Here is a 143541-nt window from a genome sequence, read left to right on the forward strand (position 1 = left end):
TCATCGAAAAAGTACTTAAGTATAAGTACTTGCATTGTTTCAATGGGAGTACTTAAATATTTTTAAATATTTTTCCACCGCTACAATATTTTCCTTAATTTTCAATTCTTTTAGGTATTTAAATACAATTTTGAAATGAAAAGGTTTATTAGATAGTTTAGCAATTGATTATTTTCTATAATTTTAGTATCTTTTAAAAATTGATACTTAAACTGTTTCTTTTTTCCCCCCATTGTTAGGATGTGGAGCTGCTTAAATGCAGTTTAAAAACAATAGTTCATCTATCGAAATCCATTAATTTTCTTTCACTTCAGTTACGTTTTAAGGATCAGGCTTTTTTTCTTCTAAATTTTACTTCAGGGGCTCATTAGTTTTTTTGATAGTCCGGCTATTTGAATGTTATATTTGTATTTAAATTCGGATACTATTTAAACACAATAATTATTTTTCCCCATTCAGCTGGATGAGAATCCTCCTAGCATTTTATGGCTGTGTGGGATCATTCAGACCACTTGGGGGACTCGGGTATCCCATTCCCAGATCCGGAGGCGGAGTATGTGTGTGTAGGAAGTATCTCCACAGATTGGCTGAGTGTGTGTAGAACAGTGACCTCCTCCACAGCGAGCGTGTCGCTAACCACCATTAAATTTCAGCTAAACAAAAACACATCCACGGGAGGAAACCAGGTGCTTACCCGCCTTCGAGGAGATAAAGATTTGGTCTTCTCCTCTTTTTTTTTTTTTTTACCATTTCGTCCAGGCTGAAGCGGTGCAGCAGCAGCTGGGGCCAGAAGCGAGCAGTATGCATTCAGACTGCAGGCTGCTATGGGCAGAGCGGTAATGGTGGGCAGGGGACCGACAGGGGCCGGGGTGCTCGTTCTGTCCGTGCTCATCGTTCTCACCGCGGAGGGCTGTCGAGGGCAGAAAGGTTGGTGCCACACAGCTGCGGTGATAACCGGAGGAGACCCGTGTGACCGCAAATACACGAACACATCCCGGTTTAAGGTGTTGTTAGGGGGCTTTTAGGAAGTGTTATTGTCCAGCTAACTAAAACCTGCCTTACATGGCCGTGTGTCTGTGTGTGTACGTGGGCTCTGCTTCACGCCGCGCACTGTGGAGGTTGGTGTTTTTGGTGGAAAACTGCTGAGGGAAAAACCAGGCAAACCGGTTCCTGAAACTTGACGTTTTCATTTTTTGTTTGGTAAATGTTTATAACAAATGAACAGCGGGCGTTTAAGGATTTTACTGTCAAAGCAACAATGTGTTTCTGATTGTAGTCTCCCAATAAACTGGTTACCATTTAAATTTACCATCTGTTAGGCCTTTTTATAGGTTGGTTTAAAGAACGACGCCATTTAAAAAGTTTATGGTCAAAGAAAAGTCTTTGCCATAAACAAAATTAAATGATTGATACACATCACAGAGGACTATGTGTTAAGCACAAAACTGGACCCAAATAAAAGGATAGCTAAACTTAAACTCAAGTTTAACTAAACTACACTCGGATGGATTGGCTTTTCTTAACACTTTGGGGGTGGGAGTAAACCCTTGTGCCCAGTTTGTCATTAATTTATTGAATCTAGCAATACTTTTTAAATATACACAAAGATGGTATTAAATCACTTCAGGAATGATTACTGGTGTTACAGAGCGTAATGTGAGATGTAGCTCACTGCAGTTTTTCAGTAACATTTCTGAGTCATTGTCGTGTTTTTGTTCTGCTCATCTGGATAATGTCCACTCAGAGGGCTCTTGCATAACTCAAGGCTAGAAAAATATTCATTTAGCACCATGGCGTGTGTCTGCAAAGTTTTATCACGCTACGGGAATCCAGAATAAGGTTCAAACAATTACCATAACAACATTTCTCACAGTACATTTTGTAATAGTTTTAAAAATGAAAACCCTGTCAAAACAGCCTATAAGCTAAAGCTAATGCGTTGGACTACTAGCATTGTACCTGGGTGTCTTGTTTTTCCTCAGTAGGATTTGCTAAATAATAGGTGATTTGCCAAAAGCAATTTAAGTTTTTAAATTATAAACTGAGATGGCACTGCTAAAATTCCTCACAGTAAGAGCCTTAAGCATAAATATTCTAGCCTTTTGAACTTTAAAAAAAAAAAAAAAAAACATTTTCAGGACCATAACATTTCTTATGGTATCTTCTTTCTATTAAAGATTATGACCCCAAATTCTGAAACTTGTGAAAGGTTGTTATTCAAAATGACTTACTAAATGCAAAACTGTTTTTAGATGTCATCTTAAATGTTCCAGTTAATAATGTTTTCTGAATATTCTGTCTTGTTGGTGGCTTTGATAAAAATCAGCTAATTTACTTCTGATAGTCGTTTTGATGTCCTCCTGTATCAAAACAGTAGATTGTTTTTTATAGTAAATAGTTAAAAACTTAACTACAATTTAGGTGCGTTTAAAAATATTCTACTCATCTTTGGGTAAATTAAATAATCTGGTTGGACTAAACGCTGCCGTTAACAAGTGTTGAGTGGTATAGAAGAGTGATTTATATTCGACATTCATGACTCAAAATGCAACGGTTGGGATGACAGGACACAGAATGTTGTGACATTGACAAACAGTGAGACTACGTTCAACAATGCTGATGATACTAAATATTAAGGCAAAATTTGTAATTGGGCTTTAAAAGCAGTACCGATCAAAAGCAATTCTTATCAAAATATCCCATCATTGAGAAAATTCCAACCCAGGTAAGTAGATGAGTACGAAAGGGCGACACGGGGGCAGGAGGAGCTTGTTGATCTGGGGCTGAAATGGGATGCTTTATCTGATGTTTTACGTTTTCACCATGCAAATCACTTTGAATTGCCCTGCTGCTGAAATGTGCTCTACAAATAAACTCGCCTTTTACTGCTAATTGTATTCAGTCTAGCAGCTGAGCTTATCACTTTTTATATTCTTGGAAATGATCAAAGTTCCAACTTCATAATAAAGCTGTTATTATTGTTGAATAATGCAAGGATATCAGTTCTACTTAAATCACATTTCTTTCTCTTTTTCCCCCATCACTACAAAGTCTCCACCGCTTTATCAAAGTCGACATCCAGGGCAGTGAAAGTCCATCCAACTGACTGGAAATATTTTTGGCACACTGAGCATTAAAGCATCTCATTAGAAATGTAATACCCCACTAAATACTGCATCAAAGCAGTCATTTGCAATTGTAATATAAACTGCATCAATATTGAGATGATGACTTGCATTCAATGCATTGTGCACATCTACTTAAGTGGAGCACCACCTAAGTCAGTAACAACAGTGAACAGCAGTTTCACTATAGTCTTCCAGTGTGTGTGCGCAGGAAGATTTGGTCTTCATCTGTTTGAGGACCAACTAACTCTTCAGTTTTGCTTGTAGGTGTTCAGGTTTTCAGCCATAATCCTCCTGCCTGTACAACATAGGTTTGACTCTATTAAGCTCATTCATTTGTCGAATAGGATTGAGAGGAGAACCAGCAATCATAAGCTGTCTGATTATGAGATTGAAAACTTTCAAGGCTTAAAATGGCGAAATATTTTTATAACTGGTCTTTAAGAACGTAGGGAAATACAACTAGTTTTTCTGTGTTGTTTCAGCTTTAAGATGTTTTGTTCCACTTCACTCTTCAGGCAAGGTTTTTTTTTTTTTTTCTGGTACATTTACCCCTAATCATCCATTTCTGTAAGTCAATGGGTCCATGAAGACACCGGTATCCCCGTGACATTTAATGATTAAACAAACAAGTTTGGTTGTGAACTTGCAATTCTCCCATATGATGATCTAATAGACTTGCATTTGAGTGTCAGCAAAGAACAAAATAATTTTATTTTGTATTTTTCTAAAAGATAAACAGTCTTCTATAGCTACTAGGCTTCATATTGATTTGTCCCCAAATTCTGTACTCTGATCTGTTCTCATTGTGGTATCTCTTATAAAGCAGTGGCATGTACTTTTTGCATTTCTGTAAACCACTGCAACCACTTCTTAGGAATTGTTCTTTTCGAAAGCAGCGATTAAAATATTCAAGATATCAAGACAGACTACATTCTACAGATTGAGAAATATAAATGTATGATCCTACGTTCATTTAATTGAACATCCATGGTAGTGAGTGCAACAGTAGGGATGTGTAATCTGTCTCTTTTAACCTCATCAATAGTAAAGCATGTTTGTTCTGAGCAGAAATGTGTAACTGAGACTTCTTGTTTGGTCTTAAAACCGAGGTCAAGATTTGTGAGCTAGTTCAAGGTTTAAAGTCTCAAACTATTTGCACTGTTATCGCTCCTGGTTTCGCTAGGCAGCTGGATGAGGTTGTTAGGATAAAGAGTAGATGTACAAAAGAGTGTGTTCAGGTTTCAGAATGCTTCAAACTTTTAATTTCCCAGATTCATTTTCCAATTACTTAAGATAAAGGCGCTGAAGGGGAGATCATGTAGGAAAACTTTCAGGTTGAAAGGTTTGTGCGAGTAGATTCCTCTGATCTAATTGCACTGAGCTGATCTAATCATTTCTAACCCTTTGGACCACTTAAAGGACCTTTACATTGGAGTCCGAGTCTCCCAGGTGCACCTACAACAAACACAACTTCCTATAGCGCTATGCAGGTTGGATGACAATTTGGGGTTAAGTGTCTTGCACAATTGCACAAGTGATGGGGTGGAAGATGGCTTCTGATTAAGAAAAAATAACTTGACCTTTGTCCTCTGCAGTTCAGTCCTCGTACTTAGTGCAGAAAGTCAGTCTGTCCTTGATGCTACACTTTGAGAAGATCAGCTTCTGTGTCTGCTTTCCCCAGCATTGTCTACCTTACTCTGTGTAATTACAATCATACCAGCATGCTGCCATTGCTCTACACTGGTGGCAACCAAATCCTTTAGCTGAATCCTTTTTAGGCGACAGTTCTTGCACATGGACGCTTTGAAGCTTCTTAGCAGTTTCATCATTTGTTGATGGGTGTGCAGTCTTTCTTGTAACAATATATGCAAACTACCTTCATGAAAATTGATTACGACATGTGATGCCTTTTAAATAGCCATGGTTCTCCATAGGAAAAATGATTTCAAGCCACTTTAAGAAGCCATTTTGCCCTTCTAATCCAATACAAATGACAGAGTACTATCAGTTTAGCTCTCCTGGTTAATAATTTCCTCCTGACCATGAGATCACAGAAAGGATGATACCTGGTCATTTGTGTCTGGCCAAAACACAGCCTGCAGCCAATGTTTTCGTAATTAAGTAAGTTTTCATTCATTTTGGGGAAAAGGGCATTTTGTCTGAATAGCAACTTCCTGAATTGCAACTTAGACATGATGTAAAGTGTTGCCAGAAAAACTGAAGCAGTGAAGGTTTTTATCAGTCTGAAAACCTTTGGCCATTGAAGAGCTTCTGAGGAATCCAGGGATGCATTGGAAGTCAGGACTGTGGATGATCATTTTCCAAGGTACCTTAAGAGATAGAAAAAGATGAAAACTCATTGATTTGTTGGGCTAATAATGGAGTCTCCAGTTTCCTACATTGCCAGTAAAAGGAAATAGATGAAATTTGATTTTATTTCTGTTCACATGCAGAGGAGTAAAGAGAGACAAGAATCTTGAAAAATACTGGATTTTCCTCACATTATTTGCTATGTCATTGTCCAAATGTTATCCCTCAGCATCAGACCATCATTTCTTTAATTTTCTTCTTCTTGCTTCTTTGTTCATTTGTTCCTTCCCTTGGGGCTTGTCTTCCCTGTTTCTTTTTTCTATTTGTCTTAGTGCTTTTGTCTGCCATTCCTTTATGTCCTCTTAGGTGTTCTTCCCTGCTCCTTTCCTCTCTTGTAGAAGGATTGATTAAAACAAGAATGGCTGACATCAAAAACAGGAAACTTTAAGCTTGTAGCAGTTAATGTAGCATCTTAAAATTCTATATTATTTTTGCTTTGCTTTGTAAATATAAATGTGAGTATTTATGTTGCATTGCAGGTGATGGCTGCGGCCCCAGTGTGCTCGGCCCCAGCAGCGGGACCCTTTCCTCTCTGGACAATCCAAGGACATACCCGAGTGACACTGTGTGTGAGTGGGAGATCACTGTGCCGCGTGGAAAGAGGATCCACTTTCGATTTGCTCTGCTGGACTTAGGAGACAGTGACTGCCAGGTCAACTATCTCCGCCTCTACAACGGCATCGGATCCAAGAAGACTGAGATTGGTGAGAAAAACAAGATACTGACTGGTTTTCTGAAACAGACTTTTAACCATCAAGTTTTGGGATCAGAGGGTGACTTTTAGGAATGACTAAAAGCCACCCTTTGCTTCAGGTCAGGCAGCTTTTTGTTCCAGTTTATAAGTGGTGCACCTACATTTTGATGTTTGCTGTAAGTGAAGTTGTATGGCTATTTTTGTTTGTGTGCTTGTCAAGAAAAAAAAAGCAAAAAATGGAAACACTTGGGGACATTCAGCAGTTACTCGGTGGTGATCAAATAGTTTTGAAGTTATTTTTGACTGGGATGATCACTTTTTGGTCTGCCATCATTAAAATAACTGTAAAAGTATTATTTTTGTTACTCTCAATCCCAAGTTTCAAAGTTTAGGGGCACGGATGAAAATTCCCTCCATACTTTTTATGTTTGGATGGATAGATATAAATTTACATTGAAGCTTAAGCTTGCAACGTTACTAAATCTTAAAAGGTTTATGAGATATGAGCACCTTTGGTGGGCCCAGTGTAATGTTTTTGGTTAATTGTTAAACTTGTGAACTTTCAGGCAAAGCTTAATTTTAAAGAAACCAACCTGCACAGTGCTGATGCTCACTGGTTTGAGCAAAGAATAAGTCGAAAGATGCCCTGGTTATATTTAAAGCTACCCAGCTTTAAACCTTTACTCTGGTCATGTTTCTAAACAGAAAGTCTACTTTCTTTCTTAGTTAAATGTATTATAAAGTTTATCTGGGGTAGATTAACTTAGAGAGAACAAACCACTAACCTCAAGCCCAAAGCAGCCCGGTGTACTTTGACACATGATACTGATACTTCTAGCTGCTTTCACCTTTGTTTAAAGAACACACAAAAACCATAATGGATGGGGAGCTCGGTGGTTCCACAAGCAGAACCACAGAAGCCCACTTTGTGTGGAGGGATGAAAGCAGCAGCCATTTATGAGAGGATTGTAGCAGTCAGAGAGAAATGCAAGCATTTCGCATTGAATTTAGGTTGCTTTGTCCACAGTCACTGTCATTGGCTAAAATTATAATCTAGTCTGTGTTTGCGCTTCTGAGGCATACTACACTGTCTTAAAGGAAAGTAATTGAAATGGAGCTAATTAATAGTTAAAGAAGTACATGTCTGTATGTATTTTTATTTCTTAATTATAAGTAACTGATGTTTGTTGGGTTCAAAACAACAGTCTGGCCTGACACCAGACTTTTGAGTAGACAACAAGCTAACAATAACAACACTAGATTGGAGATAAAAAAAATATTCTGGTTAAAATTCGGGTCTTGTAGAGTCTCAGTGAAATATTGTTGCGAACAATTTACTAATGTTGCACAATGGATTATTGTGAGCCGTGTAGTTCTCGCTTTCTTTACATTCCATGTTTTGTCAAAAGGCCTGTAGGCTTAATCTTTTAATAGTGAGAGAAAAGTAACTGTGAAAATATGCTGATCAACCAGAAAACTGCGACACAGGAAAAGTGACGCTGCTCATTTTGTTACAATGGAATGTTTACTGGCCCCATACCAGCATGAACACCTCATACTGGGTGGTGGGAGTGTCATGGTTGGAGCTTGCTTTTGAAACTTGGAACTCAGTCATCTTTTAGTCAACTTAACCTGATGTATAAAGTCCTGCTCCTTAGTTTGAACTCATTTGTGCTAATGTCATTTTTTTTTCTGTCTTAGGACAATTTCTGTTAATAGTTTTGTTCTGGATTGGGCCGAGAATTAAACTTAGGCTTAAGTTTGATTTCATTTTGTTGTGGCTGAGGGAACACTGAATGAAGTAGTTGGAGGAAATCCCAAAAGATTGCTTGATTATGCTGTATACATTGTCACACAGCCTGGAGAAGGCGTGGACTCATTGTGAATATTGAGGGGTTTTTTTGTTTGTTTTTTTTTAAAAGTCACTTTAAAAAATATACATATTTTCCATCCTGCTATTCCTACAATTTGAAGTAACTTTAATGAGTCATCAAGCAAAATGCCCTGGAGTGACCTGTTTCTTCTCCAGCTTTATAGAGCATATCATAATGAGGTGCTGCCCTTCCCCCACTTGTTGCTGCACATTGCACAGCTGAAAGGGTGTTACTATTTTCTCATTTACAATAAAGGCGGATTGTTGTGTAGATATTTCTGGTTACTCTGGTCATGCTGTACAAACTAAAGCGGTGGTAGCTGAGCGGTAACGTTTTTTTTTGTTTTTTTAAATGACGTTTGGAAAACTGTGACATCATGTCTGTAAAGCAGCTGAGTGAATGCAGGCTGGCAAGTGGAGGCGATACCTTAACTAATTAACCAGCCAGGAATACAACAAAACAAAAAAAAAAAGTACATTATTGAGTATACTGTGTATTTATTCCATACTTTAAATCTATGCATCAAATTTCACTAATCACTGTGCTTTTTATTTCTTGCATTAAAGTGAAATACTGTGGTTTGGATCAGAATGTTGATGAGCTGATCGAGTCTTCAGGCAACCAGGTGACCGTCCAGTTCAGGAGTGTGATGCACCGTACAGGACGTGGTTTCTACCTGTCCTACTCCACCACTGAACACTCAGGTATGCAGGCTGCTGACTTGCTCTACACTATTCTGTTTTTTTTATTTTTTTTTATTTTGTCTTCATTCTCCAGTGACGTTCATTTTAATTAAGAGACCTGAGCACTGAGCCTGGTTCCGTTTTTGTTTTAGCCCTGGAGGTAAGAGTTGCTAGGATTTCCTGTGTTAGTCACAGCTGTTTTCTTTCTGTACCCCAGCTTTATTTTTTATGACTGTGAAGTAATTGTATTGTCCTGAAAAAACACTCGTACACAAATCTTTTAACATATGGGTTTGTGTAAAAGCTGGCAGCTTGTTGCATTTTCCTTGTCTCCGTTTGTCATTTGATCTGCACCATCAGATGTGCAGTGCACTGCGTGAAAAGGAATATAACCGTTTTCTCTCACTTCTTGGCATAAAATGTGACTGAAGGTTTCCTGGATTACATCAGTTAGGATGACCAGGATTATTCCCGTTTCCCTGAATGCAAGAACGATGGCTTCAGATTCGCCATTTTATGTGTTATTTGGCAGAATTTTCCCTTCAAACTTTGACTTGGGTCAAATGTTTTGGGTGTCCGTCCACAAGCTGAACTGGTATAACCAGGTCAGGGTTGTAGGCGGCTGTACTCAGACACACCTCTTTCAGGCTTTTATGATACTCACTTGAAAACATTGATTTTATGTACCTAATGCCAGTTTGTAACTAAACTAGTTTGGCCTTAAAACATCTTAAATTCATTTTTAAAAAGTAAGTTAATTTATTACTTACAGGTATAAAATGTTGTCCTGGCAGAAATATTTAATCTCTTCTAAGTATTTTTGTCGTGGGATTTAGGCAAAAGTTTGACATCTTTATTGCATTGTTGAGGCTGCTATTAACTACCCGCTAATATACCCTTCCTAGTTAGCTAACCATTTTGCACTCAAGTGCAAATTTATCTCCAGTTGGCTGGAAGACTTTTGTACATTTCTGTGGAAATATAAGTCTTAAATTTCAACCCTAATGAATATATGAACATACTTTATTAATCCCAGGTGGAAATTAACAGTGAAGTCTTTAAAAGTCAGAAATTTGAGTTTGTGAAACCTGCAGAAAACCTGGTTCCAGTCCGTACTGGTGTCTCCCTTTTCCCCCTCAAATGTAACAACAACCACTACGGCAAAACGTTTCGACTTTGACTTCATTAGAACTTAGAACATGTCTCTAAAGATTAGGTTCTTTAGCACCAAATCCATTTTGAAACAGTAATCTTGCTTTCTAAATTGCTTTTGTAGTAATGACCTCTTAGTCCAAGTCTGTTAGGGATTCGTTAGATAATGGGCGCTCTCTTACCAACTCCAGCTTTTACCTTCGTCCTTCCTGGACAGAGTGATAGCGAGACCTTCTTAGAACAGATGAATGTGGCATCTTCTAGAAATTGTTCCCAAGGATGAACCAGACTTGTAGAAGTCCACAGTTCTCTTCCTGACATCTTGTCTGATTTATTCAGGTTCTTCTGTCACATAAGGAAATGTTTGAGGTTTTTCTCTTAAATACATCCTCATCTTTGCATCCAAAACTTGAGAACTTAAAAACTCGTGACAAACAAGTTTTCTTGTTTATCTTATATCGTGTTATATCTTGTTTATCTCAGTCCACGTGTTGGTCAGAAAGTTTCAGAAATATTCTAGGTTTTAAGGGGGGAAAAAAACCAAAAAAACAGGCAAGAGACGAGTTGAAGCCGCAAGAAATAAGTATCCGCAATTATTTAGCTCCAACGGTCATCGTGGCTGAATCACACTGGGTGGCATTTTCCCGCCACAAAGCTGATGCTTGTGTTTTCCTCACATGAGAATGATCACTCAGGTGTGTGTGTGAGTGGGCAGCTAGGACAAAAAGTTAGCCAATCACCATGGCGATGCGAGGTGGCTTTTTTTCTTTTTTTTTTTCCATCTTGACTTTGTTTTGGAGGTACAGTTTTGATCATATTAATGTGGTCACGACAGAAGGAGGCTGCAAGTCACCACAGAGTTTACACGACATTCCCAGCAGCCCACGTCATCCTGCGAGACACGACTGGTGTGTTTGATCACCCATTGTACTCCCACAGGCTTGCAGGGCTACTTTGTTGTTTCTCAGAGTTTACATGGAAAGATTCACGTCAGGTTCAAAACTCAATTTGAATCTCCTCGGATTTATGGATTCAGATTTATTTTCCTTTGAGTGATGTAGTTTAAGCCACAATTAGGACAAATCCAGGACGTCTGAAGTTGGTTGGCAAGTCTGTTTTTAACATGCGAGCAGCTGCGGGAATTTTCAGGTCCGATCCAAAATGTTTTATAGAGGTTATTCAGTCACTTTTCTACTTGAGTCATCTTGTACATGCTTCCCTTGTGTGGAAACATTTGACATGGCTCCCACAGAATTTCATTATAAAGTCCTCTGAAGACCTGTACAGTATATTGAACCGCAGTATCAATGTGTGAAATATCTCAATTATAATAGATGCTATGTTTGATGGGGTTTAATATTTCTCATGCTGTCCATGTAAAATCTCAAATTTTGCAACAAAAAAGTAAGTCGGCCTTTAATATGTTTTTCCCAGGTCTTAAATTTTGTCTCGACAGAACTATTTAATCTTATATTGTATATATATGTTTTGTTTTTTTTTCCTTCGCAGGACTTTTTGACTCACAAAGTTTGACTCTACTGCTGACATTTTCAGCAATGGTATCTAAATATTTTTCCTGAAATTGTACGGCACTTGCATTTAGATTTCTATAGACAGAAATGAATTTTCCTGATATTTAAGAAATCCTCTTCTTCTTTCCGTGACATTCAAATTTATAGAAAGAAAAGCACTTAAATGCTTTTATAACCTGTTGGACTCATGGATGGGAAGGCAATTCGAATTTGTAGGTCAAATTTATACAAACCACTCAGGTTTTCATGGATTATATTAAATATAATCCAGTGAACATCAAACTTTATTTGTAGGATATACATGTTTATTATACCTGGACTCAGTCTGCATATTTCAACTAAAATATTAGTTACTGACTATAAACTTGAGTTAATAAAGACAAATGCTGAACATATATGTTTTAATAATTGCATCCCAGACTGGCATTTCTGTCTATCTGTAATAATATGAGATTTAAAATGGATTAGCAGTGCTTGCCAACAACTGAGGGTTTCATCCCGTGAAGCAAAATATTGTTTCTGTTGCCCAGATATTGGGATGCTAACATGTCATGACAGTCCTGAGGCTGTCAAACGGCAACAGTCTTTAGTCAGAGGCCCATTCAGATACGTTGCAAGACTGACTGCCACCAGAGATCCTTCCTGCTCACAGCGTCACCATCCACTCTTTGAACACACAAGGATGATGAGTGACAACATTTATTTTCCCTTTGGGAAAAATATAGTATTCCTCAATTTGAATATTTATACAGATTTTGTGACACTACCGAACTTTGTTAATGGTGTTCAGACACGAACTGCTGAAAGAAAATGAGAAAGGCATGCAGCCACTGAACATGAGGTCAGCCATTGAATGTTGCTCTATCCCTCACACACACACATTACCATGAACACAATAGTCCCACTTTGAAACATGGTGGGGGCAGCATGGTGCTATGGGAATTCTGTCTTTCAACAATGACAGTGAAGCTGACTGGGTTTGATGGGGAGATGGATGGCGGTAAATCCAAAGATTTAGATCACAACTCAGTCAAAAACTCACAATGTGTGGCAAAACTTCAAAACCAATGGTCAGAGACACTCCATCCATCCATTGTGGATCTAACACACAGCTGTCAATCTCCAGTCCTGGAGGGCCGGTGTCCTGCAACGTTTAGATGTGCCTCTGCTGCACCACACCTGAATAGAATAATTAGGTCATTAAGGCTCTGGAGAACTGGGCGTGCTGTGGTGGCGTAGGGGATAGCGCGACCCACATTTGGAGGCCTTCAGTCCTCAACGCGGTGGTCGCAGGTTCGATTCCCGGACCCGTCCGACATTTGCCGCATGTCTTCCCCCCCTCTCCTTCCCCCTTCCTGTCAGCCTACTTTCAAATAAGGGACACTAGAGCCCACAAAAAGACCCCCTGGAGGGGAAACAAACAAAAAAAAAAAGGCTCTGGAGAACTGATCTACACAAGGAGGAGGTGATTAAGTCATTTCATTCCAGTGTTTTGTACCTGTGGCGGATCTAAAAACTGCAGGACACACCGGCCCTTGAGGACTGGAGTTTGACACTTGTGATTTAACATGACAAAATACGAAGAGCTGCGAATACTTTTGTGAGGTGCTGTGTCTCCACTTTCTGAGTGAGCAAGAAAAATGTATTCAATTTTAAAAACTTCTGTGCTTTAGAAGTTTCTCTAAAAACCCGTCCGGTTTTGGAAAACAATGGTTTTTAATTTTGGGCGCTGCACTTTATAATTTTCAGACAATTGATTGCAGAAAACACAGTGGTGTTTGCTTTTTATAGAGGAAGAGAGAACATTAGTTTTGCAGCGACATGCAGAGAAACCAGTTCTGAGGCCGTTTGTTTTTCCTCTGCAGATTTAATCACTTGCCTCGACAAAGGATCCGATTTCCCAGAGGCAGAGTTCAGGTGAACGCTGTTTGCTTTGTGTTGATTTTATTTAGTTATCTTGTTCAAAGACCAGACTGATATTAATGGTGTTTTTGTTTTGTTTCTTCTTAGTAAATACTGTCCCGCAGGCTGCTTGACATCTACAGAGAAGATTTCTGGAACTACACCAAATGGATACAGAGAGGTGAGTACTGCCACGTCCTGGTTTGATGACCTCACAGAACCCCTGCTGTGCTTTAGGTCACAGTTGCTTAGTCTCCTAATGATGAGCTCATTAGTTTTATTTTTCTTCAGCCTTTTTTTTTTTTTTTGCTGGAAGATGGAGAGAAGGGTGTTCCTGACAGATGGGAAGACAGGGAGGAGCGCGGGGGCGTGCGCTTCAGGGAGCGAGGCTCCCCACAGGAACAGAGGAGGGGCAGGGTCACTGGGTAAAAGGGAGGTTAGATAATAGTTTGGCTGAAAATAATAACCCTGTAATCCAGTCCAGCTGCAGGAGAGCGCCGAGCAGAGCTGCGTGTTGAGTGTTTCTGGAGAGACAAAAACCTGCCGAATGAGTCAATGTGGTTAAAATGCTAGAGAGACGCGTTGCGTGTGGACGCCGGGGGTGTTTTTATTTGCATGTGATTCATTCATGTTTTGCTTTCTGGAGGGCGTGTGTGATTCCAGAACGGTGATTGTCGATATGTTGCATTAGTCTTTCCACCCAGGTTACTGTTTCATTCTTCTGGGTGTCTTTTTCCCTCTCCAACGTCTTGCTCCTGCGTCCCGCTGCTACATGTGTGTTTTAAGTGTGCGGTTTTCTCCCTTGGAGGCAGGGTGCAGTGATTTTTGTCGCAGCGGTTTGCTAAGCCTCTCTCCAGGATGTGGCGTGCGACTTTTGGGAAGTTTAAGAGTCACAGCGAAGGTGTTGATGGCTTGTGGCAGCCTTTTTACTGCTGCGTTCGTGCATAAATCCTAGCATGCTGCATGTGTACTCGTCACTTTGCGGGTCACCAGTTTTCCCACAATCTTCTCAGCTGTTAATTCCACTGTGGGTCTTTTTTCCCGTAATAAAATTTCACTCCTGCTCGAGCAGCTGCTCGTATGGAGGATCTCGTCCTCTGGAAGAGGTGGGGGTGGCAGGGTAATCTGGGTCTTCCTCAGCTGCTCTGTGATGTGGAAGCAGGTTTGGACAGGAATGCAGTCGGCCGTGACTCATTCCCATCAGTGGCTCCCGGTTTTCTCTGTTCAGAGAGAAGCTGATGAATCGGGATGATGTCACTTATCTGCTCGAGTCCGAAGGTTAAAGTGATCACACTGTAAAGCAGGGCGGACACCGCATCGCTGCATGAAACTGGCAGTGGAGCTGGAGCGGCGAACGTAAACTTCTCATTGCTTCACTCAGGAACATCAGGTTTAATTAAAGTAAACCTCAACAGTCTTTGTTTCAAAGGTTTTCTTCAGATTGTATGGCTGATTGTGGAATAATCCTAGAATTAATCCACCCTCAGCAACTAATGATTGTTTTAGTAATGAATTATTTTGACAGGCGATTAATCAGATAAAAAAATTTGCAACGTTCAGTTGATTTTTCACTTTGCCACAATAGCCCTTTTTTTGTACAAAATGAGAAATACATTAAAATGCATACACACCAATAATTCAATTCCTTTTTTTTTCCTCCAGGAGGTCTTTTTGTGGTCTCTAGTGTCCCTTATATGACAGTAGGCTGACAGGAAAGGGGGGAAGACATGCGGCAAATGTCGGTCGGGTTCGGGGATCGAACCCGCGACGGCCGCGTCGAGGACTCAAGGCCTCCAAATGTGGGTCGCGATATCCCCTACGCCACCACAGCACGTCCATTCAATTCCTTTTTTAAATAAGAAAATGTTAATTTTATTACCTAAATTGCCATAACATACCATTCCTTAAATTAAGTTGTAGCAAAGGCTCTAACTCCAGCTAAAAGAAAACGTCTAACATCAACATGTGAAAGGTTTAGCTCTTTATGCTTGATTGATCAATACTGTGAAGGACTACTCTGTAATTTGATTGGATTAACCGATTTATAATTGGACAGGAAACGATGCTTAACAGGAGATGTTTTTAAAAAAAATTTTTAATAGAATTTCAACCAGGTTAAACTAAAACTGAATGAGTTAAGGGGGGAATGTATTTACAGACAAAGCAGGTTTTTCTTTTTAATTGCAAATATATGTTTTTTGTGCCGTTTTGTCTTACCTACTCCTCTGGTGTTCTTTGAGCAACAGATTTTTTTTATTTTATTTTTTTAGTGTGTATAGTCCAGTTAACAATTGATCGATTATCAAGTTAGTTGACAATTACTTCAATAAATCGATTAATCACGATTAAGAGCTTCAGCTCGGCATCATTCAGATAATATTTTGGTTTGAACTTCACGATATATTGAATCCCAAACGCAAAAGCAATTGCATGCACTCAGTATTTGGTGTTCTGTTCTTTTAGTAGTGCCGCCCATTTGCATGACGGAAACATGTCTGGCTAGTTGGATGGACTTGTTCTACCCTTGGTGTCCATATTGGACAGTGACTGAGAAGCTAACAGTCACGGAGGGTGGTGGTAACGAGAGATTGTTTCTCTTTTTCTTTTAGTACTATTATTGCTTTGGAGATATTGGACCCAAAACAGGTTTTTCCAGTCTCTCATCTGTCTGAAGCCCTTTTTTTCCCACCAGCTTGAAAAACTGTAATTCGTTTGCTCTTCATGGTTGAATAGATATAATCTGTGCTGTAAAGGTGCCTAGCAACAGTCTCTCCTGTCTTCCCTTCCTGTGCTCGTCCCTGCAGTCGTCCCCTTTGTGTGTGGCGGCTATCCATGCAGGTGCGGTGTCCAATGCTGCGGGCGGGAAGATCACCGTGGTGAGCAGCACAGGCATTCCTCACTACGAGGCAACACTGGCTAATAACGTCACGTCCACTGTGTAAGAAATACAGACGCCGCAGCCCAGAAAACTTATCTCGACCTTCTTCGTTCCTGTTCAGTTATTCATTCGTAGTTTCTGTTTCATCTTCTTTCAGAGGAATTTTATCAAAGAATCTTTTCACCTTCAAAACAGATGGTGAGTTTTTGATTTCTTCTCGTGAAAGCTTGGAGCTTAGAACGCATATAGAAATAGTGAGGTTTTTTTTCTTACACACAAAAAAAAAAGTACGGGCGCACTTTTCCAAACACCAATTTTAAAGCATGTTTTAAACTAAGCCTTCTTCTGTGTTGTGGATGCCTCTCAGGCTGCTCCGGGACGCTGGGTTTGGAATCTGGTGGTGTTGTGGACTCTCAACTCAGCGTTTCGTCCGTGTGGGACTGGAACACCACCGCCGGTGAGCACGTCGTGTGGGGGAAGTCCGGAGCTCGTCTGAAGAAGCCCGGGCTTCCCTGGGCTCCTTCACCCAGCGACCGGCAGCAGTGGCTGCAGGTTGACTTCAGGAGGGAGAAGAGGATCACAGGTACGTCTCTGTTCTGTTGTTCTTCCTCTCTCTATGGCTTTAACAAGATCTTTAGTCATAATGGTTTTAGTGGGTTATTCCTTTGGATGCTGTGCTGTTTGAAAGATTTCTGCTCTTTTCATTTCGGACAGTTGCTATGTTGCGGAATGGTAGCAACAAAGTGTTGTTTTTGCAAATAGGAGCAGCTGATTGGCATCTTTTAAAGCTCAAATAAAACCTGAACTATGACCTCAAATCCCAGAGGAGATGAAAAGGAGGCTTCGTGAAGTCAGAGCAGAGAGACAATGAGGCAGTTTAAACCACGGATCATAGCCGATTCAACAGTCTCTCTTCCTGACTTTCAGTCATACTGTCAGACAGAGATTTAAATAGAAGCAGCAAAAGCAAATGAGGTGGATTAGCAGTGTTGTCCCCCAGGACACGTTGCCGTGGAACATTGTTTCTGCTCCCCAGATATTGAGCTGTTAACATGTCATAACACTGTCATACAGCAAGAGTCTTCAGTCAGAGGCCTCTTCACATTCGCTGCAAAACTGAGTGCTACCAAAGAACCGTCCTGCCCACAGCATCACCATTCACCATGGAAGATACTAGAATGATAATGACCTACTGCAGCGTTTAATGTTCCTTTGGGTTAAATAAACTATGTTAGATTTAAGTAACTGCATGTAACTGTTTTTGAAATGTTAACTTATGAGCTACAGCCAAAGTTGTCTTGATGAAATTATGGGAGTTTGCACAATGAACATGTGTCAGTATGTGTTAATGTAGAACACATTGACCTGTGGGGGGTGGGGGGTGGAGGGGGGTAGCAGGAATCAAACCCACAACTTGCATGACGATTACTTGTCCCGTTGAGTTGCTTCTCAACGGTTTTGCTACGTTTAAAGACAAAACGCCTTTCTGCCATCGGGGTTTTATGACACTGTAAAAACCTGACAGAAAATAACATCCAAACTTGATTTGTTCTCTGATTAAGCCATTTTAGGTCCTAAAAACCATGATAAACAGCTTTTTTGAGTTCAAATACAATTAAAAAAATATATATTGCCTTCTCTATTGACTTTGTCTCATGCTCCTGATTCTTCTTAATGTATTTTGAATCTCTGCTTTAAACCTGGTTCTGATCCATCAGCACAAAATGAGAATCCTCCCTGCTTCTGTCCTGATCTGACAAGCTGCCAGCATAGTTTTGCATTATTAACTCAATATGTGTTTGTGGACCATTAACTTTCTAGTTAAACAAACAAAAGGCTTAGTTCTAAGGCTAAGGTTTCATATCGATGTTGTGTATGAATGATGCTTCCATAAAGACATGGAGCTCAGCTTTCAGTCCAAATAAAGAACATAGTATTAGTCTTAAAGCTGCACAGTATATATAGCAAATAAGTCAGAACTATTTAAATCGCAACAGACTGTTTGGAAAGGACAATAATTATTGGCTAATATATCCCAAGCAGATGTTCACATAGGAGAGGGAAGGGGGAGATCACGGCTGATGTCTTCACGGCAATATTTACTATATTTATTTATTGCTATTTATATAGCGCCAATTCACAACACGTCACCTCAATTCAATCTGATCAGACACACATACATTGATCCTACTTATCAACAATGGTTTGAAAAGCTGAAGGTTTCCCAATGCTTTGCAGCCCTGTTTATTTTTCGCCTGCAATCTGATTGTTTCCTCTCTGTCCGTCGCCGCAGCTATTGTCACCACGGGTTCCGACCGGAGCGAGTACCAGTACTTTGTGAAGGCATACCGGGTTCTGTTCAGTAAAGATGGCAAGGAGTGGCATTTCCACAGAGAAACTAATTCTTCACAAGACAAGGTACAAAAAGGAAAAAAAAAAAGGAGAAATCAATAAACCCTGCTTGTTCAGCCATTACGTCATTTGCTTTTATGTTTTGGGGTTTTTTTTGTCTCCCCTCCAAATTACAGTAAATGGGTAAAGTAATTTCTTAAAGCGGCAGGAGTATTTTGTTTCCCCAGCAGCTGATATTGACTAAAAGATGTGGATGGTAGGAAATGAGAGGAGGCAGTGGTCGCACTTAAGTGCTGTAATGGCCGAGTCGGATATTAATAATGGAAGGATATGGATTGAGTGGCGGAGCTGCTGCCTGTGACGGTTCTCTGTGGGGAATTCACACACTCCCTCATTGTGTGGGAGATAGTAGCCATCAGCTTTTCCAGTGGGGAAATAACTGTTGTTCATTGTTGCGCCACCTCTGACTTTCAGCTGTCATGTTTTTGTTTTGTTTTTTTTTCCTTCTTAATCTGCGGTAGATTTTCCAAGGTAACATGGACTACCAGGACAAGGTGAGGAATAACTTCATTCCTCCAATCGAGGCTCGTTTTGTGAGGATAAATCCCACCTTGTGGAACCAGAGGATTGCTCTAAAGCTGGAGTTGTTTGGCTGCGTTCCTGGAGGTAAAGGAAGTTAGTTCTCCACCAACGATCCCTTCAATGTATTAAAAAAGCCGGCAAAAGTATTTTACAGGTCAGAGATTTCTGGTCTCAATGAGACATCCTGGTTAAGTAAAGGTGCTATAGGAAGAATAATAAAAGCAAAACGTAGTGTGTAGTTCTAAATGGGAAGAAAAAGTATTAAATTATTTAGATTTTTCCACATTTCCATCAAATTTATTGTCAGGTGAACATGTATGAATACATAAACACATTTGCTGAATTCAAATCCATGACACTGCTCACTTTTTTTTTTTTTTTTTGTGAAAAACATTTTTAAACGATGGGAGAATTTTTCTTCCACGTCAATATTGTGTTCTACTTTATTACATAAAAATACTAGTAAAATACCTCGACTTTTGTAGTCTCAAAGTCAGTAAGTTTAAGGGGTGAGAATACGGAGAGTATGGTGAAACATTTACATATCCAAACTTTGTTCTGTCTATTTTGATTTGGCTCCAAAGCTAAAAAGAACAACTTGTTCCAATTGAACCACCCTATAATGAATCACTTGTTTTAGGACTAATTAAGGATTTTAACGATGCACTAAACTGTTGTTGGCGGGATGTACAAAACTCCAAGGTTTATTTCATTTATTTATTTTTAAGTACCGCATGTTTAATTTGATACAGAAACTCAATTTTGCAGTGAGTAAAAAAAAAACAATTCAATTCATGGATGTATTTGTTGCTTTTGCTCAGGTGGCAGAGCAGCTGTTACAAAACTGCTCACTACCTCCGGTTCTGGTTCCACCCCACCTCCTGCGAAGACGAAGCACCCGCCTCATCTCAGCGAAGCCACGCACACGCCAGACATCAGAAACACGACGATGCCTCCCCACTGCGGCAAAGGTAAGGTAGCTTTGACCAGAGTGAGACCTCCCATCCGCAAAGTAGTAAATCTTTGTTTTCAGCTTCAGCGTTGTATTTTCACTCCCAGATGTGGTGCTGATGGCAGTTCTGGTACCGGTGGCGGTCGTGGTTCTGACTGCTCTGATCTTGACGGTGGCTTGCGTTTGCCACTGGAGGAATAAGTACGCGTTTGTGTCCCCTCACGTCTCCTCAACGCGCCGTCTCCCCTTTACTGACTTTTTGTTCTCCGTATAGGAAAAAGAGCGCAGAAGGAACGTACGACATTCCCTACTGGGATCGGACAGGTATGTCACCGCTTTGTCACTTCGAGCCGCGTGTGTGGTTATATCGCAGCGCCGCGACTCATTATTGGTGTGCTGCAGTTTGGTGGAAAAGCATGAAGCAGCTGCTGCCCTCCAAGATGATGGAGACCGAGGATTCGGTTCGCTACAGCACCCCTGAGGTCAGCCGGCTGGCGGGGCATAGCGCCGTTCCCAGACTGCATGCTGAGCCTGCAGGTACACCCTGTTCACTGCCAGGAAAAAAAAAATCTGATCCTTTTAAAGGCTAATAAGATGTTTTAGTCACATGTTTCTTATGAAGTTATTAACATCTTTTAAGCTTAATATTTCCTTTGACTATTGTACAAGGATGCGTCTTGTCAGCCTCTGTATTTGCCCCCTGGAGGCCATCTTTTCACGTTACTACCTCGCTTTCTGTGAGGATTGCATAATATGATACGTTAATTTATTCAGAATTACATAGTACCGCAGGTGGGTAAAGATCCCACATCATGGTTGTTTTTATGCAAAAATATTCAGCCGATGATCAGTTTCTGTCCAACATGAGGGAAGTCCTAACTCTGACGCAATAGTCCAAAAGGGACAATGTTTAGACTCCTGGTGTTATTTGAATCAATGCGAGTTTAAACCATCATCAGTTTAAATCAGGTTCAATAAATTTAAAGTGATGAACATGAGCTATATTGGTTCCCTAAGAATTAAGGTTGGCAGTATTGTTTTTTTGTTTTTTTCTTTAAACAAAGCTGATGATAAAATAGTTTGCAGCAGAAAAAGCGAGCAAACTGTTGATCACAGGGTGAGTATTTATCACCTTATGTCCACATTGATTAAACAGTATTGTACTGCAGTTTGTGATCTCAAATAAGCATCTTATAGGTGCTTCTTTTAATCTTTAAGTCTAACTTTTTGTTCTGTTTGAAACATATAACCATTATCTGAGGCATAGATGGTACCAGATGCTGAATGGGAAGAAGGCAATTAAGCAAAGGGCATTCACAGGTCCCTAAACCAGCCAGAGCTTGTAGACAAACGCGGTAGAGGTCCATTAAAGCAGACCAAACTGGACTGGTGTGAATGCACCCTTATTGTATTGCAAAATAGGAGCAGCTCTTAACTTCCAACACAGAGAATGCACCAAAACACCCCAAAAATAACTTTTATTCCTCCATTTTGTTTACAGAGTACGCCCAACCGCTGGTGAGCGGTGTGCCCACACTGGGTGCACGGTCAACCTTTAAACCAGACGAAGGGCCTGAACCGGGCTACTCGGATCCAGACCTGTATGACGCTCCCATCCCACCCGACGTTTACCACCCCTACGCAGAGCCGCTGCCGTCATCAGGAGCTGAATACGCGACTCCCATCGTGGTGGACATGGGCTGCCACCTGCCCTCCAAAGTCCTTAATTTTATGGGCTCTGGGCCCAGCCCTCTGCTCACATGGACAGACAGCAGCCATTCTGAGGGGTCTGTCTACGACACGCCTAAAAATGCCAACGGACAGGCCATGCCCACTCAGGATCTGACCTATCAGGTCCCTCAAAACATTCCTCCAAAGCCAGCTGGCTGAGCGCCAAACAGGCCAGACGGGCCCAGTTTGGGTGAAGGAAAACCCGGCTGGGAGGGTTTCTGAACCTGGCTTCGAGTCTTGAATGAACACTACCTTTTAGCTTCAGATTCAGCTGGAGATGTCTGTATTTCCTGAACTTTTCTGCAAGGCTACAAACTGCTTGCGTGGTGCCTTTAGAGTCCTATCACTGAAACTACGATGAATGTGTTGGTGACGGAAAGGAGGAAGCTGACTACTGTTTGTGAAAGACTTTGTCCCTGTTTGTGACGTGTCCACCTGTTCTCTTCTGAAGCTGTGATTTCCACCCCGATCGTCTCACCATCCAATCACTGCATGTTTTATTGCGTCGCTCGCGTTCAAACCTTTCAGAACCGCGCCGCGGTGCGTTGTTGCATCACGCCGCTTCCTTATGGTACTTCTGTTTTAAAGCATGACTTGAAATTGTTAATAGTTGTTGTAATGCCATCACTGCGATCCTTTTAGGTCAAACGATTGTCAGATTGTTTTATTTCACATCCTGCTGATTACCGAGCGGCCCCTCCCCCTTTTTCTACCCTCACTGTTAGCGGATCAATCTGTTGCACTGTGATGGCTGCAAGAAGTTTCTTCTTTTTTTATATCTTTTAAGATAACTTCTGTCATGAAGTATTTTACCCATGATATCCATGAGTTTTCCCAATGGAGACCAAATCTTGCCTTCTGTGGTCCAAATCCGTGCCATCATCACAACCATTAAAAAAAAAAAAAAGTCTTAAATTAGAGAAGTGTTACGTTGTTGCAAATGGTAGTGTGTGATTTAGTATTTAAGTCGGTGTTGCATCTGTCCTGAAGCGTTGAGATCAATTGTTCTGTGTTCGTCGGCGTCCGAGTGTTTAACCGTTTTGTGGCTGAAACGTTTAAATGTCGCACCAGTGAAATGCATTCCTCTCCTGCGGCACTGATCTGAGCAAAACACTGGCTGACAGGAGGGCAGATGGTGGTCTAACGTGCATCAAGCTGCTTCTTATTTTCACAGAACAGCCGCCTCAGCTGTGGGAAGGTGTGCCAGTGTCGCACGCTGATTGTGTTCAATAACCACAGAGTGATTTATGGAGATTAAAGTTCCCTGGCTGCATAAAATAAGTGGAATCAATCTGTTTTGGGGGGGGAGGAAAGGAATAAAGAGGGTTTTTTATTTTATTAAAGAAATGTTTATTTCTTTAGTGCTTCCCTGAAAATTCAGTCATTGCAATTTACTAAGTAATATAAATAACCGGTTGGCTTTCATATTAAATTGTCAAGTTAATATAATTAAGCATTTAAATGAGCTGATGCTGTATTTCATGCGATAGACGAAGGTGTGAAACTTAGTGGAGAAATGCAAAACTGAGATGCACTGATTGATACTTAAAAAAAAAAAAAACATAACGGCACTCAAAATATTTTTCCTACTTTCTGCTGTGTCTGGGCGGAGTCACTGCAAAATCTGTAGTACATCAAAATGTAGTACGCTTATTTAAAAGTTCACATAAGAAAGTTTCTTTGTAGAATTGGGTTCTGCACTTTGGAACAAATTAAAAAGCACCTGGTGTATCAGCCTTACTTTAAAAAAAAAAGGTTTTACCTTTCACAGTACCCGGGTTTCTGCACAAAGAGCCAACAAGTTTATAAAATCACTTAATTTTATATTTAAACTCTGAACTTAACACCATAAAAATATCAGTAAAAAGAAATGTACTAAGTTCAAAGTTCAGCATAGTTTTTGGGCAGAAATATTTCCTTAAACGGTGAGATCCTAGTGCATCGGTTTGAAAATCACAGCTAGCGATGTGTTCACTGAAAAAAAAAAATAAATTTACTTTCTATTCTGACTGCTGAAAAATTGGGACCAGTCATGAGCTCATCTCTAAAAACTAGGATTTTCAGTCAAACTCTAATCCTTTTAACTTTATTCCAAATAAACAATTCACATCTCCCAAATTACTCTTTTTAAAAGAAAAATACAACAGAATAAGTGCTTTAATTACTTAACTTTCTTTAGCGGAAAGATGTGGAAAAACTCCCAAGTTTTTCACATGTGCTCCATGCTATACTGGAGCACATTATCCTTGTGCTCCAGTATAGCACAGCCCTAATGTGACGTCTTCAAATAAATAAAAATGCTACGGTTTAAAATGCAGCATGACTACTTCCTCTTAAAGCAACTAGTTTACAACATTTGCACAAGAAAGCTTTCACAAATGGATAAACTGGTTGATAGTTCTCTGAAACTAGCGTTAAAATTCCATGAATCTTTTCACTTTGTCTCCCCCATCTCTGGTTTGCAAACCTTCTCAGCAGCAAGAGTATCGATCAGCTCATTCCCTCAACAGTTTCAGTCCTCAACGCTTCATTCCTTCATGTTCTTCCCATCCTTTCCGAACTTCCACCAGGCCACGGTGAGGACGACGGCCGTCAGCAGGATGAGGCTGCTGGTTACCAGGTAAGCAATCGGCAGGAAGTGGTTCTGGCCTCCGAACCAGGTCAGCGTGGTCAGCACCACTTCCTTTCTGCCCTGGAAGTGCTGCACAGGGAAGTCTGAAGAGGCAGGAGGTCAAGGCTAATCTGTAGCAGGTAGCATGCAAATAAATATGGCCTTCCCCTAATTCTGGCACTTCTGGGGGGAAAAAAAAAATAAAAAATCTAATCAAAATAATTGGCGGTTCCACAATGTAGAAAAATCCATTCATTAAATTGAGCACATTAATTCAGCAGGAGGAAAAGAAACTAAAATCGGCAGTGTTCCACTTTTTGGTATCCCTGCAGTTGGCACTTTGTACAACCTGCTTTTGCCTTCTCCAGTAACACTTTACATACATGGAGGTGTTGTCTACTGCAACTATCAAGGGCTGCTTTTGATAACACAAGGTGTAAGGTCATAGTTTGAATCCTGATATTCTATATTTATCTTGCTGGATGAACTATGTAAAAAAAAAAAAATTACGGGAAAAAATTTTTTTCATGAAAATACGGCTTAATCGTAGCATTATAATAATATGCAACACTTCAATGGAATGTTTCCCTAAAATCATGCATCCCTTGATGTTGGTGAACGATTTTTTTTAATAACCACTTCACTGTGATGGATGCCTCAGCCTTGTTCAGTTTTTTCAGTCCCTCATGCTTTAGACCTTTTAATCTTTCAGACTTGTAGATGTGGGCAGTTTTAGACAAGAAGGTTTTTCTTGCGTATTTTCCTTGACTTATGATGCTCATGTGCGTGTTTGTCCTGTCTTTGTCACGGTGAAGAGTGGATAAGAATTTTTTTTTAACAAATTGCTTGCTAAAACAAAGTAAAAAATAAAGATGATTCTGTCGTGGAATTATGCGATACAAGAAAATGTCTGAGTCTCAGAAAATGCAGCTTCAACTAAAGATGAATTCATTGAGAGATTAATTTCTTCTCGTTTGAACTTCAGGTGAACCGTCAAACAAGTGCCTGAAGGAGGCTTGAAAACTGCAGTCAAAGGATACTGTAGGTTATATTGATGCTGTAGTTTCCCTTCGGAAGCCCTTTTTCAAAGTTGGCGTCTGCTCTATTTAAAATCCCATAAAGCTTCTTGAAGTTGGGGAAAGCTGCTTCTCTCATCCAGACGATCAGATCCTCATTAATAAAACCGTTGTTGTTCGGGTCATGTGGGTCCAGACTGTATACAGGCTTCTGCCAGTACAGAGGCTGTCTCGTACCTGCAGAGGGAACACCACTGGGTTTGCCTTCGTGCTCGGCTTCTTGCATCTTTCGTGAGAGAAACGAAAGCACTTCCTGAGACTGAGGTTACATCGTCTCCCTTTACCTTCAAACACCTGAGCAAGAGTTAGATTGTCCGTCCTTGGGTTGCGGAACTTGATGTTTTTGTCTGTGTACCAGGTGAGGCCCTTCCGCAGCAAAGGAACAGGAACACGATGGCCGCTGGAGGAGTGATAGGTCAGGGCGAAGGAGTCTGGGAGGAGAAAAGACAGACAGCTGGCCGATGCAGAGATCAAACGAGGTGTGGGCTGATGAGTGTTGTGAGCAGTGTTTACCGTTGAACATACTGTTGGCGACCGCCCCACAGGGAGCGATGGGGACTCCGTCCTCATCTTTTGCAAACGGCTCACAATACGTACTTGGGTTCTTCAGAGGAAAATGAGAAATGAATGCAAGTTCTTTAAGAATAAATGAATATTTTAGCCAATTTTGCACGGGAAGTGCTAATTTTTATTTATTTTATTTTTATTTTTTTCAAATATTCTGTAAATCATGTTCAACTTTTATTGTACTTAAAATGTTTAGAAATGACAAAAGGTGACGTTCCAAAAGCCAGGTTGTGCCACATTAGCATGAGCATATCTAGCATGAGCATACCTTCGGCCCCACTTCAATAATTTTTAATCAATTTAAAACCTCCAAATTTTCTCAACTAAAACTGAGAAACCTAGAGTTCTTCTAGGTGATAGATCTAGCCTTTGTTACTCAAAACTGTTGAAATTACTAGTTATTACAAATGCAGGCTAACCAGGAGAAGCTACCCAGTTTTCACCATTATATTTCCGTTCACTATATACCGTAATACGTTTATGTAACTCTTCTAATCAAGTTAAACTACTATAACTTATATATATTATTTATAATATATATACAACCAAATGAGGATCAAACTAATACATTTTCAAATGAACTACCTTTAACAAAATACAGTGTTGGCTTTTAAGGAGTTTTTAAATTGCAGCTTTTGTATGTTTAGAATCCCATTTTGAGCTTCAGCTGTTATTAGAAAATTGGACCCAGAGTTGTTTCACAAGTAGATGCAGGTTTTTTTTCCCCTCTATCTCCCTGTTGTTGTTTTTTTTAAGCCTGTAGAAAGACCTTACATTAATTGACTCCAAGCTCTGCATGCGGAAGCTGTTAGTGAAACAGACCATCAGCAAGTTCAACAACTTCAACGGGCCTGGATGTTAGAAGCTTAGAGGTCCAGAAAGTAAATACTGGGGATTCATGGGAAGGTCCTCTTATTGTACAGAGCTGGTAAGCTTAGACAGGTCTTTACTAAGACCACTTCTATTTTAGATCTTCATGAACATTAGTTAGGTGTGAAGTAAAAGAAAAACTCTGCATTTTTAAAAAAAGATTTCTTTCACAATCTAGTGCAACACACTGCCTTAAAAAGTCACCGGGTTGGTAAGTAGAGTCCGCTTGTTATTTATTCTCCATAAATAAATGCTGCATTTTGAAGGTAACAGGAACACTGTCAGAAAACGAACAAACAAAACCATGAAGACAAAAGAGCACACCAGAAAGACTGAATATGAAGTCGCAGAGTATTTTACAGCAGGATCGGGTTTTAAAACAATACGCCGAGTTCTGAACTCACAGAGATAAATCCATCACCTGAAAATGATTTGACTTTTTGGGCTCACAAATAACACTGCCCAGCACTGAGCGCACCATCCCCACTGTGAAACATGGCGGTGGCATCATCATGCTGTGGAGTTGACCTTCTGCGACGGGAATAAGCAAACCAAGTAGTAGCTAAGATACACTGAGCAATATGGGATGGAACAGTTTAGGCCAAAGAATAATCACGTGTTAGAATGACCTAGTCAAAGTCCAGACCTAAATAACTCTGAAAATCTCTGGGAAACTGCTGTTCACACATGTTCTCCATCCAATCTGACTGAGCCGGAGTTACAACAACCGAGGGAAACTTTCAGCTTTTGAATGTACAACGCTGGTACCAGAATGAGAATAATAACCTCTAAAGTGGCAAAAACAAATAGAGATACCATACCTTTAACTTTTTTATCCACCCGACCGTCTGTCCGTCATCTCTGGAGTCCATGTACCTGCGGAGGTTCTGATGGAAGTTTTTGAGACCGTAGTAGAAAAAGACATCGCCCTGGGAAGAGCCAAAATATGAAGCAATGTGCTCTAATCTGAGGTGCACACAGTAAATAATAATGATAATAAAAAAAAATAAAAAAAATTATACATGTGATGCAATTTGGATTCTGAATCTGAAAGCTGAGCCATGGAAGGGACTGACGTCAGTATGCCGAACAAGCACACACAGGGTTGGTACCTTAAATGTTTTGTCAATTGAAAACTCCACCCGACAGCTGCAGGTCTGCGCTGCGTTGCTCACATTTCGACGCAGGTTGAAACACTCATCACAGTTTCCCAGATCGGTGTAGTCCAGCTGGAAGGGTCGGAAACGACAGACATGAGTTAGGACTCAAACCTTAACCTTGGCTCCTGTGTATCTTCGTCACTCCCCGTTTTATTGCTCGGTGCTCTGAGCCTCCCGTGCCCGCGGCCTCTTCCACCCACACAGATTGGCGGATATTTCTCTTCTACACATCAAAGTGAGAACTGAAAAGCAAAGAGTTATTTATGCTCACCTTTATTTCCTGCGTGCTCTGTACAAGGAGAAGCAGCCACACTCCGAGCAGCATGCATATCACAGCCAGCAGGTAGAAGAAAGGCAGCACGGTGTTAGCGGTTAGCATGGGAGACCAGGCGGGGAGCCGCTGCTGCTTGAAAGCCGAGTTGTCCGGCCTCCGAGGCAGGGGCCCAGACTTGTCTTTGGTTTTCCCCATGAGTGGGAACGACGGCTGAAAACAGCAACCGAGAAGACGACGCTCTGTCTGTCTTTTCCTGTTTTTTTTATTTTTTTTTATCTTCAGTGATATCCACCTATGTGCAATCAAACACACACAGCACTCACGCCAGGCACTTGTGAGTGGGAAGTCAGTTGCATCCTGTCATTTATTAACCACAATCTCTTGCCTAACTACCTTTTTCTGTTACCTTTGTCTCATTGTTTAACTACCTCTAAAGAACTTGTTTTCCTGAAACAAGTTCCTGTTTTATCCGACTGTAACCGTATATATATATATATATATATTTATTATTTATTCGCTGATTTAAAAAAAAAGAAGAAAGAAAGAAGTGAATTACTCTAAAGTTGCTATGATAAATGATTTCCTGTTTGAGGTAACCCAGTAACCTCGCATTTTCAAGAGGGACTTCCTGTGAGCACAGACGACAGTATGGAGGTTTTATATTGAGCTAGTTTATTCCACACATCACACTTTGACATGCATTTTACACAAATGACTCCTATATCCTTTCTACTCCTCAATGTCATAGTTTTTTTTTAATATATATATATATATATATATATATATATATATATATATATATATATATATATATATATATATATATATATATATATATATATATATATATATAGTTTCTGCATTTTTATGAAGCTTTTGAACTAGTATGGTCAAAGTACAAGGAAGGTGCCTTTAACTGTTTTTGTAGAAGTTAGGTTTTCATGAAACATCATTTGCTTGATTTTAATAAATACAGATTCTGTGATATGCTTACTTCTATTTGTAGAAATGTGAAAACAGCAGTATCAAAGTTTTGAATAGCAATTACACCAGACTCCAGGTCCAGCTTAAAAGTCTGATTTAAAGTGGTTGAGAGGCAAACTCGGGCTGTAATGTTTTAGAAAACTAAATGGGGAATAAAATCTGAACGCCCAAACATTTTTCCATGCTAACCCAGATCTAGAAAACAACAGGATATTTTATACTTTCCTAGACTTCTCTAGACTTCATAGAAACTGTGGTCTAACAAAAATAGAATAAATGAGAAGAAGAAATAAACACAGCAGGAAACAAACAGTGTGAGGCCCCTCAGTGATCATTTAAAACAATAAGATCACATAGATGTTCAATTAAAATAGTCCAATTTTGACTTTGTCTTCGTTACAAGCAGCCAAGACTCCGTTCTCCAGCAGCTTCAAGAAGTCCAGTTTGATCTAAAAGGGACAAACATGATGCAAAACGTTCAACCACCAATCTGGACAGCACTCTGGAAAAATACATTTTTTAAATTAAAGGACATATCGTAATTATCACAGGTTTTAATTGGCTAGCATCAGATTTTTATGGTACGAGAAAAAAGCTAGTCTGAGACAAAATATAGACGTTTACAGTAAAAATATTTCAACTAATAAACCAGCATGCAGCTTTAAATGAGATGCAGACCTAAAGTGTCATAAAAAAACCTCTCCATCTTCACAAAAGTGAGTGACAAATGTTGAAATTTCAAGGTAAATGTTTCTCAAACTGCTTTCTCACATTTTTCTCGGTCATTAAATGCATCCCATTTGAAAACCCTGTAAACACATCAACCAACATCACTTTGTTCAATGTGTTCTTTTGTTTTTGTTCAATAAAAATCAGATAAAAATGTCAGGGATGTATGTTTTGATAAATAAACATTAAACTTGCTGGGGAGGACTGTGGCTTCTTTCTAGGCAGAAGTAGGAAAACGTCCTGGGAAAAAAATGTTTGGAAATACTGTTACTGCTGCTTCTCCTGCCTTCTGAAAAGAAAAGAGTCCTGACTCAAAGGTTATCAATAATCAAAATCCCATTTTTGACCCAATATTGATCGAAAATTCCATCCAAATATCAACTCTGTTAAAACTTGTTGCTTATCATTTCAATCCAGCAGGGGGCAGTAGCTCACCTCAGGAATGTCCACCATCCGCCTGAGCTTCTGGTCCCTCCAGTTCCAGTCAACAATCAGGTACCTCAAAGCCTGCAGGCTCAAGCCCTCTGGAGAAAAAGAAGGAGAGACTGAAAAAGCTTCAGGATGTCCGAGGTGGTTTTCAGCAAACCATTTTGTCCACACGAACCTTTGTCAATGAGAGCGCTGATCCTGCCTGGTGTTCCCACTCCGATGTGTGTGATGCCTTTCTCCAGCAGCTTGACCTGCTCCTCTACCTACCCAGAGAAAACATAACGCCAACCGTCCCCTTCATGACTGACAACCTGCGTTCTTCCAATATGTCTAAATGAATACCTTGATGTGTTTAGCAAAAAGCTTCACTGCTCTGGCTTCGCCCTTGAAAGCAGTCAGCTGCCTGCAATCGAAACAGTCAAGAGATTAGAATTCCAACATGGAAGCATCTTGCAAAAATATTCATACTCGTTTAATTCTGACATTTGTCACCTTATAGCCACAGACCTGATGGTGCATTCACACCAGCCCTGTTTAATCCGCTTCAATCAAACTCTAGTTCAGCTGCCAAGAACTCCAGTTTGTTTAGGGAGGTGTAATTGTGTGATCAAACTCTGATACGGACGAAAAACGCAAACTCTGGTCTCTGCCTGAAAACCTAGGTCTCATTTCGACTAAAGTGAACACTGGCTCGGACTGAATGGATATGTGAATGCCAAGCAGACTGGAGACTGCTCCAAAAGAAGCTTTAGCGGACTGTAGCTCAGGGAATTCTGGGTAAATACAACCAAAATAAACATGAGTCTAGTGCCAGTGGGAGAAATGGCTCGTTGTCTTTTTCCAAAGACGAAAGAGACGACCACTAAAATCTTTCACCTCTCCATTTATGTTTACATTTCATGAAGAAGTTGCTCATATCTTCTTCAGAAGTTCTCATGTTGGTTCCTTCAATCATTCTTGGTGCAGCGCCCCCGCAGGCAAAAGGGTGAACAAGTTTTTTAATTAGTTTGGATTGTTTGACATCAGCTGAGAATGTAACAAATATTGCAATTCTAGTCCCCAATCAAACAGAGTCTACTCAGTGTAAAAATGCCCTTACAGTATATGACGTATTCAGCTACTGTAAACATGATACCCCTCAATAAAATCCTGAGCAACCAAATGCTTCTACATGCACTTTATTTGTAAATATGACTTAACCTTTGTGTAAATTAACCTCAGCGTAAAAGCAGTTTTTCTATTAAAGCCCGTCAGGTTTGATAAAGAACAGAAAATTATATGGGATGAATACTTTGGAAGACACTGTAAGTGTAATTTCTGACCGTCCACCCTGATGTTTACTTACTTGAGGAGTTCTATAGTTCGCAGCGCAGAGCTGCAGACAATCAGTATAACCACTGAACTCTTTTCTGAATGCTGCTTTTGGATCTTTGCCCACTTGGGACAAACTGAAAATAAGAAAACAAAAAAAGCAATCGAGGTCAAACGCATGAGTCTGGTCATAAACATCTAACGACAAACAAAACAAAAAAAGGAAATTTCTCAAAAATCAGAACCTGGCTCACCTTGTTTCAGATAAGAGGAGAGTGTGTGTGTCAAGTCATTACTGGACAGAAAGCAGGAGTCTGTGGAAGGACACGAGGCAACCTCAGTGGGTCAGCAGATATCGACTGAAGATGAACGGTGAAAGGGAAATAGCTGAGACTTACTCTGCAGTTTGAGCTCTTCCAGTTCGATCACAGAGCGCTTGTCTGAGTAGTACCGAGTAATCAGGTCCTGCAGGTCAGCTGGACCGCCCGGCTTTGGCTCCGAGGTGGCCAAAACGTCTGTGATAGTTTTCTTTTTTCTCTGAAAACGAAACATATTCAACCAATATCCCCACACAAAAACCGTCACTGCCCAGAGCAACAGTGTGTGCAACAGCAGTTCTCCACTACAACAGCAGGTGTCGCCAGACTCACTTTTCTCTTCTTTTGGGGTTTAGCTGACTGCTCATCGTCTATTTCTTTCTTTTGAGGAGTTATACACTCTTTCTGTAAAATGAATACATGAAAGTCATCTGTTAGACTAAATAATTACATATGACATTAATGAAATTGATAATGTCGTTTATGAAGACACAAGAACAGTATTTGTGCTTTTGGGGCTACGACTGTGTCATGAAGTCACAGTCATACAGTTAACTAAAAAAATAGTGACAAATTTTATTGACACTTATTACAATAGTACCACAAAATATCATAATAAATTTTTAAGTCCGTATAGCCCAGCCCTATTGAGACCCTTTCTCATCCTTTCTTGCTGATGTTTTGGTCACTTTTTACAACCCACTAAAGTGGCTTAGGTAGTGCAACTCATCCAAGATAGCACATCAATGCGAGTTGTGGCAAGAAGGTTTGGTGTGTCTGTCAGCACAGTGTCCAGAGGATGTCGGAGGTAGGAAAACGGTCAGTGTTTCCTGTGATGCATCTGTGGCTGAAGAGCTCCAGCAGGATGAAGGCACTGACGCTATGGACTGGCCTGCCTGTTTCCCAGACTTGAATAAAATACGAGCGCATCTGGGACATCATGTCCCGTTCCTTCTACTACCGCCACATTGCACCACACACTGTCCAGGGGAGAACTGATGCTTTAATCCAGGTCTGAGAGGAGATCGCTCAGGAGAACATCCACTGCCTCAGGAGGATGGGGGCCACATTGTCAGACACACACATACACACACAACTACTGAGCAGAGGCCACGGTAGACTTTTTTGTTCTCCCTCATTTTGACCGACAGCATAAAAAAATAAAATAAAAAATTGGTCATGTACCATCTTTACCCGTCAAATTATAATCGTGTTAATTGTTTTTGAGTTGAAACAAATACAAAACAAAGAACCCCCTCCACACCTAATTTAATATCTGAGCATGTTGATGTTTTGTTCTAAAACACAGAGAATTTTATCAGCACAAAATTATAAAACTCATATGAACATTAAAGATTTCTGGTCTGCACTGTCAGTGTTTACTGAGCAGATCTGATTCAGGTTGCACTATGAAGTACTTATTTTTCATAAGAAAATGTGTCAATTAAAAACTTAATCAAAAGCAGTCGTGCTGACATAGCTGCCTGCAGAGAACATGCCTGCAATTTATTTATCCGTGAAGCATCCTCGTAAAAAAAAAAAAAAAACGGGAAAAAAAACCCAAAACGCCTTACTCTGGTTATCCTAAAAAGTCATTAAATATTCTGGTTGATATTCTGGCTGCACACAAATAATTGTGTTTTTTTTTCCTTCTAATTTGTACATTTATTTTACAAAATTGCTCCTATGGTGAAAAAACAGAATGAGTGGTATGGAAACACAAAAGGTTACAACCTGATCATTATTTTTCTTCTTCTTGGCTTTAGGGCTTTTCTCTGTCACCATTTTCCTCTTCTCTGGTTTTATCTTTGCCTTTTCTGCTGGCTCTTTCTCCTGCTCTGACTCTTCCTCTGCCTCAACTGCATCTGTAAAAAAAAAAAAAAAAAGTATAATAAAAGCTGGAAGAAGTTCTTCATTAAAACCTGCACAAGAAATAGGGTGCACTCATATCTGGGTCAGCAGAGGGCGAAAAACTGTTGATGGAATATGAGAAAATTATGTGGTGGATGAATTAATGAATTTGTTTATTCTCTGTTCAGAGGTAAAACCAACACTGAAAGAATGCAACATGATCCCTAAAACAATTATTTAACATTCACACAATAGATCACAGAGAGCTCTAGTTATTCATTAATGTTCTCCTGTGCTCTATAAAGTCAGAAATAATCAAATATTACCTAAGGTCTATATATAAAACTGTGTAGCAAATCTCCAACCAAGCATCTGGTTATATTTAGCCTCCCTGTTGCTACCCGTTCTCACCGCATTCTTCTAGTCTAATGCTATGAGGTCATGCTTACACCTTTTAGAAGAAGTGCACAATTGGTCAACAGTGTTTAAAAACAAAACCTTAAAAATCAACTTCATTTTTTTCGGGTTGTACTAAAGAGACCTTTCTGTGTGGCAGCTTGTTTTACTGGTAGTTTTTCCAATTAAGGAAAGAAAATACCCTTTGCTGTTCCTTTACTTATGTTTCCCCTCCACAACCTCAATAAAAGTAAAATAAAACATCACTAGCTGAAGGTTCAATATGATTATCACTATTTAAAATTTAGGACTTTTCAAAAAACATGATCCAAATGATGCTGACAGTAGAATTTTATTTTGAACCTTTTGCCCTTTTCAGGCAAATAAAATTAGTTTTCTAGCCTCTTTTGGAAAATAATCACTGGAACAATGTACAGATGTACTTTTCTATAGATGCTGACCATTATCAGTATAAAACTTCCCACTGTATATTCATCCATTCATGTTTTTCTTTTTAAACAATTTGCTGAGGGAATCGCAGATATCTCCCCGTTCCCTCATCCTGAGGGATTAAAAGGTATTCCCAGGCCAGAATGAATTTGTAGTGTCTTCAGTGTTTCCTAAGGTCTCCTTTCAGTGACTTGTGCCCACAAAAATCTTGCAAGAGAGACTTCAAGAAGAGATCATTATACCGAACCACCTCAGCTGACTTGTTCTGATGCAGAAAGCAGTGGCTCTTTACAGGAAGCAAATACCAGCAACTTCCATCTGGGGTCTCACTGTTTCCATCATCGTCCACATCGTACGACAAAAGGTCAAGGCTTGTATGTAGACAGACCAGTGACTAAGACGAAGTGACTGTCATGCTGACTGAGAAACACTTGGCTATGAACTGATGGTTTAAGGAAACCAATAGAACCACATCATCTGCAAAAAGCAAAGAGAAGACCTGAAAACCGCTATGTTCAGATGGCAGGCGAATACGAACGAAATTCACTTCTTTGTTTGTTGTTGCGTAAATGCAACCTATATCCAACTTTTTCACCACAGTCTGAATGTCCCAATTCAGGGGAGATATTTTCACCCCATGGCACTAAATCGGATACACATCTGATTGTTTTCAAAGTGTCTACAGCCTGAACGTCCATGTTGGATTTTATCCAGTTTCCATGTGATGTTAGAAATGCTTCATAACTCTGCACCAGAAGAAGACAGATACGGTAAATCCAGACGCAAACAACGGCTGAAAATTATATTCTGAAATTACAAAAGAAGCCCGTGTCAGTGAAGTGCTTTGCATCACAATCCCACCACTCCTGGCTCTGACTACACATTCAAACAGACGTCTCTACAGAAGTTGCACTCAATGCTCCACTAAAGGCCATTTCTATTAGTTGTGCTTTCTTTTTAATAGCTTCCTTTGTGTAGTTATGATCTTGTGACAACCTTGTCAGTTCCCATTGCTGAAATCAGTACCTCAGGGAGGGTAAAGATCTGACCTCCTGTTTGATGGCCAAGACAATCGCCATGCTGTTTCTTCTGAATGTGAAGTTCAATATTTGCTTTCGGGACTCCTTTCCAACAGACTTCAGTTAACTTTTCCAGCAAGGTTAGGAAGAGTGATTCAACTGTAGCTGAAATATACTCTTGAAAACCCTTTTCCAAGCACAGATACCTATGGGAAGCCCCCAAATGTGCCATAACCTGTGTGGAAAAATTTTAAGGTAAGGGGCCTGGGCATGCAGGGTTCCAGTATCATAATCAGACTTTAAAGAAGTGGAATACAAGGTTCCTTGAATACAAAAAGGAAAATAAAGTCCTATGTGGTTTATGCAACATTTGCTCTGATTCATACAATAGCCTGTCTGTCTCAGGGTTAGTGCCCTCACTGCTGGTGAGCGGATTTTATTTGAACTACCTGAGAAGAGGATACATTTATCGCCTATCTTTGAAGTCCTATATGTCACATATGCTTTTCATGTCAAGCTCTTTTAAGTCTAAATGCATAGGAAAGATGATGCATGCAGCTATATCAGGATGTGGTTCAGCAAATTGAGCATATCACTGATCTGCAACAGCAGATCACTGCTTCAGGTCAAGAACATCCTGGGGGAAAAGGCACTCTGCAAACCCAACATCAGATGCAAATTTTCCATCTTGTTCTTTTGATCCACCGTCTCCTAATCTGTTTTGCAACTGTGGCTTTTATTTCTTCCTTCCTCTCAAGTTTTTTTTTTCACCCCTTTGGTACAGTGTTCCTACTCTGCAAGCTCAGAGTCGGAACACTTTACCTCAATCATGATTGGAGAACAAAGACTTGCACTTAAGAATGTCAGAAATGTGACTCTTAAGACCGTTTACATTGGAAAACTCTACAGTGATAAACTAAATTGTTATCAGAACTACAGCTGTGCATGCATATGTCACAAATGTTTTACCATGGTAACCTCTGGGAACTGGCGTAGCCCATTACCATCATCTATAGTCACTTCAAACTAAGTTTAAGTAACAGATACTTCATGAGGTCAAAGGATTTTCCTGTGGATAGAGTTTACTGTGAATAAACCTTCACTCTCCTCCATTTACCTTTCACAGGAAGTAAACTATGTACAATTCATGAAAATCTGAAGGGAAGACGGAAAAATTTCAGTACCCGTGTAGCGCAGTGTCTTCAACATATTCTTCATATCGACAAAAATAACCAGCCTGTGATTAAAACACATTTTTATCCATATCTTTTGTTTAATGAGTAAAACGTACATTTTCTTAAGTGTAATAAATACAAAACAAAATTTGTATTGGGGTATCTTAATTTTTCACATAATGGTATATTGTTTCTTTATAGAGACGTTTGCCTGATACTATGATCCACTCATCATGCTCCCATTCTGCTTAAAAACCACACGCTTTATTGGTGGGCCAAGGAAATGATTCCTCCCACTCTCTCACTCTCACTGTGAACAGATTTTGGAGAAACGATCAAAGACCAAAGAAGTGAGGATAACTGGAAGCAGAACGTTACCTCTGAGGTGAAGAGAGCTTCGTACCATGATACAGTTTCCACTTCCTGCTTGACAGACACAAAAACGGAGCAAAACTGTAGGTAAGGCTTTTTTAAATTTCCATTTGGATTATTGGTGGTCATTTCAATCAATTCATCTTACAATAATATAAATATCTATTATGAAAGTAATTAAAATAGTGAAGATGACATCCAATGATCTCGCCCGAAATGTTTGCTGGAGATAGGCACCAGCACCCCTCCTGACCCCACTAGGGACAAGGGTGTTAGAAAATGGATGGATGGATGAATGGACATCCAATGACATGAAAATGTCAGGCGATCGATTATCTTAAGTTGAAGTTATTTATATAAGCCAATCCTAAGTTTATGTAATCAAGACAAGCAGATGTTTGACCTTTTTCTGGTAAATTCTGCCCCTTCCACAGGTACAAGCCAGCTGCTTGAATAGACAATATAAACCACGTGACTTTGATATTCTGTGTTCACTGAGCTGCGAAGCACTTTGCAGTGAGCCTGTGGGCAGAGAAGTTAGACCAATGTTTAAATGAGAATAAGGTGCAGACAAGGCAATTAGGTTAACTCTTTAAACACGTTTCATTTAACAGCAGATACACTTGCAAGAGAAATAGATTTACTAATGAGTGGCAGCTTACACAATTATTTTATGGGGGTAATGAAGACGTGCAGTTCAAAGTTAGAAATTAAAGGTTAAAGTGAATTCATGTGCCTCAGACCATCAAATGTGTTTTTACATGTAGCTTAATTCAACACACTGCTCCTGTAGCCAACTTCTTTGAATTCAATATGTCTACCACATAAGACAAATCAAAAGCTGTTTAGCATATCATATAAACGGTTAGGAATGATACACATCAATAGATAATATTCTTTACAAACGATTAGCCATCAAACGGTATGGCTTAAGTCATTTTCATGGAATGTTATGGCAATAAAGAGACATTAGCGACTTCAATGTTTAAGTTAAAATTATTTCAGAGAATTTTACCAACAAACTCACATTGTTATCTGAGAGGAAAGAAGAAAATACAGGGGACCTTTCTCTCATCACAGAGAGAGAAAGGTCTCTCTGTGATGAGAGACCTTGTAAACAGCTGCTGTTGAAAGTGTAAAAGTGAACCAAACCAAATGAAAGTATGAAACTTTTCAAAATTACTCGCCCAATCAAACCAAACCCCCAAGTCTCCTAAAATTATTGTTGAATACAAAAATGTAGACATACAAATATTAAATTTACATTTAAATATACTTTTATTGACCAAAAAGGAATACCTGGTAGCTACTTTTCTTTCTTGTTGTGAAATCAATCATGAGCCACCTGAAATATGGCTCATATTTCATGAATAGTTATGATGCTGTTTTTCCAACTAGATCATTTTAGTCTCTAACTGCAGGTTTCATGTGAAAGTAAATGGAAAAAACCCAGCCAAGTAAAATTAGCCAGCATTCACTTTATAATGTGGGGTATTGGCTACCACTAATCTAGTGTACTCACAAGAATGACATTAATTTATTTAAAGGTAATATAAGTTCAGTGTCTTCTTTACCACAGAGGTTCCAAATGGAAAACATTTATATGACTGAAGTCTCACTAAGTCCAAAGAGGTTACAGCTCAGATACCCATAGATCAATAAAAGTCTTTGGCTGTAGAGAGAAATCACATACAACAAAATGGGAAACCCAGTAATCTTTTATAGGCCATCAATAGGGCTGATTATTTTTAATGGATGGCCAATGATGCCGAAGGGGCATAAAATGGATCAATCAAGTCATTTCAGGAAGCAACTGATTGGGTCTGTTTCCTGTCTGTTTTTAAAGCTGCTGAGCCCATACATAACCTGAAATAGTAATGAAACTGGATAAGTTAATCATTTTGTTTACACAGAACAACAGGGGCAAGTAATGGTCCCTATATTGTTTCTGCAACATAAACGTGACAATAAGTGTAGGAACAATCTTTCTGCTCTCAGAGAAGTGCAGTCATAATTTAGGCCTCGGTTCTGAAATCATTTGGAGTTTAGCCAGTGTTCAAAAATCAGATTGAACGACCAAAGGTTTGTCTCAGATTTGCTAAAAAACCTCTTGACGATCTAAGTCTTTTGAAAAAATATTCCATGGGCTACTTTGCCTCACTTTTAGAAAGTAAGTGTCCTGTCACATTTGAAGTAAAAGTTAAAGCAGTTCAGAAAAACAACATTATATCTGCATTCAATGTGGTGGTGATGGTCCAGTGATTTGCAGTTTTAAGATCTAGACAACTTAGTAAAATTAATGGAAACATAATTTCTACTCAACATTTTGATGCCATTACTTCACATAAAAAAATTAAACAAAGGATTTGGAGTGGCCTAGTCAAACTCTGAACTTCCAATCCAACTGAGATGCTGTAGCATTTTCTTAATCATGGCCATTCAACGTTTGAATACCTCCCATGTGTGAAACAATTCTGCAAAGTATGAGCTGCAATTCCTCCGCAGTGAAGAAACCAATTACCAGTCAATACAAACTCTTGATGGTGTTTCTGTAAAGGATAGTAAAAGCAATCGATATCGACTCAAATATTCCTATCGTTGCGTAGCTAGTATTGATCATGTATGTTTGTACAGTTAATGCCAGTTGTTTTAGTGTATGATGGTCATAAACCATTGCTTTGATATACCGATTTCCATTGCAATAAAAGTTGAAGTATGCAACCGATTTATAAAATAATTCTCCAATTCCTCCATGATTAAGTATGTAAAAAAAGAAAAAATCCATTGCCTTCTCTTTGCGAAAGATTGATCCGTGCAGTTTAATCCCCTACGTTAGATTGGAATACCAGCTTCCACGTGTTAGAGCAAAGCCAATGCTGGCTGGCACAGTGCGATAGGAGCTCTAGAGGAGGTTGCACAGCAGGTGCTAATCAGAGATACAAGGCTGTGTAAATAACCCAAAGCTTTTAAGCTTTCACAAGAATTACATGAGGAAAACCCTTGACAACACAGGGAAGCCAATGTAAGGTGGGCACTGTTTCTGGTGTGATCAAAAATAAACATTTCTTAGGTTTAGGCAAAACATAAACTGGAACACAAAGGACTTTATGGTATTTTTAATTTGTAAGATTGTTCAACTTTATGCACACATTTCTTGTACACATTGAAAACAGGCCATCAGTGTGGTCTTTTGCCACCCAACATGTATTATTATTCTAAAAGAAATTATGAATTAAAGTGTTTTGGAGAAAATGTGAAACTACGAAAAGGTTTCTACTTTTCACAAGTCTCCTTAGAAAGCTTAATTATATTTGTGAATGTAACCATATGATGTAATGCACGTCTATTCTACCACTAAGTGTTAGAATAAACATCGGTGTTTAAACATAGTTGCACAAAAAGTGCAATTCATTTTAAGCATGCTTTTAATGGGGTCCTGGTCGACAAAAAAAAAAAAAGCCTCCTTCAGAACAACAACTTACATCATTGCAAAACCATGTGGACCATGTTTCATGACAATACTCTCAACCAAATGTTTGCAGTGTTTCTTTCCACAATTATGGCTACAATTTGATTTATAGACTTGTTAATGCAATAAAGGAAAGACCACCAACAATGCCTAGGCCACACAAAACAAGCATCCCAACAGGGCTATTACAAAAGAGGACTCTGCAAGTGTCAAACATAAACTTACCAGACGGTATTACATTACCTCACACTATAGATGTGTTTATTTTAGTTGCCCTTGTTTTAGAGTAGCTAAAGCAAAACCAGCATAACACTCCAAAAGATGGAAATTCACAAATGTTGAGTTTAAACTATTTAGGGATAAAGTTTCAAATGTTTGACAACGTTTATTTAAAACAAACTAATACAAGAAGTTGGTTCTTCTTACATGTGTCTAAATACATGGAATCAATATGGAATAATTTTTCACTTTGATCAAAAATAATGGAGTCATTTAATGTTCACATCACGCATACAGGGAAGGCTATGTGACACAAATGCCTGTATTTCAATCAATTCGCAGGGTGTTCTATTCCGGCGGTTTTCAAAGTGTGAGGCGCGCCTCCCCTGGGGGGCGCCAGAGCACTTTAGGGGAGGCGCGGTGCGAGGGAAAAAGTAAACCGGAAAAGCTATCTGCTTGCTGTCTACTGATGTGAGAGAAACGTCTTTTACGCACACGATCAACTCTGTGGATTTAGGAGAAAGTTGGTACTGTGGGGTGCGCGTGTGGAGCGGGGATCAGTGGAAATGTTTCCCACCTTAGAGGATGTTTTGGCCAGTGATGTCAGTAACGTTACTGACGTCGGACCACTTTCTTCAGTAACCAGTAATCTAACGCGTTGCTATTTCAAATCCAGTAGTCAGACTACAGTTACTTATCAAAATAATTTTTGTGTTACTGTGTTACTATCTTCTTTTGTTATTTAATCGTATTTCCTCTACGCGTCTTGTCGAGTGACCGACGTCTCTATGCGACAGAAATGTAAACAATGGAGGGAGATGCGCATTTTGTTGGTGGAAAAACTGGAACTATTTTCAGTTTCTGTCGCCAAGTCCGATTATTATAAGCGGCTTTGGGCTTCATCTTTTAAAAGTCGCTTGCAAGTTTAATGAGCGGCGGGTTGCGCCTTTTTGGGCTCGTTTTTGAACGTGAAGTTGCTCATTTGGGCTTGGAAATAAGCAGAGACTCAATAAATCCCAGAATTTGTCCGTCATTAAGCTAGTTTTAGTCAGTCTCTCCCTGTTCATCATTTCCCGGATGATCCGTCCCGCTGTGTCTTTGTTAATGTCAAGTTAATTTATTACCTCTGAATGACGTCGAGCTTCGCGTTGCGCTCCAGAAAACTGCAAACATCGAGACTAATATGAACAGCGCAATAAACGTGAAAACAGCCACGAATAAACGTGTCCGGAGTTGGCAATAGTTATAATGGCACGTTAGCACCATTATAATTCTTAATATTAGGGTAAGTGTCGCAGCCATCTGAGCTGTGAGCTGCAGGAGGAGCTCTGTGCGCCAAGCGACATCAAACTCAGGGGCGAACGCAGAATCTGGAGGCTGGGGAGGGGCTTTAAAATCCTTCTTTGAGTTTTCCAGACAACAGTGGACCACACAAATTACTCATGTTTTTTATTTTTGTACTGTTTTTTGTACAATCTCCTCTTCAGTTCAACCTTATCAGTGGAGACACATTGTTAATGTTATCATTATAAAATAACTTCCAATTAAGTATTAGCAAAGATCAATGTGATTTTCACAGGAGGCAGAGCGTTGTTGTTAGCAGCTGCTGAAAGTAACTAAAAAGTTACTTTTAGTGTAACTTAGTTACTTTCCAAGTCAAGTAATCAGTAATATAACTAAGTTACTTTTTCAAGGAGTAATCAGTAGTCCGATTAAAGTTACTTTTTCAAAGTAACTATGCCATCACTGGTTTTGGCCAGAGCGGGGGCTGAAGGCGGAGTTTTTACAACTCCACCCCCCTCCGGGGGGGGGGGGGGGGAGGCGCAGCAGGCATTGGGCTCCTTGGAGGGGGGCTCACCCTTTCATACTTTGAAAACCCCTGTTCTATTCTAAATGGACCTATAATTATCAAGAATTCCTGTAGAACTGATGGTAGCAAAATGAAAATATACGAATCAATTTAAATTCTTAAAAACCCATGAAAATTGTGCAACTACTCTGTCAATCTCCATTATCAACCAGACCAACATTGATGTCAGCTCCTTTAACAAACCAAACTGTCTCCTGATTGATTTACAAAGTCCCCAAAGGTGAAGAGTGTATCTAAAAAATTTCTGTCACCTCCTGTCAATGTAAAAAGCAAAACAAAGAAACCTACAGATGCATCCTTAGGGACATTCCAGAAACAACCCCCAAAACAGGCTTCAAGGTGGCATCCAGAAAAGATGTCTGAGTCAGCTCAGCTGATTCCTTTCAATGTGAAAGAGTAGTGGCTCTACTCCTGGTTGACTTGAGCTTCTTGCCTTATCTGTAAGGGAACTTCCAGCCACAAGAGAGAAGAAGCTAATTCCGGCTGCTTGTATCTGGGACCTTGTTCATGACCCAAACTTCATGACCGTAGGTGAGGGTAGGAACGTAGACTGACCGGTAAATTGAGAATCTTAAATTTTGGCTTTGCTCTCTCTTCACCACAACAACCCCTTGCATCATCCGCATTACTGCAGCAGCAGCACCAATCTGTCTATCGATCTTCCACTCCATTCTCACTCGTGAACAAAACCCTGAGAAACTTGATCTCCTTCACTTAAGGGAGGAACTTCCCTCCAAGCTAGAGAGGGCAAGATGATTTACCTCTCAAGAACCTTGGTCTCTGACCATTTCTGTCATTTATATTAATTTTAGCTTGCACCCAATGAAAAGCCTAAATTCAATTTTTCTGAAAATTGGACTATATCAGCAGTGTGATATGGAGATGATCAGTCTTAGGTTTAGGTTAAGTCTTAAAGAAGCAAGTGGTAGCAGCTTGCTTTGATAGTGATACTGGCTTTCAGCTCAGTCTCATTGTTGGGTCTGATATATCTCCGATTCCTCTTTACCATACTTTACGGATTCTATATGTGCTTCAGTCCTTCTCTTTAGCCTAAGTAAGAGACTAAGACATATTTTGTTGTCTGGATACGTCTGACTGTGGTGGCTCTTGAAGCTCTGACACCAGCTGCTGTCCTCACCTTCATAATCTTATCCAAGATTTTGAATGGCCTTTACTTCCCGATCCTCTCAAGGCTGCACGTGTTTCACTTTTACAGACACCTTCCTTTGAGTATATCTTACGTAGGAGCTAGCGGCACAAATTTTGGTTTTGGTTTGCAGAGTTTCTACATGACATGTCCGTTCTCACCTTGATTAAAGAAACTCAGGGTTGCTCCTTGGGCTAGGTAAACGCAAGTAAAGGTTACATATTTGAAGAGAACTCAAAAGCATGAACCATACTTTTGTTTCATTCTGGAAGTTTAACATGCAGCTAAAACATATAACAGACCACAAAATAAAATACGCCATGTTATAAAACCTTGACGAACAGCTAAGAAACAGCAGGCATTCTTGGCCAGGAGCTTAAACAAATGCAGTAAAGCTGAAGAGAAAAAAAAAGATGACCTCATCCTTTGCTAATATGAATCTGGATGCCTTCTTGGATGAACTCAGAAAGCTGGCTGCTAGACATTTGTTTATCTGACGAAATTTGCTCCAATTACACACATGTCTCGCACACACACACACACACACCCAGAATCCAGCAAATCTGGAATCCCATATTTCATTTCTTTCAGACTAATAGTTGTTGCTGCAAATGAGCAGAAAGTACGGTAAATGAGCCTCGCTCAAATGAATGCCAGGCACAGACAGGCCTATTCATTTCAGTAACATTAACTGTTATGACAAGAGGCTGTCTGACCACTAGTTAGTTCATAACTCATAGAAGTCACACAATAACCACTTATTGCATGGCTTTGTTCAACCTCACTGGTCACTGGGACACAACCTTCTTGTTGCCAAATGATACTATCAATAGTTCTTTATTTTCCAGTTCTTCCAATTTGGTAACAGCAGCAAAAATGTTCATTTCAATGAAGTGGATTCTAAAAATATTACATTTCAGTGACCTGCTACCTCTCCATGCAGGTTCCTAAATACATTTTTTAAAAACTGAAGCATGCAAGGCAACAGAGAGAAGTGTGAGGGCAGCTGCTCAAGGGAACACAAGTCTTGTTTTCTTTCCAAGTACTCTAGAAAGACGGATTCAAGTAGGACGGTTCACTCACTTTTCAGTTCATGTTATATATTCTGGGAAAAAGAAAAAGAACATTCTGTAACTGCTGCCATCACAAAGTAATGTAATAATGTAATGAAATCTGTTCTCTTCACACCAAGCCAGAGATGAGGTAACCGTTGTTTTTGAAATCAGAGAAGACAGATTAGGTTTTCCTGGGGGCCCCACTATGGACTCAGCAGAAAGGAGATGGTGCTCTGCCCCCCTGCAGAGAGACTCCCTCCTGGCTCAGCAGGACCACTTACAGGACGCTCACAATAAAATCAACTGCTGAGGTACCCGCAGCCAGTCGTGTGAAACAAGGCACCATATGGAGTGAATAATCAAATCTAATGAGATGAATGTATTACAGTCTGACAAAAGAGCATATAGTGTAGTTGCATTACTGCACAAATTTGTTAGCTTGGGCTACAAGTGTTTCACACGGTGGATCTCTTGCCACTATAGATAGATCTGTACAGGTAGTTTATTTGGTTTTTTCTTTAAAACAAATGTGAAAATGTTTTAAATGTAAGTGGTTTAGAGGCAATGGAATCATGTCAGATTTTATACACTGACATATTGGATAGAAACAGTTAAAAGTACACAGTAAGCATTAGCATACATTATTATTATATTATCATGGTCAATTTCAGATTAGCAACTTTTTAAAGGTCTGACCTGCTGATAACTATATTAGCCAATTTTGTTTTCTCTTTAAGAATCATAACTAACTGCAAAATATGAAAGTGAAAGCATCTCAGAATTAAATAACTTGCCTCACATATCGCTGAAAATTAAAGCCACCCTACATACCGAATTGCCAAAGTCATTACAACATCTATTTTTCCAATATCACAATCTTAAAGGGGTGTTTGGACTCGGTATTGAGTAATATCCTAGTCACTCATTTCCTGATATTATGCGGTCATACTGAAAATCTACAAACACACTATCATCCAGCAGATTTTAAAATAAAATGCAACTAAAAAAATCTTCTATACAAGAAATTACAACTCACTATTTTTTTCATTTCTGCACAAACATTAACCTCATCAAAAGATATAACTTTTTTTTTTTTCTACAAGATCTCTTAAAAATAAATAATTAGCTTGAGAAGCTTTGCAGATCACTAAGAGGGCTACTGGAGAAGAAGAGCAGCCACACAGATTTAATCTGTGAGAGCAATGGCCTGACTACACTGCTGGAGCAGGACAGACAGAGGTTTATGCATGAAATGCAAAAAAAAAAAAAAAAAAAAAAAAAAAAAAAAATTTAATATGTACCCAAGCAAAGACAATATTTATGTCATATCCTTCCCACAGAATTAATAGACTTTAGTGAGCTTGTAGAAAAATCCATCCATTATTATTTGAATTATCTGAGGATTTTAGGAGTGGATGTAAGATTTAAACGTTTGCACAATGAAACAAGCCAAAGCTAAGCTCAGTGATGTGCACGTCTGTAGGATTAGATTCTTTTTATTCAGGAAAGATGGTCATGGCTGAGAGGTAGGGGCTTTTAGCAGCGGTATCTCTGCAAGACAGTCAATGTGACCTCAAGACAGAGCTTATAGTTACCCCACTCAAGTACAGTCCATTAAACCCTGGACTTGGTTACACACTGCGGTCAGTCTGGCAAAGCACTCCCTTGTAAACACACAAACATCCACTCATACAATTACATGCATAACCTAAATTGCCGCTCTCCTACGCTATTTAATAACACCACACAGTGCATACCTCGGCCATATTCCAAACTGGAAAATGGACTGAGGGTTTTTTGGTGAGCAGAAATGATCTGCTATCTAAATACAGAACATATTTAGAGGTAGGTCCAGGTCCAACAAGATTCTGATTACTGGACCTCTTCAGCTAATTTAAAAACAGGCCAACATGGGGACGTTTGGTTGAAGGTTCTGGTTTGCTTCGGTCCATCTACTACCGGAGTCTCCTCTGTAATATACGCATGTGGAGGCTGGACCCGCGCTGGGCTTGAAGCCTTGGACGGAGACTTGTTGTCTGCAACCGTGTGCCAAACTGAAAAAGCTTTTCTGATCCACCGCAGCCACACATGCAATTAAGGGCTTGAAATAGCCATGCTTGTAGAGTGATTAAGTTCACCAGAATGCTGTCTTTTTAAATAGAATGTGGAAACATAACATGCATAACTAAATGCTACAAGTTCAGCCCCGTAAAGGGTAATGCATAAGACAATGTGTCTGTCTTTCCACAGTTTTTGAGATTTTATGTGACAGACTGACACAAAACAGTACACCGTTATAAAATGGAAGGAAAATAAAAAGTTTCCAAAATATTTTTACAAGTACTAGTTTGAAAGATATGTCAACACATCTAGTCAATACTTTGTAAAACCCCCTTCTAGGGTATGTCTCTCCCTGCTTTGCATATTCAAGATTTTACCTTTTCAGTAACTACGGTAGTTTTCTTTCCTTTGCGTTTCTACTGCCGGAACCAGAACCGAATCAGACAAAAGCGAGCAGTAATCTACCCCCAAACAAAGGCCCTGTTAAGGAGGGAGAACTTGTTGGATCAACCTTGAACTAAATATGGGTCTTTTTAGTGGGAGGATACCAAATATTTATCACTGGCTGAAAATCCCCACCATGTTATTTCAGTCGTCTCCTCCTCTGCGTTTCTCCTCTGAAATTCTGCATTTGTATTTTGCAAAGTCTACATTTTAACCTAGCTCCCTCTACTGAAAACCAGTGTTTTATAGAGAAGAGAACCAAAGAAAGAAGTCTCACTTCTTTAAATCAGCTTCAAGCATCTTACCCATATCCTAAAATGAGTACCTCTTCAGCTTTATTTCTCTACAGCAGCAGCCTAGCCCAGTGCCATGTGCAGAACAGATGACCCGTTTCAGCTGCAAAATATACGCTCCATTCCCTTCACACATTACAGTCACTTTTATTCAACAGTATCCCTTTGCGTGTCAGAGGACGATTACATCCACGCATCACAATGCCAGTGCAGCGTTGTGGTTGCTCCAGCCTCATCTATCAGTCTTCTCTAAACCAGTGTGTTGCTGAGCAATAACCACAAACACATATGCTCGACATGCAAAACACATCTCTGCCCTTCATAAGAGCTCTGAATCACCTCCTCCTCTGAGGCATTATCCAGCTCCCACAAAGCTCTTTTAAATCAGTAAAGTTTTTACCTCCCTTTTGATGTGGCTTTCTAATCAATGCATCCCCTTTGCTTGCTACAGATGTACGACATCAAATGCATACATTCATAAAACATAAAAACAACCAAAGTCCTTTGGTTTTTTTAAGCAGCCGGGACTGGAGGTAGAATCAAATTTACATTAACATCCATAAAGCAAGTATGACAAAAAGCAATTATTTCCAGTTAACTTAGTATTGGGTAATAAAATCAAAATAAACCAGAAATCCATTAACATGTGAATATCTGGAAACTGGGTTCTTTGAAACAAACAAATAACTTAAATGTGATCCAAATGAAGCTGCAACAATTATTTGCAGCTCCCACAAAGCTAAAAAGCATCTTGGTTAAGTTTGGGTCCAGAGGACGACAGCCAGATGCTTAAACACAACAAAAGCATAACAGATGACTAAGAATATTCTTGTTTGGATAAACAGAGGAGATTAAACATTTACTGGTTCTTTCTCATTCTACAGTAAACTTCACTGGGCCTTCAGAGAGACACACAGCTGCTCTAAATATCACACACACTAAAGCTCACACGGGCCAGGAAACATTCAACATTTTCTAGAAGAGATTGGTAGAGCCTTAAATTACAGCAGATCAAAACATTTTCTCAGGGTTCTCTTGCAAAAGACACCTAAAATCTCAACGGGATTTTTCTGACAAAATAAACTTTAAATAAGTAAAAAATAAAATCATCATTCACTAGCAATACTAAACATAAGGTCAGTTCACTTATGGTATAAATTTTATTTTATTTCCGAAGTCTTCCACAAGGTGTTTCCTAGCAACCAGGCATGGGTTCATAACCACAAAGGGAAAACTTTGCATTTGATTTCAAAGTCAAAGATCTCAAGATAGATTCAATAATCTCAACTTCTTAAGAAAATATGTTCATGCAAAATTGAAGAGCATCATCCACACAGTATATAGATACTTTATTTTTATTGCAATATTATAGTATGAAATATCAATTGCAGAAAGAACAGCTTGGGCTGGAAATCCTGGTAGCTGTACAAGAACCATGCATTATTTATGCCAGTAATATATTTGATGATGCTCCTTTATGGCAGAAGAAAATGTTCCAGGAAGCTTTAAGAAGCTCTGGTAAAGTTTTTAAAAAGTATAACCAAGTTGCTTCATTGTCATAGACTGATGTGCAATGGTTGAATACCTGAATACAAATTGTGAATAAAAATATATTTGATTAGATCCTCCTTATTCTTTCTAACAGCCAAATTGGGGAAAGGACAAATTGACCTGAAAGCCTTTGATATGCACCGTAATTAGTTAACAGAAGTAAAAAAGGTTATCGAGCTGAGCCGCTTTTTTTTGTCGCAGCCGTAGTACGTCATTTTTATGAAGCAACACAATAGTCACTGAACAACTGGAGAGACTGTGGGATCTCCAGAACAACAGAGGTTCTGATTTTAAACCATCAACCATTAATCAGATTACCATTTTAAACCATTAACCAGATAAAAGCAGGACCTCCAGCTGTACACAGCAGTACTCCACTTAAAAATGGAATATTGCAAATTGCTGATATTTGAGAGTACTTTTTTATTATTATTTAGACAGGTTTATACTTCTTTGTGATAAGGACAGGTGGAGCAAATGTCAGTCCTTCATTTACATGAAAGGGATCTATAAAGATCATGAAAACGTGCAAAGAATGAGGATTTCATTTTCACTTTCCTTCATAAGAGATATCAATATTTCACCACGTTCCTCAAGAACCTTTCTTTGTAGAGAAATTTCAAACACCAAGTCAAAAGAAAATGTTTAATTTACTTATCAGTTGGACAAAGGAGTGATCTTGTTTTATGTTCATTGGGTTAGTGTGGGAATAATTCTGTCTGAGCATGCAAACATGCAGCTGGATGTATCTGAAAAGGATGAGGTCTGTAAAAGCAGAGGAAGACCAAATATATGCAGTCAAATCAGCTAACAAGCTGCCACAGTGGCCTTAAATTAATTAAAGTATTAAGGGGGAAACCAGCCATTCTAAGAATACTAACCTCACATCGGTCTGTTACATAACTACAGTTAATTAGACACCAAGGCAGAAGCAGAAGCTTCACAAATAAAAAACAAAAAAAAATCCCAAACGGTGAATAGCAACTAGGCAAGGGTAGTCACTGGTAGCCAGCCCTAATTCTAATTACTGATAACATTTTCCGTTGTGCCATGTGAATAGATTGAAGTCCTTTAGAAAAGAAAGCAGTAATCAGAATGTTCTCCGGCTTTATCAAGTGTAACATAGAGTAAAATTACCAGCCAAAAAGAAAGATAATACTGTAGGAAATTTTAATGCTTTTCCCCCCACTCCTAATAAAAATAAAAAATAAAAAACTTACTGCAGTCATATTAGTACCATTTATATATTTTTATGTTATCTTGCTGCCAAAATTTAAGTTAATTTAATGGTAGCTTTCAAACTGATTAATGTGTAAAACATTTTTTGTTCTGCCCTTTGTATATTGACAAGCAATAGTCTACAGGCAACCATCGAACACACTTGCTGCTTGTAGGTTACAAACTGTAACTTCTTGTAGTAAACTGACCTGCACCATGTGACAACAGGTGAGGGTGGTGCGGCACTGCATTAATCAACTCGATAAACCTAATAAGAAACAGAACCATCTCATTGCAAGAATCTATAAAAAAAATATATATAAATTGCTTTCCTTCTGAAGGCACACAGTTGTCCAAAATTCGTTTTTAAAATATTACTTTTTGAAAGTTTGGCATACCTTGATACCAGTATTAAGCATCTGTTTAGTAGAGTCACACTTTGCAAAGACAAATAAGAAGAGGACAAACCTGTTAAGAAAGCTTAAATGAATGTGTGTTTTGAAAATCGGCAATTGCAACATAACCCTGGGACAAACATGGGCCTCTGAGTGTTTGACAAACAAAAAGACAATATAGTTCCCAGAAATAGCTCACACAACTATGTGCCTTCAGAAGGAAAAATGATCAGCCCTATGATGAAGTGTTTCTCCAACTAAACTTTCTGGACTCGCCTCAAACAAGCAAGATTATTACAAGTCAATTATAATTTTTTGGATTCTTGTAGGGACATAGAGGACTTTGAGGTTGTGGGAGTAACGAGAGCATAATCACTCCTCTTTGCTCTTTGCCCAAATTTTCCTTATACCACAAAGAAAATGTTTCATCCAACACACTGCAACAACAAAGGCACGGGAAAAAATATCAGAAGTAGGCATTTACAAACGGAGAAAGTTCAAGACTTAAAAGCAACGGCAAAAATGGGATAAAGAATATGACAAACACTGAGCTGAAGAAAAGTTTGAGAAAGAGAAGACAGAGAACAAACATATGGATGTAATTGACAGTCAATGAAGTGCTGATGTCATCTTCCAGTCAGGTTATCAGGCCCTAGGCAAAGCTGCTCAACTCAGAAAACATGCCTCTCTTCTCCAAACATATGAGAGTTCGGCACAAATACACAACATGATACAATCCACATGCTTCTACATGAGCGACAGTAGGGCTTGACGCTTAACGCAGCATTCTTTAGGTGTTTTCCAGCTCTAATCTGTAAACAGAAGGTGTTATTCCTTCACATGTTAACTGTGCTTAAAGATTTTCGTTGCATGTGCATACACACAAGCCCATTCTGTCCTTCCCATTAGTCTCTTTGGCATGACTGTACGATGACCTCATCTGCATTGGGCTGAAGTCCAGAGAAAACACACATGCTCTCTCACACACACACAGAGCTCTAGAGCTTGTGCAGTCCCATATAAGGACATGCTGATGATGTAATGGGCGCCACAGACTTACTGCGAGTGAGAGTCAGCTTGCAGAGAACTTCTCATAATGTTTGGTTTTCCGGATGGAATGTCCACATCACCGGGAAAACAGCCTTTTCCAGGGATTTTAAAGACGGAAAAAGAACGACTTCTTTGTGCAGGTATGAAACCAGACACATTAATGCAACAAAAAACATGCAAACTTTCATTGTACTCAGTTGTTCCTTAAAAAACTGCTATATAAGATAGTTTAAGATGGACGACTGACAAATAAATAACTGCAAAGATTTGATAAGGACTCTTACAAAGCCAAGTTAATCAAAGAGTCTAACAGAATATGAATTTTCCAGTTGAATTTAAGCTGTCACTGAACTATATCTTCACACTTTAATGTTCTGCTTGAGCATTTTTGCAGCCAACTAACATGCCAAATTAAACCTCAGAGAAACTTTAGTGAAGGTTCAGGTATGCAGCTAGTTAATAAAAACATTTGCGCCGTCCTTACTGACCAGCCCTGCATTTAATTTAGCAGACACATTTCATCCTTGGCTAAAAAGTCTCATATTTTCAGAACACATGGCTGGCTAAGATTTTTCCAACCTATAAGCAATAGCAGGGTCTTGTATTCTTTTCTCTTTATTTTTTTACAAAAACAAAGAAAAAAGTAGAACTAAATACCAGCACTTTATGGAGCTTTAGAACGCAACACCGGCAGCAAATGGACAAACACAATGAGTTTTAAAAAAGCAAAACGCAAAGAAAATTGTTCTGGGTGTATTTATTTTTTCAAACTTTCTGGTTCTATTCCAAGTTCAATTCTGATTTGCATCCAGGAAAATGTTGAGGACTGACATCTATTGATGAGAAGTAGCCAGTTTGTAATTACTTCAAGAACAACGGGGAATTCCTGCCTCTCCAAGCTACAAGTTTGGTAACGTTCGAGGTGCACAGAGGGAGGGCAACTGGCAGCAGTGCTGCGGGTACTTGAGAAGAGAACTTCTTAATTAACTAACACTCCCTACTAAGGGACCATCTGCCAGGCCAGTCAGAAGATCCTACAGATTACATGCTCACTAGAGAGAAATACCCCAAAATAAGAAAACATGCTGAGGTAACCACATGTTGCATGTATAATAGGAAAAAACATCATGGATGATGTTGTTCAGCATTTGTACAGTTTATACAACAGCAAATTGTCACAGAATTATGGAATATATCAAGCCAAAAAGGTAATTATAACCAAACTAGTAAAGGCTAAGAGTTATGTGATGAAAACATGAACAAATTAGCCTCACGTAGGTATTGGATTTTCTCAATATGATAGTGAATATGCCACAGACATCATATACACAAAGCATTGTAAAACAAATGGACAATATTATTTACCCGATACCAAAACAATCACAGTTATAATAATTTTAACATTTATTTGATATTTTTGAAATTTATTCACCGACTTAAGCCAAATGAAAAATAAACTTCTAAATTCTGTAGTAGTTTTAAGGGTTTATTGCACAGAATAGAGTTTCTTTCACAAGCATAACAAGTTAATACCAGCTGGTAGTTGGGTTGTCTGTGCTAGTAGCCACCCTCCAGTAAGGTGCTTGTAGCTGGTTGGCTGTACCTGTACAACAGTGTCACTTCAATAGGAATAATGGATAGTTTTTATTTAGGTTCCACACCGTGTTTTTTGATGTTTTCCACATTTTGACATATTTCGAAACAGATAAATTTGTCTTTCTTGTAGCTTATACAATGGAAAAGAGTTGTTGTCAGGCAGCTGACTAGCAATGCCCAGCAACAAGTAGGAGAGCAAAAGTGCTGGGATGTCGTTTTAAAACTGTAGTTGGAAAGACCAACATGTCTGTTTTATCCACCACACATGTTCCAGTGATAAACTGTATAGCTAGCACCCGCTCTTGGTGGTCCACCAAAGCCAGCTCTGCCCCTTAAGAAACTGGAGCCCAGACATAAAACCTGCTTTTGTCAGGGTCTTTAGGGACAGCAGTCAATCAAAACTGTGTGAGCACTATGTCTAAAAATTCAGATCCTGGTTTCCTTTTTAATCTGTCTAATGACAAAAAAGAAAGAAAAAAGTAAAAACACCACTACAGCAGCAATTGTGTCAGATTTGCATTAGAATGACAAAAGCTGTCTCTAAACTGTCTCTGTGCTCACAGCTGATTATTTCATAATCTTTTTTATATAACCAAGCAGCGTTAATAAATCTTGCTCTAAAAACTGTTTAACTCCCATTTTCCAATTGCTGCAATAAATATTAGTATAGTTTAACTGCCGTCATGCACTACCTTTCACAACACTACAAAAAACAAGATATTTATAGTAAGATATTTGTTTTATGTTCAATTCTATGTATTGGATTAAATTTAATACATAAATGCCACAGATCACATTATTATAACTCAATAGGTAATTTTTAAGCTTCTATTTTTGAACAGAAAGCAATTAGATCATGGTTTGCATTTTTGTTCAAAGTATTTGTGGTAAGACCATGATACAGTGGGATTTTCACAGAAGGTTTTTACTGGAAGATCATTTCATATTGCTATACATCTTACCTTGACATTGACAACTGCTCTAAAGCCTGTCTGAAATGTGTATTTTTACCTCTACAGACTCAAGCTCTCATTGAAAAGAGAAAGGATACTGCAAAATCTAGAGGAAAATGAACAAGCAATATCAACTGTAAAAGAGGATTTAACTAAGCTGAAGGATCTTACCACATTTAATTGATGTGGAAGAACAGAAGTGTACAATCAAGGATTTGACTATCCCCATCGTTCATATTGAGAAGGGGTTCCATCCACTGATCAACCTAGTGTAAAGGAACAGCTCACATTTCCGCAACTGCAGAGCTGCTCAACCACGTTTCCATGACTGCCCCAAGCCTGTTAACAGAGGTGGAGGTGCTGAGGAAGAGGGTGGAGGAAATGGAAGGGAAGGACGAGGAACTGATACGGATGGCAGACCAGTGTCGGGACCTTGACCGCAGACTAACAAACGAGACCAGGCACTGTCGCGGCTTAAAGTTTGAGGTGGATAAGCTCAATGGCAGAATCTGTGAAATGGAGAGGATGGAGGAAGCTTTGGGCAAAAGCAAACAGGACTGTAGTATTCTGAAGAGCAACTTGGAGAAAGAGAGAGAGTACAGCAAGATGATGTCTGGGGAGCTTGATGCACTGAGAATTAGGCTGAGAGAGCTGGAGGCTGTTGAGGGTCGGCTAGAAACAAGTGAAATGATTGTTAGACAAGACCTGGGCAAGCTCCGAGCGCTGACTGCGGCTCTGGTGGAGGACAGAAAGAGTATGGCAGAGAAGCTCCGACAGGCAGAGGAAAAAGTGAGCAAGAAAGAGAGCAAGAAAAATGAGCAAGGTAATTTGGCAATGATGACAGAAAGGCTGAGAGAGGAAAGGCAGCTGGCACTAAGATCTAAGGCAGATTTAGAAGAGAAGATTAAGGACATTATAAAGGAAAAGGATGAGCTCAGAGACAGACTAAAAACAGAGGAGGAGAGGAACAGGGAGCTGCAGAGTAAAATAACCACAATGAAAAAAAAGTTAAACCTCTTTGAGAACAGGAAGGAAAAAGCAGAGAAGTACACAAGCAACACCACCCATTTGTGCCAAACAGAAGACAACAAAGTTAAAGAGCTGACTAAAGAGCTTGATGAGCTGCAGAAGAGACTCCAGAACAAGGAGGTATTGGAGACAGAACTGATGAAAGTGGAAGAAGACTTAGAGGCCCTAGAAAGGAGGTTGAATGATGAAAAGAGAAGGTCACAAGTTTTAACAGAAGAGCTAGAGGAGGCAAAGAAGGAGCTTTCTAGTTACAAGCATGGAGAAAAAGAAGAGGTCAACAAGGAGCATCTTCTTCTTTGCCATCTTCAAAAAGAGCAAGTCAAATCCAGACTCCTAACCAGAGAAATAGATACCCTGAAGGAGAAACTCCAGCAGCTGATGGGAACGGAGGAGTCAATCTGCAAGGTTCAGATGGATCAGTCAACACTGCAGAAAAAACTGAGCCAGCAGGAAGCCAAGAACAAAGAGCTGGCCCAGCAGATCGAGAAATTGACAAGAGAGCTCAACGGTTATAGACAAATGAAGAACTGGATGCCTGGAACCAATAACCAGTTCTCAGATCTTCATCAGACCACCAAAGAAGTGCAAACTGATTCTGGAGAAAGCCTTATTCCAACTCGCAACATGCACATCGAGAGATTAAGTGAGGTAAACACCGACAAGCATCTAAACCCAAATACTGACGTAACAAATAGAGAAAGCACTCTTGTCAGCAGCATCAACAACTTCAACACTGCAAATAACAGCATGAACAGCCATGCAGAAGTGGATATGCAGCCAACAGTTAACGGAGAGGTGATGATGCTGACGCACACACCAGGGCAGCCCTTACAAATTAAAGTTACACCACATCACATGATCAGCACAGCCACGCTTGAGATTACCAGCCCTTCTGGAGACACCAGCACTGCCACTATCCCAACGAGTGGGACCTCTCCAAAGCAGAGAATTACCATCATTCAGAGCTCGAGTTCACCTGTGGCTAATCCTAAGAGTCCATCTTCAAGTCCTGACCGAACCCTTTCCCCAGTCAATGGAACACCCATCTCTCGAGTGCTCAGTCCAAAATCATCCCGCTCTGCAACACCTGACAACAACTCACCCATTCAGATCGTCACGGTCAGGACATGTTCTCCTGAGCCAACAGAAGATGCAAATCCAGCTGTCTTCTGCAAGACTCCTGAGAGGTCCAACAGCTGGCAGCGTCAAATGTCCAACAGCAGTGATACAAGTCCCAGTATCATTACAACGGAGGATAGCAAGATCCACATCCACCTGGGGAGTCCATACATCCACCCTCTCAATGGTATGGGCCAAAGTATCCCACCACCTGTTGGGCCGTACTACCTCCGCCATGAGCAAAGGACCCAAGTAATTGCCAATGGATGTCACGTGAAAGGTGTTGGCAAGATCACAAGCAGCATCACCATCTCCCCTGCTAATGCTCATGCCTCACACTCAAACATCACCGTTAGTGGTCTTTATGATTAGGAGCAAAGATGTAATTTAACACCTAAGTAATAAGTATTTGTTTATTCTCATATAACCTTCAGAGTCTCCCAGCAGTGCCTTTGTTAAACCAATTTACTGCTTCTTATAACCCTTGAAATTATCTTAATTGCTACTTGTACAACTGTCACTAACTAAATATGTAATGCATTTATTGTAATTCTTTGCTTCTTTAACCATTATTTTCTGGCAAATTAAACTTTTTTTTCCCCCCATTGCATTCACTTTGTGAGTACTTTTAGAGATAGTGGGATGCTCTTTAGTTTAATACAGAACAGTTACTGGGATCAAGGGTACCAGGAATTTGAAAGGTTTTAGTTTTCGAAACTATAATTTTTAATTGTATTGTACCAAAGGTTTAAAAAAGCATTTAACTAAACATAAGGGAGCCCCAGAGTGACCACAATTTTCTCCAGTTTTTAAAGAACAGAGTAAGCCTCTGCCTCACCTGTTGCTGTGCAATGCTGATCAACTGGTTGAAAGAAGCAAAACTTTGTTTCTTTTTACAACACTTTTCTATTAAATAGTACAGAAGTCTGCCATATTGTGAGAATTTTATGTCTAATAAAGACAAAAACAAACTGAGAATACCATCTAAGAATTTATTTATTGCTGAGACTTTTCTACCAATATATTTTTTCAGGAATAATGTTCAAAGAACATTTTCATTTTTGTATAAAAATACAACACATCTATGTGAATTTGCCATCTTGATAGCAACTTAAAGTTTAAGTTCCAAAACTATGATGTTAAAAATAGAGAAAATATCAAAACAATTCAATAACATTTACTTTAATACAGAGTAGAAAATCATTTCTTTTATCAAAATATGAATATACAATGCTGAAATGGGCCAGAAATAGAGGATCTGATCTTAGCCTTCAGCTTGGGAAAAAAAAGACATGAGTTCAAGCAATATCTGTCAGTCTGGTATCTGTATTGTCATTTGATTCTTTCTACAACATGAAATAAAAACTAAGGCAACAAATAGAAACCTTTTCAAACAAGTGGAGAATAATTGCATAGTCACATATTGTGACTATATGGACGATCAAAGTCCTGATTCATCAAAGGTATACTAAACAGGTTTAATTTATTTGATTCAGTTGCAGGGTAATGACTTTTGAAAAGGAATCTAGCAGCATTTCCGGTGATTATGGTAACAGATTTAGAGAAAGTTAACTATCCTGGTGTGTTTAGTTGGCGAGGATGAAAGAGGTATCTGACTGTTCAGGGTATTGCCTGAAACTCTTCTGAAAATCTCTGTTATTAGTGTGAACATTTACCCACATGAAACAACAACGTCAGACACATGGGGTATTGCAAATCTTTGCTTCATTCATGAGACTTCAAGGTTGATTATATGCCCTTATGAACAGACTTCAGGTCTCATTTTCTGCTTTGTCGGTTTGCTGTCAGACTTACAGCATTTTGTTTCAAAGAGCACTGTCGTATAAATATGGTTAAGAAAGGATGACAGTAAAGCTAATGGGTCACAGAAAGCATACATCTTTGATATCTTCTCTCATCCATTTGATAAAGGGCAGTGATGTATATTTACACCAGGTTCAGTGGGAAACTCAGCTATTCCTTAGCTGAAGTGAAGCTATATTTGTTCCTTACATGAAAGTATGCTTTCAAATGAAAAACTAAACAAAGGTATGGCCATAATATTGTTAATGTCAGAAGCTACTATGCCTGAATTCTTTTGTTTTTAAAGGCTGCGACAAATAAAAGAAAATGTGCAACAAATTATGTAATAGAGGTGGGTATGTAAGCAGGTAATATTAAATCCAACAAAAATTTTTAGAGTCATGAGTATTTCTTTATGTGTTTTGCAATCACAACATGCTGATGTCCAAATAAAAGTGTAAATTAAATGATGAAAGGGACAAAGTTCTAAATTTTAATTAATTTACTGACATGAAAGACATGGGATTGACAGTATTTGACCTGTCAATCACTGATCAGAACCGATCATGAGGAAACTAGTTGGATTTAATTTATTTTAAACTGGTTTGTGCAAGGGAAGAAACAGCACCCATGAGTACAACATGCAGGTACCTGGAACGCTGCCAATATTATATGTAAATGTTACCAAAAAGAAAATAGAAAAGCTCAACAAAAATCTGACAGTAATATTGTTACGTAGAAAACTGCAGCTATGTTTACTGGCATAAATCATGGATTTAAGTTAAAATAAAAGCACTGAAATATTTTATCAAATATCAATCATAAAAAATGGAAACATGGCAAAGACTTTGCTCTTCTCACTGGCTATTTATGAGTATGTACTGTTGTGTTTATATTGTTAAGAGCTGATCATCTTAAAGACATTACATTTATGATCATTATGATCACTGGAGTAACTTTTTCCTGTATGTTCTTCTATTTTTCAGCAAGTGCCTTGTTTTGGCAAGGATCATGTGTGACATTAATGTATCTTATTGAACCATCCTGAAGGAAAACTCTTCTTTCATTCGCTTCTCTTCTGAACTCATGTTTCTATATCCTCCTCACATCACAACATCAGCCAGCTGTCCAACACAATCAGGTCGATGTGTTGGACACAAACTACATGGCTGCCATCTATTGGTATGCAGCGAGCTTGTGAGCAATGCAAGAAGTAGCCGCAGGGAACTTCCTTTGTTGATATATGAAGTTTAACATGTGAAGAGCAGAACCAGAGTACTAATATCTGTGTGAGAATAAAACCCCAACTCGTTCATGAGAGCGGAGGACATGAGAACCGACATTGGAGAAACTTTCGTAGTTTGTGTTAGCATTATCTGTGAAGACTTAGAAGAAACACGTTTCGCACAACCTCTACTTAAAACCACTTGAACTACCAGCGTTCCTGAATGGTTTATCGTTGTAATTAGCAACATAAAATACACGTGCTCAGTTTTCCACGTGTCGTATAATGACTTTTTGTGCTGTTGGTAAAGCTGCACTTAGCACTATTAGCTAAAGCTAGCCATTGTAATAGCCACTATAACAGATTTCACGTGACAGCATGAGCCAACCGGGATATGTCACCACTGCTTAGACACATCATACCGTATGAATGAAGCGAAAAGTTGATATTATTACCGTCATGCTTCCACCAGTCGTCACCTAAATCATCTCCCATATTCTCGTGCTAGTGATCCTGCCAATCCGAATAGACCGCTAAGAACGCATGCCAGTGAGATGTTCACGGCAGCTCGGTCAAAGCTGAAGACGTGGCGTTTGAAAATGAAAATCACATAGTAAAAACGCTGTTTAGTAAATTACGTTGTAGTTTTAGTGATGTTGATAGTGATACCATCGAAAATGTAAAACAAATCACATTTCACATTCGATAGAATAATTCTTAATGAAGCGAGCTTGGGGACAGTAAACGTTACAAACGATTTTGCATAAAACACTTCCTACGTAATGAAACAGTAATTTATGGTAGGCTCAAAAGTCTAACAGGAGAATTGAACGAACATGTATTTACTGATATAAATCTAAATCAAATAGCATTGTAAAAAGTAGAATAGCACTTTAAAACAAAAATAAAATGAAATGGATGGTCACACTGGACACAAATTACATTCAAAATGCTCATTCAAAGACTGCACGTGACAACAATGAGAATGAGGAAAAAAAATAGAATATCGGTTTACATCACAAGTGATACTGTCATTGCAATATTTACCAATGTTGTTCCCATCCCAAGATTCTTTTACTATCATTGTGCCTTTGGGGTAGGTCATAAAGCAATATTATAAGATTTTAACATCACATGAAGCACTATTAAATCCATTATTCTGAAAGTAAAATATTATTCCAAAATGCAAACCTAACGAAAAGCAGTTCAGACTACTATTGTAATTCTGCAAGAGCTGCAGAGATCCACAGTTAAGCTGGAAGAATATGTCAACTGGACAGTTATTAGATCTGCATTACACAAATCTTTCCAAGAGTTGTTAGAGGACGAAAAGTGTTGTTGAAACACAACACTTTTGTATGTAACTCTGAACACATCATTCCCACTTTACAACACAATGATAGTAATAATGCAGGATAATCCTGGCAGAAAAGCCTGTTAGAAGTTGCAACAGATTTAACAGTAGGGTGGAGGTTTACTTTACAAAGGGACACCAACATAAAACATAAAGCAAGTGCTGCAACTGAGTGGTTTAGTGAGGCTCAGAGAACATCTGGACCAATTCAGATTCTGTTGCAAAACTTGGAAATTGATGTTGACATCCAGTCTTACTTTGAGAAGAATGAACAAAAAGCAGTAGTAATATGGGAGTGTGTATTTTAGTGTGTTGATAGGGTTTCACATGTTTTAGCCAAGAGCCATAGACAGACAGACAGATAGTCAGGTGGATAGTCATCAGTTAAATCAGATAAGGACACTTAAATTACACAGGTTTTGTTGTCAAATGGACAATGGTGACAAGGAGGTAGTTTTAGTGCATGGCATCATTAACATTTTGAAATAACAACAAAAATAAAAATCCACTGGTCATTGCCAGGATGCTGGAAATGGGTCATCGTTAGACGCTTTAGCAGAATAATCATTCAAAGCAAATGGCCAAATTACAATAAAAATGGTTCACTAAACCAATGTTCTCGCTTAACGTCACTCCTTGCACAAAAAATCTGTGGAATGAGCCGAAGAGAGAAAAACACTCCAAGCAATTTGACAAAAATTTCTCTGTTTGTTCCAAATTTGTGAAAAGTTAAAGAAGGAGAGAAGCTCTCCGTGTTATCCCTGAGGGTTTTCTGTAGGGAAACACAGCAATAAAGTTGCTCAATGTTTGCAGAATGTTTATAATTTGAAGCAAATTTTTACATCCTCTGTTGTTAAGGTTTCAGCTGGAAACTCCTTTTTCTTCTAACACAGATGTATGGGAGAAGAAAGAAGTATTTGTTTGGAAGACTGCCCCCCATTCTGCAGCTGTATAGCTAAGAGGAGGGACAGATCCCTCCGGTGTAATTGCACGTTTTTTTGTTTTTCTGTCGGAATAACGCATTTCTGGTTGAAAGAGGGCATGAGATGTTTGATTAAAGCTTTATTGTAAGAAAGAGGGAAAAAAAGAGAACAGACTGATTACTGTGGAAATTACAAAGGGCTCAAAATGCTTCTTCGGCTAGTGTTGCCACAAAAATAGGAGGGAAAAAACAAAGGAAGAGAGAAAGGAAGGATGTATTTTACACAATGTGCCATGGTCTGCAAACTTTCAGGAAGGACAATGGACTCTAAATGGCAGCTTTGTTTGTAATTAAGAATCATTCCTGAGAGGACAAAAAAGTGCTGCAATAAGCACAAGATTTTAACAGTCTTCAGAGCAACTTTGAATATAAAACTTTTAAATTTTTTCTATCAACTGTGTACAAAAAGATAAAGTCCATATTAAAAGAGCTAAAGTGCTTAATATTCATAGTTACTTGGCAAAACCTTTCTTTGGTCATCTAAAACAGTGGCTAAGCACTTCTGGCCTCCTACTGCTTTTGTACCCAATGAACTCATGGAAATTTTTGGATTTATAAGTTAAATGACTGCTGCTGTTGTGCTCCTATATAAAAAAATGTCTTCATTCCTTAAGGAGAGATAAAGCTAGCTTTCTGGAAAATAAGTGTTCAACCTTCAAACAGATTTTGACAAAGTCTGTGACTGCCATAAGATTGAATGATTTCGAGGCCCAAGTGCAGCAAATGTGAGAAAAGTCCCACACTTAATGGTGCCGACGATGTGAATATCAATATAATTGAAGTAGCTAGATTTCAAGACACAACGCTGGTCGGATAAATAAATAAATAGTGACTCCATCTCAATTTCTGTCACAGTTTGTCACAACATTGTTATTTATCTTGTGTATTCCAACACTACAGGAATATTTTCACACAATTGTCTCAATTTGCATAATACTCTGTGCGCTACTGGTTTAAACTGATATAAGCTGCCATAGGTGCAAATAAACAATTAATTGCTTCTGCTTTGTCTTTGTTTAATGATGGTCATATTGAACATTGAAGTTAGGAATTTCCAATTTTCCAACCTGGCGTTTCTTCTTCAGTGGCATTTCAATAATAATAGCAAAAAATACAGTTTGTAACTTCATAACTTTGACTCTCAGTAGAAAATCTAAATCTTAACCTGAAAAAAAAATGAAGGAATCAACACTGATGTATGACATCTGTTAAGTCGGGGCAGGAGACACGGGGGACAACAAATCTCCAATCCGATCACAGTGAATTGCTGGTCTTTCACTCAAAAAATATAACTGAGATGAATCACAAAGCCTTAGCCAGCATGATCTATGTTAACTGAAGTTAAAATTATATATTAATGTTCACAAGCACTGAATTTTTTTTAATTTTTTAGATTTGGTAAGAATTTGAAAGAAAGGAAAAAAAATTGTGGTTCTGGTGAACATTTTTATAGAGGGATTAGTATTCTTTCATTAATATAGAAAGGTTTGTTTTAAGATTAATTTATTATGGGTGTAAAATACATTTGAAGCTTTCTATCTTCGTGTTTATTTTATGTTTGGAGAGATGTTAATGTAAAAAAAAAGAAGCAAAAATCTGACTATTGAATGAGATTTTGACAGAAATGACAAGAAAACTCATTGAAACTAAATCTGAGTCTTAATCTGAGTTATCTAATGAGGCAAAACTGAGAAAAAAAACAGACCAATGTGCTAGAAACACCCCAACACAGTGGAGAAAAGTTGAATGAAAGACGAAACACTGTACAACATAAGCATTACTGTAATTAAAACCAGGCAGCTGCCTTGTCAAGCATCTGTGATTGCGCTCTGAGGAGCATTGGTGTTAATGTGTTTATTTTCTTGTAAGCAGCTGTTCCTCCACTTTCTCATTTTAATGATCACAAGAAGATGTGTTATTTTTGGTTCCTTTCTTCATCTATTTCACAAAAAGATTTTCATCTGCTGGGATTGAGGAAAAATAGAGGGGACAGAGCAAGAGAGAGCAGACATCAACTAATTATGTCTTTAAATAAAAGTTCAGTGCTAATTACAATATATCCACAAAGGTAGCTATTTTCTTTCTGTTCTCAGGTGGTTTCACTGCTAAAAATAAACCCATTCTTCTTCAACAAAGACAAGCACTTTGAGTTTGATGTGCTTTGAGTTCTATTTTCTTTCACTGAATAAGTGTGAATTTTTAATAATCTCCTTGGTTGTTTAGGAAGTTGTGTGATGCTTTTTTTTAAAATCACTGCTGTCTAAAGAATTCCAGGAGGATGCATATCAGAGCATCGGGGTCATGACACTACTATTCAGGTTTGTTATTTGAAGAAATGAAGGGAATCTTGTGGAACATTAAGTTCCTCCATGTTTTTGAAGAAAGTATTATACTTTTGAGGTACAGCCAGTTCAATAAGTGCGTTGACATTGGAATCAATGATATGCACTTCACAATGTTCAGCAGTATGGGGTACTCTTCTTTTGCCTCTGAGGATATATTTCCTTTTCTTTCTTTATTTACTTTTCAATCTTCTGATTTCATTTGACCATCTAAAAATGAAATTTATGTCTTCCACTATTGCCCCCAACTGGTCAGAAAACTACTGGATGAATTAGTCAGAAAGCAGAACAGGCTACCGTACCAAATGAGTAGAAGGGTAATTCTGGAGTTTTATTTTCTTAAGGCCTTGTGTTTTCTTATGCTAATGACTCAAATGGCAGCTTTGTAATAATGTGATAAGGTATACATTCAAATACTTAAGTTCTATGTTAGTTTACTATCAATGCTTAGTTTTACGGTTTAAATTCATATTAATAGAGTATTGATTAGAGGAATTCAAACCAGAATTAACAGTTTCACAGTAACAGCTTCTGCCTTGAAGCGAACGACGCCTGGGTTTAAATACTGACCAAGGAGTCTCTTTTCATACACTTTGCATGGTCAACCTGTCTGTCTATGTTCTCTCTGGGTATTATGTCTTCCAAAAACAAAAACGATCACTTTTTGTGGGCACTTTAAACAGCCAGGTAAGCACGTGTGATTGTCAGTTGTGTTTCCGTGTTGATTTCAACTACAGATTATCAAGTAAATTAGAATATTTTTAAAAACTTGATTTATTTCAGTAATTGCATTCAAAAGGTGTAACTTGTACATTATATTTATTCATTGCACACAGACTGATGGATTCAAATGTTTATTTCATTTAATTTTGATGATTTGAAGTGGGAACAAATGAAAATCCAAAATTCCGTGTGTCACAAAATTAGAATATTGTGTAAGGGTTAAAGTTTGAAGACACCTGGTGCCACAAACTAATCAGCTGATTAACTCAAAACACCTGCAAAGGGCTTTAAATGGTCTCTCAGTCCAGTTCTGAAGCCTACACAAACATGGGGAAGACTTCAGATTTGACAGCTGTCCAAAAGGCGACCATCGACACATTGCACAAGGAGGGAAAGACACAAAAGGTTATTGCTGAAGAGGCTGGCTGTTCTCAGAGCTCTGTGTCCAAACACATTAATAGAGAGGCAAAGGGAAGGAAAAACTGTGGTCAGAAAAAGATAGGGATCACGCCCTAGTCAAGATTGTGAAAAAACCCATTAAAAAGATTCACGGACAGCTGCTGGAGTAAGTGCTTCAAGATCCACCACCAAGAGACGCTTGAAAGACATGGGTTTCAACTGCCGCATACCTCGTGTCAAGCCACTGTTGACCAAGAAACAGCGCGAAAAGCGTCTCACCTGGGCTAAGGAAAAAAAGAGCTGGACTGCTGCTGAGTGGTCCAAAGTCATGTTTTCTGACGAAAGCAAATTTAGCATTTCCTTTGGAAATTGAGGTCCCAGAGTCTGGAGGAAGACAGGAGAGTCTAGTGTAAAGTTTCCACCATCAGTGATGGTTTGGGGTGCCATGTCATCTGCTGGTGTCGGTCCACTCTTTCCTGAGATCCAGGGTCAACGCAGCCGTCTACCAGCAAGTTTTAGAGCACTTCATGCTTCCTGCTGCTGACCTGCTCTATGGAGATGGAGATTTCAGGTTCCTCTACCCGTGCCTGGTTTATGGACCATGGTATTTCTGTTCTAAATTGGCCAGCCAACTCCTGACCTTAGCCCCATAGAAAATCTGTGGGGTATTGTGAAAAGGAAGATGCAGAATGCCAGAAGAGTTGAAGGCCACTATCAGAGCAACCTGGGCTCTCATAACACCTGAGCAGTGCCAGAAACTAATCGACTCCATGCCACGCCGCATTAATGCAGTAATTGAGGCAAAAGGAGCTCCAACCAAGTATTGAGTATTGTACATGCTCATATTTTTCATTTTCATACTTTTCAGTTGGCCAACATTTCTAAAAAATCCTTTTTGTATTAGCCTTAAGTAATATTCTAATTTTGTGACACACGGAATTTTGGATTTTCATTTGTTGCCACTTCAAATCAAAATTAAATGAAATAAACATTTGAATGCATCAGTCTGTGTGCAATGAATAAATATAATGTACAAGTTACACCTTTTGAATGCAATTACTGAAATAAATCAAGTTTTTCAAAATATTCTAATTTACTGGCTTTTACTTGTATATATATTTTTTTCTTAATCCGAACTTTTCCACCATGTTTGTTATCTAGTTGTCTCTGTGTTGTTCTTGTATGACGTACATTTAAGATTATGCCGTGTTACATTGACAATGGTAGTCATCGTCAGCCAGCACCTTTTTGTTCTCCTTCACGGAGATGGGGACGGGATCTCTCACGCGTGACGTCACAAATCAAATGCAATTTTAGTAGCTGTGTTGCTATGGTGACAATTACCAAGATAGTTTCATATCTCGATATGGAACTAACATTGTTTTTTTATTATTAATTAATTAATTAATTTATTTATTCAGCATTGCATATCTCTAGTTAAGAGTTTGAGTAAGGAGTCATGATTCACAAAACGTTTGCATGTGTATGTTTGTTAGAAGATGCATTTGCACAATTGAAACCTGCGGTTTTTTTGTACAGCAGGACAATAATGTAACAAATATAAACATTTATTTCAGTGAAGTCAATGTATAATGCCATAGAGGCATTATGTGAATATAGGAGGGAACTGTCAAGGATTCATCATGTACATCTGCGTCTATAGTCACAGATGGGATAACCAAGTAAATACCCTCCTGTAGACGTGTCAGGGGGTTAGAGGTAAGACAGAAGGTACCTCAGTGCAGACATCGTTATCACAAAGGTTCCAGTTACTGTCAGCCTCACCAACTGTCACACCACCTGATAGAAGCTTTAAGGGCACACACTCCGAAATGTACTGAGGAGCAAACAACAGCGTAGAGGTTACAGAACGACATGTTTTTCTACTGAAACCTCAGAAGACGTGCTGGCATGTTGAAGCCCCCAAGGATCTATGAGGTTACCTTGTACTGAGAGTCGTACTTCTTTCCACGCATGTGATGCTTGGACTCACGAGGAAGAGGGTTGTGAATCAGACGTTGTCTACAATACAAATCTGGTAACATTTCCACCTAAAACCAGAGGTGGTTGAAATTAGGTAGAAATGCACATAAATAAAATAAAATAAAACAAAACAAAACAAAACAAAAAAATACTTTGTTTTGTTTTCTTTCAGCAATTTTTTTAAACAAAAAGAAACAACAAAAGTGCAATATTTCCTGCAACATTTAAAACAAAGACAAACACATCAACAGCTATTTACATTACACTAAAGTTTGAATACATAGAATAATGATGTGAGACTTTCATTATTTAAACAAAAACAAACAGAAGATATTTTCTTTACTGTAAAGAGGTGGAATAGATCCAAAATCAAATAAAAAAATCCCTCCCTTATTAAAAGACATAATAAAAATGCAACATTGACATAGAACTTGCAACATTTAAAACAAAGACAAACACATCAGCAGCTCTTTACATTACATTAAAGTTTGACATAGAATGATGATGTAAGACTTTCATTATTTAAACAAAAACAAACACAAGAAGAAACTATTTACATTACTGTAAAGAAGCTGAAAGGATCCAACCTTTGCATTTTTGTTTAGTTGTTATGTTTTGTTTGTGTTTTATTGTAGTGGAAATAGCATTTTATTTTAAATAAAAATACATAATACAAATGTAGAACCTGCAACACTTAAAAGAACGGCAAACACATCAACAGAAATTTATATTACATTCAAATCAAACACTTTCCTCCTTTATTTTGCTTTTTTTATTTTAGCAATTTTTTTAATAATAATAATACATAACAAAAATGCAACTTATCTGAAACATTTAAAACAAAGACAAACACATCAACAACTATTTACATTACCTTAAAGTTTGAATACTTGAAATGACAGTGAAAAGTGGGTAAAGTTCTTTGGAACTGTGTGTCTTTATAAAGTACAGTTCTTGTGTATGATGCATGAAAAAGCCTGTGATGTCATCACTGACACTACTATGGCGATAGTTCTCTTGTGGGCTTGTAAGCATTCTAACCATCTTATTGGCTGAATTTATTACAATACAACTATATGTTTATATATGACTACCATTGTCAACGTAACATGCCATAATCTTAAATGTACGCAACACAAGAAAAAGAGACACACTGCTTTGCTAGTAATTGTCAACACAGAGACAACTAGATAACAAACAGGGTGAAAAAGTTCTAATTAAGAAAATACACACACACACACACACACATATATATATATATATATATATATATACACACACAGGATCTGTTTTATGAAGTACATAAAACAGATGTTCAAAGATACAGGTTTCATAATTCTGCTGAAGTTTACTTTTACAGTGCCAGTAGTTGGTGGTGATTGTGCCAGCATCAAAATTCAAAGGCAAACCTCCCTGATCAAGGCAAAGCTTAGAGAACTTTGCTTAAATTGCCATTTAATCAATTTCCTCTTGGGGATCAATAAAATCTATTATATTGGACACGTCCAGAACAATTGTAGTTTGTGTTTCATTAAAGTATTTGTAATTTTCTTCTTAACTTTCAGAGACTGTCGTGGAGAATAAACTGCAAATAATCATGAATCCTGGTGGAAGCTGGTGTTTTACAATGTTGGCTCTTTCTAAAAGAGCTTGAAACTAGAGCCACAGTCAGCTGGTCACGTGAGACTGAACAACCATGAAGGTCAGATCCTAGAGCTTTCCCAAATGATGATCCATTCCCCATTTTTTTTCTTCCTCCCCTCTACGGGGTCTTTTTGTGGGCTCTAGTGTCCCTTATATGAAAATAGGCTGACAGGAAAGGGGGGAAGAAACGCGGTAAATGTCACCGGGTCCGGGAATCGAACCCCCGACAGCCATGTCGAGGATTCAAGGCCTCCAAGTGTGGGTCGTGCTATCCCCTACGCCATCACAGCACGCTCCAGCCCCCATGTTCAGTGTGCAGTTTTCTATCCTCTTGACTCTCTTATCAAGTAAAAAAAAAAAATAGGACACAATTAGGCAATGAAACAATAATAGTTGTACTTCTGTTTAATTGCTGTACAGTTGAGTTATTTTAATGGGCTTCATTCACATTGCATTAACACATTGCACCAAAATCAGATCTAATTTCAGCTCAGCTATATGCCATCCAGTTAAACACAATTGTCTAAAAATCATGTAACTGAGTCTTAAAGAGCCAGGGTGACATTCAAGTTTAAACAGTGACTGTTCAAACTTGCTTTAAAAAGTCGAAATCCTTCTTAAAGCAGACAGCGGTAGTTAAGTGCAAAGTAAAAAGCAGCCAAGCAAGCCAGTTTGTCCTCACACACAGTGTTAAAGTCACAGTGTTTCAATGCTAAAGGCTCAGTGGCACACAAACAAATAATTCTTTCTCTGTGTGTACATCTCAAGAGGCACGCAGAGAGGAAAAACAAGGTGAGAGGGGACTTATGGGATGCACCTGTCAAAAAGGACCTTGGTTCAGTTCAGTTGTGTATTTATGCATCTCAGCAGATATTTATTATGAAGTTCTAAAGATGGCATCTGCTGGTGTGTTTACACTTAGTACATAAAAGTTGCTGAACTTAAAAACTTGCCTAAGTTTGAAGTGACAGTTTGTGTAATTTATAAACAGCTAATCATTTTAATCTTTAAAGAGCCCAGCTTTGCCTGATGTAACAAGTAGACATAGAAAGAAATACATAAATAAAGAGAGATATTATTTGTTTATTACTGTCTGATACTAAATCTCCAAAAATGGAAAATAAAGAAAAAAAAAAAAAATCTGTTTTAGGCGCTTTAGAATTTAAAGAATTATTATAATAATGAGAGATAAAAAAGGAAATTCATTTATGTATCTCCCTCCACTTAATATTTTAAGTTAGCCTACCACATTAAATCGCAATGAAAACCATTAAGCTTTTGGTTGTAGTGAGATAATGCGAAGATATTCAGGGAGTTTGATTACTGATACGTGGTGCTGCACGTCTGACCCAATAAATCGAGAGAGCAGGTTTTGTGAGTTCACTGTCAGGTTCTTAGTAGTCATCCATTCCTGCTGTGGAACATTATTGAAATAAACTCGGGCCTTAAAAGACCAAACGCCTCAAACACTTGCTTTATTGATTATTTGTCAACAACTAAGGCTTGACATTTACACAAATCCAAGCCTCTCCTTTGTTACAAACCTCTGAATTTATATTCTCCATTGTGAAGCAATCCATCCATAAAATGTAGCTGCACGGCCCGAGGCACACTGTAATGTATTGGTTGTTGAAATGTTATTAGAATAAATAACAATAGTGAAAAAAATGATCACAAGCACTAAGGTTACTAAATCAGTTAAGTGCAGTCCAGAACTTTATTGCTTTATTTATATATACATTAATCATACGTATTAACAGATTCCTCCCGGATAAGGATTCAAGTTCTTTTGACCATGCTGCTTTTAAACTACAGCTGAAACCAGATATTATATGACATTTATTCTTCTTTGGATAACATGAAATAATAATAATAATTTTAAACTTTCTGTTTTAGACCAGCCAGGACAACCAAAATGTTTTCATGTACCAAAAATAAAACCAGGAGCAAAAATTAAACCACCAGCACTGTCCTCCTAACAGTGCTGGTGGAACCGAGTCGGATATTTAGGCTGCCACACTCGACACATATTTTCAGATCTGTCCATAATTAGACTATAGAGCTGAGATAGCAACTGAACAACTATGACTTTTTTGTCCATTTGCACTCATATGTCACTCTGCTTACAGTGATTGTGCTTTTGGATGACCTGTTTATGCCCAAATGTTACTTTCCCATCTGAAATATTCAGATGCTGCTTCCCACATAACGTTTTTTTTTTTTTTTTTGGTAAACTCAAGTAAAAAATTATGTTTTGTAAACAACCTAAAAAGAACAAAGTACAGACAAATTGTTCTTAATTACAGAAACACAACTAAATGTAACTAGTTACTTTCCACTAATACATTATTTTTGTATGTGAAGTTCTAAATCTGAAGGAAGTAATAAAAATATTCTTCTGAACATATAAAAATAATCTCTCTTAATATTTCTGACATTTAGCAAATATTAATTATATAAATTTGGTCATTCTAAATGAACTTAAGATGAAATATTTTGCTTGGCCTAATGTTTAAAAAAATGAGAATACAAATGTCATGTCTTTTTGTGTGGCATATGTAAAATAACTTGTTTCAATGGAGTCTTCCACAAAATCACAAATCAAACTGGAAAGATTGGGTACAGATGAAACCTCTCGTTTGCTCAGAAACCTCAAGCGGGAGTAGATTTGGTTGCCACCCTACTGCAGTGCGGTCTCTTCTTCTTGGATGGCAGCAGTGCCACTTCCAACATCACTCTATATTTATTTTCACATCACCTTTGCTACAATCCAGCCTCCTCTGACAGGTGAGAAACAGCTCAGGGTAGGTGTCTGTGTCTGGGGCTGCTAAATCTCTGTCAAACATGCGTGAGTTTGTTTCTTGAGGCGGCTGCCGATTTGATGTAGTGCTTCGGAAGACAGAAACATCACACCAGGATGGTCCTCTCTCCACTCCTGTCCACTCTCAACATGTCAGAGTTTTTCACAACAGCTCTGAGTTCATCCACCTGCAGAGGTTCTCTGTTGTGCTGGGGTGCATCAGAGGTGGGCAGGAGTTGGACTATAAGTAAAACTTTCTGGAAGAGACATCCTCCAATGTCACTTAGACCAAGACTTTTCACTTGAGGTAGCTTTTTCTCTTGAAGCATCAGCATTATGACAATATACCGGTAGGTAGAAGTTGAGGAGCACAAGAGCTCAGACTTTCACTGCAAACCTCTCACAACTACTTCTTGTATATTCCCCAAACCTTACCTTTATGGAGGAGTGGCTAACGGATGGCTTGTGTTCGCAAAAGTCATTAGAAAACCTATTTGTAGTTTGCCACACATTATGAAAGGGCAAGAAAACATGTTGAGGTAGGCTCTCTGTTAAGATGAGACTAAAAGACATAAGTGTCAATCATAAAACAAATACAAACATCCAATAATAGGACCATTAGAAGCGAAAATAAATTCTAGCGTAACTTTTTTGTGATGTTAAGTAGGTACGTCACAGGACATAAATTTTTTATCAGGCATGATTAGACATGACATTTGTGCAGTCTATATGTCCTTTCAACTTGTGCCTCGAACTAACAGCACCCTAAAGCACCATCACATTCCCTAAAAGTGTCTTGCTTTTTGTAAACTCAGACAGTTATTTCACATTAATTATATTGTGGTAACATTTGAAACAAATTGGTTAAAATGCTTGAATCATACAGTCATTTCAATTATTTCAGTGTGGAAATAATATTTTACCACCTCCTGACTAATTTCACTTTCACATCGTTAAGGTAGAGGCTTTTTTGCGGGTTAATTAGTGAGACATAATAGGTTAAAGTTTGAAAATAAATCTTAAACTAATTGTTCTTGGAAGAAAAGCAATCCATTTACTAATCTTGGCAGTATTTGCATAATTAGGCTAAATTCTCAAATGGACACGTCTTGCTTCAAAGCACAATTTTGGTTAATCATAATCAAAACACATACTTGCTAATGCTCTCAGTAATGCCTCTCCATCTCACCACCCCCTCACTGCTCTATATGCTTTATGCAAATAAGTAATCAGTCACAAATGCAGCAGCTGAGCGAGATATCACACATAGTTTGATTAAAGGTTGAAAAAAATGCAAGAATGGGGAGAATGCTGCAGAGAGCAAAAATGAGCAGAAGAGCGTTTGACTTGGGGCTAAGCAGTGAGAGGCCAAGTCAGGATGTCCCGCAGGTCATGAATAAAAAATGAAAAGAACATTTTGGAGTTGCTCTCAGCCTGGTATAAAATGTCACACCACGGGTATCAAAGTTATTAGCAGCACTGTATTGCATCTCCTTTTTGTTTTGGTTTTGCGTTTTCTCTAGACACACAGTGTCTTGCAAACTCTTCATTCTCAAACGTGTTTACATTTGGTCACATTGCAACCACAAACAATGCATTCTAATTGGACTTTATGTGATATACACCAACACAAAGTTAATATTCAGAGGTTAAAGTAGAATGATATACAGATTTAAACATATTTCATCTATAAAAACCTCACTATTGTGGAACCGCCTTTGCTGCTGTTACAGCTGCATGTCTGTACCTCTCTACCAACTTTACAAATGTAGAGATTTTTTAAATATTTTCTCATTCCTCTTTGGAGAATAGTTTGATTACATTTAGTAATGTCAGAGTTGTCAAATCTCACCACAGATTCTTAGTTAGATTTAGTCCTATACCTTGACAGGACCATGGTAAAACCTTAGTATGTGCCTGTAATAAACAATTCCAATTGTTTAGAGTCGAGTAGAGCATCGCTGCGAAATGGGAAAAGCGTTGGCGGAGTAAGGTTAATGGTCCCTACCTACCATGTTTTCCTGTAGATCTCCTCCTGGTTGGACGTCCCCAGAACCACTCGCCAATGGTGGACATCTCCCTGGTGGATGTGGAGGAGCAGCAGCTCCACTCTGAGGCCCTTCTGAGTGACCAAACTTCTCGCCTTATTCCTGAGAGAGCCTAGGCCCTCTGTGGAAGAAACTAATTATATACATGAGAATGTAGATAGAATGTTTAATCAAGAACGTTGCCTTTCATATTGCCTTCCTTTTCCATTTGTGAAAAAGGGATTGAACAGCGTGGGATGTTCAAAGCCTGGGATATCGTTTTACAATTAAACATACAATATCTTTATAAATTGACTTCTGTTGGTGACTGATTGCAATGGAGGATATGAATGGGCATTAGACTGGATACAAAATGCATTCCACAATTTTTAGATCTTTGCAACTATTTAGTTTAAATCTCCTAAAATACGTTGACATTTCACAGAACACATAGGTGTTAAATTACTTTCGCAAGGCACTGTACAATCATCTGCTGCCACTGAGAGCAGCACGCATTCATGATACATTTTTTCCTGAAGTCACAGACGCACACTGGGACTAATCATAAGTGCAGATACCACAGGGATTGTGCTTAGTGTGAATTACTTCAGCTCTACCAAAAAGGGATCTCTCTTTATCTGTGATTTTCTGTAATGTGAGCATACTACGTTGTCAAGACAGCCTTGGTTCCTTCAACAAAGACTTGGTCCTTTCACAACAAAGAAATGTCTGACCAGTATGAGTGGCGCTGTGAGATTTTGTTGCGTTCAAGCTAGGTAGTTAAAAAAAGGGCAAAAAAAAAAAAGGGGGTTCTATTTTTTTGTTCATTAAGAACATTGATGACTGCTGGAAGTCCATTATACACGGAGCAGCATTTGGATTTCTGTTCTGGGAGCAGCTGAGTTGGAGTGACCTAGCTGTGGTTTTAACAACATACGTTATTTGGTGGAAGCTCTGTCTGGCTGCTGTTCACTGCAGGTCTACAGAGAGCATTGAGCTATCAGGACTCAAATTTGTGCCAGAGCAAGAGCCTCACGTAACCTTGAAGAGAAACGTATAGCATAAAAGAGAAACGTATAACTGAAGTGACAAGATTGGATGTCGGCTCATTTAACATGGTACCCCTTCAGATATTGGGTGATTAGGAAGAACAAGCCATCATTATCTTCATCTGGCGAGTATAAGTACCAACTCCTATAAACCAGCACTGATAAGCTTTGCATAAGGCCAGCTGATATAATTTAAGATAGTAACCAAGCTGAATTACTGCAGCCTAAAGCATTTGCAAAGTCTTAAAGCACCCATAACAATTTCTGTCAATGATTTTCAAAGGTTTTCAGATTTTGCCACATTACATTGGCGAACGTTTGTGCATTTCATTGGAACTGACACTTGATTGTGCATAATTTTTTTGACACAAGAGGAAAATAACACTGTCAGGTTCTATGTTTTTCGGTGTATTTATTTCTAGTTTCCTGTGTGTCTGAGTCTCTGTGTTGTCCTGTCTCCCCTTGATTAGTTCCCAGGTGTGTCTCGTTCCCTGATTACCTTATGTGTATTTAGTGTCACCTGTGTCTCTGTGTCTTGTCGGATCCTCGTCTTCGTCTACGTCTCGTCACTCCGTCGTCCTGTTCCCTGTGTTCTGGTTTGTTCCATTAAATTCATCATATTTTACATGCAATCTGGTTCATCTGCGTTTCTGCCTCACCTCCACCACCGCAAAACATGACAGAAGGATCCGACCACAACCGAGGTGAGGGCGCTCCCCTTTGGGGGCAGATGAACCGAGAGGACTGGATCCAGCGGCAGTTGGAGTTGGCACAGAGGGATCTCTACAAGGATGTAGAGATCCTGCCTTCTCCGCTGTTGCTGGAGGAGATGGGACTGAAGTCGGACTACGACTTGCAGAGGGAGGCTTTCCGGGGGACGAGACTGGCCTTGGCACCCCCCGGATTCGCTCCCGGCCGTTTTTCCCGCCTGGGAGCACAACCTCCGCAGTCAGCCCAGAGGAAGAGACGTGAGCCGCCGGTGGATCCGGCCCCTCGTTACCCTCTGCGGACACCAGGTCAACAGTTCGCCCGGAGAAAGCAGCGTGAGCCGCCGATGAACTCGGCCCCTCGTTGCTTCCCGGAACCACCACCTCCGCAGTCAGTCCGGAGAAAGCGGCGTGAGCCGCCGATGAACTCGGCCCCTCGTCGCTTCCCAGATCAACCACCTCCGCAGTCCACCCGGAGACAACGACGTGAGCCGCCGGTGGATCCGGCCCCTCCTCCAGGAACGCCACCTACGCTGCCAGCCCCGAGGATCCGCGCCGGCACACCTCCGCTGCCGGCCCCGAGGATCCGCGCCGGCACACCGCCGCTGCCGGCCCTGCAGATCCGCGCCGGCATTCCTCCTCTGCCCGCTCCGAGGCGCTTCGCTGGACTTCCTCCGCTGCCCGCTCCGAGGCGCTTCGCTGGACTTCCTCCGCTGCCCGCTCCGAGGCGCTTCGTTGGACTTCCTCCGCTGCCCGCTCCGAGGCGCTTCGCTGGACTTCCTCTGCTGCCGCCCTCAGTCAGTCCCGAGCCTCCCAGTGTCAGTCCCGAGCCTCCCAGTGTCAGTCCCGAGCCTCCCAGTGTCAGTCCCGAGCCTCCCAGTGTCAGTCCCGAGCCTCCCAGTGTCAGTCCCGAGCCTCCCAGTGTCAGTCCCGAGCCTCCCAGTGTCAGTCCCGAGCCTCCCAGTGTCAGTCCCGAGCCTCCCAGTGTCAGTCCCGAGCCTCCCAGTGTCAGTCCCGAGCCTCCCAGTGTCAGTCCCGAGCCTCCCAGTGTCAGTCCCGAGCCTCCCAGTGTCAGTCCCGAGCCTCCCAGTGTCAGTCCCGAGCCTCCCAGTGTCAGTCCCGAGCCTCCCAGTGTCAGTCCCGAGCCTCCCAGTGCCAGTCCCGAGCCTCCCAGTGCCAGTCCCGAGCCTCCCAGTGTCAGTTCCCGTCGCCGCCTCCAGGCGGCACCAGAGACTGCTTCTCTGGTGCCGCCATCAACTGCTAACATCAACGTACGTCTTAGTTTTGATAGCAGTTATTATCCCCACTTAGCTCAGAAAAATTAGCTGAAAATTAAATGTCCTGTCTGAAATTTTTAAATGTCGAAAGACAACTTTTGAGGAAAGTTAAGAAATAAAAATATCTTTACATGTTCAGCTATTTCCCTCTGATTTGTATTGTTAAAACTGCAGGCAACATTGTCTATTTATTTATTTTTAAAGAAACTTTGCTTAAGACGTGGCTTTTTGCCCAATGGCAGCTTTTTACAAATGGAAACAAGGCACAGAGGTTCTGGACAAGCAAGACTATTCCGTGCTGCCAGGTTGCCCAAATTGACTCTCTTACCAGTTGATATGTGCTAGTAATTTACTGTAATTCACCTTTGTCTGTTTCTGTCCTACAAAAACGAACCTAAATTATTTTTGCAAGACATGCAAAACTATTTCAATTAATCTTTGTCTCACTTATGGATGCACCACTTCTGCAAAAGTCCTGCAATTTCATGAGCACCTTTGGGAAATATTGCTTCATTAAAAGCTAATAAAACAGAAACAAATCATTAATTGTATTGTATAAGATTCATATGGTCGGTCCTTTATGTAGACTGGCAGACCACAGCATAGTGTGACTTTGCCCCAATGACGGATGCATTTGTTTTAACAACAATAGCTAGTGATGACACACCTGATGTCTCATGACTAAGAAAACGAGTAAATGTCTGAACCTGGAGAAGAAAAGTTTTTATTTTACAGGCACTCCACTTGCAAAAGAAGACAATTCTACATAAAGAACCGCTGTTGGATATTAATAATTGAAGAGGTTTGGGGACTTGACCTAAAAAATCTATCTATCTATCTATCTATCTATCTATCTATCTATCTATCTATCTATCTATCTATCTATCTATCTATCTATCTATCTATCTATCTATCTATCTATCTATCTATCTATCTATCTATCTATCTATCTATCTATCTATCTATCTATCTATCTATCTATCTATCTATCTATCTATCTATCTATCTATCTATCTATCTATCTATCTATCTATCTATCTATCTATCTATCTATCTATCTATCTATCTAATATTGAGCTTACCTTTATATGGCACCACTTTTCCCTTTCAACAAGTTATTAATTCAACAAACGTCAGACTTAGTATTTTGTAGGGTTAAGGTTAAGATGGACAGACTGGCACATCATCCACCTCCTGGTCGCCAACTTGGTCACACACTGTTGTGGGACAATATCATAATCTTTAAACAAAGTTTGTAATACAACAACAAAGTGGATTTCTTTATTACTCTTTCAGGCACTGACTGATTGAGATCAAGGCTGCATGCAAGCCACTCAATTGCAGCCTAAAGAGTTCCCATGAAACATATGAAACTGAAGCATTTGTTTGTATTTAAGCTTTACTTTTGAATTGTATCAATGTTTCCAGGAACATTTAATTAGTACTGCTGCATGATTTCCTGTGTCTCCGTTTTAGTACTATGGCATTAAACCCATTTATCTATGTCCCTGTTCAATGGAGTTGATGAGGACCTCTGTATTTCTACCAGCAGTGATTTTGCAAAAGAATAAAAAATAAAATAAAAAATTGACACTGAAGAAATGTACTCAAATCTTTGAAAAGAAATTAATTTGTGTTGTTGACGTGCCGTGACTTTTCACATATTTTTTGATTTTTTTACCACTGGTTAAAAAATAAACTCCACTTAATGAGGAAGGTACTGTACATTATCTAATGAACTACAACATTTTGTTCAGTGGCTCTAAATTGGAAAAAAACCAAAAAAAATACCAACCGAGAATTGATTTCTTTTTTGTAATAAACAGCAAAGCTAATTTATTCTCTCTGGGATTTTGAATTTTCAGCCTTTTCTTAAGAGCAGGCACCATTCTAAAGCGTTTGATACATTTTCATCAAAACCACCTTCTTTCCTTTTGACGGATGATAAAAGATAGTGTACTGCTGCAGTGGCAAGCTGTAACTAATCAAGTCAGATTAGTTTCTTGGCTTAAGGGAAGTGTTAAATGGAACGAGAGGCAGGCTTGGCAGAGAGGATGGAAAAAAACGATTTTAGGGAGCTGATTTGTTTATTTGCCCTCAGACTCTGTGCAGCAGCTTGATAACAAAGCCACCAGCAGATGGTGCTGAGATCCTCTCGATGCTCACTGCCAAACGTGTGCGTGTGTGTCTGTGTGGACGTCTGCACCCTGTCTGGGATTGTGAGTGTCGTTAACGGTTTTTGTAGAGCTTTGTATCTTAGAGTGTACTTCCTTGTTAGAGCAGAGCACTTTTGATCTTTGAGGTTCCTAGTTTGGTCAAAGGTCAGAATATAGACACAGCTTTCGAGCACATCACAACACCCCGAAGTATGGCAGCACCCGAGAAGTCGGATTCAAAGAGTAAGTTTGAACAGTGAAATCAAAAGTACACAGCTCCTGTTTCTCTTTGACTCATATTCTCTCTTCATTGCTCTTCCATGTCTCTGTGTCCCTTTTAAGTTTGCCCTCTGGCCTGGAGGAGCATCTGTGCTCTCCTCATTCTCCATATGCCCTGTGCCTTTAAGGCTGGGCTTCAAGGCTGAAACAGATCACTTATTCATCACCATGAATTACCAATGGTGTATTTTCCATCACACCATCAACTTACTGGGTTATGTCACTGTTATTTTTCTCTTCATTTTGCCAACATTTTGAGGGCACAAAGAGGAGAACAATCCTCAACACCTCAACTGTGTATATTTTGCTTTTCCTCTAATGAAAACTTTTAAAAAATGTAAGTCAGAGAATAAAATACATTTTTCAGTTCACTGCAAAGATTCTACATTAACATGGTGTAATAAACAGGCAACTGTGACTCTCGACGCAAAAGAAATCTGGGGAACTTGTTTTGCAATCCACACAAACGATTAAATAAATTTTTTCATCAAGCTTCATTATTTTGGAAGAGATTTATAAAACTACTTTTGACATGCTTTTATATCTTAAGAACTGAACAGATTGACATCGTTGTTATTGTGATGTGTTGAAGACTGTGGATTTCATTTGAGACACCGCTCTAAGACTTCTTAGCTGCCCTTGGCAAATATATGTACAAAAAAGTTTAAAATAAATGAACTTTTCATTGTAATAACATAATCTCACTCACACACAAATTAAAAATCGGGCCTTTAATTGGAGAACATTTATTCAGTGGGGGAAACAAATTCTCCAGTACTACAATTATTGGCAACCTTGTTACAGTATTTTTCTAAGTCATTTATCAGAACATAATTGAAATTCTCAAAACTACTTGTTCAGTCTTTAAATTATTGGATCACTTGTGCACATGAAAAAAAACAACAACCTGTTTCTCATTTCTTTGAAAAAGTTGGAAATTCTTTGGTAATTATGCGCAACTCTGCTGTTTCTAGCGTTTTCAGTTCCTTATATCATATTGATCTAAATGAATTATATGGGTCTCTGTTTACCTCCACAACATTTAGGCATACGTTTATTGTTTAAGTCTGAACATGCAAAATGCTTAAACAAGTTGTCATTATATGCTAAGCATATTTCTATATATTTCCATTAGACAATTTTTCCCTAAATCTTTTCTTGCCTAAGGTGAATTCTGACTTTCTTTAACAAAGGTAAATGAGTAAAGAATTAGGTGAACCAATGATCATCCAGTTTTTTTAGATAGATTGAAGGTGGATCTCATAAACCATCAACTTTCAAGAATATAGAAAATGTAGCTGGAGCACAACATAGCATTACATTTTTGACAACAGCAGGACAAGAAATTGGACACTCACCACCAATGACATGGAGAGTATATTCTATAGCACAGGTCTCAAACTATAAATAGTGAGACGTTGTTGCCAGATAGTGAGAACGTGTTGCCAAAAAGTGATACCTTATTGCCAAATCCTGAAACACTCTTGCCATATATTGAGATGTTGTTGTCAAATAGTGAAATGTTGTTGCTAAATAGTGAGACGTTGTTGCCAAATAGTGAAGCGTTGCTGCCGAATAGTGAGAACTAGTTGCCAAATAGTGAAACACTGTTGCCAAATAGTGATACCTTGTTGCTAATTAGTGAAGCGTTGTTGCCAAATAGTGAAACACTGTTGCTAAATAGTGAAACACAGTTGCCAAATAGTGAGAACGTGTTGCCAAATAGTGAAACACTGTTGCCAAATAGTGAAACACTCTTGCCAAATATTGAGACGTTGTTGCCAAATAGTGAAATGTTGTTGCCAAATAGTGAAAACTAGTTGCCAAATAGTGAAACACTGTTGCCAAATAGTGAAACACTGTTGCCAAATAGTGAAACACTGTTGCCAAATAGTGAAACACTGTTGCCAAATAGTGAGACATTGTTGCTAATTAGTGAAGCGTTGTTGCCAAATAGTGAAACACAGTTGCCAAATAGTGAAAATGTGTTGCCAAATAGTGAAACACCGTTACCAAATAGTGATACCTTGTTGCCAAATAGTGAAACACTGTTGCCAAACAGTGAAATGTTGTTGCCAAATAGTGAGAACTAGTTGCCAAATAGTGAAACACTGTTGCCAAATAGTGATACCTTGTTGCTAATTAGTGAAGCGTTGTTGCCAAATAGTGAAACACTGTTGCTAAATAGTGAAACACAGTTGCCAAATAGTGAGAACGTGTTGCCAAATAGTGAAACACTGTTGCTAAATAGTGAAACACTGTTGCCAAATAGTGAGAACGTGTTGCCAAATAGTGTAACACTGTTGCTAAATAGTGAAACACAGTTGCCAAATAGTGAGAACGTGTTGCCAAATAGTGAAACACTGTTGCCAAATAGTGATACCTTGTTGCTAATTAGTGAAGCGTTGTTGCCAAATAGTGAAACACTGTTGCTAAATAGTGAAACACAGTTGCCAAATAGTGAGAACGTGTTGCCAAATAGTGAAACACTGTTGCTAAATAGTGAAACACAGTTGCCAAATAGTGAGAACGTGTTGCCAAATAGTGAAACACTGTTGCTAAATAGTGAAACACAGTTGCCAAATAGTGAGAACGTGTTGCCAAATAGTGAAACACTGTTGCCAAATAGTGATACCTTGTTGCTAATTAGTGAAGCGTTGTTGCCAAATAGTGAAACACTGTTGCTAAATAGTGAAATGTTGTTGCCAAATAGTGAGAACTAGTTGCCAAATAGTGAAACACTGTTGCCAAATAGTGATACCTTGTTGCTAATTAGTGAAGCGTTGTTGCCAAATAGTGAAACACTGTTGCTAAATAGTGAAATGTTGTTGCCAAATAGTGAGAACTAGTTGCCAAATAGTGAAACACTGTTGCCAAATAGTGATACCTTGTTGCTAATTAGTGAAGCGTTGTTGCCAAATAGTGAAACACTGTTGCTAAATAGTGAAACACAGTTGCCAAATAGTGAGAACGTGTTGCCAAATAGTGAAACACTGTTGCTAAATAGTGAAACACAGTTGCCAAATAGTGAGAACGTGTTGCCAAATAGTGAAACACTGTTGCTAAATAGTGAAACACAGTTGCCAAATAGTGAGAACGTGTTGCCAAATAGTGATACCTTGTTGCTAATTAGTGAAGCGTAGTTGCCAAATAGTGAAACACTGTTGCTAAATAGTGAAATGTTGTTGCCAAATAGTGAGAACTAGTTGCCAAATAGTGAAACACTGTTGCCAAATAGTGATACCTTGTTGCTAATTAGTGAAGCGTTGTTGCCAAATAGTGAAACACTGTTGCTAAATAGTGAAATGTTGTTGCCAAATAGTGAGAACTAGTTGCCAAATAGTGAAACACTGTTGCCAAATAGTGATACCTTGTTGCTAATTAGTGAAGCGTTGTTGCCAAATAGTGAAACACTGTTGCTAAATAGTGAAACACAGTTGCCAAATAGTGAGAACGTGTTGCCAAATAGTGAAACACTGTTGCTAAATAGTGAAACACAGTTGCCAAATAGTGAGAACGTGTTGCCAAATAGTGAAACACTGTTGACAAATAGTCATACCTTGTTGCTAATTAGTGAAGCGTTGTTGCCAAATAGTGAAACACTGTTGCTAAATAGTGAAATGTTGTTGCCAAATAGTGAGAACTAGTTGCCAAATAGTGAAACACTGTTGCCAAATAGTGATACCTTGTTGCTAATTAGTGAAGCGTTGTTGTTGCCAAATAGTGAAACACTGTTGCTAAATAGTGAAACACAGTTGCCAAATAGTGAGAACGTGTTGCCAAATAGTGAAACACTGTTGCTAAATAGTGAAACCCAGTTGCAAAATAGTGATTAGTTGTTGCCAAATAGTGAAACACTGTTGCTAAATAGTAAAACACAGTTGCCAAATAGTGAGAACGTGTTGCCAAATAGTGAAACACTGTTGCCAAATAGTGATACCTTGTTGCTAATTAGTGAAGCGTTGTTGCCAAATAGTGAAACACTGTTGCTAAATAGTGAAATGTTGTTGCCAAATAGTGAGAACTAGTTGCCAAATAGTGAAACACTGTTGCCAAATAGTGATACCTTGTTGCTAATTAGTGAAGCGTTGTTGCCAAATAGTGAAACACTGTTGCTAAATAGTGAAACACAGTTGCCAAATAGTGAGAACGTGTTGCCAAATAGTGAAACACTGTTGCTAAATAGTGAAACACAGTTGCCAAATAGTGAGAACGTGTTGCCAAATAGTGAAACACTGTTGCTAAATAGTGAAACACAGTTGCCAAATAGTGAGAACGTGTTGCCAAATAGTGAAACACTGTTGCCAAATAGTGATACCTTGCTGCTAATTAGTGAAGCGTTGTTGCCAAATAGTGAAACACTGTTGCTAAATAGTGAAATGTTGTTGCCAAATAGTGAGAACTAGTTGCCAAATAGTGAAACACTGTTGCCAAATAGTGATACCTTGTTGCTAATTAGTGAAGCGTTGTTGCCAAATAGTGAAACACTGTTGCTAAATAGTGAAACACAGTTGCCAAATAGTGAGAACGTGTTGCCAAATAGTGAAACACTGTTGCCAAATAGTGATACCTTGTTGCTAATTAGTGAAGCGTTGTTGCCAAATAGTGAAACACTGTTGCTAAATAGTGAAATGTTGTTGCCAAATAGTGAGAACTAGTTGCCAAATAGTGAAACACTGTTGCCAAATAGTGATACCTTGTTGCTAATTAGTGAAGCGTTGTTGCCAAATAGTGAAACACTGTTGCTAAATAGTGAAACACAGTTGCCAAATAGTGAGAACGTGTTGCCAAATAGTGAAACACTGTTGCCAAATAGTGATACCTTGTTGCTAATTAGTGAAGCGTTGTTGCCAAATAGTGAAACACTGTTGCTAAATAGTGAAACACAGTTGCCAAATAGTGAGAACGTGTTGCCAAATAGTGAAACACTGTTGCCAAATAGTGAAACACTCTTGCCAAATATTGAGACGTTGTTGCCAAATAGTGAAATGTTGTTGCTAATTAGTGAAGCGTTGTTGTCAAATAGTGAAACAATGTTGCTAAATATTGAGAACGTGTTGCCAAATAGTGAAATGTTGTTGCCAAATAGTGAAAACTAGTTGCCAAATAGTGAAACACTGTTGCCAAATAGTGAAACACTGTTGCCAAATAGTGAAACACTGTTGCCAAATAGTGAGACATTGTTGCTAATTAGTGAAGCGTTGTTGCCAAATAGTGAAACACAGTTGCCAAATAGTGAAAATGTGTTGCCAAATAGTGAAACACCGTTACCAAATAGTGATACCTTGTTGCCAAATAGTGAAACACTGTTGCCAAACAGTGAAATGTTGTTTACAAATAGTGAAACACTGTTGCCAAATAGTGAGACATTGGTGCCAAATAGTGAGACCTTGTCAGAACTCTGACTTTAATCTCAGAATTCTGACTTTAAAGACAGAATTCTCACTATTTTGCTACAACATGTCACTATTTGGCAACAACATCTCATTATTTGTTACGGAAGAAGATTAGGGCCACCAAAAAAAGAAGAATTCTGACTTTGTACAAGGTCTCACTATTTTGCTACAACGTGTCACTATTTGGCAACAACGTCTCATCATTTGGTACGGAAGAGGATTAAGGTCAACAAAAAAAAAAAGAATTCTTACTTTAATCTCAGAATTCTTTTTTTTTTGTCGGTGGCCCTAATCCCAAATACCAAATAGTGAGATCATTTTGCCAAATAGTGAGGAATGGCTCCTATTAGTGAGAAGGTGTTACCATTCACGTTGCGACACTGTTGCCAATCATTGTGAGGCTCTGGCAGATCAGTACACAATGACTTGTGGAATACTGTTGCCGAATGTTGCTTCTCGGTTGACAATTAATGAGACACTGTTGTTATATAGTGACACACTGTTGCCAAATAGTACAATGCTGTTGCCAATGTGTTCATCATGTCAACACTGTATGTCAAGATTGGAAAAAAGAAACAGACCCACCACAGCATCACTGGGCCTTATATGATGAACAGTGGAAATAAGGCCATTCTACACAATTATCCTCTGTTTCACATCAACTCACTCTGGTTTGTTTGTTGTCACTAAAACCCAGTCTCAAACCTAGCACACACTCTGCAAATCAAAAGATAATTGTACAGGACTTGAACATGTCACAGATGTTGCCTAACTTCACTACTTGCTACAGTAAAAAGTTGCTGACGGCTGTTAATGCACTTGTTGTTAGACACAGATGCTGAAAAGAGGGAGTAGGCAAAGAAGATTGTGGCATAGAGGAACATGTCAGGACACAATTTTCTGCAGAAAATATTAGATACTGCCAGATATTAGTCATAGGCTGTCTATGGTTGTGGGAACTCTAAAACGGCAGTCAGTGCATCTATCAAGCTGAACCACTACAGACCACCAATTTAAGCTCTCCACTAGGATCATCTTTCACAACAAAAGATTTTGGCCAAGACAGCCCACATTTGTAAAGTTTGAATCCAGCTTTAGTTTACACTGTCTAAAGAACAAAGTTTCACGTAAAGTCTGAGTACTGTAGCAATGACAAAGGCAATCTAAAATCTGTCTTATAAAGGCAGTATTATGTAAAATTCTTATTTTTGAGCTTTACATCATGTTATAAATATAGACTTAGTGACACCAACCTTTGTAGTTTCTTTTATTTTCCTCTTAATCAAAAAAAAAAAAAAAAACTTAAAAAAAAAACTTCAACACTTTGAAGCTTTTGCACAAATGTAATCATTTTAAGGATGTTTGTCTTTTACAAACTGACTGGAATCACTATGTGAAAACTATTATGTTCCTAGTAAATTACGGTGAAAAACAACACTGCATTGCTACTCTGTTTCACATTTGGAGCACAACAAATAATTGTACTTTCTCCATGAATAAAGAAACTGAATATAAAACAGAACTTTTGACCCAGAAAAAGTGAAAGCTAATTGGCTTACTGGTGCTTCTGTGACTGTGCAGACGTCTTCGACGTGGTGCCAGTGCTGCGGGAGGTAGGTGCCCATTTGATGGCAAGATCCTTGTTATATTTCTTCCTGTCAGCCGCCTCAGCAGAAAGCTGTGTAGGTTTAACAATGTTGACATGTTGACTATCTGTCTGTGTTAATACATGCTGTTTGTAAGTGAGTGATTAAAGGGAGTGAATGCCTTTCCACGTGGCAGTCCAAGGACGGGGTTCAAAGCTTTGCTGGGTGTCAATCGAGCTCTTTGAAGCCTCTTGTCTCAGCCCTTTGAAAGGGTAGATTTAGTAAAATGTGTGGAGCAACTGCATCAGCGTCTCTGTACACAGTTTGCTCTCCTCTGAGCAGTCAGAAGAGGAAATGCTTCCTCGTGCATTAACTGCAAACCCCAATTCCCCCAAACTTTTCCTCCTTTGCCACAAAAGACCTGTTTTTTTTTCTTTTGCCGCTCAGAACACCTCCTCTTCTCTTAAACACAGTATCACTGTATTTTAAGGGCAGACTGGTGTTGCTTACAGCCATATTAACATGGCAAACTCGGCATGACAGCAGTTTTGCTAAACTGCTGTTGTGATGGAGGGAATATGCTCGCAGTTTGGGCTGCTCTGGGGGAGGGAAGCAGTTTCCTCCAAAGTATGTTACTGTGTTGCCTCTAGAGGAGCCCCAGGGAGGGAGGGGGAAGTCATGAGATAGGGAAGAGGGAGGGGATGGGGGAGTGGAACAGTGCTGTGGGGCAGAGGCTGTAGGTGAGCTCAATTCAAAGTTCAAAGCCTCCGAATGTGAATGTGAGTGGAGAGTAAGCCGGGGTGGGAGGGGCTGTGATGCAGACAGCACCGGGAGCTTGGATGCTGTGTGTGCTGGAGTAAATGGGCCTTGGCGGGTTGACAGTCACTCCGCACATGTGTTTGACTGAGAGAGGCAGCGGCAGAGCTGGGCTTATTGGAAAAGACAGGAAGAGCACTGCAATCAGCTTTTCCCTCCTGTGCGGGAGGGAGAGTAGGGATGCAGAATTACATGAATTAAACCGAAAGCAGAGCAAGTGTTGACTCTAGAGTGAGCAATCTAATACCTGTTGCATCATTCAAAAGCTTCTTGGTTAAATCATTATCAACTAACAATTTTCCACTGAAAAGAGAAAGGTTGATTGAGAATGGAGCGCAAACAAGTCAAAGTCCTTTCGAATAGCAGACACGGTTAATCTAAAATTTGCACACACTCCTGTTGAAATCATTCAGAGCTTTTCACACCGCTTATGTGTCAAATATTAAAAACAACATCTGCAAAAAGATAAAAAAAACCCAACAACAACAAACGAAACAAAAACACAATCGTCTGGCTGCATAAGTGAGCAAAACCATTTGCATCCTTCAGATCGGCGTTTCTAAACCCTGGTCCTCAGGGCCCTCTGTCCTTCATGTTCTAGATGCCTCTCTAATCCAGCACACCTGATTCAAAGGATTAAATTACCTGCTCAGTATGCCACTGAATGCTGCAGAAGCTTCCTAATCACTCAGTTATTTAAGTCAAATGGGTGGCAGAAGGAAAACACCTAAAGTTTGCAGGACACTGGGCCCTGAGGAGAGGGGTTAAGAAACGTTGCTTTAGACAAAGCTACTGATGCAGAACATATCAGACAAGAGGACATGAAAAAACACCTACAGAAACATTAAAAAGACATACAGAGGGTTGAAAAAGGAAACCAACAAGAAGTTGAGATTCAAAGCCTTAGTGGTGCCAGTGGTCATTTGTGCTGCAGATTCCTGGATCACCCTCTCGGATCGCTGTCCAGTAAAGTGAAACGGCAAAGACGGCTCAAAGTTTAGAATTTTGTCTTGCCTATAAAGATAGATTTTCCTTTATTGTTTTGTCCATGATCTGGCAAGGGCAAAACAGTAGTTTGTAAAAAGGTTTTGCGCCAAAGACAAGAGTTAAAAAAAACTCTATGATGTAAATTTTTATTTTCTTATCATGCAAAAGATTTTTTTTTAAGTGTATCGTAAATAAATAAAATCAATACTTGTCAAAATGCCAGTCTTCTATTTTTCCCCTATTTTTAAACATATTTAATCATGCGAGGAACCGCACCTTGAAAATTGAAAATGATCGTGTCTTAAGTCTGCTTGCTTTATGTGCAGGCACTAAAACAATAACTTGCTTCATTCTCTTCTTTCTGGCACCAAAATAAATAAAACAGACAAATAAAATTTTAATAAAAATGACATGCTCACTCAGCTGTAAATTACATGGGGCTGGAAAGCTCGCTTCTGTTCCTGTAGCAATATAACAGCCACATTTTTTTTTATGCTTGAGCTGGAAATTAAAACATCCCTGAGCTTATCAAATTTCTATAAAAGGCTAGGTTAATATGAGGCTCATATTGTTACCTTACTGCCTCGATGACCTTGAAGCTTAATTTAAACCGTCTGTATGTTTTTAATGTCTTAATAATGACAGTTTCTCCCCTGGCTTACAGTAAGCGTTCATTTACTTTTCCCATTAATCTTTTGAGTAATTATTGTCTCAACGGAAAAGTGGAAAATTATGAATAATAATAATAATAAAAAAACATCTTTATACAGATGGGTACAAACAAAACACAAAAATACAGAAACATTCAATAAACTGTCTGATCAATTTCATTGCAGCCTGAGGGAGATTTTTTTTATTAATCTAGCTGCTAAATACAACTATAGCACAGCTGAAGCCTCCCCCCCCCCCCCTCCTTTATTATTATAGCAACAAGCCAAGAGCCAGGTGTTCATTTTGGCAGGGAACAGAAGTGCAAGTTGTCATAGAGAATAATTACTAGCAGCTCCACTTAACTTCAAACTCCTCTCTGCATCATTAAAAACAGGTAGCACAACCTGTTTCTAATATTCCAAAATACCCATCTGAGGGTAAAGATTGTTCAATGTGCTGATGATATAATAAACCATAATCACTTGAAGGCCCTTTATAGTCACTGAAATATTTTTTGAAGCAAAACTTTATGTATATTTATTTTAGCAGAGACTTATAGAAGAGGATTTACAGACCTCTGCTGTGTAGCAGGAAAGCATGTCTGCCCATTCATGGAGGATTTTAGTGCTATATAAATATTGGTCTTTTACTGATTTATTATAATTATTGTTTTTCCATGTTGGAAATATGTCTAAACAATTTCTACAGAGAGCAGAAGGAGTAGGGTCAGTGTTTTGCAAGGGGTGTGAGGTACAGGCTTTAAAGATTTCCACTATAGTGAACAAATTTGGGTAATCAGAATGGAAGGAAATTGCAGATGGATTAGTATTCATTATTATTATTTAATTGCTCACTTTCTTTGTGTTTCAGTTTTCGCTGGTTGTGGATCAGCTGCTTTGAGGTGAAAGCAAGACCAGGAAAATGTGGACTTTGCTCTCTTTTTCACATATCATGCTGTTCAGTGCAAGCTGATTGCTGGGAAATCTGTTCACCAAGGCGTGTTTGTTTTTCCACCTAATTCATACAATTATGCCATTCTAATTTTGCTAGCTTTGTTTACTCACTCAGGCCTAGTTTCAGTGTGGTGTCAAGAGGACTCCTGTTGCTTTTGTGTTTGGTAATCCTATCAGAAAGATGCTTGAGATGAGGAAAACACATTCTTGACCATGTGCCACAGCAAAGAGGCAAAAGAAGAAGAAGAAGAAAAAAAAATCTAATTCTTAAACAAGCCTTCAATTAGACATGTTCTCTAAGAGAGCTGCAGCACAATGGATGATAATTCTTGTTCATTTGCAGGAGGCAACCCTGTTAATGTAGCTGTTAAACTGACAAGGGAGGATAAATGTTTTACTGATTTGGCCAGACTTCAAAATGTAATGATAGAAAGGAGAGTAGAGAGAATGTGCCGCCAATTTACAGAAATTTTGTCTAAAATGATCGTCCAACGGAAGGTAAAAATATAGGGATATTGTAAGGTAAAATGGGGCTGCACAGTGGCGCAGTTGGTAGAGCTGTTGCCTTGCAGCAAGAAGGTCCTGGGTTCGATTCCCGGCCCGGGGTCTTTCTGCATGTAGTTTGCATGTTCTCCCTGTGCATGCGTGGGTTCTCTCCGGGTTCCCACAGTCCAAAAACGTGACTGTCAGGTTAATTGGTTTCTCTAAATTCTCCCTAGGTGTGAGTGTGTGTGTGCATGATTGTGTGTCCTCTCTGTCTCTGTGTTGCCCTGCGACAGACTGGCGACCTGTCCATGGTGAACCCCGCCTCTCGCCCGGAACGTAGCTGGAGATATGAACCAGCAACCCTCTTGACCCCATTAGGGACAGAGGGTGAACAGAAAATGGATGGATGGATGGTAAGGTAAAATGGAGTAAGATAAATGACACTGTGTGGAATTAAAATCATTGCTGAACTCAAGATAAGTCCAAACACTCAACACACAACTACAACAACTAGTTATAACAAAAGCTTATGATTGCAAAAAGAAAAATAAAAAAATAAAAAAATACTTTAGTTGGCTAAATGTTCTTCTTATATTGGTCTGAGCTTCAGGTATTAACAAAAAACTAAATGTTTCAATATTTGGTGAAAGAAGCAAGCAAGACAAAACCTGTTTATATTCCGTTCCACGAAGAAAACCAGAAGGAGGTGGTGAAATAAAAATAATGGTTTAAAACAATAATACAGTTGACTCACTTTATCATTCTTTTACATAATTTGCTAAAAGACATCACATATTTCTCATACTGGTGACAACAATATGCATATGAGTTGCTTGAAGTGCTGAGTTAGCGTTTGCATGGTTTTTGATATAACTCATTGATAATTCAAAATGTGACATATTTCAATGAAGTTTCACTAATTTTGAGGAGAAAAGGGGTTTTCTTCATTAATGTAAAACTATTTTGATCATCATAAATATTCAATGGGTAGCATTTCAAATAGTCTTACCTTTCCCACACTGAGCAACAACTCACAGAGCAGAGCCTATGAGACAGAGAGACAGGCAAAACAGTTCATCTTTCACTAATCATTTAAAAATGCCCTCATTGGAAAAACCCTAAATGAAGTGAAATAACTGTTTGATAACATCTTACTTTGTTCCTCTATGTCTAGTCGATTGACTCTAATATTCAGAGCTGTTGTGTAAAATATGCAGTATTCATTGTTCATATTACCTACCTTCAGTACATGGCAAATTATCAAAAAAGAAAATGGGCCAGCAAGAAATTAGACCCATTTGGCATCAATTTCACACCATCTGCTTTTATTTCCACGCCCGCTGGGTCGGTTGAGTGTGAAGCTTTGTTTGCCTCAAACCAGGCAAGGCGATCAATTAAACTTTTGACCTCCCGTCAAAAAATATTGATGAAGAACAGAGGAACTTTCAAAGATTTTCTGTGCCATGAGTTTATCTACAAGTTGATTGATCACTTCAACAGGGGCGAGTCTTAATCTATAGAATATAAAAGACATATCACCACTAAATGTTTGTGAGCTCAATAACGAAATCCAGGTAGGGATGCAGTATGAAATAAATTTACATAGTATGCTCTTTTTGGCAAAATCTCAATCTGAACATTTTGAAAAATCCAATCTTTAATTTGAGTAGTGCTTGCACTGTTGTACAAATTCTTTATCTTAAAAGGAAAATGTGACTGGTGCCACCATTGAGTTATTATACCTGTAAACTAAAATGATGTCTTAATTTTTAAAGTCGAAAAATGTCGGCAGCACAAAAGCTCATTGTTCAAGAATTAGATCACAGAATGACAAAGTCTTGTGACCAAATGCTTTCTGCATGCAAGAAAAAAATAAGCAATCTGTCTCCGAAAATATCACAAACGTGCCAGGTGGGTTTAGCATAAGGCAATGGATAAACATGTTTGGATGCATGGAGTGTTTCAAATGTCTCGACATTCTGAATAAAAACATAGTGAAATTAACATATAAATAATAATAATAATATCTGGGTCTTTAAGCAGAGGAATGATCCCAAACAGATGAAAAAGCTCAAACAGAAATGATTTCAAAATAAAAGCAACCCTTTTTTATTTGTACTTAAGACCTCAAGCCTAAGTTTAATAGAAGACCTTCGGGAAAAACTGAAGAAAGAAAAATGTGGAAGAGAGAATCCCAAACTCTAGACGATTAGGAGTGCAAAGAAGAAAAGCTCTCTCTGTATGCTCAGACCTCGTGAAATGTTAAAGAAGATGAAAAAAAAAAAAGGCCTGTTCAACATATTGCCAGCACCAGCACCAGTTTACAAAGTGGCCATCAGGGGGTCCTTCATATTCATCCCTTCAAAATATCTCAATTATTTGTGGCTCTCAACATGAAGAGGAAAATCAAGCCATAAAAATGCCAGAAACACAGATGGACAGAAATATAAAGTTAGAATTGGCTCAAATATGGGAATTCAGAGTGCTTTCTTTTCCTTTCACTACCTTTAATGAAGCCTTCTCAGATGGGAACAAGCAGTGTGACTTGTGTTATTAAAGCACAGCCACTAAAAGCCCCCTGTGGACCCACATAACAAACTGTGTCATTAAAAATTAGCTTTGGAAGGAAGAAACTTTGTCACAGAGGAGAGAAGAGGTAGCAGATCATCCAGACCTGAAGTTCTCAGGCCAGGGGACTGACCAACGCACCTGGGGGTATTTTTTTGATCCAAATGTTACCCATGATGCAGCGAAAAGGAAAAGAGCTCTCTAAGACAAGTCTTATCATGAGCAAAGAAATAGAGCAAATTTTAACTAATAGGGTCTGACATGCAGCAGCTGATTGTAACAATACTGGGGCCATTTCTTCGTCTGTCTTGTCAAAACGTCCTTGAAAGCTCCAGATGGTCTGGCACATTACGTGAATCGTGTCTTCCTCGTCTTGTCGGATGAAGTGAGAGCCAGTCCCAGCTTGTTTTACAGCCCAAACAATTTCTCGTGTTCTCCCAGCTTATCGCTTGACTAAAAAATGAAGTACTCGCCTAATCTTAATGCTGTGGAAAAGGAAGACATTAAAGAAATCTGACAAAGCTGTATTTTTGAAGCCGGTATGAGCTGAAACAAATCAAACTGGTAAGCACATTTTAAATAAAGATTACCAGCTTTACTCCCATTGGTCCTCCAGTCTGACACATACATCACTTTAAAACTCTTTGTAGCTCAAGCCTGAGGTGGAAACGTGCCCCCTTGTGGCCACAAGGTTAGTCGCAACCACATGTGTTTTCTGATTCTGTTTAAAGATTTCTTTTTTTTTTTTTATCCCACTAAAACAAAACAAAACTCTGCGATGCGAATTTAGATAAGCTACGGTGCATCCATCCATCCATTTTCTGTTCACCCTTGTCCCTAATGGGGTCAGGAGGGTCGCTGGTGTCAATCTCCAGCTACGTTCCGGGCGAGAGGCGGGGTTCACCCTGGACAGGTCGCCAGTCTGTCGCAGCGCATACGGTGCAGTAGAACAATATTAAGACACATTTCATCAGTCTTAATCATACGTAAAGTTTTCAGATCATTGATATTGGGGAAATGGTAGCTTGAGAAAATACAAAAAGCAGCTAGATGGTTTGATTTCGGTTAACTCGGCTTTGAGATTCACAGCGAAAACCATTTAAGAGTGGAGAAAACATAGAACAGTGGTGAACCGTCTCAGGGGAGCTTGCGCTATTAAAATTCCTCCAAATGAACAACATCTCAAGCACTTTGTTTTTTCTTTCAAACATCCTGATGATCGTCAAGAATTTGGGGAAATGAGCTTAAATAGTTTGTAAAGGATGCATCCCATTGTCTGGCGTGAAATGAACACAGCATTTTAGAAAATGTACATCGACTGTTAGATATTAATGCTGTTGATTTGTTTATCTTTTTACAATAACATGGAAATAATAAATGTTTGTATTCATAAACAGTAATGCCATCACAAGGATTTGAGATAGCTGTTTTTTTTAATGTACTGAAAGGAAGATACAAGTATGTATTAAAAGTTGCATTCTTTAGAGGGGGGGGGGGGGGGTGTGAAGTGAAAAACCAATTTTTTTTAGTAATATCCTGTCATTCTTAACTTGCTGAATTTTGGGTTGCGACACAAAAATCCAAAAGTTTAATGCTGACAGGTAACACAAAAATTAACGCTTTGAAGAAAAGAGAACCTCAGAAATCCATTCAGGCAGAGTACAGCAAGGGATGCCAGTGATAAAAGCATTGTGGATTTATTAACTGAACACAGCTGTGAAGCAAAACAAAAGCAGGAAGCAGAAATACAAAGACAAGCTTCAAAATAAAAAGACGAGCAAATGGAAAGAGAAAAAAAAAAACACAGAAAGAATTAGGTTTTGGTTGGTCTTGGCAAAAAAAGAAAATAGATTCTTAGTCATAATTAGGGCAGAAAATAACTATTTTACAAAATATAATTTAGTCAGCCCAGTACAAGTGAAAAAAAAAATCTGATAAATGACAATTTATCCTTTTTGGGAAAGAGATGTTGCCATTTTAACTGGCTGGAGTGTATTCAGCTGTTTCAAAGCAAACTAAAAAAAACAAACATTGCAGCTTCTGCATTTTATTTCTGGGAAGAGACATTTCGAAGGAAATGTGTTCCTTTTTTTATTATTGTGATCTGTTGCGATATAAGGAAATCTGCTTTTGAATGAAATCCGCTCATTTCTAGCTTTATTGTTCAGTGAAGAGAAACTCAAAAATGATCGGTCGGTGAACAGAGCAATACTGTGTCACTGTCAGATTGCACTTACAACACTTCAATGTGGAAGCTGTTTTGTTTATTATTAACAACGTTTCAAATCTGGTCATAGGTTTGCCGAGGTTGCCCCGAGGTTTATGAAAATATAAATATATATATATATTTTTACAGAAGCTGCTGTTTCCAAATAAGGAGCAAGGCTTCTTTAGAAGAAAAAAAGCTGAAGTTGCATTAGTATTTTGAATACTAAATCCAGCATTCAAAATGCTGGATTTAGAATCACTGACACTTTTTACAGAAAAATTCAGGGTTAAGATTTTTATCTGTATTCCAAAGTGCTTGCAACCAGTGCCACTAACCAGGCTAATCAGGCATGTAAAATGATTAAAAAGTTTAAAAATACCTCCATAATTAACTTGCCCTTAATTTAGGTTGACACCAGAACTGTCTTTTACAGCCACTCCACTTTCACACACAGTGTGACGTCACCCTGAAAGCTAGAAAAAGCATTTGAATGCTATTAATTGTAGCTCTAAAGCGCAAATCAAAATGGGCTGAAATCAAAGCTTTTTAAAACTGTAAATTAAACACACAACTCTGCTGATTCTTGAGTTAGCCATGTTTCATTTCTCATACCTATTGAGGCCTTTCTGCAGGCGGCACACAAGCTTAGCTGGCTAGCTCTCCTTGTCCTCCCCAACAAGTGAGCTAAGCCTTCTCCCTCTGTCACAGCAAACAGACTTCGAATGACTGGAGAGGACAAGAAAAGGGCCGCTCTGCTCGATTGAGGCCACGCAGAGGTAAAAAATGATTATATACTGCTTGCTCTCTTCGCTGTCATCCCTCAGCATTTCTCTTCCACACAGTGACCATGAGGAGAATGGGTTAGAACACCCGTCACCCTGATGTCTCCCTGTCATATCATGAGGAACTCATAAAGATCCACTTTCTTCACTTCAAATAGGCCAATCTTTGTGTCAGCCACAAGAGGGAAAGGCACACAGCACATACACTAAGTGCCAGACTCATGGATGGATCACACAAACTGAAAGCCAGGTTTTCCCTTTTTAAAATTTTACTTCTAAAAAAAACAACAACAAAAAAAACAAACAAAAAAAAACTTTCACTGTAATGACTTCAAAATTGTATTACCAGGGGGCATTTTCAGGCCTGATTACATGCATATTCATTAAGATTATATGGATTTTTGCTCTTCTCTCCTTAAATGCCATCTGAGCAGGATACAGTGAGTAAACCGCAGGATCCAGCTTTTTGATTTTCCTGACAACTTTGTGTGATGCGTCACATTACCTCCCTTCTCGTGGTTGTAATCAAGAGTTAAAAGGTCATTCTTTGAACAAAAATTTGCAACAAAGTTCCATAAAAAATGAAGCTCAATAAAAATGTTCTGTTACAGATCACTTGCTTTTTGCACTTCTGACAATTTGTCAAAATTTATTGTTACATTTTTTCATTGTATATGAAAAAATCATGTCAATCACTGTTATGCAAATATGATTCTGCGACACAAAAATAATTCTGGCATGCAGAGGATGAGTGGGATTTTGCTCAAACTTAATCCTATTGCCTATTGCTTTTTCACAATTTATTTACTAAGCAATTCATTATGATTGGTTAAGGTAGTCACACATAAAGGTTTTTATGTCTTGCGATCTGCTGAAAGCAGTCTATGCAAAATGAGGTTGGTCAAGCTTGACTCAAATATCCTCATGCCTCTGATCCACCTTCAGAGGTCATCACAGAAAAGCAACAGCCCGGAGGAAAAAAAAGAAAGATGAGAAAAGTTTGTGGAACGAGTGGGACAGTGATAACGCAATGAAAAGAGGGAAGCGGCAGCGTCTTCTGTCATTGCGTCTACGCCTCCTGCTCGCCACAGTGGCCGCAAATGTTTTTGAGTGCTACTCTCCTTTTCAAAAGTGCTAAACATCGACGCAACAACAACACCTGCAGTCTGGTTCAGGTTTAATAAATCTCTTTGTGTGTGGTAAGCCATTACATTTGCATGTCCTCTCCCATTATTTTGTACTTTCTGATGATCATCCAATGTTTGGCATATCCATAAAAGCAGAGAAGGTGCTATCAAGTTTGCTCTTGCTTTTGTACGTGCAATGCTGCTTGAAGATCGGGCCCATAATATTTTAAAATCTGTTACTTTAGGACACAGACCTGCAGATGAATCTGCTATCCTTTGATGCCAGAGGTGATTTTTAGTCCATCTGTCCGTCCATGTGAAGATCCAGTATTTGCAGTAATTTAATATCTTCACCTTCCAATGAAAGACAAAAACAGAGATTATTCCTATTCTTCTAAAGGTTATCTTCCATTTTTTTGTTCATCATCAACATGAGGTGTTTCCGCCCCACAATAATCAACAAAACGATAAACCGGTTGTCTGTGCTTATTCTTCTTTTCACCACTGACGGTCTTCATGTCTCCAGAGGAATCTCAGCGTTGGCAGATACCAGGCCTCCAACACGCTACTATAAATATAGCAGGCATTTTCTAGAACCTTCCATCAGGATCTATTGTGTTTTATCTTTAATCTTTGGTGTTTAGTGGACATCAACGGCATTGGATTGTCACAACTACATGAAGCGTTCAGTGGCAGAGAAAGAGGCTATTTGGATCCTCATTAAATTTTCAAAAGTCCTGATGGTCCTCTGAAAATTGAGCGAACTGTTCCAACCCAACCTTAATTTTATGCTACAGTAAGTGCAAATTAGTTTCACAAAAAAATATTTTTAATCACAGTCTGCTGAGTTAATTTGCTGCGTGGTAATTTTCTTTGGTGCCTTTTAGAATCGCACTCGGTCATGAACCGTGATGACTTGTGTGATTTGCGCTCAAACACGGGCCTTCCCCTGACAGCCCGCATTACAGATCCCATAAGCACTGAAGAAGTTTGCCTTCATTCATCTACTTCACACTGTAGCAAAAATGTAAACCATAATTAATTTAGATCATAAAACTGTAAGCTTATTCCCATTCAGTAAGCTTTTCCATTGTAAATGTTTAATTGAATTATTGTTCATCATCTTCTTGTTACTTAAATGATGAATTTGCTTCTTCAGCTTAAGCAACTGCTGACTAACTAAGATAATGCTGTTGGAATATTGGAATAAAGTAACTTCCCTTTCTTGGACAATTTTTATCCAAAACAAAAGCTCTTTAAAATAACTTGTGGGGCCAGACACTTGCCACCATTTCCATCAGTCTAAAACCGTAAACTTACCTCAGTGAGTGCTGAGCTGCTGTCAAATTCCTACATGCTTCATCTTCCAAATGTAAAGAAATTAAACATGATGAGAGTGAATCTTCGGCAGTCCATACAGAGTGTATGCATCACATATCACAAGAGTAAGTAATCTTAAAAAAAATCTTACTTGGACATACCAACACATAATGCCAAAGTATCAGAAGCATAGAGAGATGATGTTTCAATATCATTTAATTTAAGTCAAGCCAAAGTCAACAGTTGCTGTGGTTTTGTTGAAAACCACAGCACATAACCACATTTTGATGCTAATTATTGTTAGCAACAACAATTAGCAACAACAATACTGCATTTGAAAATTTCTAAATAAATATGACTTAATAATAACTGCAACTGTAAGCTGCAATTTCCTGTACGTCACTGCAATACTGTCTGTTGAGTAGATCTAAATCTGAAGAAATTGTTTTAGGTGTTTCAAGAATTTTCCGTGAGAGACTTCCATACATCTGCTTTTTTGGCACACGCAGCTCAAAGGGTTTTTTTTTTTTTTATGCAAACACTGATATCATTAAGTAATTAGCTTTCAGCACCAATCTATTAAGGCTAACAACTTGCACAGTGTTCACATGGATTGAAAAGAGAAGCCTCAAATACCGATAGACAGTAACTTAACCGTTAATTGCTTTCTGCCCTTTGTGGCCTGTCAGTTTAACGTAGCAGCTGGTGTGTCCTTGTGTGCCCCGAGTTATGTATGTAGGACAGTGAATCCAAGCCTATGTGTCCGTCGAGACAAACGGTTCAACAGAACAATAAATAAGCCACTTGGGAAGCATGCCAGGACTCAAAGTTGGCCCACGTGCAAAAATTTGCTCTTCCCCCTCGAAGCAGCACATATGTTCCCTGGGGCAGGATGAACGGATATGCCTGGGAGAAGAGAGAGAAGAAGAGGAGGAGGAAAGACGAGTCTCCATCTGTCTGCGGATCTTAGGGCCTGACAGACCGTTACATCTCCCTCAGAAAAATAAGCCAGTCTTGGGTAGAAACTATCAAACATGGACTTAGTTTGGACTCCATGGCAGTTGTGTCATAAGCAGTGCCTGCCAAGAAAGGCTCAGACAACAAACGTGCATATGGTTCTCAGAAACACACATGGCGTGCTTTTCTTTGTCCTTTTTGGTTGCATATTCTCCCAGTATTTCTGAGTTTGACTCAGTTTACATCGTGCCTCTAACGAGCTTATTTAGACTCATTTTGGTTCATTTTACCATAGGTATTGTATCTTTTATGGAATGAAGTACAGCAGGGTAAAATAAGTCACAATAGAGAAATCAAGCTCTTGCTAATAACGTTGTTGCAACAACAATGACCTCGCTCATTGTTATTGAACCTTCTGTTTTTAATAAAGGCTAAAATCAAGATGTACATATCAAAAATTCCTTAAAGTTTATATAAATTAGCTGGTCACACTTTCAAGATTTTGTTGTTTAATCACCACAATATAGCCTACCGTATTAATTTTTCGTAAACCTATGCAAGACTCCAATGTTCCCTCCAAACATCTGGGATAATTGCTACCCATCCCAAAGCAACTTTCTGTAAAACAAAGTAAGCCAACAGTCCAACTTTGGACAAACAAACTCTTAACAGATATTTAGTCTTTAATTACTATTCTGAACATGTCTTTGACCACAAATCAAGTTCCACAAATAAAGTGTTCATCTAAAAAAACGCACTAATCATGAAACTTCTTTCTGCCAAAGTGGCACATTTGAACTTGAGGGACTGGCCCTCTCCCTGGCAGACACTGGCCATCTGGTCGAGGTGTTTGGAGACAGACATTGTCTGTTGAGCCTTTCAACCTATAAATTTATGCCATGTCTCTAATGCCTCTGCTTCTCTCACAGGTTTCCCCTTCACACCGGAGCAGACGCTCTGAGATGGATGAGAGACAGCAGATGGGGTGCCTGCCTGACACGAAGAGGACTAAGCAGGAAATGCAACGCAAGAGTTCAACAAAATCGCTCGTCAGCCAGCCAAAGAAAGCGACTATTCTGTCATCCTATTGAACAAGAATCCCAATCAATATGTTGTTAAAGACGAAGTTTGCGGGTCGATGAGTTATGGTTTCTCTGCTCTCGCTGGTCTTCATACGAGAGACTCACATTGTTGAGATTTGTGTTATGATACACTCACAGCAAGGCAGAAAAGCTGGGTGAACATGCACACACTGCTCCAAAATTTGGCACAGGTTGTAGAGAGGCTCAGACGATTTCCAGGAAGTTGTAAATTTGTCCATCTGCAGACTTGAATTTAGGATGCATCATGTCATGGTGTCAAATGAAAGCACTGGCATTGCTTTTCCTGTTGAGGAGGTGAGGGAAGAGAAAAGCAGCTACCGAAAGGCTCAAGAACCCAAGAGGGATTGGCTTGAAATTTGTTTATTATCCTTAAGACACTGCAGCATATTTACACAGCACTGTGCTCAAGTAGCCAGGAAAGGCTTATTTTTCTACAAATGTATTTGTAAAAAAATAACTATAAAGTTATTTTAATGAGAGGCCAAGGCATGTTTTGGAGTTTTCTTTGGCTACATGGAGTGATGACCTTCTACTGTTGCTTGAATAGAGTCCTGGACTCTACAGCAATCCCTCATTCTGTGCAAGCATGTGGTGACAGTAGAAAGTAACAACCTTCTTTTAGCAGGAGGAAACCTTCAGCAGAAAGAAAGCTCTTTGTGAGCAGCCGTCTGCCGCAAACACAACAAAGCAGATGCATCAGAAATATTTCAAATTAGCACTTATAAGGGAATACCTTGAATGTTTGTAAACAGCATACAGAGTCAATGGCTGCCGCAACCCTATAGATGGCTTTATCGAGGAGAGAAAGGCTGCTAAACAGATAAGGTTTGGGCCAGTCGTGCAATCTGCTTAACTAAAAACAGTGAGTGGCTTTGTTCAGGAGAAAGGTTAAAGACAGAACAATGTGGCAAGATAAATAGATGAAAAACTAAAAACTAAAAGCTAAAAACTATTAGAACCTGTTGGACATTCAAGGTCTCACTTTTTATGCTAAATACATTTCAACATACAGGGAAAATGTATGTTTTTTTTACCGTAAGATTCTCAGACTCACTCACGCCTGCACCCAATAACCTCTGCACCTCCTTCCAAACAGCATGATTGACTCTCAACTGGGTTCAGTTTGATGCACAGCACAGATCTGTTGCTTTCAAAAGCAAAGTGCAGTGCCTGGTATTATGTGACACATCATTGATAATATAGGTTTTATTTGCCAACAGTGGTTCATCTCAGGCTTTCATGTTTCAGTCAGCTTTGTTCCTCATAGATGAGAGACTTCTCCTCTGTTATCTTGTGTGGTAGATTTCTCTTTGTGGTTGTAGTGGAGTTACCCGTGTTGAAAAAAAAAGATATTAGAATGACATTATACTTCATGAATGTTATGCAGCCAGGAGTAAATATAGTCTATGCAGGCAATAAAAGGTACTGTTATACTTTTCTTACTTTTTTGACACTTTTCTCTGAGAGGTTAAATAACAAAACATCACACTGCGTGCAGGTAGATGCAAAAGCTCTATGTTTAGTTTCATAGCTTTGTTTTTGTTGTTAAATATACTGTCATTGCCAAAAGAAATAAACTTTCTTATGTTATCCTATGTTTTCCATCTTCTATACTTAATGATCACTTGAACATCTTGGGCTGAAATGTAGAAGTGCTCCATTCACACGGTCTAAAAATTATTAATAAATCTGAAAATAAGACTAACTCCCCTTATGTCAGCTACTTTAAGCTGATGTAAAGCTAACTTGATCAGAGCATATTATTATGTAGATTTATAATAGGGGTCAATGCTACAATGTCTGAATGGACTTGAATTTTACGTTGACAAAGACCAAAATGGAAGTAAGATATGAAGCACTGTGACAGAAGCATTAAATGTGGCTTTACACTTTTCACCTCATTTAGAGAAAAGCGATCTGCAAACATGCCTACCTGCCTCTATGTCCATGAGGCAGGTAGGCATGTTAGCACGGAAGAACTCAGTTTACTCAAAAAGGCTCAATGTTTCAACAGATTCTAATTTTAGAGAAGTTCAACCCAGAGTTGCAAAAATTTGAAAATTAAAACAGAAAGCGTTGCCTTTTTGGGTTGGGCACTCACAACTCGATAATGACTTTCCCTTTAATGTCTCAACTTAATTCATCTTAAAATAAATCTGAGCAGTTTTTAAGTAAAATAATTGCCTCTCTAATTGGTTTTCATTGCCCAGGGCACACTGTAGATTCAATGAAACATTTTGATGAACAAAAGCATTTCACTCCTTATCCTCCTGCAAGTGACAGATGCTAAAACACTAAGATGTTTGGCCTTTAATCTTCAGATACAGTTTGTCAGTACGTTGATCTTCTAGTTACTTTCATTGCATAAAATGTTTAGACTTTGAAGCTGTGCTAATTTTAGCTGGTCATTTCCTGTCAGCCAAAATAATCACATTTACAAGAAACATATGTTTGACATACAATATTCATTTTTTAAAGACATACTTGTACATAATTATTCATCACTCTCAGACTGATTTGATGTGTAAAACATAGTCAAGTTCAAGTTTGGAACATGATAAAATTTGAAAAACGTTCAAACCATGTAAGTTCTCTGGTAAAGCGCTGTGTGCACTCGGTGTTCCTCATGTTTTAACATTCAGATCTGGGCTAAAAATACCTTGGCTTATCTGTAGCACTCTGTGACCTGTGGTTGGTGTTGATATGGGCCACACAGGCTGTTGCCCAGGGTGGCATCAGTTCAGGTTATGGCAGTGTTTCTCAATTCCGGTCCTCACGCCTCCCTGCCCTGCATGTTTTAGGTGTTTCCCTTGTGCCACACACCTGGATTGAATCTTTGGGTGATTAACAGGCTTCTGCAGCCCTTGATGGTCATGCAATCATTTCAATCAGCTGCTCTGGAGTAGAGGTACATCTAAAACATGCAGAGCAGGGGGGCCTGAGGACTGGATTTGAGAAGCGCTGGGTTATGGGGACCACATAGCTGCATTTGCTTTCATTCTTTGGGAGGTTGGCAGAATAATGAACTCACCCAGGATGTTATTGTTTTTGTTAACCATACCTTCAGGCCAACATCTCTCACAGAGTGTCTGATGAAGGAGGTGTTAAAAAGGGACGATGGAGTCCTTTTAAAAAAAAAAAAATCAAAACTGAGGATGATGTTACTCTTCAAATGTTCATAATTTGCACAGATCTCCTCCTCTAAATATCCTCCAGAATTCAGAGTTAAATATAGATGTGAGGTAATTAATGTTATTCTGCCCCTATGACAAGAAGTCCACTTTAAAACAGCACTGTCTCTCTAAAGGTCATTTGGCGAACATTTTCTTGACATTCTTTTTTATAGATGACGCTATTTATATTCTCCACCCTATTTTTTCTCCTTTCACCTTTATCCTTCTGCCTCAGCTTGTGCACAGTTTGCACCTTGCCAAGAGAATCCACCTACACTTCATCTCACATGTATGACATACTTGGAGAAAACCTGCTTGTGCACAAATGTGAACTATGTCCATTTGTGCGAAAATTTGTTGGTGACTTAAAAAAAAAAAAGATAAAGTGCAGAAAGTAGTTTTGATTTTGCCTCTCAATTCAATAGAAACAATATCTGCTATATATGCTATATCCTCCCGTGTTTCCAAACTAGTTATTGCTCGAAATAATAAGATAGCGTTTCATACGGAGTTATGTCGCAAACACACAGTGAGAGTGAAGTGAGAGACGATATGAAAGAAAGACAGACAGAAGGTATTGGAGTGGATAGTTGATGACTCAGGAAATAATAGGGATGTCATCTCCTTCCTTTCGAATCACACATTTCATCTGCAGCTGCGTGTTGGATGTGATCCCCAGGCCCCGACCGCAACAGAACTCATAAAGCTCGGGCTTTTTCCATGCTTTTAATTTGGACAGTGTTGCTTGGAATGATACGTCGTGTGGCTGCAGCGTCAGCCAAAACAAAAGCAGCGCGTGTGAGCGACGAAAGCATCCTCTTATTAATAACTCGTATGCACGCGAATGATGTTATTGAGCAGTGCCGCTTACAAAATATTCAGTGTTGCTTGGCTTAAATAGAAGGACCAGGGGAGACAGTAATTATAACCATTACTCTCTCTCCACGTGTTTTAATGAATAACCCTGAGGAAGACTTCAGGTTCTCGTTTTTACGTTCACAAGTATTCATGTTTATATGGTGAGCATTGAACATTTACAGCCGCTGTAAGCATATGCTTAATTGATCTAGAATGATGTGCTTTCACAGTATTTTCCAAAGGTTAAGGAGACACTCATTCGATCCAAAACCGTCTCAGCTCCGTTTTATATTTTTGAACTTTCAACCTTTGTCATGATGGCAGCCTCTTGGAAATTTCATTGCTAATTAAAGCCACTCCTTTCTCTCGGCATTTTAGACTTCAGCTTTATTACTTCTAACCAGGCTAACTGTACAACTAACTAATAAAAAGGGCTTAGGGGATGAAAAAAGGAAGACCTGTTTCACAGTTCTTTCCTAAATTATCTCTGCTCCTGATATAAATTACTAGTGTTGGGACTTGATTAAAAGTTTTAATTGAGTTAATTATGTGGTTTGTAATTAATGCATTGCACAGAACAAACAATGCATTTTAATCCCAAACCATATGTTGACAAAACAAAGATTTATAACTCAAAAGCCCTGTTTGCTGCTAAATTTTTGAATAAATATACTCACCAATAAATATGTTGATTCTTTCTGATCTGATATTTAGGTTATGTGACCATCAGATTGGTGCAAAGTGCTGTTGTACTGATTCAGCTTTCAAGTGTGTTAGGAACTTCTTCAGAAACGTGGACAGTGGAGGCTGACGTCAACTTCGGGGGAGTCTGTGCTTGCGTTGACATGTTTTGCATTGACTCTTGTATTACTTTTGTGATAGGCTAACACCTTCTAAAACAAATTGTACACAACAACAGTCTTTTCCCAGTGTCCCGTTATGTCGTTTTTTGAAACAAAAGTTAACACCCTGCGGGACAAAAGAAGCAGATTTGTCATGTTGTTTGCGGATGTCATGTTGTTTTGCACATCAAGTTTTGACGAATTAAAACCAATGTAATTAATCGAAATTAAAGCGTTAAAGTCCAGGCCCTATAAATGTGTCCACTCACAGCGAGAAGGATGGAGAAAAAAAAAACCAACCTCAAAATATGTTAGAATCTACAGCCTATCTATGTGCACCAGTTTTGCAGCAAAACACGCTGCATAACTCTCATCTCATATGTAAATGAAATGCTTTATATGTTAACTACTCTACATTATTTATTCAAAGAACATTTAAATATTGTTTTCTTTAAAGTCACCCTGTATGGCTGAGTGACTGAGGTCTCCAAAAATAAATCATTCATTAATAATAAAGAAATAAAATGATGTAAGATTGAACACTAAGTCTTTTCACAGGGACTTGGGGTGTTGGTCAGGGCTCACTGGGAACACATCAAAAAACCCAGAACTTTTATTAGTTGTTAGCGCAGAATTGAAATTGAATTGGGGGAAAAAAAATAGGATTATTGTTAGCCAAATATATAAAGAGAATGAAGCAAACTCAGATAACATTATGGATTTATTCGCAGAATGAAAATTAAATGTTTTGACAGTTTTATATCAAGCAAATAAAACAGAAACAATCGATCTGCATACAAGTAATTGTCTGATGTGAAGTAAACAGATCCCAAACTAACTTTATTAATAAACCTTTTAATTCTACATCCTGCCCATTTCATAATAAAGCCATATTAAACTATATCGGCTGTGACATAATGCAGAGCTGTTTGTTTTCTCTTTGTTTTTAGTTTTTACTTTTTCATTAGCCACCATGACAATAAAATGTCTGCTCTGTGACTTTTCTCCTCTCCTCTCCTTTTTAAATTACACAGCACAAACAAGGCTGTAAAAATATTCACTACTTCCACTTTGTTTCCAGCACTGTTTCCCACAGGAGCCAGGATTTCACAAATATATTTTGAAGTTTAATCTCTTCCCCTTACATCCAAACTTTCTGGTTATTGGTCTCTCGCCCCCCATTGGTCATTTTATACTGCACCAGCAGAGACAACTTGACAACAACATTAAGGTCATCAATTTTGTTATCTTACAACCACCTGGTCCATTTCAGAGTCATAGATGCAACAGTGAGAGCTAAGAGGAACAAACCCCTCTGTTTCAGACCACTTTCCCAATTTCTATCGATAATATTCGATCAGTGCGAATTTTTGTACATTCAGCCATCTGAATAAATTGAGTATGGTTCTTTGTGTGAATTAAATCAACACAAAGACATTTTAAGCGTAGAGCTGCATGTAAAATTACTGAACCCCGTCAGAAAATTTGCTTTGACAAAACAAAACATCAACTGTTTGCAATACAAATATCAACCAATACCAACTTAACCAATTGCTCAGAAATACTGCCATTTAATTAATTGCAATAATTTATTTATCTAATTTAGAGACAAAATAGCATTATTAATGACTACTGCTGCCTCAAAATAAGTCAAGTTCTTCATTACATTTATTTTCAGTCCTTGCAATATCCCTGTTTTTTATGACTTCATCTAAACTTGGGCCCTGTAAGTAGAAATGTGCAGCGCCACAGAACATGTTGTGGTAGGTACGTCGGCCGATCGGCGGCACTGTAACTACGTCAGAGATCAACGCGAAAAACACAGAAAGACACGATGCTTGTTTTTCTCTTTACTCTTTTTTCGAGAGTGAGGCAGATGAAGCTTGGTGTCATAATTTAAAAAAAGACGCAGCTCACATTGCCACAGAGAGGGATATGAGCTGAAGTGGATCTACTCTGGAACCTGGTTTCAAAAGTGATTGTTTCTGGTACGCCAAGATGCCAAATGTGTGTGGCTGCAAAGTATAAATGACAAAAAAACCTTTGAGGTTTGACCCTAATTTATAGCAACAAACCTGGAACCTTAATTTTCACTTCATGACTATGGTTAGTCTTAATTTAAGATTATTTAGGGTTAATCATCTTGTAAGATGATTTTTATTTTCAAACAGGATCCATGTCCAGCTTTGTTTATAGACCATTTTTTCAAACGTTTGAATATTAATGTAAGAATTGTTAGTGTCAGAAACTAGAAGTACGCTGTAGAACAAAACTTCTTTTTTTTTTTTCCCCCCACCAGGGGGTCTTTTGTGGGCTCTAGTGTCCCTTATATGACAGTAGGCTGACAGGAAAGGGGGAAGCACAGAGGGGGGAAGACATGCAGCAAATGCCGTCGGGTCCGGGAATTGAACCCGCGACGGCCGCGTCGAGGACTGAAGGCTTCCAAATGTGGATCACGCTATCCCCTACGCCACCGCAGCACGCCCAGAACAAAACATCTTTAATTTACGCCAAAATACTGGGACCTGTAGTTGTTGAAATTTTACAGAATCTATACAGTAAAATTCTGTCAACCACAGCTGCCGGTGGCTTAGCGTAAATTTGATTTCTTTTTTAAAAGTGGAGAAAGAACAACACTTTATAATTTCTCTGTGCATTACTCGTTAAATTGTTTTTATTTCTTTATTTGGCTTATTATTATGACATCTGGTGAGAATTTCATGTTAACAGTATCATTAGAAAAATGTTTAGTGACAGAGGATATTTGTGTGTTTATTGCAATTTGTCAAGCTAAATGAGTGCCTCCGCATAGAGAGACACTATTACACAAACACACACTAAATAAAAAAAAACTGTTAAATTATTTTACACAATTATCATTCAATAATATCAACATTTTGGCAGGCCAGGTTCTTTCTTCAATACGAGCGAAACCCTCTAACCAGACCACTGCTGGTTTTCTTTCACAGATCAAATCGCTTTTGTAAACGAGCAAATCTCGGGATGTTGAGTTGAACGCGCACACTGTATCTCCAGTGTGCTGTGCAGAGCTGCAATGCAGTATAGACGCCCCGCTCCCTTATTCAATCGCAATTAATTATTAGTGGATCTGGGTCCTCTGGGTGAACAACACTATCAATACTGCATCTACTTGCTGCGATCAATGAACAAGTTATTTAGGGAATTGGCTACTACCATCTGCATACTCTAACTCACTGGTGTTCACACACTCCTGCTTTTAGGCTTTGTTAAGTGCAGTGCAGCCTCCTTAGACAATGCTTAAAAACACACACTGCAACTCTACCTCTCACCCTTACTCATCGTAGCTTGTGGCTTCATCAGTGTTTTCAGATGTATTGTTTCTGTTGAGATGAGCAGTCCATTAGCAAATGCCAATAAGCCCTCTGTAGCGTGACAGCATGTTCTCAAACAAATTAGAGCCCTAAAGACAACAGGAATATTATTATTTTCAATCCCCCATCATGTGTTCATTAATCTTCATTTGGGCCTGATGAGTGTGGCAATCAAAAGAAATTATATTCCTGTTAGAGCCTCTTGTGGATACCCCCACAACCCCCCCTTCACATTTAGTCCTATCTAATGCAGTCCCGCAAGCAATTGGAACGCAACAAAATTTCCAAATGACTTTAGATTAATATTGTCTGATTAGCAGCTAAATATATCACCGCGCTCCTTCGAAGTCATTAGCATCGACAACACCAGAAACAAACACATCACAAAGCAAATGTGTTATCGGGTGCCGACAGGTTCAGGACCCTTAAATATTGAAAGATAAACATCACGCAGCAGGCCTTTGCTTTTGATACCAATCTTGCCAAATGTGTCATGCTCACCATCCGATTTTGTCGGCTAATTAGAAGGTGTGTGTTCATGGCCCGGCTCCGTTGCTTTAAATCACTGTAATTGGCCCCAATCTCCTCTTAAAACACCACTATTCATTCCCCCCATAATTACCGGCACATCTGTAGCTGCACATGTGCCAATGTCCTCTCTGACATCACTGATCAGATCTCGCTGTCTGGCCACTGAGCTGCTTTCCGTGGATGGCCTGCAGGCTGGTGAAGGGAATTTAAAAAAAAAAAAAAAGAAGCCATGAAGACATTTTACTTTGTTTGACAAAAGTCCTAAATTTGATTCTCTCCAGTTTACCCTAATACTGTCAAATTACTTTTTCAGAAAAGCCAACATAGCAGCCTGCTGTGCGGTGTCTGCAGGCAAATTTCAAAGTGTTTTTGTTAAATATATGAATTTTTTATTTTTTTTTTAAAAGCACATTGAGATTGGAATAGTGGTGCTTCAGGTTTCTCTTTGATGAGCTTGAGCAGAAGAGTTTCTCATTAATATTTTGAGGAATGTTTTTGGTGACTTTGCAGATTGCCAGCCAAAGGAAACTACAGAACCTGCTGCCTAAAAAAAATAAACTGCATACAGTTTTGCCCATGGGTCTTCTTGGGGAAAATATTCAATTAAATTGAAAATTACAGGGTTATTCTTTTACATGCGCATTTCCGCTTTCAGAGAAAAAAATAAATTCCTTAAAATTGCATACCAAACAATTTTGATAATAAAAGTTACAACTCACTGATGTTCATAAAAATTGTTCAGACAACTTTTTCACATTTCGTGAAATTACAGCAACAATCTGCAGTGGGTTCTAACAGGACTTTATAAAGCCGGAAAAGATTGCTGATATTTTCCTAAATGTTTTATGAAGAGTGCCTTCTATTTGTATTTTCACCCACTTCAATAACCATGAATAAACTCTAGTGCCTTTAGAAGTAATTATCAGTAAACCAGAATATGAGTTTCAGTTTGTCAGATTAAAAGTATCTTTTGAAAATAACACTTTTGAGGTAGTGAATATACTTTTTATTAACCCCACAATTGAGTGTTAAATGTTTTTTATTTAATTAGTCTGACATAAAAAAGCAGAAAAGCCTCACCATTAACAGAAACAAAGACTTGAAAATATAAATCTGTGTTTAATCTAGATAGTGAATAGAGTAAAGTCAACCCAGGTTCTTTCTTCAATATGAAGCGAAGTGGAGAAAGAACAACATTTCATAATTTCTCTGTGCATTACTCACCAAATATTAAAATATTTGCTAATATTTTAATTTCTTGACTGTAAATACACCTGACACAAATTTTAGTTGCGTTTCAACCCTGTCAACAGAAAACCATAAAGAGTCTCCTGTGCAGTTTGGTAAAAGACTTAAAAAGAAAGTCAAGATGTAAAGGAAGCTGCTCTGGTCAGATGATAAGAAAAAGGAATTTCATTGGCCTTTATGCAAAAAGCTTTAAATGAGATGAAAAACCATGTGTTGCCCTGAGCAAACCTCTGTAAACCATGGGATGGAGCGGCAGTATTATCCTGAAGGAAATCATTTGTAGCAAGGACAGAGGATCTGGTCATAGTTGATTGGATGAGGCTAAATAAAGGTCAATGATAGCCGACCTCTTGGCGGCTATAAAAAAAGACTGTTTTTGACTTTTACCAAGTCGAGGCACACAACCTGAGTGAGAATGCAATGGCTTTACACCAATGATTATCCAATGCTAGGTCCGGTAAAAGTCCTGATTGAGTTCCAATTTAAAATCTGTGACAAGATTTAAAAGCCGCTGTTTACTTATGTTAGTTAATCTCATCCAAGGTTTGTGAAGAGGAATGAAAAGGAAAGTTCAGTCTCAAAGCCAGCAGAGACATAAACCAAAACTCTTGCAGCTGCAAATGTAATCACTCATCTCAAAGTTATCACTCACGGAGTCTGGAAACAAATGTGCATCACACTATTTTAGATTTTTATTTGTAAACAAACAAACAAAAATTTTTTAAAACCATGCATAATTTTTTCCAGACCTGCTTTGTGTTGGTCTATAACATCAATTCTCTCAAAATGAATTGAATTGTGTGGCTGAAATGTTTCACAATTTGGAAAAAGAGTGACTACTTTTCTGTTGCATCTCTGTATACAAATAAGTGTACAAACTATTTCTGAGCATTGCATCTATAATTTGAGCATTACACTGTGCATTAAAACTGTAAAAGTTTTGATTATCTGCCTCTTTTACTCAATGCCACTTTAAGACTTGGCTGGACATTTGAATCGATTCTGCTGAGTCACTGCTGACAAACCTTGACGCGGGAGGAAAGAGACGATGATGCGGAAACTTTGAGGTAGTGCCCTCTATAGGCTTAAGGCTGCTGATATTACGTGTGACCCAATTTTCAGCTGTCCTGGATATAAACACTTGGCTTCCAGTGGATTACTGTTCTCAGTTGATGATCAAAGACACTCTGAAACAGACGACTGCAGCAAAGCAAAGAGGAATGACAGCAAAAGAGAGGAACGTTGAAAGGAGACGAGCAAAGAAGAACGGATTTACAGCACAGAAACCTGTAGAAGCATGATGCTACCAACCACACATGTGCACAGGGAGACTGCATTTCAACCACATGTTAATTAGAACATTGATGAAAATCCTTTGAATGTCTTCAAGTAAGCAAAAAAAATTCTAATACATCAACCATTTTCATTTCCACAACATAAATTAAACAAATGTTATTTTAAATCATTCAGTCAAATGATCCAGGATTTTTTATTATCAAAGGCATCATATCATTAGCTATGATTTATTTTTATTTTCATTTTTTTATTCTTTCTTGATTGAATGTAGTCCAGGGCAAATAAAGTGCTATTGTTAGGAGTGGGGTACAAAATCAAGACTCAGAGGCTTCCACTAAATGTTTATGGGAATTTTAGGTTTTGAAGTGTGACTCTATGGCGTCCATATGAACAGTCAGCATATTAACATGTTCAGTTCAAAGAATGAGACAACCTTATAGAGAAGTGAAATTTGTTCCTGGTCAGAAGGCGACAAGCTCAAAAGTGGATTTAGAGAAACTGTGTGTGCTTAAAGAACATGTTGAGAGAATCTGTTTGATTTAAGTCTTTCAAGGCATACTCCAAAAATCCATCGCAAGCGCTACAGAAACTAACAAAATCCAGGTTGATTTGTATAAATTTCTACAATGTGAAGAGAGTCTAAGAGAAGATTTAATCAAGACATTTCCTGACAGCAATTCCTATTGGCACCAATTATTGATCAGTTTTAGAAGAAGAAAGATAACTGCTTGGAAAAGCGTTCGTCAATGGGTACTCAGTGAACAGAAGCCTAATTCAAAACAAAAGCTGTTATTTCTGCTATGAGAGAGGGCAGCATTTCTGAAACTAATATCAATGTGAGGTTCTACTGTTTTACTTTTTTTCTTGAAAAGTTGACTTTAGTCCGTTTTAAAATAAAACACTGAGTCCATTCGGTTGTTCATGTGGTTGAAATGCTTCAACAGGAACTAAATTGTTTTTTTTTGAGTATTTCAGGAATTATTCCCCATAATAAGTACCCATACAGGTGTAAAATATAACATGTGACAAAGTAAATGAAAGCCTGAAAAACAAAACGCTAAAGGGACTTATTAGTCCATCTATATTCAATCTCTGCCACAAGCTCTGTGGCTGTACACTTAACCGCGGTCAATGTGCAGTGGAGCATTCAAGTCTTGTCCTTGTCTTTTTGTTTCCCAAACTCTATCACTCAGGCTTATGCAGAGGCAATATTAATCACCGTGACCTTCCTCTATACACAAGCCGTATCAATGAAAAGAAAACACACTTTAAAGTTTATTTACCGTAGCGAAACCTATCAATAACTTAAGTTCCTTCGGATAAATGGGAATTACATTTTCAGGACATGAACCTTCGTCTGAAGTATAAAAATAAAAATAAAATATATTCAATATTTTGTGTTTTGTAGATGATGAGGAAAAGAAAGAAAGAAAGAAAGAAAGAAAGGAAGAATAAAGAAAGAAAGCATCTTGCATGGCTGGTATGCACAAATTGCCGCCAATTTGAATGTTCGTGTACAGCTGGTGGATCCGAAACAAATGAACAAAATAATACAGATTGTGTGAGCTCCCTGGAGAAACAGTGTAGTATTTCTGCTTGGTGTCATCATTCTCATTATAAGACACCCATTTATAGATCTGAGAAGGGGATTTCAGTTCCTTAGAATAGCCTTTGAGGTCAAACTGAGACAAGCTTTTTTTTTTTTTTTAAACAGACAGAAGTGTGCCAGGCTAAGTCTGAGAGATTTTTTAACTGATTGCTCTCATTTTCTTGATATGCTTTGTCCTACTGTAGATGAAACCACTCACTTGCTGAATGTCCTTTAAATTCATTTTGCAATTATGTAGGCTGTAGAAAACTTCAGGATACACAGAGTTTATCTCTGAAGACATTTTGTGTTACAGAACAAAAAATAAATAAAAGAAAGAAGTCATGATTAATACGCTAGGTAGGAGACGGGAAAGTCTTTTTTTGTAGGTGGTCTAATTAGAAACACATCTATTTAAATGCACTTCTTTCACCTGAGTGGGATATTTTTATAATCCACCAGTGTCTTTGTGCACATATTATGAAGTATGTTAATAGGAACACCTCCACATTTGTTTCTACCAAAATGAGAAAATAATTTTTTTTATGTTAGTATTACCCAAATTCTGGGCATCAAACTTCCCGGGAACTTATACTTTAGACTCAAAAAATTGACAGTAGCCTTTACCCAGCGCTTTAAGTGGAAAACAGTAAGGAGAACAGTAAGCTCTCGTTAACGTTAAATATGCAACACAAATATGGGCAACATTTTCACATTGATTTATCTATTGTTCTGTAGATCAATATAAAAACATATATATCTTTCATGATTGGTTTTTGGCGTTTGGTTGATTTCTTGTGGGTAATTTATGCTTCATACCTTCTACCATATCAACGTTTTCCTTGAGGTCGATTTCTATATTCTACTGTTGTGTTCCCCTTCCTGAAATTTATTTGGTCAGATTTTTTAGTATCGTGATCTACTGTTTTTAGACTTATAGGTCTCATTAGTTTGTGCCTGCATTTTGTTCTTACTGTATTTCTAGTTAGTTGGTTTATTATGTCCTCTTTAGTTTGCCTCATGTCATTGGTCTGCCTCCTATTTCTCTTGTACTGACGCTCAATAATCTCTACTCATGCCTTTCGCCTGCACCACCTCGTCATTCTCATGTGTTTCACCTGGTCTGCCACTAATAAAAAAGGATTTCTTTCACCGTCAGCCTCGGAGTCTCTGTTTTTGTGCCTTTATTCAAATCTAGTTCCTGTCTTTGGTCCATAGTCCATTTTCTTTTTATTCCTGAGTTTACTCATGGTGCAGAGCTTTAGGAGGAACATATCAATGAGAAAATACAGTCTACAATTTCAAGTCAAGTCTCAACACTTTAATCCGTGAGCGTAAGTTGAGTCTGAAGTCTCTATTTGTAGTTTACAGGCCCTTTAACGTACGAGTTCAGTCCAGATGAATTATATTGCACTGATTGCTGACTAGTAGACGCAGAAAAAAGTTTATTTTAATGTTGTCTAGTGGAATATGTCTGCCCAGAAGGCATCCTACCTCCTTGGCAGGGTCTGGATATCGTCCGCGAAAACAATAAATCTCCACATTCAGACCCTGCTGAGGGCAAGCCTAACAATGCATGTTTGAAATAGCTATCAGAGGCCCATTCACACAACCTGCGGTTAATCACCCAACTGCCTCGATTCATTCTCTGCATCCTATTCTCTCTTCCCTCACACTTAATACACCTTCACATCACCCAGTAATCTCATTCATCAATGCCAGACCAGAGTGGATATCACGAGCCCTACAAGAATACATTATCTTCTTGTCACTGGTATCCTGACTTCATCAGGAATAGTCCATGTAAAGGAATAATTTCCAGGATGGGTGAAAACCATCATAGCTTTGTTGTTGGAGTTTCTGGAGTCATTGTGTGGATTCACAATGACCTTTACGCCATTGTTTCTGAGGTTGCAGGCAGACATTATTTGGTGCACTTTTTTAGATGTGCTGTGATAACCTTAGACACAAAGATATTTGTCAATGTAATTATTATTAACCAGTCTTATAGGAGCGATTTGCCCTGTGATGATCTCTCCCACCTCAGCTAGCAAAAAGGTGCCGACTGGTTTTCGATTTGTTTGCTGTTTAGTTTGAATCCGAATCCTTGTCCAGATTTGGAGACTGGCCGGGTTGAGGCTGTGCTGATAAGTTGACCATTGAAAGAAAGTAAAAATAACAGGAAAATTTCACAGTTCCAGTGGCTTGTAACTGCTGATGAATGCTTATTTAAATACAGTTTAGAAGAAGCAAAATGCAAAGCATGTGTAGAACTTTGTGTTTAGGTTTTAAATATCTAAAAAAAAGGAAGCAACGGTTTAGGACGAAGGAACCAGGATATTATGAAAATCATCTTGATGACTGCTCATGGTAAACAATCCAGGCGTTAAATGGCTTACAGGGGCATATGGCCACTCTCAGAAGACTTTCTCTGAAATCCTTTCCCTCCATTTTCTGTGTAACCCACTGAAGCTTCCCCTAGTTTATATTCTCAGTGCAGAGCTTTGTGTGTCTCCAGTTGCCCTCTGTGTGAGGGTGGCATTATAGACTCAGCAGGGTGTTCGGTGGGGGTCAGAGCCAGCATTTAACCCTCTGTAGACTCAGCAGCCGCTCGTTCTCCAGGACACCTGTTCTTTTTTACACATGGGAAGGGAACAGTTGTAGCCGCTGACTCTGAGGTGAGACCAGCGAAATGACTAACGCTGTTGTTGAAGACAAAACTTTAGAAACACAACTGAGTTCTGAGAAGCTCACAAAAATGTACTACATAATACTAATCTACAGAAATAAAATGTGCCTTATCTTACCTTTGTCTCTCTCTGTTTTTTTTTGTTTTTTTTTTAACAGAGGCATACAGCGTGAGGACACAAACCTTATTTTATATAAAAATTAAGTTTCCATTCCAGGTGAGATGACAGGCATATCTGCTTGGAGAGATGTAAAACCCATGTATAATGTTTTTACAAAATGTGTGCGCTTGTGCTGCTCTTCATGTAAAATTGAAACTGATTTAGGGAGGGAAAGAAATGCATCTATGAGGTCTTCATCCCTCGCCAGAAAGACTACCGAGAGAAAACAGAAGTGGAAGAGCCAAGAGGGAGGGTTCATAGAGGATTTGGGTCATAAATTGCCAAGAGGGATTGCATTGTGCGCAAGTGCATGTGTGTGTGCGCGCCTGCGTGTACCTATCTGTGTGTTTGTGTCAAGGCTTCTGAATGTATATGTTATAATGTTCTTTTTTTTTATCCTTGTGCGTTGTCATGTACGTCTGTCAACAAGAACTTATTTATTGCTTCAAACTAATTAAAATTGAAACAGACATTATTCATCTTGATCAGCCTGACTACTGAACTGCTGGTCAAAAACTTAAAATATCGATCTTTTCTGGGCCAGTGAATGCACCATTTTCAGGAGCTAGAAGGTTATATCAGCAACAACAATCTTCTGTGTGGAAGTTTTTAAGGAAGGAAAATGATTCAGTGAGCTGTTTTCGGTGATGTTTAACATTTAAATCAAACAAATAAATTGAAGCTTTAGAAAGGACAGGGGGATTTCTGCTCTTCATTCAAGCTGCAACCAATAAACAGGCAAAGTAAAAGTTTCTGTGTTTTCCTCATTTTCAACTTTCACTTTCTGTCCTATTGAACTTGCTAGATATGAAAATGTTGGCAGCACTTCAGGAATCTCAGATGTAAGTAAAGGCCCACTTAACTGTTAGTAAAGCTATGTTAACCAGTAAGAGCACGTTGTACATGATGTTTTACATAAAGTCTTGTCACCTTTTTTCCCCACACATACATAAATGGTAAATCAAGTCTGCTTTTCCTTTAAGTTTACAACTATGTACTATTTTGAGCAGATGCGCCTCATACAATCCCAGTAATAAACACTTATATTTGTGTTTACAATGTGAGAAAATCTATTAAATCTTCAGGGGCTTGAATATTTTTGCAAGGCCCTGAAAACATTATTTCAAAACACCCTTTGGTAATTTTGTTTCTCGAGAGCCATTTTATACTCTGCAGTTATACCAATCCGTTTTATTACCATTCTACATTTAACACACACATGAACAAATCCATAGTATCGGTATCTTCCACTGCGACGCCACAAAAAGCCAAAAATATCTGGAACACTGATGTGTAGTTGTTGAGGGGTTCGCACAAAGGCGTGTTTTTGGCAGTGATGTTCGGCTCTAGGGGTGAAATGCCAGACGGTCTCCAAGTGCTGGTGTCCGTCCAGCTACCATGCGCCCGTGAAGTTAAGGGTCCACCGAATTGCAGAGGGATGTTGCATAGAAGCAGGGATAGACAGGCCGAACATGTCTGCAGATATTAGGGCTATGGTTGCTGACTAGATAAAAGCTCTGAAATGGCTTAGCTCTGAAGGCTTTTGGCTGGAGCTGTGTGTTTGTTGAAGGGTTTCTAATTCAGTCACACTGGAGGGTTATGTGGCTTTCATGAGCAGTCGTCGCAGCAATAAGCGCTGGTTGCTGACTGTTTAGTGGACTCTTTGGATATCTTCTCTGTTTATTCAGCTCAAAAGGTCATGGGTTTATGACCCACTATTCTGGGCTGTCATCGCATGACCCCGTAGTGACATCTCTTGGTGAGATGTTGTGCTTACTCGGCACGTCTCCACACATCTCCTGTCAATCACCTCGGCTACAAGGACAGAGGTGATGCCTAAATGTTTACTCCTTGACGTGTTCTGTCAGCAGATTTTCTGAATGCTTAAAATATATTGTTTTGATGTAAGACCACAGCATCCTCTTAGATTGGTGGCTGAATCAAGGACTTTCCATTCTCTCATAATATTCTGTAGGACGACAGATTTATCCCTGATTATAGTTTGCGAGAGGCACAGCAGCACAAAGGAAGGACATTCATGAGTAATCAGATATTTCTGACAGATATTGAAGGCTGATCTACCAGGCTGAAAAGCTGGTAGAAAATTTTCTGTCAGTTTTACTTTCATACTACTTGTTTTTTTTTCTTCTTTCTGATAATGTAATACAAAAACGTACAAATCTTATGCAGTATTTTTGCCTAGTTTCTGGCGTAAATATCTTAAAGTAAGACAAAACTAACTCACAAGTAACTTTTCTGCAGGATATAGAAGCTTGTTCTAAATCAATAACTCCTTAAAATTGATTTAAAAAAAAAAAAGTTTTAGTTCCTGTGGCAGATTTTTTCCAGTTATAAAATGGAAAAAAAAAAATCTTGTCAATGTCTATTGAGTGCTGGTTACTGGTGTATGGTCTTGTCTAGATTTTTATTTATTTTTTTTTTGTATCATTCACCACTAATATAATATGAGAATACTTTGGTGTCTGTAGATCATTTTTATGTAGTTCTTGAGTTGCAATAAAGACAGAAAGGAAGACCGAGTGAAGGTTTCCACACCGGCTGTTGCGCCATTCAGACATTTAAAAGAAAAAAGAGAGATTTGATTATGCACAGAGTTCATTTTATCAGTGAAGAATCAAACTGCTGGGAGTTTTTCAGCTGGCCTGGAAGCACATTGTAATAGCCTTGAATCACACTGTGAGGTGGGGAAATGGAGTGGAAGCTCTGTGGGAGAGAACTGTCTGTCACTGAGCCATTCTGACAGAATGAATCAAAGTTTTGTTTTTTTACTGCATGTAGGTGACCATTCTCATTTTTTTTCCCCCTCCAATGAAACTCTTTTACAACTTTTTTTGATCTCTGGTTTGGTTAAAGGCCATTTCAGCACCTGCACACACCTAATGCCTCATTTTCTCTGTTTTAATTTACATCATGCTGCATATTTGTCCCCCTCTATGATTACTATTCCAGCCTTAGGAGTCGCTGTTATAGCTTTGACTCTTACAGTGCTACACAAAGAGCTGCTATGGCTGCATCGACATCTGCGAGTGCTGCAATAGTTCGGGCTAATGTTTTAATTGGTTCCCGAGAACACGGGGCAATCCAAATTGCTTTAGTGTCCCAGAGGCTTTCTCTCTTAATGAGATATCCTCCCCTCTCAGGATCAGAGGGGTCCTGACCTTAGTGTCGTCACCAGGATATTATTGTCGTAGAGTCCCCCTTCTCTGATGGAGCACACAGAGAGGTTAATGAAAGCAGAAGTCAAGGAGGTGTCTGTACACACATGGGGAACAGCTGTTTTCAGGCACACATGTCTCAGAAAGAGACCGAGAAGCAGAAATAGAAGGGAAGGGTATGTTCTCCACCTGTAGTTCAAACTTCTCCTGTCTAGGGCATTTCAGCTCCAGTGAGCCTTTATCCTCCATCCCTTTCGTACTACAGAGCAAACTCATTTATTCTCATAGCAGAGGACATTTCAAATTTTTATACAATGCCAAACTGCCTCTGTACATTCGCATTTTATGCCAAACTGTGGCATCATTGCATCATGTATTAGTCCTTTTTATATTCTTGCAGTTTTAGTTTGTTCTGTGGTAGCTTGGTTTTCATCATTCTTTCATCTTTTTTCTCAGTAGTTTGTTGAGTGTTACTAGTTTAGTGAGTTTGTTGAAAAAGTGTAAGACAGTAAAGCTGAATTCCTTTTGTTAATAAACTCTTGCATACAGGAGAAAAGTCTTGTAACGTCTTGCTGCACGTATGACTTCATCTGTTGCTACTTTAAAACCTAAGCCATGTCAGGCAGGTGTTTTTAGACAAAGAAAAGACTGAATTATTTGGCTATCATATCCCAGGTGGTGCCTGACGTGGTAATTTTGATCCAAATAATTAGTTTTCTTAATAATTACCATAAGCAATTATTTACAGCCATTAACAGCCTTTCTACTGTTACACAAGTGTCTTACACAATGGTGTCCACTGTAAACCTCTTTAAATATTGTTTTGTTGTTCCCAAAAAGTCTTAGCAATGCACTCTAAATATTTAGGGAAAGTACAAAATCCCAAAGACCATGAGGATAAAGTGAGCAAAAGCAGTGTTGACTGAAAAAGGATTTATGGGTTTTTCATATAACAACCTCTTTTGGATATAATAAACAGGTGGAAGGTTACCCTTTATCTATATTATTTGAACATGTTTGAAGCTGATTAAAAGCACATCATTTGTGTAAGAAGCTGGTGCTTCAATCCCCAAGAGGTAAAATTGTCTTTCACAGTAAAAAAAACAACAACAAAATGAAACAAAAAAATCATGCCAGTAGTAAACACAAAATATTGCATTAGAGGGACGTTTCTGTGAAGAAAGCGCCTTTCACAAAATTTTGACAAATTGGAAGTTCACAAATGGAGGCACACATTTTCAAGCTCTCTACAAAGATGAAACAAAGACAGTGCAAAGTATTTGGAATCCTAATAAAAGAAATGCCAGCTTAGGCCTTGCCAAAAGACATTTCATGCTTTTGAATAGCATTCTTGGAAAAAATGAAACGCCACATAAAGTTGCACAAAAACAACAGAAGAAAGAAAAGTTTATAAAGACTAACAAATGCATACATGACTCATCCTGCTGTTTACTGATGTCACTGAAGATGGGGCATCCAGCCAAGTTCCGACTGATGATATGTTGATGCAATCTGAGTTTCCCACAGCAAATGCAGCTTACAGATATCCATCCATCCATCCATCCATTTTCTGTTCACCCTTCTCCCTAATGGGGTCGGGAGGGTTGCTGGTGCCCATCTCCAGCTACGTTCCTGGCGAGAGGCGGGGTACACCCTGGACAGGTCGCCACAGAGACATACAGGATACACAACCATTCACACACACACTCACACCTAGGGAGAATTTAGAGAGACCAGTTAACCTGACAGTCATGCCTTTGGACTGTGGGAGGAAGCTGGAGAACCCGGAGAGAACCCACGCATGCACAGGGAGAACATGCAAACTCCATGCAGAAAGACCCCGGGCCGGGAATCGAACCCAAGACCTTCTTGCTGCAAGGCAACAGCTCTACCAACTGCACCACTGTGCAGCCCCTAGCTTACAGATATCATATCTAAAATCAAAACTCCATCTTATTTGACGATAGTACTGCATTGAAACATGCCACTACCGCCCTAATTATGGCAGATCTGGGAAATCTGGAGGCCAAGGCAAAAATCTTAAACTCATTTCTGTGTTCCTCCCTGGACCATTTTTTGCTTTTATTCATTTTTATTCACAATTTATTTGATCTGTAAAGCCCCTTTGAAATTGTAAGTATCGGTTACAAAATAAGAGCAGTTGAAGACAACACTAATTTCCACACACACACACAAAAATGTACACAGTGTTTATCATCAAAGGTCACAAAACTGTAAGCAAAATCAGCAATTGTCCAATGGCACTTTCCATTGTACAAAAAGCGTCAAACTCCAGTTCTTGAGGGTCGGCATCCTGCAACCGTTGTTCCTCAACAGGTCTTTCAGACTTTCAGATTGTCTTGCAGTCTGAAAGTTGTGGGTTTCCTCCTGCCACATGTTAGGTTGAGGCAAAAATTAAAGTTCACCTAGCTTTTCCCCTAGACAAAGTTGTCTCAGATGATTTCATTTTGAGCCTTTGTTTTGTCCTAATTTTTTCCCTTTGCACGTCTAAATGTTTCATGCGTGTTTTTCTACCTATTCACGCCTGTTTTTTTCCCTGGGTACTCCAGGTTCTTCCCAGACAACAACAAGGTGAAACATAAGTTGTTTTGTTTCACTAAATACCCATTTTTCATTATCTGCTCCGTCCAAGGTTTTGTCTCTCTCTTCTTCCAACTATGTTTTTCCCTTTCTACTCCTTTCTGTACTTTATTTTCAAGTATTGTATAGTTTTCTTTGCACTCCCTGAATCCGCCTTCCAAATTAACCACTTGGTTCTCTTGTGTGACTGCATCTATATCTGTCTTTCTGCGGATATTTAAGCAGACTGATTCGTAGCTTCACTGAGCGCCTGATCACTGTGGCCACTGGGGTGATCAACCGGCTTCAAGATTAAATCTGGCTTAAGGCTACAACTGGAGACATTCAGTTCTCTCTTAGTTATCTTTGACTCATCTTGTGCCAAAGAAAAAAGTTTATCCAACTTTCATCTGACCTCCAGTTCTCACCAATACTTTCTTATTCTCTTTACACTCCAGAACTCATCCAATCTCCAACTCTCCAGAAAGCATTTTCATTAAAAACACAACTTGTCTTTTTTTATCTCATCATTCTGAACATCCTCCATATGCCATTTCTACTTGAAGAGACAGCAGTAAGTGAGACGGCATCATTTACGTTACTACAAAGCCTGAGGTCAGAATCTTTTGAGTCCATTAATTACAACAAGCTGAGATGTGGGCATTTCCAGGATGTAATTTTCAAGAATAAGAGAAAACCGTGTTGAGTGTTGCTAATATTGTCTGCTGCTGGGAACTTCAACACAAAAGTTTTTGTTGTGCAACTTTTAGATGCATCACTGTTCCAAGACCCTGGATAAAATGGCTAAATTATCTCCTCAGGTTGGATTTCAGGACTCTGGTAATGAACCATTCATTTGTCGTCTAAAAGTTGGAGGACAACTCAGGGCTGTGTTGGAGACCCCTGGTGTGTTGACTCTTCAAATATTTGCGAATCAGTGCTTCTACCAAGAGTGCTTGTGTGGGTGGTCTGTCTGATTTGCCCCAGTATTGACTACAAACTGGTTCATTTTAGGAACACAGTCATCAAGAGAGCTTCGGTGTGCTTTGACGCTTTTTGTACAATGGAAAGTGTCATTGGACAATTGCTGATTTTGCTTACAGTTTTGTGACCTTTGGGTACATTTTTGTGTGTGTGTGTTGAAATCAGTGTTGTTTCTTTAACAACCAATGAACATCATGGTGAAGTGGGCCAAGGCTCAATAGATGAATGGACTATAGCTGTAGATGGTTTTACCAAAAGTAACACCCAATTGCACTTCAAAAATACGCTAGTAATATTTAATAATAATCATCTCACACCTCCTTTTATGGGGTTGGAGGTCAATGTTCCAAGAATCAGCACCAAGCATTCCTTTTCTCATATTCTTAATTCAAAAGAGTCAATAGTGTTGATGAAACTCTTCACTGCTGTACTCCTTGGTTTTTCTGTAAATACAGTAAGATATATCCAAAGTGTCTTAAACATTCAATTCAGATGGATTCCGGCGATCACAATTTATAAGCACTGATGAATAGAACAGCTTTGAATAGAATCACTAAGCCGTACCTTAGAGGCAGGTGGTTGTTTATTGGATGAAATAGTATAGAATGACACATCTTACACTACCAATTTGTGTTGTCTTTACTTCTCGGTCGTCGTCTGCTGGGATTTGGATCAGCCACACTACTCCACGTGCAATTAAAGGATTAATAGGGTTTTAAAAAATTGGTGGATGCCTGTCTTCTCTACTATTAGAATGTAGTTTTGTAGTTTTAGATGTTTGCTGCACTTCACATGTCTCAGATATTTAAAAGTAATCATCACATGTCTGGATTAAAGCATGTAAAAAACTATTATCCAATAATGGATACTTTAAAAAAATGAAAGTCATGTTGTATGTGTCGCCATGGCGAACGAAGCAATCCATTTAGCAAATCCTTTCTATGAAGATGCTGGCAAGCTGTCGTTTTTTTGTGTGTGTGAAATAAATGCTTTGGTGAATTTGAAAATAATATTCAGATTTATAAAACCATTGACTGCCTTTTGTCTTATAAATCTCGTGAAGTTTATTCTCAACCATTCATTGGTCAGTGAGGACGACGAGACTGAGAAAAGAAAAAAAAAACAGCTTAGGTCCTTCACCTGTGGTCACCAATTGATAAACAGGGCCAGACAAATGAAAAAGAGATTACAATCTGCATGGGCTGTCAGTGTTGAGTGGGTGCATTTCCTTTTTGGTCACTTCAATGTGACAATGGAGAGAAGAGAAAGGCAACAAGAATGAGAAAAGGGAAGACAGTTGCATGGTCACACTGGGCCTCGGGCCATTTTTCATGGTTCAAAAGGACTTTTGTTTATACCAATAATGAAAAAGAGATATCAAAGATATGGAAAGCAGTTCTGCTCTGCTGATAGGAGCACGTATGACACAAACCGTATTCCTGCCAGCAAAGCAGAGATATGGCAGATATCTAAATGCTGAAATGTTATTCTGACTGCCTCGGGCGCTGCGGCGTCACCTCTTCCATGCTAAGTCCTCTTTTAAAACCAGCTAAATCAATTTGGATACAGCTTGTTTGCTCCCCTCAAGGATCTCTTAAAGCATCAACTAGTGATTCCACCTAGCAGTCTGTTCCACAAAGAAAACCTCATATCAAGGAAAAAAAATAGAAACACTTAAATATTCTAATTAAACGTTTAAGAATATTGGCCTTTTTACTCAATTATGCTGTAGAGGAGAGGTAGAGATAGACTAAAGCAAACCTTGTTTCAGACATTTCAGGCTGAATGTGATGTTTTTAGTATTGTTGTTTTTTGTAGCAAAGATTATTTATCAATGCATGCAAACCCTTTTTAATATTTTTTAAAAGATTTTTGTTTCCTATTAACAAAATGATGTTGCTATACTGCTATAATAACACCTTCAGCAAATTATTGGTTCCAATAAATCAATGCAGTAGTGGTAAAGATGACTTGTGGATTAATCCAGACTTCCTCAGCAGCAAGACTTGTGAACCTGTTACGCCCATGTCATTTGTACCTGCTGTATTTTTTTGTTCTGGGTTGCTCCTTTGATGGATAGCCTGATTCGCTGTGTTCTCCATCACTGTTCTTCACTAGCTGAGAAAATCTGATTCGCAGTCACTGCGTTAATTCAGTTAATTCTTGTTTTCCCACAGCCATTTTTGGGTGTATGTGCTCTGTGTGACGTTGATAAAATTATGTGCATCTTTGCTATTGTCCAAAATTATTTGTCCCCTTAGGTAAAGCCTTAAACCTTAAAAATAACTTGAGCTGTAGTTAACATAATTGACAAGAAGGGCTGATCGCTACTGAATGATTTTCTGAAACCTGTTTTAAGGATTTACGGACTTTTAATGAGCCGAGCCACAATCTGTTTGAGGTCAAACGTCCTTTAAAATGAATTACCTTCTCCGATTTTGTCCCCTGACCTTGATTCTTCTTTTTGCATTTTGAAGCTCGACTTACTACCAGATTACGATGCAGCAGCATGAAATGCAAATACTTATTTCTTTCACAGCTCAAGGTTTTGATCAGGAGTATACATGCATTTAGCTCCAGCTTGGACATCTTGTCTCATGTTCACAGGAAATCATTAAATAAGGGGGTGAGAGGCGAACTTTTTAAGTTTGAGGTAGGTTATGGTGCAGCAAAAAAAAAAAAAAAAAAGTTTGATATATTGTAAAGATTTTTACCGATCGTTATCTGAGTGTGTGAAAAACATAGTGGGGATTCTGCGTGCAGTAATTCACAATGGTGAAGGTGAGTGAAGACATCCTATATCATAGTGTCATTTTGAAGAGGCGTGGTTATCTCTTCTCCCATAAAGCTGAAACTTGACAGAGAAAAGAAATCACTGAGAATGATGGGATAAGACATTCTCAATGCATAAGACAAGAAGCAAGGGAAGGTTGAATATTCCTGGCAGGAACCTTCTGCCCCAGCCGACCCTATTGTCTCATAATCTACAAACGCTTTTCGCCTCATTGGTTCTTTATCGCTGCATATCATGACGGGGGCTGAGCAGATGTGCCATGTGAGTGAACCAGCATTTTCCGTTCTGACTGCGTTTGTTCATTACAGTAGACTTACTGTGTGGGTGCAGTCACTGATCCACTGAGAGATGCTATGCCAGGGACATTCATGTCATGTAGCCGGTCTAGAGACAGTCATTACAGAGTGTAGCGCTCAGTCTGTGCTGGAACTCAAAGCTCTGACCCAGATCCCAGATGGAGAAGGTTTTTCATCTTCTCACTCTCTTCTCAGAACAAAGGCTCATCTAGCCCTCAGATATACGCGTCAGTTTCACTCAAATGTGCATTTCCACCATTTTCTTCCAGCGTCGTGTTTGAGGTTTTGCTGATATAAAATTCCTATAGTGGATGAGTTTGCTTTCTGGAGTCTAGCTGATGAAGGGCTGCCAACCAGCCTTTTGGTTGCTCCCCCAATTAGGATAAACCTAAAAAAGGAAAAAAAAAATAAAATAAAATTAAATGTTAGCGTGAAGAGGACTGTCTTCAAACAACCAAGTCATACACAAACTTCTTCTTTAATCAAACAATTTCTTTTTTTTTTTCCACATTAGTGCCTTCTCTAACATTTCTCTCCTTTTGAAGGAAACCCCTTCACTCTTCTGTCACTCTCCCAAGATTCTCCTAAGCTCATGGAAAAATTAAATTAACATAAAATCAATTAATGCATTAATTAGCCTTCATTAATCACACTAACTGGGGGAAAACGTTATACTTTCAATTATTTATTCCATAATTAATAGACTTTAATTAGCCCAGCTGATATCAGTGTTAAGCACCACAATGTTCTCCGCAGGTCCAGTGGGTGGCTGAGGCTTGTAAAGAGTTGGACCAACAGCAGGTCTGACGATTCCCCAGGAAAACAGCAGTACAATGGTGTGGTGATATCAGTGCTGATATGTCATAACTAATGGGAATATGGCCTGTCTTAAAAAAAAAATAAAATAAAAAAACGTCTGCTGTAGATTGATTCTTAACATGTTAATTATGTGATATTTCACGCTTCTGGGAAAGGAAGACACTATCGCGCCTTTTTTTTTTTTGTGAGTCCTGCTAATTGTCTGGTGATGTCACCCAGAGTCATGGTGTAAGATGACTTATTTTAAAAGATCATTAAAGACAAAATTATGCTACAGTATATTTAGAGGTAACATTAACAATCACATGATTAAACTGATTCATCATCTTATCAAAGACAAATTAAGAAAGCATTTTAAATGTATTTTTATTGAGATGTTAAATAAAAAACACTGTGCAACCCACAGTAGCATGAAGAAGTTTGCAAGTATGTTTTTCCCTATGAAGATTTTAAATAACCTTTAAATGCTTCAGATCACGGCACAAATTCTATAACTTGAGTAAATACTAGAAGCAATTTTCAAACCTTACAAACCAACCTGAACATTTGTGACACAGATTTCATTCTCCTAGTTAGAGCCCGAGTTATTTTGGTTGATGGTGAATCCAAACCTGCTAAATCAAAACATCAATTCAACAGAATGCCGGTTCTAAGACCTGAAGAACAAACACTTCATAAAGACTTGTAAAACCTGGTGAAAAGGGTCTCAAACACGTTAACATGCATCGGAGCCCAGTGAGAGCCATGATCCATAAATGGAGAAAACATAAAACACAACAACTTCATTCAGAGGTTCAGTAACACCTGTAACTAACAAGCATGTTTTTTGGACTGTGTGAGGAAACAAGAATACGGTGCGTGAGGAGAAAACATGAGAAACTTTAGTTAAAAATGTCCCAGTTAGGACTGGACCCTGAAATCTTGTTGTGGCACCAAAGCAGGTCCACTTTATTCACTTGTGAAATACGATTATGCACGTGCGGGATAAATGTGGGGGTCAAACAGTGTAAGGTTTATGAAATATTTCACATTACAAATTAGGTCAAATTACACTTTCTTGACATTTTGACCTGGCCAACTTCTACCAGAAAAAAAAAAGAGAAAAAAAAAAAAGAAAAACACTGAACCTGGACTAGAGTTTATTCCACAAAGTGTTGAATGTATGTTATTTCAATGGTTGCTACCTTATGAGTTTAGTTGTATTTCTTTAAGCAGAATTATACTATTGCAAGTTTATTTGTTCTTTTTTGGTGATTTCTATGACATTTCTCTGAAACGCATTATTTATTTATTTTTTTTGCTGTGTTTTTAAGGTTTCTCAAGACTTGCACAACAGAGCAGCTCAGATAAGTGCAGGATTATATGTTAAAGCATCTGTTAAACTGTAAACACCCACAAAATGTAGTCTATCAAAATGTGGGACCGGGACAAAAGTCTTACACAATCCCACACATACAGCAACACCTGGTCACACCATGGAAATTTCAAGTTTTTTAATTCTTGTTTGAGGGGCTTCCAGTATCTGGAGAGTGTTCATCTTTTTCTCACTCTCTGGCTGTCTCTGTTCTCTAGCTGCTGGGACTGCAGCTGAAGGTGATATGGCAGCTAATTAGCTGAATTATCAGTGACCCCGTTAACAAGCCCATCATTTAAAGCCGCACTTCTCCTCTGAGAGTCCAGCAGTCCTGCTTGGAGTCCCCAGGGTGGAGGGCAGGAAGAGAGTAAATGAGAGAATAAAGAGGAGAAAGATAGAATGACAGACATTGATAACTTTTTAAAAATGGGGAAGGGGACAAAATGTGCAATGGAGGTGGAAATAAGAAAAAAACAAAAACCCACATAGCACAATGAAGCAACTGCTGCTAAGAACAGACGTGAGAGATTGAATAATGTTTAATAATGCAGAAACCGAACTTGGAGAATCTATGGCAAAGCAGAGGAAATAGAGCAGTTTGTTGCTGATGGCTTAATCTGGGAGCGTTTTCCAGGGAAAAGAGCAATAGAGTAATGAATAAAGGATTTGTGTGTAAATGAGGATGGACAGCTGAGCTCCTCCTGTGCAGTTCTCACCTCTGTGTCTCAGAGAGCCCACAGCATACAGATGGCACTCCTAATTACACTGCAAAGTGAGAGGGTCAGCTCGCGCTTCCTCATGTTACAAAATCAAGGCCTAAATTATGCAATGTTAATGTTTGTTTCAGGATTCTTGCTAAATGCATCTCTGGTAGGTTTCTCTTTGGATGCAAAATGGGAGTCTTTACATCATGTAGTAGGAGAGGCATGTTTTCATATGGCTGCTCTAGTTAAACCTCATTTTTGTTAAGAACTAATTGTTTTAACCAACAAAACATCACACTCACCATTGGTTATAATATAGAGATTGATTGGGAACGTGAGTGGGACGGTATGGTACTAGCAGACCAGGACTGCTTTGTGTCACTTGGCAATTATAAGTATGGATAAACAAAAATCTCATTGGTGTCATGATCCACACCTGTTTGTGCTTTGGCTGATTGCACTCACTTGTTTTCAGCTGATCCCTGTGGTATTTAAGTGCGTTTCCGCTTCACTGGTCTCGTTACTTGGTGTTCTCAGTTTGTCTTCATCCTTGGCTCTTGTGTTCCCCTGGAGTGACTATTATGCACTTTATTAAATTATTAACTCTTCCCAGATGTCCCGTTACCGCCACAAAACATGACAGTATGACCAGACCAACAAAAAAACAAGGTAACTGGGCTTGGAATGATCACAATGTATGAATATTTCCATCATCAGCTGTAGAAGACCTCTCGCTGGGCTGAGGAGGAGGAGCGGCGATCGCCATGCTGGGCCTGAAGGTTGGAGATTCCTCCTCTAGCAACTCTCAACCTCCATCCCAGACCAGAACCCCTTCCCAGGAGAGAGGACACTGGTTTAAATGGTGTAGCACGGAGCAAATTCTCGACAACCCAAACGTGTTCCACAAGGGTCAGCCAAACCCCTTGGTGCCAGGCGATGCCACCGTCAATCTCCACGGCATTTGAAAGTGCTGGAAAGCACTGTGGCCTCCGATGTTTCTTTGCGTGAGTTTTATTTTGAGTTTTTTTTTTAGTGGTCTTTCTGAGAGATTTTTAAAGCTTCAGAGATTCTCATTGTTGCCAAGCATCCGCTTCCGGACATGATTCTCTGTGGGTTACGACATTACCAGGACGGCCAGCCTTCTGAACTGTGTGCCCATACAGGACAACCTCTGTGTCTCTATGTGGAAGTTTTATAATGAAGCTCAGTCTTAGTGCAAAAATACCACCAACAATTTTATGGATAAAATGTCTGTTTGATTAAAAAATTAACTAGCTGCAGAAACTTTATATGTGGGACTAAAACAAAGCTAAGAGATGATGGCTGCATCAAATGCAAATTATTAATATACAAGTAACCCATTTAGTTACATAACTCTTGTAATTATGTATGCATAATTGTACTTGTTGCTGAGGAAAGTGAAAAAACCTGCTGTGAGATCTTTTGTTTACTCCTGTTCTCCTCTTGACTGCTTATCATAAAGCCAGTTACAAAGTCGGCCTTCTATCACCTGAAGAACATTTCCAGGATTAAATGACTAATGTCTCAGCCAGATCTAGAGAAACTCATCCATGCGTTTATCTTCAGCCACATTGATTATTGGCGTCTTCACAGGTCTGTCCAACAAATCAGTCAAACAGCTGCAGCTGATCCAGAATGCTGCTGCTCGTGTTCTCACTAAAACCAGGAAGATAGAGCACATAACACCAGTTTTAAAGTCTCTCCACTGGCTCCCTGTAGCTCAAAGAATAGACTTTAAAATACTGTTGTTAGTTTATAAATCACTGAATGGTTTAGCACCACAATACATTAAAGATTTGCTGCTGTTGTATCAACCTTCCAGACCTCTCAGGTCTTGTGGTTCTGCTCTGCATCCCCAGAACCAGAACCAAACGAGGAGAAGCGGCATTTAGTATCTATGCACCACAAATCTGGAACAAACTTCCAGAAAACTGTAAAACAGCCGAAACCCTGACTTCCTTTAAATCTCAACTAAAAACCCACTTGTTTAGAGTTGTATTTGAAATGTAATCAATTACAAATTTATTGATGGAATCTGTCTTGATGTTGTGTTTTTAATGTTGATTCTATGTTGCATTGTGTTTTTGTGTTTGATTTGATGTAAAGCACTTTGAAATGCCTTACTGTTGAAATGTGCTATACAAATAAAATTTGATTGATTTATTATTGCCACATTACACACTTCAGTACCAAAGCACTAGTTAACCTAGAGGTCACCCATCTCTACTGTCAACCATCAATATTGAATAATGGATTATTTAAGGAAATACTAATAAATAACTTCAGATATTGCAAAATATGGACTGTTTTAACTTCCTCTAGTTGTCAGATGTATTTAGTTTTCTTTTCATGAGGAAAATGAACATAATTTGCAACATGTTTCATAAAAAAAAAAAAAAGATTAGATGCATTTACAAACATTTTATGCCATAAAAAAATCTCATGGTTTAATTCAAATCCGGTTTCTCAAAATGACTTTGTCTTGTACCTTTGTCGGGTCAAACATGTACATTACTCGCATTACTTGAGTTGAGCAAACAATTTAGTGACACTTGAGTAAAGCACAATAACCTAATTTAAGTAAGAATAGGTTTTGCCTTTTAGAGTGGAGGGTATTTGCTATTTTTGAAAATCATAAAAAATAATTCAGCAAATAATGAATTGATTTTTTTTTTCAATAAAATCAATAGCGCCATTAGAAATATGTCTATTAAGATTTGCTTTACTTAGCTATGTGGATACTTGACTAAATAAAACAATTTAATTGAAAATATCAAATTAATTTAATTTTGTTGCCACCCTAAGTTTACTGTTCTAGACACATCACATTGCACATTATCAGTCATTGTATGTGTATGAATGACAACATTGTGTGCCAAGAGCTCTGCAGCAAAATGTACAACCATTTTAGAGTTGCATAACACTGGTTATTTACTAGGTGCTGCAAATTTTATTAAAGTTTTCAATGAAAGAAATATTATTTTAAACTCATTTTTGTCTGGGTTTTATGTGCTGTGACTGTAAGCAAGGATTGCCTGTCGGTTTATGGTTGCTCATTACTAGCTTTTATTATAAAGTTTTACAACTCTGAAGGTTTTGGAAGAAGAAAATCTCACACCTACACACACACACGCAGACACACACAAAATCAGTTTAGATCAGAACGGCTTTTATGAGTCTAGAAATAGTACTTGAAAAGTGACCAAAATAGATTACTGCAGCCACAAATGCCTGGAGTATCTGAGCATAAACACATAAACTCACCAGACTGTTTTCTTATACTTATTTATCAATCTGAGGGAGGCAGGAAGGAACAGACCGTTGAATTTTATAACTAAAAAGAACATAAGGAACAACAACAACAACAACAAAAACAAAACAAACAACAACATGCTTTTAAGGCACATTTGTTTCAATTTTTGACTTTTCATTGGTTTGATCTGGTCATCAAATGAAACTTCTGAACAATGAAGATGCAGGTCATCAAGGAACACCATCAACAATCTTTGAAATGTATAAAATAGTCCTGTCATATAAAATTAGACTTTTTTTTTTGCTTGACACATGATGCAAATGTTTTTCAGGTCTGGTATTTTGTTTTAGTATGTTTAGTGTATAGTATTTGCTTACAGTAAAGCTGCAGATAGTTCATATTTTTTTTTACAGCCTATATTCAATTATTGTCATTATGGTACACGGCTTATCTTTTGATAATGTGGTTAATTTTGTGAAAATAAAGGTTTTCTCTTTGTGTTAACTCAAACATAGTAACTATGCATGAAGTAAATTTTGTAGCATTTGATTTTTTATAGACAGAAAAATACAATATGAATCTATTTGTGTGTTTTTATTGCCATACAATTTTAACAAACAATTATTGAAATGCATGAAACCCTTGGACAGAGAGTTATCATCTAAAATCTATATTTTAATAAGTGATAAATAAATATTGCTTTCCAATCTTAGTGGGCGTCAGAGAAAAGTGGGCAGAGTGTTACTCCTCTCGAGTTTTAATCAAAGCTCAACACAGTTCTTGTTTTCAACAGCCGTTTATTATGGACGTGTCTTTCTAAAGTCCCCAAAAATGCCGTCAGAACTAAAAAGGCAACACAAACCTGAATTAGTTCACAAAATTGGATCATTTACATAAATAAAAGATGCATATAAAACAAAACTGTATCTCATTAGCTGCTGTGGAATATAGCGTAAACCTCTTACAGTCGGCCTCTTCAGCTAGAATGCACCAATGTGGCTCTAAGTGCGAAGTAGCCAATCTTTCCCCGGGCAACACATGGTGCATCAGAATCCTAAAACATTACATACAAAAATACTACTACGTTGAATCCTGATATAAACTGTTACATAATTACTACATCACAGGAACCAACATCGGTTATGGTGAAAGGTAAAGTGAAGTTTCTGGGACATGTGAGTCGGTGGACGCTTGGGTCACTGGTGAGAAAGCTGCCACATGTGAAACAGAGTCAGGCTTCATCAGTCAACGCCGCGGCTCCTGAACGCTGCTGAGAGGTAGTTCTCCCAGGTAAATTTCCCATTTCCTTGCCGGCCCTGCTCGAGATTTCATCTGTACACCTAATGTAAACATTTTTTTTTTTCTTATTTCTCTTTCTTGTTTAGGAGATAAATGTTTTTTTGAGCAAAGTTCAACAAGTACACCAGTTTATAGTTGGAACTGCCCAGTAAGGGGTATCTAATAACAAATTCTGACGATTGTTATAGAACTTAGAGTATTGTTGTAACAATAAATGGAAAAACAAACTATTTTAGCATCGATTGCGGGACTTTTTCATGATCACAGAAAGGGACATTTCTGGATTCACACACATTGTAATTCTGGTGATGCAAAAATATTTGCTTGTTAGTCTTAATCAATTATCTAAAATAAAAGGCGTTCATTTTTTCACATAAATACACAAAGAATACAAGTACAAAACAGGTGAGGGATATTTAGTTCTGGTATCAAGACAGTCAAAAGGATAGCAGGAATCTTCCTCAGGCAAAATAAAATTTAATTCATGTAATGATTCCATCAAACGGAAATGGACAATCTGTAGAGTTAAATCCCGGAGGAAGTCTGACTTTTGCCAGAGACTTGATTAACAGATGACACACAAGGAAAAGCTCAGAGAAAAGAAAAAGAAAGTAAAACACTCGACTCAACCACTGCGGGATGAAGTTTGGCAATGTCAGCAGCTGACCAAAAGAAGGAAAAGGATAAAACCTGATTAAAATTGCCATAAACTGGAAGCCGTTTATTGTCATTGAGTGCCTGAATAAACGTGAGGAACAAACATGTGAACCACTGCTCATGTGACCACATGTTTGTTCATGTGCTGTCGATGAGATTCATCTAAAGAAAAGAAGAAGAAAAGATGAAAACAACCCAGACGAGCTGTTCCTGTGTCTCTTTGGAGGAAGAAAGCCTTTTCAAGTTTGTACAAAAGCTGAAGTGGCTTAAGAGAGCAAAGGACTTGACAATGACGGTAGCCTTCGCACCGGCGTGCGGTCTAAAAGTGATTCATTTATGGTTTGAATGTGATCTGACCTCAATCTGACACCGCTACAAAGAAATGCTGCTAGCTTAAATAAACACCTTCTCCCTGCCAGGTTTGTGTTGCATTGTGGGATACAGCCCAGTTGGTAAATTGATAAAAACAGTGGCAATGCAACTTTTTCGTAAGTCAAAAAGTTCTTTGAAGACAAAAGTCATACGTGTCAACTCGGATCACTCAGCATGAAATAGTACCAAGAAGTCAACTAACAATTTAACTCTGTTTTTATTTAGCTTCCTGGATTTACACTTGGTGCTCCTGCCCCGGATACATCGGACCAATAAAACAGACTGTGCTGACAAATTTTGGTTTGCCTAAAGTTTTCTCTGTGTGGAAAAAACCCCCGAAACCCCCAGAAAGAACAAAGTAAACAAACTACAGGTGTGAAAATGCCCTTAAGAGTATATCAACTATTCTTAGCTCCATGTTCCTTTGTGTATTTTTTTCCCTTCTGAATAGGGCAGAGGATGGGATTATTATTTAAATAAAAAATAAAAAAAACAATTGTTTGCAGTAATTCATTTTGCACCAGATGTCATAATTATAACACAATGATTCCTGAGATCAGGAGCACACTGACATCAGTTTCCATTACCCACTGGCAAGCTTTGTAGTAAAATGTCACACAGAGCCACCATTAACACTGAGTTAACAGAGGATTTATTAAAAATCTGCAGCCTGATCTAATTTGCAAAGTTAGAAAAGAAAGTGCTTGTAAAGATTATTTATTGCGTCTGCTCCACACAGAGGAAAGCTTAAAAGTCAAAAGTAAAATGAAACTCTTTCAGCGTTCAGTGTCAATAAATGGCTCTGGTTCATTAGAGAACTATTAAACTAACGTTTTACTGAAGTATTTGCATGGCACAGAACTGACATTAATTTATAGCATAATTTATACAAGCAATAATACTTCTACGCTACAAGTCGTCTTTGTGGAAAGACTGGTATGCAATTCCTTCAAAAGTTTTTATTTGTTATGTCTGTCCTTTTTATGTCTATGTAGACCTTGAGTCTGTTGAGTAAAATCCATCATTGCAAGTTTCTGAGTTAAAAGAGCTAAAGCCAACTCTTGTAACGATGGCACACATTTTTTGTTGTTCTTTGACTAAATGCACTTGAAACCAAATATATATAAAATGAATCATACACATTTTCTTTATGAAATCACTTTTTGCTTCCTTGGTACAAAATAATGAGAAGGAAAGAAATTAAATGCCTTCTCAAAAATGACTATGGTTAGATTTAATAGAAAGAAAGAAGCTTCCCATCCCAAGAACACTATCTCGACTCTTAAGTCGGAGGTGGCAGCATCATGCTGTGGGTTGTGGAACTACGTGAGGGACTGTCTGATGTCCAAAATATTACACAAAGAACAATATGTGGAAACAAAACAGCAACTTCTCAGACACTAGACAAACCTAAAGATTTAGGACAAATGGGTCTGGCAAATGGACAAATTGTTCGGATGTTGGGTTATCTTGAGGTTTTCTGGGTTTACGTTTTTGATTGTTGTCTGTGTATGAGCTCAGTTATGGTTTTCTCTTTCGTTGTTTTGATAAGGTCATCCTCTGTTTTTATCTCTCTTCTGATCAGTTTCTTATTGGCTAATTTAGTTTATTCTTTGCGTTTATCCTTTATTCATTTTAGGTTCCCCTGTGCCATCTCTCCTCCTCTTCGTTAGCCTGCCTCCTGCTCTCCTTCCACAGCTGCACCCTCTTCATAATTAGTCCCGGTGCATCGTTTCAATAATCAAGCCCCCAGTATTTAACCTGTTTTCTTCCACTCACTTCTTGCTGATTCCTTCCATTTCCATCAGGTCACCTGTCCCTGTTGTTCCTTTCCTACCTGTTAATTCCTTCTGATTATTGTTTTAATTAAAACTTGATTTTGTCATTTACCACTTGGCGATCACTTGCCTTTTGGTCCCATTTCATCCACACACCATGACACCAAGGTTCAAAATGTACCACCAAATAAGTTATAATGAGGCTTGAAGGGAATAAAGTAACTGAGAAGCTTGTTTGTTGTGCATTATAAAAGTCAATTATACCTAATAGTATGTAACAAGAAATGCTACATTACATAAATGCTAGTATGTTTCCGATTTAGGGAAATGGAAGAGCTAATTCTATCATCAAATTAAATAATTTGCTATGTGTAACCCCAAGTGACCTTGGTCTGAATTCAACACAATAGGTCTGTCTTCAATGGTACCAAATCTACTCAAACACTCAATAAATCTCAAAGCAGCAACTATCTTTTCGAACCAGGTGGACAAACCTGAGATATCCCATCAAAGTGTGTAAGATTTTCTGGTGATTTTGAATTATTTCCATCTTTGCCCTTGTCATTTTAGCTAATGTTCTGCGCATGTAACGTCTCACTGTGAGGTGAAACCTTTGCGACGTTCTGTCAAGTGCTAAGCTACATCAAAGGGGTAATAATGGGGATTTGTCTATGTGGAGTTCACAGCACAAAAGCTGAAGTGATGGATCAACAAAGGCAGCAGCCATCCTTTCCTTCTCACGCCTGCAGATAGAGATGTGAGCTGCTTCCAACTGACCTCGAGTGTTTTGAATCGGATGACGTGAAGTGGCAGCAGATTATCCTCTCTTGTCTTTCAGTTTAACACTTAGATACACAGAATGTGCATGCAGGCTGCACACGCTGCACATGCTGCATTGTGCATAGATTGACACCACATGGCTGCACCTGATGAAACCGTTTGTAATCCATCGCTAGCTGCACACCGGTGACGCTAGTAGGAAGGTGAGAGAACAGAAGCATAAATACGTAAACCGATACTAGTCAATTACACAGCAAATTTGCAGCTGGGATTTGAGGATAATGTGAAGAAGAGCGGCTGCAGATTTAATTTAAACAGACATCCAGAATCCATTCCGTGTTTTTGTAGCCGTTGGAGTTTGTAGAAACGCAATTAGATCCCACTCACAAAAAATTAGGATAATTTCTTTCCATCGTCTTGCATCCTGGTTATACAGCTGATAGTTCTCGCTTGGTTAACTTGAGTGTGACCTTTCAAAGCAACCATAAAGGTCAGCTCTTAAACATACATTCCCTGTCACAAACACTGTTCAAATTTGACTTGATTTGTCTCAGTTGGTTCGATGCAACTGTAATCCTTTCATTTTGGCACAATACACTTCCAGTTCTGTTTTGTGTTAGCTTTTCTCCTCCCTTTCAATTATTTTTTAATTTATAAATTTTTTTATTTACAGGCAAATTTAGACTCCTGATCTTAACATCTTTCATGTTCAAATGAAATGGCTGGTGAACCACATTCACATTCGCAGGTACAAGCACTGATCAGGCATTTCGGTATCTTTTGTCACATATGGAAGTTATTTCTATGGGAGTTACAACTGTTTTAGATGCGTATTTTAAGGAAAGATTGTTTTGAAGTTGACTAAACATCCATTAAAATAATGCTTGTTTTGTTTTTTGTTGTTGTTGTTATTTTTTTTTTTTGCCTGAACATAATCTGAGCCAGTACTAGTTTTCCTGTGTAAGCTTCAGTAAAAACACCACAGTTTCAAAGCATTTCAGTATTGACACAAATATTTTAACCAAACTTTTGTCACAAGATCCAGTTTGTTTTACTTAAAGCAAGTTTTCCATGAGCTCATAGATTGCCAAGTATTTCAAACATGGTAAAACTAATCAAAGCTGTGAGGTTATTACCAAGCAGGCAATTCTGTCTTTGTTTTAAGTGAGGGTAGAGTAACAGTGTAGGTGTGATGCTGTGCTTCTCTATGATTAGGGTTTTCCAAATCTTTTTTGTGGTCCAATCAAAAGGACTTTAAACAGCAGAAACAGTCTGATGAAAAAAGTTTAAGCAACAACTTTAAAAAAAACAAAAAAAACAACCTCTGCCTCATAATCTATTGAAATTTAATTAATTTGAATATAGTTTCATCTATTCTGTGTTCCAGATCCCAAGAACACAGATCCGCCAATGTTAGTTTTACTTTAATTTTATTAGAATACTTAGAACATCTTGTGAAAGTGAGGCTATAGTAACAAAAACATCTTCTCCATTTTGCAAGACACAAAAAAGTGTACCATTTATTTCTTGTTGTCACATTATGTCCGGACGCAACACGCAAAGAACTGGTTTAACAGCAGCTCTTTGTGATCATGTTGGCTACTTATTTGGGCACCGTGTAGTCAGGCTCAAAGCCTGCAGCACTTTTGTTTATTTTTTAGAGCATTTCCATCTTTTCACCCTAGAGAAAGGGAAGACTTGCAGCAAATGGTCCTGAAACTGGGAATCAATTAAACCCAGGACTAGCGCTTTGAAAACTATAGCCTATGCACATGACTGCACCAGCTGAGCCACCCAGCGCTCCAACACCTAAAGCAACTTAAATGTTTTTAAAAGGCGAGATGCTCTAATCATTAAGAAATAATAGCTGAGGTGCTTTATTACCAAAAGCAGCAGAATGTGACCAGAAGGAAGTAACACTGTTAATGTAACAATCAGCAATTTTATTGAATACCGTATGGTCTGAAAAACACAATATTTTCACTAGTCAATTATGGCATGAAGTGCTCTGCATGAATCAGAACAGTCTGTGATTTGTAAAATCTTCATTAGATTTGTAAGAATAAAAATATTGTTGGTTTTAAAATCTAATTTTTCGGTATTATTGTCTCATTAACTGATTGTGTCGTCAAAACCCCTAATCTGTGTTGCGTTTAATTTTCTTTGCAGCAACACGCCTCGTTTAGAAGTTGTAGATGATTTAGGACGAGTACAAAACGACAACCCTTTTTTTTTGTCTTCCTGCTTAATTAGTCCCTTTCCTCCCTGCGATTCCCCACAGAGTATTAAAAACATACCTATAGACATGCACAGGCATAACACACACTCTACTGTGACCAGAAAGAGGTCAGACTTGTAATCTTGTATGCACATCTTGTCACGCACAAAATATCTTGTCTGACTATCAGAAGTAGTTTCCCGCACTGCTGCACTACCAACAGATGGCCATTACCATACTGAAGCAGCGCGCCGATGAAGTCAGGGACCTCTCTCTTTACAACACTGCAGTATGATATATGTGCTTTCCCCTATGCTTATCATCAAACACTTTCTCCTTTGTTCGAGAAGTATTAGATTTTGAAGACGTTCCAATGTTTATGAACGGACCTAGCATTCAAGTGAGTTTGAGTGTTTTGATTCAGCCACACCTTTGTTGCTTTAAACTCTTTTTCAGTGCTTGGAAACATTTCATAAAGTGACGATTAAGCTCGCTGATGACCAAGGAGATACTGCAGTGTAACTGTGAACTCTGACATAGGAGAAAGAAAAACAAACTGGGAAATAGAAGACAGAAGAACCAAAATCAGTCCCGTTTTCTGTGTAACCTAAAGAGGTAATGCAGGCAACGCGAACAGAAAGAGCCGTACTAACTGCTTGTGATGCTAAAGAAGACGTGCAGCAATGATTCATCCTAACATAAATCCTCCAAGGGAGCCACCGGCAGGAAAAATAAAAAAAATCATGGGCGAATGTCCAGGCCCCTGATGGCGCCATACACACAATGCACATAATTGTACATGTAAACGGCCCAAAGGAAACACAACATGAGCTCCATATGTATCCCAAAACCTCTGAACCATAAAACTCGATGAAACTGTGTATTTAACACCATTAAAAGAAATGAGTTTCCACTTTCTGGAGTTTCTTTACATCAGACTATGTACCTGGTTCTAAACCAGAACCAGATCCATACTCAAAATAGGAATTCTTCAAGAATTTTCAGAAATAAAAAAATGTTACTGCAAAAAATATTTTTATGTTTTTAACATATTTATCACATATACAAATAATTATGGAGGGTATTGTATATTCATGATGTTTCACACTTACTGAATTTGACGTTGAAAATCCACTCAAACTAGTGCCAGAAATTCAGATGTTTTATTTTTACTTCCTACCTTTATTTAAACGTCTGCTGCAGCCGAAACTGTGGAGTGGAATGTCAAACCTGTCCTTTGCTCCGTGATGCTTTTTTCTTGTTGCTGTGGTTTGCGTTCCACTTGGTAAACTTGTAACTATTTTTTGCTCCTTTTATTCTTAGATTAGCACCAGATACATTCGGCTTAGGTATTTTGCTTCATTTGCTTGTAGCTATTTCCTGAAAACAAAGCAAGATTTGAAGGCTCAGAATCAACGAAAGACTCACCTGGTATGAATTACACTTTTAGCTATTGGAATAACGCTCAAGAGAAATTTATTTAATCAAAGAATGTCATGAATATGTGTGTAGGGCTGAACCGATTGCAGTTTTCTGGCTGATCCCTGGTTACCAATCTTTAAAGAGCCTGACCTGCTGATTTTGATTTTGGCTGATACGAATATTGTCTTAATTGTTGCTAAATATAGCAAGAAAGTCGCTGAGCTGGCAACAGTGGGGTGAATACTGTTAACTGTAAATGTTCGGACCTGACCTGGTGGGTCAGTCTGTCAGTCAAACCTCTCACTGTAGAGCAGAAGAGGACAGAGATGATTTATAAACCTTTGCTGATGGAGATAAGGTTAGGGGATAAGATGGGCTTCACAAGTACGTATCAGCAGATCACAATCCCACAAAATTAAGGAAATCGGCGCCCAGAAATCAACTGGTTGATAAATCAGTTGGCCAATAAATGTGTCCTATTATACCTGTATATAATTTAAACAGCACTGCCAGAGATGGAATAAGTTTATAGCAGGTGTGTGAATGATCCAATGATTGGACAGCTGATTGCAGCCGGCCCACATTGTTAGCAGAACTAGAGGGCCCCAAAACCAAAGTTTGCTTAGGGCCCCATTGAGATTTTGTTGAGTTTTACTAGATCCCCCAGGCCATATTACTCAAAAATGTCATGCAAAGACTTTTAAAAAAAACCTACCGAGTTGTGAGTGAAACCAGAGCTTTCACTTGACAGACATTTCATAAACAGCTAATCATAACAGTTTCATGGTCATAAACATAAGCTCAGTCTGAAGCCACAACGCCATGACCTTTTGAAAATTATCAGTCAGTGTGACTTGTGTGCATGAATGCATGTAAAAAAGAATGTTTTCTGGGTGTCTGTAATCATTTCTTATCACTGTATCATATGCTGTAGATTAGCTTCATTGCTCATCAGAGTCAAGCAGTTTTGTGTAAATGGCATAAAATCTGTCACTGAAATAATCTAGATCATGTTAGCATACTACTGCTGGCCTCTGTTCCCCCTCTTCCCCAGCCCCCTGTCCATGCTTTTGTGTGCCTGGCCATTAGACTTGTGAGTGGCCTCATGCTGTAAAATGCCATCCACTCTGATATGGCCGTGCTGAGGTCAGGTTGAACACGAACACAGCGCTGTGAGGCCACTCGGCATCACAAGAGCCCGGAAAGAGCCCACGTTCTTGCTCCTCTGAGCTCTCTAGCAGATGGAATGGGACCACAGAGCATTACGGCTTTCCCAGTTTGCACATTTCACATAGTTTAAACGGTACACAGCACCAGATTAATCAGTTTTACACCGAGTCATGTTTTTCCCCCCTCTTACAGACCGTGAACTGATGTGGCAGCACTATCACTTGTCATGCTGTTAGGATTTCATTTCAATTAGAAAATAAAAATGCAACAGCAAATTGCTGTTTAAGAAAAAAAATAAAAAAATCAGCAAGAAAAATACACTCACAGCTGTTTAATATAATAATGCATGCATCAAGCCGTACTCCGTCAAGCATGGCAGACTAATTTGTGTAGGTTGATTGTTCATGATACAAAACATTCTCTCAAAATGTATAAAATTGTAAATAAGCAAGCTTGAGCACTTTAGGCCCGTGCAAATGTCTGTGTGTGCTTCTCTGGGATCGTTTGTGCGACTGTTGTGTAGTGCAGGAGTCGTGGAGCCAGAATTTTCAAGATAGTCTGGAGAAATTAAGCCAGCACAGAGAAGGAGAAAAGAGGTCAACAATGAGCTACTTTTATACCGCAGTGGTACCTCGCAGTCAGTGCACAAGAGTCAACCTTCAATTATACAAATGAAATTGAGCTTTAGTAATAGTCTACCACATCAGTGTGACAGAAGCAACTGTAATCGGAGGCAGGTCAGAAAAAAAAAACCAAAAAAAAAAACAGCTACTCATGTCTCAAAAGCCAATAAGCCTCGAATCCCATTTGATGCGTATTAATTGTTACTGAACTCTGCTATACTTTGAAATCCAGCTGCCTAATCATTGCACCTTCTTCTCTGCTGTACCAGCAGGCTGTAATTCCTTCCTGTGAAAAATTATGCTCATGGCTACTCCCACCACCTCCCCCTGGGTTTTGCCATTGTTGCCTCAGCTTCTCTGAAACCCGCAGCCTTCCCCTCTGGATTATGAGACGTTAAGGCCTCAGTTTTCTAAAGGGCGGGGGGGCAGAGCAGTATTATGTAAAATAGACTTTGAGTTTTATATCATGCTATAATGTTATTCCTTCATCCAAAACATACTCTGACTGTAACTTTGATTTTTTTCATGCATGTCTGAGTGAGAAATTATTGACTCTCCCAATCTAACCATTTGGTGGTGCCTAAGCGTTTGCTTCCACAAAGTCCCTCCTGGTGCTGCAGTCTCAGAGTACCTCAGAGTCACTCAGCTCCTCCAGACTAGTGGCAGCAGCAATTAGCAAACACCTGGTGGAACTGCAAGTCTGCTAAGCTTATCACCCTAACTACTGGAAATACTGTTAACGGCAGAATGAAAAGCATTATTGTGAGGCTGCGTAGAGGCTTCTTAAAGAGACAGAGGCCAATTTCAAAGGTGTCAATTTACAAAGTCAGATTTCTTTAGTCGTGTTTAATATATGCAGCATTTTTATACCAACTGAAGATAATATAGTTACTGGAATATGTCATAAAATGGGACAATGTGC

At 38.7% G+C, this 143541-nt stretch overlaps 4 protein-coding genes across 7 annotated transcripts; 2 read left to right on the forward strand and 2 right to left on the reverse strand.

Moving 5' to 3' along the window:
- The first annotated feature begins 538 nt into the window (after positions 1 to 538).
- dcbld2 (discoidin, CUB and LCCL domain containing 2) lies at positions 539 to 23168 on the forward strand. The gene is made up of 15 exons (XM_044130676.1): positions 539 to 927; positions 5978 to 6202; positions 8633 to 8770; positions 13299 to 13350; positions 13444 to 13516; positions 16140 to 16273; positions 16371 to 16411; positions 16581 to 16796; positions 18507 to 18631; positions 19087 to 19231; positions 19969 to 20118; positions 20207 to 20300; positions 20374 to 20423; positions 20502 to 20636; positions 21601 to 23168. Exons 1-15 carry the CDS (start codon positions 825 to 827, stop codon positions 21987 to 21989), a joined length of 2070 nt encoding a protein of 689 aa, XP_043986611.1. The 5' UTR covers positions 539 to 824; the 3' UTR covers positions 21990 to 23168.
- Positions 23169 to 23900: 732 nt separating this feature from the next.
- Positions 23901 to 28972, reverse strand: tmem30c (transmembrane protein 30C). The gene is made up of 7 exons (XM_044130677.1): positions 28386 to 28972; positions 28067 to 28183; positions 27776 to 27883; positions 26031 to 26121; positions 25802 to 25948; positions 25482 to 25694; positions 23901 to 24545 (listed from the first exon to the last, which is right to left on the reverse strand). Exons 1-7 carry the CDS (start codon positions 28581 to 28583, stop codon positions 24358 to 24360), a joined length of 1062 nt encoding a protein of 353 aa, XP_043986612.1. The 5' UTR covers positions 28584 to 28972; the 3' UTR covers positions 23901 to 24357.
- A 253-nt stretch (positions 28973 to 29225) lies between these two features.
- cmss1 (cms1 ribosomal small subunit homolog) lies at positions 29226 to 67765 on the reverse strand. Of its 4 annotated transcripts, XM_044130678.1 has the most exons (11): positions 67662 to 67765; positions 67504 to 67555; positions 33893 to 34023; positions 32492 to 32563; positions 32240 to 32378; positions 32096 to 32155; positions 31876 to 31978; positions 30873 to 30933; positions 30706 to 30793; positions 30537 to 30625; positions 29226 to 29821 (listed from the first exon to the last, which is right to left on the reverse strand). In XM_044130678.1, exons 1-11 carry the CDS (start codon positions 67761 to 67763, stop codon positions 29738 to 29740), a joined length of 981 nt encoding a protein of 326 aa, XP_043986613.1. In that variant the 5' UTR covers positions 67764 to 67765; the 3' UTR covers positions 29226 to 29737. The 4 variants fall into 4 exon arrangements, with proteins under 4 accessions (XP_043986613.1, XP_043986615.1, XP_043986614.1 ...); XM_044130680.1 differs by lacking the exons at positions 67504 to 67555; positions 67662 to 67765 and adding an exon at positions 60374 to 60500; XM_044130679.1 differs by lacking the exons at positions 67504 to 67555; positions 67662 to 67765 and adding an exon at positions 60341 to 60495.
- On the forward strand, positions 52177 to 57496 carry LOC122839268 (filamin A-interacting protein 1-like). Its single transcript, XM_044130675.1, has 2 exons — positions 52177 to 52333; positions 54809 to 57496. Exon 2 carries the CDS (start codon positions 55067 to 55069, stop codon positions 57260 to 57262), a length of 2196 nt encoding a protein of 731 aa, XP_043986610.1. The 5' UTR covers positions 52177 to 52333; positions 54809 to 55066; the 3' UTR covers positions 57263 to 57496.
- Positions 67766 to 143541: the final 75776 nt, after the last annotated feature.

The sequence above is a fragment of the Gambusia affinis genome, linkage group LG11 (assembly GCF_019740435.1).
Source record: "Gambusia affinis linkage group LG11, SWU_Gaff_1.0, whole genome shotgun sequence".
Taxonomy (NCBI): domain Eukaryota; kingdom Metazoa; phylum Chordata; class Actinopteri; order Cyprinodontiformes; family Poeciliidae; genus Gambusia; species Gambusia affinis.

Bases quoted from the DNA above. Each gene is read 5' to 3' on its own strand.
- dcbld2 (XM_044130676.1), top strand. From the start codon at position 825: ATGGGCAGAGCGGTAATGGTGGGCAGGGGACCGACAGGGGCCGGGGTG. The intron at 8,771-13,298 runs GTATGCAGGCTG...TTTCCTCTGCAG, and splicing joins CTCCACCACTGAACACTCAG to ATTTAATCACTTGCCTCGAC. The intron at 13,517-16,139 runs GTGAGTACTGCC...TCGTCCCTGCAG, and splicing joins CACCAAATGGATACAGAGAG to TCGTCCCCTTTGTGTGTGGC.
- tmem30c (XM_044130677.1), bottom strand. From the start codon at position 28,583: ATGGGGAAAACCAAAGACAAGTCTGGGCCCCTGCCTCGGAGGCCGGAC. The intron at 26,122-27,775 runs GTATGGTATCTC...TTTCCTCTGAAG, and splicing joins GGTGGATAAAAAAGTTAAAG to AACCCAAGTACGTATTGTGA. The intron at 25,949-26,030 runs GTAAACACTGCT...TTCTCCTCCCAG, and splicing joins CGCCAACAGTATGTTCAACG to ACTCCTTCGCCCTGACCTAT.
- LOC122839268 (XM_044130675.1), top strand. From the start codon at position 55,067: ATGACTGCCCCAAGCCTGTTAACAGAGGTGGAGGTGCTGAGGAAGAGG.
- cmss1 (XM_044130678.1), bottom strand. From the start codon at position 67,763: ATGTTACCAGATTTGTATTGTAGACAACGTCTGATTCACAACCCTCTT. The intron at 32,156-32,239 runs GTAAGTCTCAGC...GTCCTTCCACAG, and splicing joins GGAAGAGCTCAAACTGCAGA to ACTCCTGCTTTCTGTCCAGT. The intron at 30,626-30,705 runs GTTCGTGTGGAC...CTTTTTCTCCAG, and splicing joins CAGCGCTCTCATTGACAAAG to AGGGCTTGAGCCTGCAGGCT.